The 144,179-nt window shown below is 35.5% G+C and overlaps 1 protein-coding gene across 16 annotated transcripts; it reads left to right on the top strand.

The window, feature by feature from the left end:
* The first annotated feature begins 34,168 nt into the window (after positions 1–34,168).
* Positions 34,169–121,924, top strand: RBM26 (RNA binding motif protein 26). 16 transcript variants are annotated; one of them, XR_011506616.1, is made up of 23 exons: positions 34,169–34,724; positions 61,917–62,035; positions 62,674–62,810; positions 65,749–65,837; positions 66,501–66,718; positions 68,416–68,676; positions 69,439–69,678; positions 70,102–70,272; positions 70,617–70,772; positions 76,113–76,224; positions 77,324–77,483; positions 79,800–79,964; positions 80,927–81,058; positions 82,290–82,361; positions 90,170–90,295; positions 90,649–90,723; positions 92,181–92,348; positions 93,978–94,082; positions 97,429–97,623; positions 100,311–100,397; positions 111,640–111,753; positions 113,369–114,544; positions 118,919–121,924. XR_011506616.1 is itself a non-coding variant. In XM_044779835.2 (22 exons), the coding sequence occupies exons 1-22, from the start codon at positions 34,654–34,656 to the stop codon at positions 118,940–118,942; spliced, it is 2,994 nt and encodes a 997-aa protein (XP_044635770.1). In that variant the 5' UTR covers positions 34,169–34,653; the 3' UTR covers positions 118,943–121,924. The 16 variants fall into 16 exon arrangements, 15 of the variants coding, with proteins under 15 accessions (XP_044635770.1, XP_014718418.1, XP_070376132.1 ...); XM_044779835.2 differs by lacking the exon at positions 113,369–114,544 and having other exon boundaries at positions 118,922–121,924; XM_014862932.3 differs by lacking the exon at positions 113,369–114,544.
* Positions 121,925–144,179: the final 22,255 nt, after the last annotated feature.

The following is a 144,179-nucleotide window of genomic DNA, read 5'->3' as shown; positions in this document are numbered from 1 at the left end:
CCTATATTCTCTAATAATCAGAAAAATATAGGTATGTATATATATATATATATATATATATATACACTCACATTCTTTAATAAATAGAAGAGAAAATCGAGTTTTCTCTTCATGATGGCTAAAATAAATCTTACAGTGATTTTTTGACTGTAATATATAAAACCCCACAATAATATGTAAATGCAGTTGAATCATGGAAAAATTACTAACGGAAAACATTTTTTCTGTTCAACCGCATTATCACAAGAAGTACAAAAGTAAAAATAGCAAAACTTATTCTGTATGTAACTGAGAACGTCCTCATGATCTCCAATCGAGTGCTTATTAACAACTGCACACCCACTGAAATACAATAATTTGAGGCCAGGGGACTGGTAATTAGAGCTGTGTAGAGAACAGGGGCCATGCACAAATGAAGCTAGAATCCAAACCACAGTGCCCAGGATTTTACTATTTGTACAAAACAGGGATGGCTCTTGTATTTGTAATTGTTCTGAGGAGTAATTATAGAGAACTTCTCTCCATTAAGAAGTTTCAAAACTTACACAATTGCTTTTTCCACTTAACAAAAACCTTTATTATTAGTTAAAAGAAGATATGTTGACAAATGAGAATTTTGTCTGTTCCCTATCATTTGGTACAAGCTGTATAATACATTCCAACCCAACGTCTACATTACTCATCTCTATCACTGAATAATTGAAAGTTAGCCTCACTTTTGGGCACTTACTGCATTATCTTCTCATACATTCTTAATATTGTATTTCTAATAAGTTGATAATGTACCACCTTATATTAGAAATAAATAATTAATCAAAGGTGCTGAACTCTGGAAATATGAGCTGTCAGCTTTCCTTTCCTCCCTAAATATTGAGTTCATTACTTTGATCACTTGGGCCAGTGGTTGGGGTTAGCCCATCCTCTGCTGAACATTGAATAAGCCTTTGAGGGAAGCTCCTTCTGCACATGAATTAATTAATTTTATCAGAAAGGTACAGAAGCAAGTTTACAGACATGTTTATAGTACTTGCTAAGAAATACTCCCAACACATAGTTATTGCTGAAAACTATGTGAAGTGCTCTTAGGCTTTGTTTATAACTTTTATAATTAATATTAAACAGATTAATTCCATTCTTTCATTCAGTCAGTCTACCAAGATTTGCTGAATGTCTCCCGTAAGATGCTATCTTATGTCAAGCTCCCTAGAAGCAGAGCCTGACACAGGGATTCTTGTTGAAATGATAATGTACTTGAGGGAATGATCTCAGGAGAAGGTGTGTGAGGAAAGCAGGACAGTACAAGAGAAAAAGGCTTCACAAGGATGTGGTCTCAGCAGGACACTAGCTTCAGTCTAGTCCAACGGGAAATTCTGGTCCCATTTTGAGGGAAGGGGGCCAACTTGCGTGCCCCATGTCAGTCAATTATTGGATGGGGGCTGTAATCCTCAGGGTATGGCTGCACCAGTCTCCTGTTCTGCTAAAGGAAAGAGAGCGATTCTGAGGCGGGGACAGCTGTGAATTGCTAACAACAGATACTCATAACAGCTAGGGGATGGACAAACCAGCCAGATGAAAGAGCTGGGAGTGACGGGGCATCAACACAGTCCAGTAGATGACTGTGTTAGATAGGTCATGACTTGTTAAACTTTTAGAGGTAGAAAATACCTTAGAGATTAGACAGCAAATTGCCAGTCATTTTCCACATAAGAAGAGTGTTGGAAGTGCCTATTTAGGCATAATATGGAGTAAAGAACAAATCTGACTTCTAGTGGTGTAACTTTTATTATATCCTAATTCCTAACTCCAGAAATATTTCTTTTGATTAGTGTACAGAAACCTTATCTCTAATAAGGTTTTTCTTTCAGAGAACTAAATGACCTGATAACACATTTTGGGACTAAATAAGTTTGTAATAGGAAGGAATTAACTGCTCAGAAACATGTAACTGGACTTCTCCTGCTTGCAATGAGTTGAGGAAGAAGAATTCAACATCTAAATTTATATGAGAATGAAAAAAATTAAGAGGCAGCCCCAAACTGGAGATAAGAATAAGAAGCAAGAGGTCAACCTCTTCCTATCACAAGTGAAGAGGCAGAAAAACCCTGGGCTGGAATAATGCCTAAAAATGAAAGAGCAGAAAGAGATGTCTCATCATTGGATTTTTTTTTTAACAGTACTAATCATTTTGACCACATTTTATGAAAAAGAATCTTGAAAGAAACTGAGAGTTAGGATTCTATTTTTGAGTCTTTAGACTTGACATAGACAAAACCAGAAATTTTCTTTTTCTCTTAAATCATCATGGCTTTACAGATGTATTTATGCTGTCTTTAGGCATTACGTAACTATACCAAATAGCTGAAATGTGAGGGTTATAAATTCTGTTTAATTTATCTATTTGTTGATATGAGGAGTTCTTAAATTGAAGTCCTTGGATGCCCAATGTGTCCACAGATATAAGTCAGAGGGTGCTTGAATTTGATGGATAAAAAATATACATCTTTATTTTTCAGTAACATTTAAGCGAAATTTAGAAAATTCTTCAAGTGTGAATGGTGGCAAAAATCTTAGTCCCTGTGACCTTGTCACTACTAGAAATCATAGACACTTTCAAATCACAGTGAAGTTGCAGATATCTCAAAACATCATTTATGCTCCTCACTCCTTCACAAATATTGCAGTATTAGGTCTCAGCCTCCCTGCCCACAGACACTCTTGCACTGGAGCTGGCCAACTTCAGTGCAATTCTGGGCCTCCAAATGGTAAATCCATATAACCTCAGAACAGAAATTTAACTCAAACAGCTTTAGAGAATTTTGATATTCCTCGAGAGAACTTATCTGTTTCTTGTTAAGCAAGCTATGGAATCTTTAATTATATTGATGATAATATATTTTAGAGAATTTGGATTGTCAGCACTTGTAACCAAAAAAACAAATACTGGATGTCTTACCTGACGTGCACATTGCCCTGTCAAAGAAAGTTTATCATTCTTGTTCATGCTAAACAACAACAGCCTTCACACTGAGAAGGGTTGTAAGAATAAAATTTAACTTTCACTTACCTACATTTTAAATCTATTGTTATTTAGCATATTTTTGAAAACTCACATATTGTTATATTACAAAAATATTTTTATAATTTTTTCAATAAACTGATATTTTTTGTAATCCTATATATTCTATGTATTCAAAACCTTATTCTTAATAGGAGACTGCCATGATATAAAAGGTTAGGAACACTTGATTTAGATGTAAGTTGCTATTTACATAAATTATGACACTGAATAGTTGCTTCTACTAGCCTTTGCTTCTGTGTTCTGACTCAAATCATTTTATTATTTCCTTAACTTTAATTTTTCCTTTTTTACACTTTTAATGAGATGTATTTACATATCATAAAAGTCTCCCATTTCAGATGTACATACAACTCAGTGATTCAATTAGTAACTTTACTAAGTGGTATAACCATCACCATAAGTCAGTTTTAGAGCATTTTCATTCCCTACTCAGATCACTCATCCTACTGACGATCCTTAGCTCATTATTAGGCATATTAAAATTGTATCCCACCTCCCTATCATTGATTATAGTGTTTTTTAGGTTATAAGAATTCATCTATAATTAAAGTTCTAGGATTATGCTAACATTTAGCATGGCATGAGTGGTATACATTTTAGAAACAAGTTTAATTAAAAGATATTAATTTTAATTGATTCAGGCAGTAGTCATCAATGGATGCTAAAACTAGTGTGTAAATGTTTGAGGAGTAACAGGATAGTTACATAATTTTAAAGTATCTTTCCAAAAGGCATTTATTGTTATAAGAGGTAACACAGCAATGCTACAGTGGAGAAACATGACAGACATCCCCTTAGCCAAATGATCAAGGTTAGCTTCATCAATAGTGAGACAAATCAACAGCAAATGCCTCCTACTGTGGCACACCGAGAAGAACACAGCACCATTTCCAGGATATTCCTGCCAAAAGTGCATAATCTGAATGTAAACATGGGAAAACATCAGACAAACCCTAATTCGAGGGACAGTCTACAAAACAATTGTCCTGTACTCTTCAAAGATGTCAGCACCATGAAATACAAACAAAGTCTCAGGACTACCATACTGAAGGAAAGTAAAGAGATATGACAACTGAATATAATGCATGATCCTACATTTCTTTTGCTGTAATTGCCATGACTAGAACAATCAGTGAAGTTTGAGTAAAAACTGTATAGTAAACAATAGTGTTGTATCAATATTAATTTCCTAATTTTGAAAATTGTGCTGTGGTTATATAAGAAACATCCTTTGTTTTAGGAAATATACACTGAAGTGTACAGCAAGAAAGACGTATTGTGTCTACAACTTACTATTAAATGATTCAGAAATGTGTGTGTGTGTGCATGCACGCACATGTGTAGAGGGAGAAAGAACGAAGATTGTGAGTACAATGAAAGTCAACATTTGGGGAATCTGAGTGGAGGTTATTCTCCAATTCTTTGTATTATTTTTGAAACTTTTCTATGACATTATGTCAAAAGAAAATAAAATAAAAGACAGTCCTAAGTGTACTCACTGTCATACCAAATATCCAAAGTTCTGATACCTCAATTTATACTTCACTCTCAGTTATTTTTAGCCACTGGTAAATTCTCTCCATAGATTTTTTTTGCTGTGCCCCATTTGCTTCTTTCATTTGAGTATTTGTGCTCACCTCTTTTGTTTATTTTTTCCCTAGAGCAGATGATGTGAGTTTCAAACATATGGCCATTTTCATTTTCTGCCAATCATCTACGGAAAAAAAAAAAAGGCCAAAAAAGACCAATTGCTGTGATACACTAAAATAAGGTATGGAAATGTGGAGAAGAATGAGTCATATATTTTGAGAGTCAGCAGCTTTGGTTGGCCACTGATTCAATTCGTGACCTTGGGAAAAAACATTTCAGTGCTTTGTTCTCTGTTCTCTTCATAATCTTTTTCGTTAGAGTGTTGAAAGGATTAACTTATGATTGTGCATCACTTTGAAACTCCATGATTTAGGTATTAAAGGAGTTACCACAAATAAATATCCCTATAAATAGCATACTTATGAAAATCCTCTTCTTGGTATTTTGGTAGTTGTTTTAGAACTGGAGAAGCTTTTCATAATGCTCAAAGTATTACCAGCATTGGCTTGTAGTATACTTTCTCTCTGTAGACATTATATAACTGAATATTATTGAAGACAATAGGAATCATGCAAGAGATTTATAGAGCACCAGTATTTTGCCTATTTTGTCTTTTCATTTCTAGACTAAGTGCCTAAGTTAATTTTTTTCTTCAAAAATTTTTACCCACTGCACCATGCCTGCTGTTTTTGCCTGCCTGGCATCCAGCAACGCTTTTTCTGGCATAGAGTTTAATCTAGGAAAACATGCCTCCCTCAATTCAGTTCATAGGGTTTAGTTGGGACTGATCCAGGAGGATGGGGTCCACGATGCAGATCTGACCAATCAGAGCAGCCCATACCCTGTCTATAGTGATTGAAGAAATAGGCACATGATACCAAGGACCATGAGTCTCTCTTATGATTCACTTAAAAACTATTAAGAAACAGGTGATCTCTTTCTACTAGGATTGCTAAACCAGGAGAATGTAAACCCATTTTTTTCTAGTAGCTCTCTTGCCACCATGAGGGGACAGTATGTCTATGCCTGTTTCCAATCCAGATAAAAGCAGGGGTGAGAAATAAAAGTAAGGAATTTCCTAATGAGCATTTGAGCACCTAGATAGGATATGCCCATATAGAGACACCTGAAGTTTGCTAATGTGGGTCAATATACTTCCTTTTTTTTGACTTTGGCTGAGGGAATTCCAACAAAATCATTTGGTACATGTGGTAGAGACAGCTAGTTGATTATTCAATATCCATTTTCCTTTTTATCCTTAGTAATATAATCTCAATTTTATTCAAGGTGCCAATTGTCCTAGCTTTGAAAAAAAGTACTTTCCATCCTCCTTTGTAGGTAGGTATGACCGTGTAACTAAGTGTTCATCCAAGAGATATGGGCAGAAGTTATAGGTTGGGATTTATTAGAAGGTTCTTATTAACAGAAAGCTTGGATGAGTCCTTTTGCTCCTTGCCCTTCTACTTATTCCTGCCTGAAATGGACATCTCCTGGTTGCAATTCCAGTGGCTGCCTTGTGACCTTGAGGATGGAAGCCATGTATTAAGAAAAGCACTGCAGGAATATAGACAGGCCTGGATTCCTGTTGAACTCCATATCAGTGTGGATAGCCCACTTTTGAACTTTTTTTTTTTTTTTTTTTTGCTGAGGAAAATTCTCCCTGAGCTAACATCTGTTGCTAATCTTCCTCTACTTTGTATGTGGGTCGCTGCCACAACATGCCTGCTGACGAGTGATATAGGTCCATGCCCGGGAACTGAACGTGGGCTGCAGAAGCAGAGCATGCAGAACTTAACCACTAGGCCACAGGACTGGCCCCTTGAACTTCTTTTATGAAAAAGAATAAACTCTTAGGCATTTAAGCCATTGTAGGGTAGTCAGGTTCTATTGCTAGTAGGCAACAAAATTCCCACTTGATATAATTCATCTCTGCAATTGAACATCAATGGTACTTCATGAAATGCTTGATTTCCTGTGAACGTAAAATGAGGAGAAATGGGATGAGAATACTTTTTCTTAAATCTATAGACAATTCTCTTCATTTTTGCCACATTTATGAATTTTAGGTAACAAGAAATTAGTATTCTGGCTGCTACTACCTCAACTTCTTTTCTGACCCTCTCTGCACAATGAAGAAAATTTTAGATAGGTCAAATCTGGCAGCTCAGAGTTACAAAGTTGCCAATATGAGCTTGTAGATGTTCTCAACTTTTTCTTCTTTGTTCTTATTATCATTGTCCCATTTCAGGTCATCATCAGTCTATTACTTGGGACTTCCTGCATCCAGTCTTTGTTCACTAAACCCAATTCTCTGCACTAGCATCAGAGTAGTCACTCAAATATCCATGATGATTTTAAAAAGTTACTTAGAAAACAGCTACCTAAATGAACTGGAGATTGACCAAAATGAGGCAGAAGCTGAAGGGAAGTTAACATTTGAAGGAAGTAGCAACTGATGAGAAAAAAAAAAAAATGTATATATATAGTCTTTATTCTGAGGGCAGGCCCCAGTGACCGAGTTAAACTTGGACAGAAACCCATAGTCACACTAGCTTAAGGAAACAAGAAACAAAGCACAGAGCTTGAGGTAACCACTGTAGCTGGAAAGAAAAGAGAAAAACCTCACAAAGGAGAGGTCCAGAGAGGGAGAGTTCCAAATTCTCTGCTCAAATCTTTAGTTGAATCCTGAACTCTACCTGCACAGGACAGATTTAAAGTAGGCCAGACAAGGCCAAAATATTTGGACAGATTTCAGCTGCTGCTCTGCATAGGGAAGACAGATTTTGGAATGTGAGTCCAGCTATGTTAACTACCTATTAAAAAAAAATGAACACCACTCTTAGCAAAGTAGGAATATAGGGGAACTTCTTCAACTTTATAAAGAACATCTATGAAAAACTTACAGCTAACATCATACTTAATGGTGAGAAACTTGAGGCCTTCCTGCTAAGATCAGACACAATGTAAGCATATGTGCTTACCACTGCTTTCAAACATCATGCTGGAAGTCTTAGCTAATGCAGTAAGACAAGAAAAGGAAATAAAAGTTATATAGATTAGAAAGGAAGAAACAAAACTGACTTTGTTTGCAGATGACATGATAGTCTATGTAGAAAACTCAAAAGAATTGACAAAAAAACTCCTAGAACTAAGTGATTATAGCAAGGTTGCAGGATACAAGGTTAATATACAAAAGTCAATTGCTTTCCTATATATCAGCAATGAACAAGTGGAATTTGAAATATAAAATACATTACCATTTATATTTATATGAAATATATATTTCATATATATATTTATATATATTTCATATATATTTGTATGAAATACTTATGTATAAATCTAACGAAATATTAAAAAAAGCTGTATGAAGAAAATTCCAAACTGAAGAAAGATGTAAAGAAGAACTAAATAAATGGAGAGATATTCTTTGTTCATGGATAGGAAGACTCAATATCATCAAGATGTCATTTCTTCTCAACTTGATCTACAGATTCAATGTAACCCCAATCAAAATCCCAGTAAGTTAGCTTGTGGATTCTAAAGTTTACATGGGAAAAAGCCCCAGAATAACGAACTCAACATTGAAGAAAAAGATCTAAGTTGAAGAACTGATATTATCTGACTTCAAGACTTCCTATTAAGCTATAGTAATCAAGACAGTATAGTGTTCATGAAAGAATAGATAAATAGACCAATGGAACAGAACAGAAAGCTCAGAAATAAACTCAAAAATATAGTCAAGTGATCTTTTTTAAAAAAATTTTTCACTGCGGTATAATTGACATATAACATTGTATTAGTTTCAGGTATACAACACAATGACTTGATATTTGTATATATTGTGAAATGATCACCACAATAAGTCTAGCCAACATCAATCACCATATATAATTACAAAATTTTTTTCTTGTGATAAGAACTTTTAAGATCCGCTCTCTCAGCAACTCTCAAATATGCAATACAGTATTCTTAACTTCATTTTCCATGCTGTACATTACATCCTTATGACTTTTTAACTTTATAACCATTAGTTTCTACCTATTGACTCCCTTCATCCATTTCATCCCCCACCCCCTGCCTCTAGCAACCACCAATCCCTTCTCTGTGAGCTTGGTTGTGTGATTTTTTTTTTTTTAGATTCCTCATATAAGTGAGATCATTTGGTATTTGTCTTTCTCTGTCTTATTTCACTTAGTATAATGCCCTTAAGGTCCATCCACGTTGTCACAAACGGCAAGATTTTCTTCTTTTTTATGGCTGAATAATATATCTCACATTTTTTTGGTATCCAATCATCTGTCACTGGACACTTAGGTTGTTTCCACATGTTGGCTATTGTAAATAATGCTGCCATGAACATGAGAGTGCATATATCTCTTCAAATTAGTGTTTTCATTTTCTTCAGATAAATATCCAGAAGTGGAATTACTGGATCATATGGTAGCTCCATTTTTAGTTTTTTGAGGAAACTCTATACTGTTTTCCATAGTGGTTTTACCAATTTACATTCCCACCAACTGTGCACAAGAGTTCCCTCTTCTCCCTATCCTCATGAATACTTGTTATTGCTCATCTTTTTGTTAATAGCCATTCTAAAAGGTATGAGGTGATAGCTCATTGTGGTCTTGATTTGCATGCCCCTGATGATTAGTGATATTATGCATCTTTTCATGTACCTGTTGGCCATCTGTATGTCTTCTTTGAAAAATGTCTATTCAGATCCTCTGCCCATTTTTTAGTGGGATTATTTGGCATTTTTTGCTATTGAGCTATAAGAGTTTCTTATATATTTTGGATATTAACTCCTTATCAGATATGTGGTTTGCAAATATATTCTTTCATTGCATAGGTTGCCTTTTCATTTTGTTGATTTTTTCTTTTGCTACGTGGAAGCTCTGTAGTTTGATGTAGTCTTACTTACTGATTTTTGCTTTTGTTACTTATGATTTTGGTGCCATATTCATAAAATTATTCCCAAGACCAATGCCAAGGAGCTTTTTCCCTATGTTCTCTTTGAGGAATTTTACAATTTCAGGTCTTACATTTAAGTTCTTAATCCATTTTGAGTTAATTTTTCTGAGTGATGTAAGATAGGAGTCCAATTTTATTCATTCTTTTGCATGTGAAAATCCAGTTTTCCCAACACTATTGAAAAGACTGTCCTTTCCCCATGAAATATTCTTGGCTTCCTTGTCAAATTATTAGTTGATTATATGTGTGCGGGTTTATTTCGGGGCTCTCAATTCTGTTCCATTAGTCTATGTGTTGGATTTTATGTCAGTACCATACTGTTTTAATTATTACAGCTTTGTAAAATAGTTTGAACTCAAGAGTGTGATGCCTCCAGCTTTGTTCTTTCTCAAAATTGCTTGGCTATTTGGAGTCTTTTGTGATTGCATATGAATTTTAGGCTTGTTTTTTTCCATTGCTGTGAAAAATGCCATTGGAATTTTGATAGAGATTACATTGAGTCTATAGATGGCTTAGGGTAGTATGGACTTTTAAATTATATTAACTCTTCTGATACATGAACACAGGATATCATTCCATTTATTTGTGTCTTCTTCAATTTCTTTCATCAATGCCTTATGGTTTTTGGTGTATAAATCTTGCACTTCCTTGGTGAAATTTATTCCTAACTGTTTTATTGGTTTTGACGCTCTGGTCATGGTATTGTTTTATTTCTTTTTCAGATAGCTTGTTGTTGGTATACAGAAATGCAACTGATTTTTGTATGTTGATTTTTTTATCCTGCAACTTTACTGAATGCATTTAACAGTTCTAACAGTTTTTTGCTGGAGTCTAAGATGTTATACTATATTGGAGGCATTGGGATATTTTGGTACCCATTTAGAAAAAGAAAGTTGAATCTGTAATTCACACTGTACTTCAGAATAAAGTTCAAACCCGAACATCAATTTAAAAAACCCACCAAATCATAAAAGTACTAGAAGAAAACATGGAAGAATTCTTTATAACCTGGGAATGGGGATGTGTTTTCTATGACTGAAAATCTAAAAGGCATTAAACAAAATTGACGAATTCGACTATGTAAATATGAAAATTTCTGCATGCCAAATGCCATAAATCAAAAGACAACAAAGTGATGACACATAACACAAAGGGTTAATCTCTCTAATACAGAGAGACTGCCTACAAATTAATAAGAAAAGCACGAAAAACCCAATAGAAAAATGAATAAAGGAGTATGCACAGTAAGATCATGGAAAGGAAATACAAATGGCTCTGACATTGATGTTCGACTCACTCATAATAAGGGAAATGTTCATTATACCTACAACTAGATACATTTTTCATCTATCAGATTGGCAAATTTGAAAGTTTGATAATACTCAGTTAGCAATATTGTGACAAAACAGGTACATCGCTCCTGAGGGAATATAAGTAACTTTCATAGATGGTAATTTGGCAATATCTATCAATATTATAAACTCATATTTCCTTTTACCTAGCAACCACACTTTTGGGACTTTATCCTTCAGACATAGTCTTCACTTGTACAACGTTGCATATGTAGACAAGGTTATTATTGAAGTTGTTTGCAATAGAAAAATATTGGAAACAAGCCAAAAGTTCAACTAGGGACAAGTAACTAAATTATGGTGTATTCTTAAAATGCACTTGCTATCCACTATACAAATGTTTAAAAAAAAAAAAGAACAAGGTCTCTACCAGAGAATTACAGAAAGATTTCCAAGATATATTAGTGATAAAAGCAAGATACAGAATAGAGTGTATGATATACTACTTTTTGCATAAGAAAAAAATGGATTAGAATGAGACTTTTTATTCATATATACCTGTATATTCATAAAGATTTCTGGAAGGATGCATAAGAAACTAATAATACCTGGTGTTTATCTATGCATGTGGATGGGCTGAGAATTGAGTAGATGAGAATATTTTATACGGTAGTCCCTTTTAATCTATGTTTTGCTTTCCACAATTTCAGTTACTCATGGTCAATTGCGATCTGAAAATATTAAATGGAAAACTCCAGAAACAAACAATTCATAAGTTTTATACTGTAAGCCATTCTGAGTAGCGTGGTGAAATCTCACACCATCCTATTCTGTCCCACTCAGGACATGAATCATCCCTTTGTCCAGCATATCCAAACTGTATACCCTCCCATGAGTCACTTAGTACCCGTCTTGGTTGTCAGATCAACTGTTGCGTTACCACTGTTGCAGTGCTTGTGTTCAAGTAACCCTTGTTTCACTTAATAACAGCTCCAAAGTGCAAGGGTAGAGATGATAGCAATTTGGAAATGCCAAAGAGAAGCCATAAAGTTCTTCCTTTAAGTGAAAAGGTGACTTAATAAGGAAAGAAAAAAATTGTACGCTGAGATTGCTAAGATCTATGGTAACTTTTATTACCCTATATTGCTATAATTGTTCTATTTTTTTATTAGTTATTGTTGTTAATCTCTTCCTGTGCCTAATTTATAAATTTAACTTTATCATAGGCATGTACATATAGGAAAAAACATAGTATATAGAGGGGTCGGTGATATCGGTGGTTTCAAGCATCTACTGAGGGTCTTAGAACATATCCCCAAGGATAAGGGGGGACTATTGTATTATGTTTTATTATATATGCAAGAATTAAATTTAAAATGTGTCATATTTTACCTATCACTTTATATGTTTGTAGCCAGAAGTTTTCCATTTTAGTTTAGTCCACCTTAGCAGAATGAGAAATCTTTGCTGAAAAAATTTACTTGAAGTAAAACCTATTGAAATTAATAGATTTGATTCATGAGTAGAGTAAATGAAAAGAATATAATTTTAATTGCCTGCCATTTCTAAATAAGTGATATTGATATCTTTTTTGTTTGTGACTATATTCATTATTTAGCCAAAAGCATGATATTCTTTTTTACTAATACATTTTTATTATTTAAATAATAACTACATTATTTTTCAGAATCTGGTAGCTTTTAAAAGTGAAAATAATTTTCTTTAGTTAGTTAAAAAACGAAACAAAAAAGTTTGAGCTCCCTCTGCTGGCTCTGCAGTAGCATATGAGAGTGTATTTTGGTTTGTTTAGAAACAAACTGGCACATGGTTAATGACATTAATTCATTTACCAATGTTAAAGAGAGTAGTTTTAACCTGTGTTTTCCGTAATCTTATAAATGTTCAGTTCTGCTAGTATACCACTAATATTGGGAAGTAAGATGAGCATTTCAATACAAATGCTAAACTCTTATTCAGTATGTGCTGTTCCCTTTAATACATCCCTAAATATGATACCAAATAAGTGAGTTGTACAGGAAAAATTTCAACATGCATCACAATATGTACAGAAGGATTTTAGGTTTTTAATTTATTATGGCTTTCAAATTGCTGTAACTATAATTATAACCCACATGTAACCATAAAACCTACATGTGGTTCTGGTATATTCATATTTAATTGATTAAAAATACCATATGCATATTTTGAAGCTAGGAGGCATATAAAATATTTGCATAGTTAAGCAACGATTTACATGACAATTCTGAGTATCTATAAATATTGTTTTGTTCTTTGTCCTGACAACATAATCTATTATGTACTAATTTATGATACATTAGTACATTATGAAAACTAGTACATAATTTTATTATGTACCAATTTTGCAAAACACAATTACAAGCTACCTCTCTTCTCTTTTTATGATTTCTATTTTTATCTTCTAGATCATTGATTAGTGTCTCTGGTGACCATCGTATACTTCTATTTATCTACTAAATTCTTTAATTCTTTTGCATTGTACTTAAATCTCTTTAACGACGTCTTTTAAAAAACGACTCAGGTTTTCATCTCTCTTTTATCAGTTCTACTTTCCCCTTGTTTGCCCCAGTGGTTATAACTGATATTTCTCTCTCAAACTACTCATGCTTCTTACATAAGTTGTTGTTTTTCTTGGTTGGTTTATGTGTTCAATTCTGATTGTTGAAATATTAGGAATTCTCCATGTGGTAGAAGATGAAAGTGTTTCCAGTCAATGGTGTGCTGGAGCCAGCTGTTAGCAAAAGCTGATTGTTAATTTTTCAAGAATTTTGCAAGCTAGTCATTAAACATGTTTTATTAAAAACTAATTTATCTAAAGTTAAAATTACATTAATTATATCTAAAAAGGCAATAAATACTCAAAACTCATCATTTCCTAATTATTCTACTTTATTTTTTTATTATTTATGCTCCTCAGGTTATTTACATCTATTTTATCTTTATGGTAGGTATATAGTATAATGTTATGTTACTGCAAAGCTCTTTTCAACTCTGCCTTCAGTGATATCATTTTGGTAACTTGAAATTGGCTATGGTAGAAACATTTACACCATGGAAACTGGCAAGTGCTACAGAGTCAGGCTTGATTTATTGTTTTGCTCATTGTCTAGATATAAGAAAGTGATGCAGAAAATGTTACACAAGTATTTGGCAAAAATCAACTGAAACATTTTGTGAGAACCAATTCATTGTATGGAATTTATAATAAAGAGTATTTTAGGATGTCAGCATCATGGCAGAGTGAGCTGTTCCCTTGGTCTCTTCACCCTAAGCTACAACCAAATGGACATTCATTAACCAACAGAAGATTCCTTACAAACCACAGTAGGATGTCAGACAGATCCATGCAACCAGACATCTGAAGGTGGGAGTACTGGATCCCTAGGAAACAGTGGAAAGAGGTGAGCAGATCCCCTCTTCCTCCCCAGCAGCAGTGATGTAGGTCACGGGTCTTCACACAGCAGCCAGTGTGCAATTATAAGAGGAGATGGGGGAGCAGGCAGGTCTGCACACAAATGCTTTCACTTTCAGAGTTGCGGCATGCCCTGCAAGAATGCTCCACACTGAGTGGCATGGCTCAGCCAACATGTGGGTGCCCCGACCAAGCACAGCAGCCCCAGTGAACCACCCAGAGCAGGCCCACACACATGAAAGAAAGCGCCCCCACCTCTGGCCTGCCTAGTGCACCAGCTCTTCCAGTCCCCGGCCAAGGCAGCAGATCCACACCAGAGCACCCATGTGTGCATGTGTGACCCACCAAGTGGCTGCAGCCAGTGGGCAAATACAGACAAGCCCTATCAGCACAACTTCCAGTAGATGTGGCGGGTTCAGAAAACACAGCTCCTGCCCCTCAGAAGTGGCAAGTGGACTCTACCACTATGTGCTGGCAAAGGACCACTTCATCAAACAATATGAAGAACTATATTAACATTCCAGAGCAGAAGGAAAATGACAAGTCTCCAAAAACGAAACCTCAACTCACAGATATTTAGAATCTAAGTGACAGAGAATTCAAAACAGTTGCCATAAAGAAACTCAATGAGTTACAAGAAAACTCAGAAAGACAGTTTAGTGAACTTAGGAATAAAATTAACTAGCAGGAGGAATTCTTCAACAAAGAGATTGAAACTCTAAAAAAAAAAAAAAGAAACCAAACAGAAATTTTGGAGATGAAGAACACAATGAATGAGATTAAAAGAACAATCTAGAAACCTTAAAAAGCAAAGCTGATGTTATGGAGGACAGAATTAGTAATTTAGAGGACAGAAACATAGAAATGCTTCAGGTGGAGGAGGAGAGAGAACTAAGACAAAAAAAATGAAACTCTTCAAGAAATATCCAACTCAATTAGGAAATGCAACATAAGGATTATAGGTGTTCAAGAAGGAGAAGAGAGGGAGAAAGGAGCAGAGAGCTTGTTCAAAGAAATAATAGCTGAGAACATCTCAAACCTGGGGAAAGAACTGGACTTACAAATATATGAAGCCAATAGAACCCCTAATTACATCAATACAAAAAGACCTTCTCTGAGGCATATCATAGTAAAATGGGCAAAAGTCAGTGATAAAGAAAAAATAAGTGCAGCAAGGCAGGAGAGAATAATCTAGAAAGTAACCCTTATCAGGCTTTCAACAGAAACCTTACAGGCTAGGAGAGAGTGGAATGACATATTCAAAATATTGAAAGACAAAAACTCTCAGCCAAGGACACCCTATCCAGTGAAACTATCTTTTAGATATGATGGAGAAATAAAAGCTTTCACAGATAAACAAAAGCTGAGGGAGTTTGTCACCACTAGACCTCCCTTACAAGAAATGATCAAGGATGCCCTCATACCTGAAACAAAAAGGCAAAGGTTTGCAAAGCTTTGAGCAAGGAGATAAATAGATGGACAAATCAGAAAATTGCAGCTCTCTATCAGAACAGGTTGGTAAACACTTAAGTATAACACAAAAGATAAAGGGAAGGAAAGCATAAAAATAATGATAAATGCTTCATTTTAATCACAAACTCACAACACAAAATAGAATAATTTGTGACAACAATAACTTAGATGGAGAAGACAAAAGGGTTGGAACCTACTTAGGCTCATGGAGATAAGAGGCTATCAGAAAGTGGACTATCTCATTTATGAGATCTTTTATAAAAACCTCATAGTAACCATGAAACAAAAAATCAGACCAGAGACACAAATCATAAATAAACAGAAAACCTTCACAGAAAACCACCATATTGAAATGGCAGTCAGAAATACCAGGGGCAAGAAACAAGGGAAATATAGAACAACCAGAAAACAAGAGATAAAATGGTAATATTAAGCCCTCATATATCAATAATCACTCTAAATGTAAATGGATTGAATTCTCCAATCAAAAGATATAGAGTGGTGGGATGGATTAAAAAGCAAGAGCCAACAATATGCTGCCTTCAGGAAACACATATCAGCTTTAAAGACAAACACAGGCTCAGAGTGAAGGGATGGAAGATGATACTCCAAGCTAATGGCAAGCAAAAGAAAGCAGGTGTTGCCATACTTATATCAGACAAAGCAGACTTTAAGATAAAAAAGGCAGTGAGAGACAATGAAAGGCAGTATACAATGATAAAAAGGATTTTCCACCAAAAGACATAACACTTATGAATATATATGTACTTAACACAGGAGCACAAAAATACATAAAGCAGCTATTAACAGACCTAAAGGGAGACATTAACATCAACACAATAATAGTAGGGGACCTCAACATCCCAATTTCATCAATGGATAGATCATCCGGACAGAAAGTCAATAAGGAAATAGTGGATTTAAATGAAATGCTTGAGCAGATGGACTTACTAGATATACATAGAACATTCCATCCAAAAACAGCAGAATACGCATTCTTCTTAAGTGCACATGGAACATTCTCAAAGATAGACCATATGTTGGGAAACAAGGCAAGACTCAATAAATTTAAGAAGATTGAAATCATATCAAGCATCTTCTCTGACCACAACGCTATGAAAGTAGAAATCAACTTTAAGAAAAAAATCTGGGAAAGTCACAATTATGTGGAGACTAAACAACATGCTACTGAACAACCATTGGATCAATGAAGAAATCAAAGGAGAAATAAAAAAAATACCTGGAGACAAATGAAAATGAAAATACACCATACCAACTCATATGGGATGCAGCAAAAGTGGTTCTAAGAAGGACGTTCATAGCAATACAGGCCTACCTCAATAAACAAGAAAAATTTCAAATAAGCAATCTTAAACTACACTGAAGAGAACTAGAAAAAGAAAAACAAAGTCCAAAGTCAGCAGAAGGAGGGAAAAATAAAAGTTAGAGCAGAAATTAATGAAATAGAGACCAAAAGAACAGTAGAAAGGATCAATGAAACTAAGAGCTGGTTCTTTGAGAAGATAAACAAAACTGACAAACTCTCCTTCAGACTCACTAAGAAAAAAAGAAGGCTCAAATAAATAAAATTAGAAGTGAAAGAGGATAAATTACAATGGATACCACAGAAATACAAAGGATTATAAGAATATTCTATGAAAAGGGATATGCCAACAAATTGGACAACCTAAAAGAAATGGATACATTCTTAGACTCATACAACCTCCTGAAACTGATTCAAGAGGAAACAGAGAATCTGAATAGACCAATCACAAGTAAAGAGATTGAAACAGAAATCAAAAACCTCCCCAAAAACAAAAATCCAGGACCACATGGCTTCTCTGGAGAATTCTACCAAACATTCAAAGATTTAATACCTATCCTTCTCAAACTATTCCAAAAAATTGAAGAAGATGGAATGCATCCTAATTCATTCTAAGAGGCCAACATCACCCTGATACCAAAACCAGACAAAGACAGCACAAAGAAGGAAAATTACATGCCAATATTGCTAATGAATATAGATGCAAAAATCTTCAGCAAAATATTGGCAAACCAAATACAGCAATACATTAAAAGGATCATATACCATGACCAAGTGGGATTTATACCAGAGATGCAAGGATGGTTCAACAGCCACAAATCAATTAATGTAATACATCACATTAACAAAATGAGGAATAAAAAAATCACACAAGTATCTCAATAGATGCAGAGAAAGCATTTGACAAGATCCAACATCCATCTACGGTAAAAACTCTCAATAAAATGGGTATAGAAGGAAAGTACCTCAACATAATAAAGGCCATATATGACAAACACACAGCCAACCTCACACTCAATAGTGAAAAACTGAAAGCCACCCCTCCAAGAAAAGGAACAAGACAAGGGTGCCCACTCTTGCCACTCTTATTCAACATAGTACTGGAGTTTTTGTCCAGAGAAATTAGGCAAGAAAAAGAAACAAACAGACACCAAATTGGAAAGGAAGAAGTGAAACTCACATTATTGTGGACAACATGATCCTATATATAGATAACCCTAAGGAATCCACCAGAAAACTATTTGAAATAATTAACAACTACAGCAAAGTTGCAGGGTACAAAATCAACTTGCAAAAATCAGTGGCATTTCTATTATTACTATATAATAATAATCAGTTGCATTTCTATTATTAGTGTATCTACAAATAAATTTAACCAAGGAGGTGAAAGACCTATACAGTGAAAACTATAAGACATTATTGAAGGAAATTGAAGATGACATAAAGAAATGGAAAGATATTCCAGGTTCACGGATTGGAAGAATAAACATAGTTAAAATGTCCACATTATGTAAAGTAATCTACAGATTCAATGCAATCCCAATCAGAATTCCAAAGACATTCTTCACAGAAGTAAAACAAAGAATCCTAAAATTCACATGGAACAACAAAAGACCCCAAATAGCTAAAGCAATCCTGAGAAAAAAGAACAAAGCTGGAAGCATCACAATCCCTGACTTCAAAATATACTACAAAGCTATAGTAATCAAAACATCATGGCCCTGGCACAAAAAGACATACAGATCAATGGAACAGACTTGAAAGCCCAGAAATAAAACCACACATCTATGGACAGTTAATCTTTGACAAAGGAGCCAAGAATATACAAAAGAGAAAGGAACATCTCTTCAATAAACGGTATTGGGAAAACTGGACAGCCACATGCAACAGAATGAAAGCAGACCATTACCTTACACCATACACAAAAATGAACTCAAAATTGATTAAAGACTTGAGTGTAAAACCTGAAACTATAAAACTCCTAGAAGAAAATATAGGCAGTACACTCTTTGACATCTGTCCTAGCAGTATCTTTTCAAAAACCATGTCTATTCAGGCACGGGAAACTAAAGAAAAAATAAACAAATGAGACTACACCAGATTAAAGGTCTTCTGCAAGGCAAAGGAAAACATGAACAAAATGAAAAGACAACCCTCCAACTGGGAGAAAATATTTGCAAATCATATATCTGACAAGGGGTTAATTTCCAAAATATATAAAGAACTCACACAACTCGACAACAAAAACACAAACAACCCAATCAAAAAATGGGCAGAGGATCTGAACATTTTTCCAAAGAAACTATACAGATGGCCAACAGGCAAACAGATGTTCAACATCACTAATTATTATGGAAATTCAAATCAAAATTACAATGAGCTATCATATTACACCTGCCAGAATGGCAGTAATCACCAAGATGAAAAATAACAAATGCTGGAGAGGATGTGGAGAAAAGGGAAGCCTTATACACTGCTGGTGGGAATGCAAACTGGTGCAGCCACTATGGAAAACAGTACAGAGATTTCTCAAAAAATTAAAAATAGAAATACCGTACAATCCACCTATCCCAGTACTGGGTATTTATCCAAAGAACTTGAAATCAACAATTCACAGACACTTATGCACCCCTTTGTTCACTGCAGCATTATTCACAATAGCCAAGATATGGAAGCAACTCAAGTGCCCATCAATTGATGAATGGGTAAAGAAGATGTGGTATATATATACAAGGGAAACTACTCAGCCAGAAAAAGAAACAAAATTGTCCCATTTGCAACAATCTGGATGGACCTTGAGGGTATTATGTTAAGCAAAATAAGGCAGATAAAGAAAGTCAAACATCACATGATTTCACTCATATGTGGAAGATAAACAAACACATGGATAAAAAGAATAGATTCATCGTTACCAGAGGGGAAAGGGCTTGGGGTGTGGGCGAAAGGGGTAAAAGGGCACATATAGATATATGGTGACAGATAAAAATTAGACATTGGTGGTGAGAACAATGCAGTCTATACAGAAACTGATAAATAATACAATGAGATTACACAATGTTATAGACCATTATGACCTCAATAAAATAAATTTTAAAAACCTAATAAACTCAGAAAAAGAATATATGTTATTATTATTTGTATATTGTGTGATACACATCCTTTATATCAGTAAAACTAATATACATACATATGTACCCACACATTTTGTTTTCTGGAAAGTCAATTGCTAAACATTAACCAGCACACCACCAAAGTCTCTATCTCCAAAGGTAGTATAGGCATGCAAGCAGTCAATTCTCTGCTGCAGCCCCTGGAGGAATCATTGATGTAGCAGTCATCCAGGCTCAAGGGTAGTGCTGTGGTTTTTAAAATATGTCCACAAATTCTTTGATATATCTCCTTTGTAATGGTGAGGCCTAAATCTCCTCCCTCTGAATATTGGCTGTACTTGACTCTAATGAATAGAATGTGGTGGAATGATGGTATTTACTTCCAAGTCTAAATCATAAAAGACTTTTTGGCTTCCAACTTGCTCTCTCTTGGACTGCTTGCTTTGGGACAAGCCAGCTGCCATGTCATGAGGACATTTAAACATGCAATTGAAGAGACCCAGGTGATGTGGAACTGAAGACTCCTGCCAGCAGCCACTTTGGAAGAAGATTCTCCAGTCCCAGGCAAGGTCTCCAAGACTGTGGCTCCAGCAGTCATCTTGACTGCAACATCATGATGCACTCTGAGCCAGAACCTCTCAGCCAAGCAGCTCTCATAGAACATTATTGCTTCTTGAGCTCCCAGTAAGGCTTGTACAATGATAATTTTCACTGGTTTTCTTTGAGATTTGATTTTAATTTGTCTTTAGGACATACAGCTCCCAAATTAAATTAATATCCATTCTCTGGAAAATTACATGCAAACTAGGTAATCTATTGAAGAAAAAGGATTAGAATTGACTCTTGTTAAAGTGTTATCTATTTTAAAGTCACAACTTTCAGCATGCCAACTGTGATAACATGCCCTGTCCTCCAACTTATGTTGGTAATAAATCCCTCTTCCTCAGTCAAAGAGATAGGCAAAGACTCAAGCTAAGTCACTTAGCTTCTCTATCCTGATCATTTGTATCTTGAACAGAGATGCCCAGGGTGGGTGGTTGTTATTGTGTCATTGGAATGCAGCAGCGTTGTATAGAAGAGATCCATGAAGAAACAAATATTGGCTGCTATGATTTCAAGTGTGCTGGTTTCTGTTGCCTGGGAGGCTTGTTGTTCAGCATTCTTTGATGCCATGCATTACCTTAATTTCATTCAAAAAGAATATCCTTTTATATAAGCAAATCAACTATGAATATTGGTTGGATGAATGATGGAAAGAAAGCCAAGGCTGTGCCATAAGAAAAGTATATGTTGATAGAGACCATAAGCCTTGGTGTGTTTGTTGGGCTTTATATCAATTAGTGTTTACTACATAACGAAGCACCTCAGACTTCATGGCTTAAAAACATTTATTATTTTTCGTCATTCTATAAGTTGCTGGGCCATTCTGGTTTGGGGTGGCTGGCCAGAAGTTGGGTGCTTTAGGATTGTCTCACTCATGTGTCTGGTGGTTGGCAGGCTGAATCTAGCTGAAACTTCTTCACATGGTAGTCTCAGGGTTCCAAAGAACACCAGAGAGGGCAAGCCCTGATGTGCAAGCACTTTTCAAGTTGTTGCTTACATCACATTTATCTCACCATATTTACTTTAATTTCATTAATCAAAGCAAATTACATGGCCAAATCCAGAATCATCGTGGGAGGAAACTACTCAAGGATATGGATAGGGAAAGTGTGAACAAATTGGAGAGCCATTACTGTAGAAATTTAGCATGGGCTTGGAAATATGAGTAGAGATAGCCTTCCAGCTCCTCTAATTTTCTAGCATCTTAAAATACAAAATAAACCAAAAAAATCCCTGTTAATTCCTTTTTAAACCACTTCATTTTATTTTTCCCTCTTTCCTTTTTCCCTGATGCTATGAAGAACTGGAGTGCCTTACCCAATATTAAGAAAGATCATCACTTGTCCAGAGTCAACAAAGATCTTTCTGCGCCCACAGCTTCTAATGAGGAACCTGTCCTTAGTCAAATAAGCAAATCACTAGGTTGGTAATAGAAAGGTCAATACAAATATATCTGCTAATTGGCTGATGAATCCATGTCTCAGCAAACCTGAGAGGAGCTCCATTGCCCAAGGGGGATCAGAATTTCAATCTTTAGCTTTTTGGACTGTCTCTTATTGTCCAAGGAGTAACACTGGGTGAGGATAGTATTTTAAATCAGTAAATCCTAATGATGCACGCAAACAGGGGCAGGTCTGATACAGAATTGGGGAGGGGTGGATGAAGCTCCAAGTCCCCTCCTCTTGCTCCTACCACTATCCTTCCCTTTCCCAACTACTAGCTTTCATGGCATTTGACTGCCTGCTGTGTTTGGAACATTCTGCACTTTCACAAGCTAAAAGGGCACAGACTTCTTGAGGCCATATGGCAGAAAAGGCTCTGGAATCAGACAAACCAGGTTGAAATCTTGGTTCTATCATCTCCCACTGTGACTTGCCCAAATCCCTTGAGTTGTCTGAGCCTCAGTTTCCTCATCTATACAGTTGAGACATGAATCTACCTTATGGGACTGATGTGAAGAGTAAATGTACGTCAGCTCCCAGAACTCCATAAATAAGAGTTGCTATTTGGGACTCTGGATTGATTGAATGTGCTGGCATATTTTTTCTTTAACTTACAAGGACACAGATATTGAAGTGAGCATTATGCTCCTCAAAGCAATTGCCTTAAGAATAGCTCCAAGCAGAGAGATACCTCTAAGCAGAGAATATCTCTAAGCGGAGACCTTTTTCCTCAAGATCTCTTTGCTTAACACATTCCTGCAACTTCTCTTTTAGAATTGCCTCCAGCATAAGTATCTTTGGTGATACTTCTGGTATCTTGGTGATGACAAATCTCTTTCCTTTGGGGATACATTATGACCAGAAGGGTCATTCAGAACCAAGTGCGGTATTGAGAAGAGGAGCATCCTTTCGGTCAAACGTGAGGGGCGACTGTGAAGTTCCAATCCAGTCTCAATACACGTGTCCAGCTCTATCAGCTGCCACCACTTCCACCCTACTCACTCAGAGTTCCTACTTCATCATTTCCTGAACGAGCAGAGCCTTTCCTGCTCTCAGGGCTCTGCATGGGCTACTCCTCCTGAATAGAATGGCACAGCCTTCTCTCCCTGATCCATCTGGAAATATCCTACTTATCTACCACATTGAGGCCACATTCAATCCTCTGTAAAGCTTCTCCTCTGCCACTGAGGCACAATAGGATGTCAATGGTTAAAAACAAAGACATGAGAGGGGCTGGCCCCGTGGCCGAGTGGTTAAGTTCCCGCGCTCTGCTGCAGGCGGCCCAGTGTTTCGTCGGTTCGAATCCTGGGCGCGGACATGGCACTGCTCGTCAGACCACGCTGAGGCAGCGTCCCACATGCCACAACTAGAGGAACCCACAACGAAGAATACACAACTATGTACCGGGGGGCTTTGGGGAGAAAAAGGAAAAAATAAAATCTTAAAAAAAAAAAAAAATGAGTCTTTAAAAAAAAAAACAAAAACAAAGACATGAGAGTGCAACGTCAGGGCTCACAAGAAGCAGCAAAGTGGTGATTTGTGTGCCATGGAGCCAGGCTGACTGGCTCTGAATCCTGCCTCTAGATGTGGTCACGAGCTCTGCGATCTTAGATGAGTTACTTTACTTCCCCAGGTCTCAGTTTCCTCAAAAGGGAAATAGGATAAAGAGTGACAGCTACTGCAAAGGTCTATCTTGGAGATTAGATAAAGCACCTAGAACAGTACTCAGCTGACGTTTGTCTAATAAAGTCCTAGATCTATCATTTCTTACCTGGGTGAACTTGAGTGGGTTATTTAACCTTTTTGCATCTCAATTTCTTGACTTTAAAATGAGGATAAGAAAAATAGCACCAACTTCATAGGACTGTTGAGAATTAAGTAAAATAATGTATGTAGCTTGCCTAGTACATAATTGTATGTAGAGCCTTGCATATGGCAGGATTTCAATAAAATGGTAGTTAAAAAATAAAGTTAGGGGGCCTGCCCCAGGGGCTAGTAGTTAAGTTCAGTGTGCTCTGCTTCAGCACCCTGGATTTGGTTCCTGGGCACACACATACATCACTCATTGGTGGCCATGCTGTGGCAGCGTCCCACATACAAAATAGAGGAAGATTGGCTCAGACGTTAGCTCAGGGTGACTCTTCCTCAAGTAAAAAGAGGAAAATCAGCAACAGATGTTAGCTCAGGGTGAATCTTCCTCAGTAAAAAAGGTTAGTTGTTTCTTATGAACTCAGTAATACCATACTTATATCTCTATTATGGTACATAGCAAATTATAATAGACTATACTGGGAACTCCTTGAGGACAGCAACTTTGTCATTATTCTTCTGACAAAAGGAAAACTAGTTCAACTGGCAACTAGGTTGAGAGGGAGGAAGTGAAAATTGAAACAGAAACCACGACTTGCAAAACTGTATTATGACTCACAAAATAGAAAAATTGTACAAAACCATGACATGCAAGACAAATTGAGCTCAGACTCTTAACACCAGCTCATTCAGACCCATAGTGTTCTAAACAAGACCACAGACAAACTAACCTAACAATAATTCCACAGAAAGTCATACGTCCCAAAGATAAGACCACTGATTGTCCCAGAAACTTCCTAGTTTCAAACTCTGACTAATCTCTGCCAAGGCCATCCCATGACAACTCCAGTCCTGCAAACTCTATAGAAACTCTTCCCTAACTTCCACCTGTTGAAATATTGAACTCTCCATGGTATGTGCTCTCTCTTGCTGCAGGAAGCTAATAAACCTAAGCTTGTTTGGAAAAAAAAATGTACTACCTAATATTTTAGATAGTGGGAATAAAGCAGTGAATGGAAAAAAGGCTTTTGCCTTGAAGGAAGCAAATCTTTTAATGTGGTAGATAGATGCAGTGGATAAAATTATAATACAGATAAATACTGTGAATACTCAGCCCAGTCAGGGAAATCTTTCTGGAAGAAGTAATTTTTAAGATAAATCCTGAAGAGTGATTAGGAGTTAGGTAAAGAATAGGGTTCAGCATGGTAAATGTTATAAATAGGAGGGGCTCCTTGTGCAAAGAACAGAATAAAGGATAGCATGGCTTGGAAAAGAATAAAGAACAGCTAGGAATAGATTAAGGATTTCATAGGCCCAATGCATCAAAAACATTATAATGCTCCTCCATTTGAATTCAAAATAAAAATAATGCTAACTATAAAATACATGTAGGAAAATCCTGCTGTCTGGTTTTTCTCATCATGTTTGGCTTAATACTTTAAAAGAAATCCCAAATTCTCTAAAAAATATATTCATGTTTCTGCTTTGATGGTTTCTTCAGGATACACTAGTTTGTTGCATAACGCAGCACTGTTTGTTTGGGGAACTACAAATACATTGGTATGGCGTATTTGTGGAATGTGAAAAGTGAAGAAGTGACAGATGAAGCTGGAGAGCTAGGCAGGTACCACTCAATGAAAGATCTAGTAAAAGATGTGGTTAAAGATGTGGTCTTTGTTGTTAACTGACCTGAGTTCAATCTCTGCCACGCTTGGGCATTCACTGTATATGCCTGGGCAACTCAAGCCTTAATTTCCTCAGCTGTAAAACGGGAATACTAAATTGTGAGGATTAACATAAAAAAACTAAAGTACTTAGCACACATAGCATAAAACACACTTAATTTCAATTAAGTATTATTATTAATAAATTTGTACTTCAGCCTAGGAAATGAGGAGTTAATAAAGGGTTTTAAACAGTGACATGATTAGGACGGGCTTTTATGGCTTTCTTTGGCTGCAGGGTATTGTCTGGGTTGAACGACAACAGGTAGATTCTAGGTGCACTTAGGGGGAAGACACCTCCTTAATGATTGATTGGATGAAGGTTGATGATATATATGCATATATACATATGTTGTATTTTTATACATAGATTACATATTCATACACGCACACATTTACAAAGTCTCCTGTACAAATCGCTACAGATGATGACAGATGGAAACCTCAGTATCCAGAGGAAAAAAATACGTAATATTATTAAGACGATCTGTCAGTGAAATGATGTGATGTCTACACTGTCAAAATAATTTGCAAAGAAGCAAGGGGAGAAGACGGAATACCGACGAAATACGATGACCATGAGTCGATTTTTGTTGAAGCTCAATGATAGGGAAGATTACACTTCTTTCTGCTTTCATGTATGTTTAAAATTTTCTATAATAAAAAACATTTTTAAAAAACCTATTATGGCAGGAGACCCAGAAAACAAAAAGATCCCTGGGAAGGCCTAACACACTGGCAAGAATACACGTTCCATGAGGGCCGAGACATTGCGTATCTTGTTTACATCTGTATCGCCAGGACCTAGAGAAGTTGATAGCACACAGCAGACTTTCAATATACATCTGTTGAATGAATGAACACTGGAGAACAAAACGATAACCTGCAGTAGAGTCTGACAGCTTAGATTGAGAGCTACAACTCCTGGGGTTCCCTTAGACTTTCATGCTACATATGACATTCCATTAACTTTATTGTAAGGATAAATACCTCAAGAAAACCACCCCAAGAGAAAGCAAGGAGATTCACAAACTTCACTTTGGAATTTCATGGGAGGTAGGTGTTTGCATGCTTATATGCATATGGTCCCTAGAGAGCTTCTGGGGGGACTCTGCCATATGATTTCATTGCTTTTTTCCAACAAATATTTACTGTGGAGATGTCTCTGGTCCTTCAAGACAAGAATCAGATCAAAACTGTTTACCCTATCCTCCCCTTCCTTCTCTTATTTTCTGCTTAACAGAAGTAAGGGGAGGAATAAACAGTCTTTTGAAGAAGGTTCACCTGTACATTTTGTTCCTGTTTCCTTAGAGCCTTAGGACAAAACTGTCTATTACCAAAGTAATGCTGTAAAACTTTAATTAGGGCTTTTGAAATTCAGGTCCAATCTTATTGGAGGCCAAAACCTGAGCAGAGCAAAATGACCAATAACACTGAAACAACAGACATCAGGCACAATTAAATGGCTACAGGAGTTACTCTCTAAAGTTTTAAAGCTGCACTGTCCAACACCATAGCCTCTAGCAACGTGTGGCTATTGAACACTTGTGGTGTGGCTTGTTTGAATTGAGAGGTACTGTAAGTGTAAAATACACACTGGATTTCAAAGACTTAGTAACAAAAAAAAGTAAAGTATCTCAATTTTTATATCACTTGCACATTGAAATGATATTTTGGATAAATTAGGCAAAATAAAATATATTATTAAAATTAATTTCACTTTTTTCTTTTAAAAAAGTGGTCACTAGAAAATTTAAATAGGTGACTCACATTATATTTTTATTGCACAGGGCTTTTCTAAAATGTAAGGACTTTTTCTCTCCTTATGTGGAATAAAATAAAGAGTTCAGGTATTAATAGCATAATGCCTAGTCCTCTTACTCTGTACTGTTTTGGTATGTTTTGGATCCCTTCTATAAAAGTATTGCTATATGGAGTCATTATAACCAATTATGGGTATAAATGGAGTACCCACTGAAGAATTAGTGATTGTCACTCAAACTCTTTACCAGAAGTGCTCTGATCTTATTAAAGGGGAAATGATAGCATGTCCTCTGATCCCAATTTGCACTATTAGAAATTGCTGAAGTGTTTCCTCTGGAATTACCTAAGGACATATCTCACCACAGCAAGCATTATTTTTCTTTCCAAGTTATCAGCATCTAGTCTCAGATGAGAAAACTATACTCCCTTTATTAACATGCTCTTGATTCTACTTCTAGGGAAATAAAAATCCTGGCATCATTATGTTAAAGGCAATTTGCCTCCCTTCTGTTTTTACTTAAAAGTTCCCAAATTTCATTAAGCTTTCTCTCAAAAGAATTATGTGTGTGTGTTTTTTCATGTTTTCAGTTCATCCTGCCACACTGAAAACCTTTCAGCGGCTGTGCATTATATTTTAAATAAATCTGGTTAAAAAATCTTAGCATGGCCCTTGCTTCCCTAATTTGACCTCCAGCCATGTTTCTATCTAACTTGATGTCCTCTCACCTCTCTGGCCTTCTTTAAGATCCTGGCTCTTGTTTACCTCAGGGACATCCCTCAAGCTATTATGTCTCCCTGTACTGTTCTTGTCTCTATTTTGTTTCACATAGCTAACTTCTACTCATTATTCACTTTTCTTACCCATTTAAATATAATATTCTTAGAGAAGCCATGCTTGAGCCTTTCCAGTCTAAATTGTTATAATGGTTCATATTTCCCTCTATTTTCTTTCACAATACCTAATATAATTTGTAATTATAAATTTTGTCCTACATGATTATTTGTTAGATGTCTCCCTTCTATATGAGGCTATAAGCTCCATATGGCAGATACCATGTCTTTTTTGTCCACTGTGTTCTCAGCAAGTAGTATTATGTCTGAAACAGAGCAGACCTTCAGTTAACATTGCTGAATAATAAATTGGAAAGGCCCAGTAGAGAACAAGAATTGAAAATAGGAGATAAGGAAGTAACTTATAAAACAGGATACCCAAAGAAGTCACAACGGATTACATTCAGAGCTCTAGATGGAACATAGAGTATAAGCACATTAAAAAATAAAATGATAGGTGCTAAATCAATCATGGCCATAGAAAGTCAAAGCTTGTTAGAATGTATGTCTTGGGAGAGATCATATTAAATTGAGGTGGCCAGGGATGGCTTCCAAGAAGTAATTGGATCAGAAGGGATAGTTAGATTTTATTGTTAACTATGATTTTTTTTTGAAATTCATAAAAATAGAATGAATCAGATGATGTAACTTGTGTCATAGGTTGGATTTCTGGGAAGCAGATGTTGAGATGGAGTTAGAAGAGCAAAAGGTTTACTGGAAAGAAGTACTTGTGAAAAGGAAAGGAAGCAAGATGCCACTTGGGGGAGAGGGTGGCAATCAGATTGCCATGTAGGTCTGACATCATCAACCTGCTTCTGTCATCCCAACTTTGAGTAGGTCCTTACACTAAGCCTTATTCAGTCTTTGGCTGAGGATGGCATGGGGGAGAGGGGTTGCTCTGAGAATAGTATATCTTCAGCTTGAAAGCTGAGATGAACCCAGAAAGAGCTAATAGCTGGAGGCTGTCAGTTAACTACATGCCTCACACTTGGGCATTGAATCCTCTCTGAATGTAGGTCTGAGCAGCCCAACTCTGTGACTGCCACACATTATAGGATGCCAATACAACCCAAATTAATCTATGGACTCAATGAAGAATTTTTTTTGACAAGCTCAACAATCTTGTTCTAAGAAGTAGTTAGAAGATCAAAGGTTCGTATTTAGTTAAGTCAAATTTGAAAAAGAAGAGCAAAGAGGAGGAATTTGCCTTATTATGTATTAAGATAGTCTATAAGATGATAGTGAAAAAAACTCCCATGGTACTGGTATAGTCATTGACAAAGAGACCAACTGAAGAAGACGTCAGAACTACAGCGATATATAAATGGAAATATGAATATATGATAAAGGTGGCATCAAAAAGCAATGGGGATGGGATAGAACGTTGTGTAGAATTACAGAGAAAAATTGGCTTGCCATTTGGAGAAAAAATAGGCTGGATCACCACCTTACACCAAATAAAGGAACATATTCCAGAGAGAATAAAGATCTAAATGTGATTCTCTGGAGAGAGTAATGAACTGTAAAAGAAAGAGAAGAAAATACAGAATATGTTTGTGTTGTTGAAATGCAGGCTGAGTTTTTAAACAAGAACCCAAAAGCACCATTGAGAGTAATAAGATGATACCCATCAGCTAGGAGAGAGAACTGAAAGACTCTAAGGAGGAATTAAGTACACTATAGAGAATATTCCTAGAAACAGGGCAGCTAAGTAAACTATAAGGAGATACAGATCTGTTAGGAGATATATCGTTATGACTTGCCTATCCAAAATATTTCCCCTTGTCTCTACTTCCTTCCTATTTAAAATGAAGCATATACCTTTCAATAAAAATTTTAGAATTCCAGATACTGTGCTAAGTGCAGGAAGTAAAAAGAGAAACAAGCTTGAGTCCTAGTCCTTACTGAGCTCATAATCTAGTATGGAGAGAGGTGGGAAAACTAAATAAGATGTTTTAACTCCTATTCTACAGGTAGGAACCAACAGGCAACTATCTCTGCCTAGAGCATCGGTGAGAAGCTGGTATTTGAGCAATGAGGAAAGTCATTCCAGGCAAAAGGAACAACACTAACAAAGTCACAGGGCTTTGAAAGAGCATGGTGTCCTGGAAAATGTTGAGTAGATTAACTAATACTGAACATTCTGAAATGTTTGTTGCTCAATAGAGAAAACAGTCTATCGGGTTGTTTTACTCGTTTCTTAGTAGCATTGATTACCACATTAGCTAATTATCTCCTTTGAAAGCAAAGCCAAAAAAGGTGAAGCACTAAAGTGATGAGGGATAAATGTTAATGGGTAAAAAGAGAAGCATGCTGGGAAGCACTGATGACTGACCGTGGAGTGATAACCAGCACCACATCATGGATTCAGAGGAGGTTGTCGCTATCAGCGACATTGGTCAGGGAAGATTTCATGGAAGTGGTAGGGCTTCATTTGATCATTCAAAAAATTGAAAATCGAGAATTGACTGTATTTATTAGGGGCTGTGCTTGGAGAAAGAGATTCAAAACTATAGTCTACTATGGAACAAATAACAAATAATTGCAAAAATAAAGCAATGAGTGCTACAAAGCAGGCAAGCGCAGGCTGATGTGAGAAAATCGCAGTGACTCTTGCTTTACATCAGAAATGTCAAGGATGGATTTCCAAAGGTGATACTGTATGCACTAAATTTTAATGGAGAAGTAGGATTCCATCAAGCGAAAAGGAGGGAAACACATTTTGCAATGGCTCAGTTTAGTGAGAAAACACACATCTTTCAAGGAAAATGAAATAGTTCAGGATGGCCAGAGCAAAGGCTGAAGGCACTGAAAGAAGTTTCTCAGGTAAATAGGAAAGAGTTTGATTACAAAAGCCGTTTTATAGGATGTTAAAGAATTTGGATCTTTTTGGGGCTGGCCCTGTGGCCGAGTGGTTAAGTTCGGCGCTCCGCTGCAGGTGGCCCAGTGTTTCATCAGTTCGAATCCTGGGTGCAGACATGGCACTGCTCATCAAACCACACTGAGGCAGCGTCCCACATGCCACAACTAGAAAGACCCACAACTAAGAATATACAACTATGTACCAGGGGGCTTTGGGGAGAAAAAGGAAAACAAATAAAATCTCTAAAAAAAAAAAAAAAGAATTTGGATTTTTATCCTAAAGACAATGTGGGAGTTGATAAGCCTTTAAGCAGGGAAGTGACATGATTAGGTACAAGTTTTACAATTGCTTTTTTTTTTTTGAGGGAGATTAACCCTGAGCTAACATCTGCTGCCAGTCCTCCTCCTTTTACTGAGGAAGACTAGCCCTGAGCTAACATCCATGCCCATCTTCCTCTACTTTATATGTGGGACACCTGCCACAGCATGGCTTGACAAGCTGTGTGTAGGTCTGCACCTGGGATCCGAACTGGCAAACCCCAGGCCGCCGAAGTGGAATGTGGGAACTTAACTGCTGAGCCACTGGGCTGGCCCCTGATAGCTTTTTAAAAAAGTTTTTGTGGGGCTGGCCCCGTGGCCGAGTGGTTAAGTTCGCGCGCTCCGCTGCAGGCGGCCCAGTGTTTCGTTAGTTCGAATCCTGGGCGCAGACATGGCACTGCTCATCAAACCACGCTGAGGCAGCGTCCCACATGCCACAACTAGAAGGACCCACAACGAAGAATACACAACTATGTACCAGAGGGCTTTGGGGAGAAAAAGGAAAAAAAAAAAAAAAAAGTTTTTGTGAGGAATACTGGCCCTGAGCTAACATCTGCTGCCAATCTTCCTCTTTTCACTTGAGGAAGATTGTCCCTGAGCTAACAGCTGTGCCAATGTTCCTCCACTTTGTATATGAGATGCCGCCACAGCATGGCTTGATGAATGGTGTGTAGGTCCAACCAGGATCTGAACACGTGAACCCTGTGCCGTCAAAGCTGAGCACGTGAACTTAACCACTATGCCACCAGGCTGGCCCCCCGATTGCTATTAAAGGCAATGATAATGAAGGCATTTGAAGATGAACTGCCTAAGAGGCAGAGAGATTAAAAGGCTGCTGCTACTGTTTAGGAAAAATAAGAGAAGACTTCAACATACAGCAGCAGTAGTATTTAGAGAGAAGGGTGGGCAGTTTGAGGAGCCAGAGAAAGAAGGCATTCCCTGTGGAAACGAAGTGAATAAATGTTTTGAGAAGGGAAGGGTGAACAAATGAATTTACCTGGAGTATATAGTATTTGATGGCAGAGTGATGATTAGCTTTGGATGGCTGGAGTGGAGGGCCAGAATTATGGAACAGTTGGTGACGTCAGCCTGTGGACAGGCTATTAAAAAGGCTAAATGATTAGGATTTTACTTTTTTCCTAGCAATACTAAATTTATAAAGTATGTTTTAACATGGTAAAATATACACAACATAAAGTTTACCACTTTAACTATTTTTTAAGTGTATGGTCCAATGCCATTAAGTACATTCACATTGCTGTACAACTTTGAACACCGCCCATCTCTAGAACTTTTTCATCATTCTAAATTGAAACTCTTTACCCCTTAACAAATAACTCCCCATTCTCCCCTACCCCTCCTGCCCCTGGCAACTACTATTCTACTTCCTCTCTCTAGGACTTCCATTACTCTAGGTACCTCAAATAAGTGGAATCATACAATATTTGTCCTTATGTGTCTGGCCTATTTCACTTAGCTAAATCACTTTAATCAATATTCTGGTTATACAGCAGCTGAATTCTAATTTGCATCCTACTTTGTATGCCATATTCTAAAACAAATGTGTAACTTTTCTTACTTGATAATCTTTTCCACTTATTGCTTAACGACACTTCAGCAAATTATAAACTGAGTTCTTAACCACAATTTAGTTTGCCACTTTAGCCATAAAGAGCTTTTTATTGGTCTACTTACTCTGTATCTTTACATTATCTCTTATTTTCATTGCATTATGGTCTATAGGCTCTTGCAAAATTCCACCTAGTACCTTAATATTAGTAAGTAACAGAACTCAGGCAGGAATCAAACTTATTTGACCACCCAGGAGTAGGCAAGTTAATTTAACTTGCTGATATGAAGGTCCTCTCTTTTGATACTACGTAATTTCCCTACCTGGCGCTGTATTGGCTCTAAATAAAGAGAATTAAAAACACAAACACCTTTCCTGTTTTTAGTTGGGGAAAAGTCCAAAAGTTTCAGACGGTTGGAAACCATTTGAGAATTGCCAAGGTGATCTCACCTTTCATTTGGGGCATCCCTAGGTCATTAGTGCTTTGCCAACAAGTCTAGCAATTTTGGACAAGACACTAATCCTCTGGAGGTCTCTAGGTTAGACAGACCAGCCTGTGCTTCCCAATCTTGTCTCATCACAGCACACACAGAATGTGGTATTGCAGGACACTGAGTAAACGGAGGAGGCAGCACAGCGCAGCACACCTGGAGCCCACACCAGAATGGACGCTCTCGGGGAGCGCTCCAGACCGCAGGCTCGTTCCAGCTGACGCGCCACGGCTGTCTGTAACAGAGGACGAACTGGGCTCCCGCTGTTTCTGAAGTCAGCGGCCCTTCTCTCCTTGTAGAAAAGAAAGTCTTTATTCCTTACGAGGGCCAAAGCATAAAAGTACACAAAGGCCCACAAGCCATGGAAATCCGCAAAAATCGAGCTACCGCACTTGCCCAGCGCGCCCTCCGCTGATCTTACGTCTCTTCCCAGAAGGCTCCGGGAGGCACCGCGAGACTTCATGAATTCTCGCGAGATTTATCGGCAGCCATCTTCTTGGGGGTGCTGGGAGCCGGGAAGACCCCCCGAATCGTTTCCATTCAGCTGCCCTTCGTCTTCGCTTTCTTCACTTTTGCCTTTTCTGCGCTGCCACCAAGCACCTGGTTCCGAGGCTGAGAGAAAGCCTTGGTCTAGACGCGTGTCGCGCTCTCGGTCCAGGAAGATTCGCTGGGGTAGAGGGAAGGGGGAGGGCCCGGGCAAACCGTTGCTGCCTCAGTCCGGGCCGGGGTCCGGGGAGGGGGAAGCTCCTGGCACCCCGTGGACTCGCGGCCTGCGGCGGTCCCCGCGGAGCTGTTCGCGGATCGGGGCTCGCGGGAACCCGCCACCGGCGCCTCCCACCGCGGCCCACGCGGGCGGCGCGCGGAGGAGGGGGCGGGGGCAGCGGCGGCTGTAGCGGCCGCAACCTGGGCGGGCGGAGGAGTGTGACGGGCCTCGGGGCCGCTGTGGATGGTTTCTAAAATGATCATTGAAAACTTCGAGGCGCTCAAGTCCTGGCTCAGCAAGACTCTCGAGCCCATGTGAGTATCCGGGGGCTCCCTGAGGGGATGGGAGTGGGCGGTAGGTGGACGCACGGATCTGTGCAGTTTCCCCGAGTGCCTGCGGTGAAGGCCGAAGCGGCGAGCGGAGGTCCCAGGGCTCTGTTTTCTCATGCTCTTCCATCCTCGCTCCGGGTTCAGGATACCCCTGAGAGCCTGAGCCGACCTTTATTTTCTCTGAGTTGGTCGTTGTACCGACGTCTGCTGCTGCTGTTATCCCGTTATGTGTAGACCGACCCCAACCTACACACACACTCTCTCTCTCTTTTCTCTGTTACATTGTATTTGCTGAGCGCCCCCAAGTCGATTTCTTTTCTTTCAGTGAATTCAAGCATAACCTCTTGCCCGCAGACTATTTTCCCTTGTTTCTTTAAATAAAGTGAATGGCTCTTATTCTAGAGATTAAGACAGTTCTGGTCTAAGCCACTCACGTTTTATCTAAACACAATCCCTGAAAGCAAGGCCACGTCTCCCATGTGCTATCTGGCTCATCGGCACCTTTCTTAACTGATTTGAAGATGTAACAGGTACCAAGGTACCCAGTAAAATTCCTTTTTCCTACCTGCACGTTCGTTAGCTTGGAGAGGAGAAAGAAAATGCAGTCTATCCATATGGAATATTTAGCAGTTTTAAGTGGGATGGTATAGATGGACTGTGTGTGGGGGGAGGGGGGCGAGGGGGGCCGGGGGAGGTGTCGGAGTGCTGGAATGTTTTTGATTCGAAAAATTAAGGAGTGTTTTAAGGATTTTTCTTTTAATACATACGAAATATATCTTAAGCCAAGCGCTTTATCAGAATTGGTTGATTTACAATAAACAACTTAAAATGCAATGGAGAAAATCCCCTCGTTTAATGAATTTTTGAAGTGGCCCCTATATACTGTGGGAGACTTGGGGGATAGAGCTTTTAAATTCCAGAGTTGGCAAGACAATAGTAAACAAGTAAATAAGATAACTTCAGATTATAATAAGAGCAATGACAGTTGTAATAACAGAGGATCATGTAAAAAGGTGATTTTCAGAAGACCTCTCAGAGGAGGTGACCTTTGAGCAACACCTGTGGAGAAGGAATTATCTGTATGGAAGTCTGGAGAAACAATGTTCCTTGCAGAAGGAACAGCAAGTGCAAAGGCCCTGTAGCAGAAATGATCATGGTTATGTTTCAGGAAGAAAAAGAAGGCAGTTGTGGCTGTACGTTGTGTTGGGGGAGAGAATGGAAGGACATGAAGTTGGAGAAGTAGGCAGGGGCCAAGTCATGTAGGGTCTTCTAGGCCGTGGTCAAGAGCTAGGATTTTATTTAAAATATAATGGGAAGATGTTAGATGATTTAAAGCAGCCAAGGACTGATTTGATTTTGTTTTAACTCTGCCTGCTTTGTGGAGATTAAGGGGACAAGAATGGAAGCAAGGAGACCATTTTGGAGAGCATGTAGGCAGAGATGTAGATAATTTGCATTGGAGTGATAGTGAAGACAGAATTAAGTAGGTTTTTTAAGTAGATCTGATAGAACTTGCTGATGGATTGGATGTGGGAGATGAAGGAAAGGAATGTCAAGGATGATGACTAAGAAGTTAGCCAAAGCAACTAGATAGGTCATGGTAGTGAAGGCTGGGAGAGAACAGACTGGGGGGAGGAGAGAAGAGTATGTGGTTTTGATCATTAAGTATAAGATGTTTCTTACACATCTAAGTGAGGTGTCAAATAGATAGTTGGGTATATGAGTCTAGAACTTAGGCCAGGGCTAGAGAAATTTGGAGTCATGCAGATTGTATTTAAAGCCATGGAATTGTGGGGCATTTTCTAGGAAGAATGTGTAGATAGGGAAGAGAAGAGGGCCCAGACCGGATGTAGGAAGAAAATTGGGATTTACGTCACTAAAGAAAGAAATGTTATGACAAAAGAGATGAGCTATCAGCTTGATGGGATGCTGCAGATTGGATGGAAAAGATGGAGGCAGATAAACGGTGCTTAGGTTTGGCAAGGTAGAAGTCATTGACAAACTTAGCAAAATAGTTTCACTGGAGTGGGACGGTGCAGATGGTAGCTGTATTTCAGTGGATTGGAGAGAGAGTGTGCTGCAGTTTAGTGTAGTGGTTGAGAGGGAGAACTCTGGAGCCAGAATGAATGGCTTTGAATTCTGCCTCTGCTCCTTACCAGCTGTAAAATGTTGGGTAAGTTATTTAACTCAGTCCCTTCATTTCCTCATCTCTAAAGTGGAGAAAATAACGAATATGTATTAAGAAAATCTTTGAACACTGCCTAGTTTGTACTGAGCACTCAATAAGTATTAGGTGAACAGAAAACTTTAAAAAATGCTTTCAGTTGAAATAGCATTCCTTTTTTTAAGCCTTCAGTTTTCAAATTACGTATCAGCTTTGCTACCATTTCCTTTTTTTCACTAACCTAGAAGAAGATTATTTATAGCTACTTAGTGTGTTTTTTCTTTAGTTTTAATAAAGCGTATTCCAGGTATCAGATAGATAGCTGTAGCATTGCAGTTGTTCCTGTTGGAATAAATAAGGCACAACTAGTAGAGTCTAGACCGCAGTAGGAATTGGGATTGGTCCTTTTATAATGTACGTTAGTTACTGTGGTAAAAATTGAGCCCTTACCCAAGTCTCTGTCCCTTTAATTGCAGTTCAGGTGAATTCTTGATGACTTTTAAAAAGCTGATACCAGTTATTTAAGATCTATGGCTTCTAACCTTGGTTTTATGAAACTTTAAGATGTGTTTGTTATCTAAAGGGGTTTTTTGCTTTACTTAAAAACTATAATTGCCAAATAGCAGCTATTGGAGAGAGGAACATTGGAAAGACCAAGGGTAAGATGTTACTGAAAACTTGTATAAAACTTTTTAGCTACTTGTACTAGTAAAGCATCTCATGGTTTTGAACTTGGCCCACATTTTGAATGTGTTAATGTAGCAAACGTTTATTAAACACTAGTCTACTCGGTGCTAACCAGTGTGATAGATATTAGGGATGGTAGGAAACGACATGAAATGACTATCTTGTGATGGATATTGGGGATGGTAGGAAATGACATAAAATGGCTAGCATTGTTTACCATTTAGCAGGGAAGACAGATGTTGAACAAGTAGTTACAGGACTAATGAGTGTTATGAAGTCCAGAATGCTGTCAAACGATATGTCTAGGAGGTCAGGAAAGGCTTTCCTGGCAGGGTAACGTTTATTCTCAACCTGGACGGATGAAGATCAGTTTGCTGGGGCAAAAGGATGGGAATGGAGAGCTGTGAGAGCATTCTAGGTTTTGGAGAACAGATTGTATGAAGGCCCTAAAATGAAAAAGAAAGGTGTCTTGGAGGAATTGAAAGAAATTGAAAAATGAGTTAGGGGAAGAATAGCGGTGGATAGCTCCAGAGAAAAGAGCCAGGTCTCACAAGACTTTGTTGAGTCATGTTAAGGTTTTTGGATGTTATTGAAGGATAGAGGGAAGCCAGTAAAGGGTTTAAGGGCAGGGGAGTTTTCAGATTGACATTAAAAAAAAAAATCAGTTTGGTTGCAGTTTCAGCGTGAGATAAAAGTTGGTATATCTATATATTTGATTATAAGGTCTGTAGGTATTTCAGGGTTCTGAGTTTTTCATAAATTACTGAAAATGTAGGTGTTAAAATTGTCATCTTGAAATACTTAAGACTGATGTTTTGTTCTCTCCAACCTTTGCTTAGTCATAGTTGCTAATATGATAAAATTAGATGTTGGTCTTTTCTCTAACATTCATTTCTCTTTCATAATGTGAAGTCCTGGAAAAAATTTAAGTGCTTTTTTTTGATGTTTAATTTTTGTCTATTTGTTTTTTAAGCAGAAAAGATTTTCTCCTGTGTTTTAAAACTTTTTCTGAGTTTACACATCAGTAAATGTTGTAATTTAATAAAATCACGGGCTTCATCTGAAGGGAAACTTCAGGATCTACTCATACCTCTTCGTTTTTCAGAAAATCAGATTGAGAGGCAGGTAGACTTAATGATGTGCCCAGATTTTGTGAGTTTAGTAGTAAAAAACAGAATGTCTGGTTTTGTGCTCCTGCTACTATGCAGTGCTTTTCCATGTGTAGTGTAAATGAAACAAGTTTTGTGTCCACGTAAACCAGTGTTCAAATCTCAGTTCTGCCACTTATTAACTGAGTAATCTAGGCAAATAAACCTCCCCTTTCCTTATTGGTATAATAGGGAGGATTATACTTGTTTCCTTCCGTAGTTGAAAGGATTGAATGAGACACATTTTTAAGACCCTAGCTCTTCCCTCCTTTAAATACTGGTTGATTGAACACAAAGAGGTTACACTGCTACTATTGCTCCTGTTACTATTATCACTAACACTGCTGCTGCCACTACCACCTAACATTTGTATGCATTGCTAAAAGTTTTGTATTACTTCTGAGTTCTATGAGGGAAGCGTTGTTACCTCCATTTTGCAAATGATGACACTGAGGCACTGAAGCATGAAGTTATGGTGCTTGCCCAGAGTCACAGCCAGCTGTATAGCATGTGACTAAACAGTGATTTAAACTCAAGCTTTTTGGCTTTGGAACCATGTTCCTAATTTACTACTGTACCATACAGTGTATTCTTTCGTATTACTGTATGTACTTTTTTACTATTACATTTTCTTAGTAGTGGCTGCTATTGTAAAGGAGCAAAGTTCTAAAGCATCATGGTTATCAGTGCTTTAGAGTTTAAGAAACCTCTTTGGCGTCTTTATAGTCTTTTCACCTTCAATCACGCTTGTTACTATCCCTTTCTAACCACATTAAAATTTATTTTTGTTCCTGTTTTGCAGGAAGAACTGAAAGGTGATCTTTTTACTCCTGAACTTTACTCCTGTTTTCTTCCTTTGATCTTTCTCTTTCTACAGGCTCCTTTGAGCATAGAGAGTCAGTCTCCCATTCCTGAAGGAAGAAAAATGCAGTAACAATAGAATCAAAAAACAAAAAATAAAATCACGCTTTTCTTCTAGTTATTCTCACGCTAGCTTTCTTTTCCTTTCAATGGTAAATCTTGAAATTCTCAGCATTTTTTTCACTCATTTGCCTCCAGCAGTTTACTACGTTTTTTTTTTTGAGGAAGATTAGCCCTGAGCTAACATCTGCTGCCAATCCTCCTCTTTTTGCTGAGGAAGACTGGCCCTGAGCTAACATCCGTGCCCATCTTCCTCTACTTTATGTGTGGGACGTCTGCCACAGCATGGCTTGCTAAGTAGTGCATATCCGCACCCAGGATCTGAACTGGTGAACCCTGGGCTGCCAAAGCAGAACCTGCGCACTTAACTGCTGTGCCACCTGGCTGGCCCAACAGTTTACTTCTTAATGCCTTACAATATAGTTTCTTACTACTTAAAATCAACCAGAATTGCTTACCTTAATGTTACCAATGAATTTGTTGATTAAATGTAAAAACTTTACATAAATGTTATGTTCTGTGACCTACATGTGTAACATTGGACATTGTTGATGCCTTTTTTTTGTTTTAAACTTCTCATGTCTCAAATCCCTAGTACTTTGGTTCTCTTTCTTCTTAAGTCAGTCCTATCTCCTTTAGTTCTTTTTCTTGCCTTTTAATTGTGTTTTCTAAGTTCTGTTACCATGACTTCTTTTTTTCTCAGCCGTTTCTACTCCTGACAGTCTGTCTCATTCACATTCATTTCCATGGATGGTTTCTCTTATAATTCGTGCTAGTGGTTCTTGAAAAACTTTTTTTATGTGTGTTGTAGATTCTTTGAAAGTGTGGTTAAAGACTTCCTTTACTAGGATGTTGCATATACTACATACACATTTGCATTGAATTGTGGAGCTTTTCCAAGAGTGCCTCTACTCTGCATTTATTTTTCACATAAGTATGTTCAGACTTAACCACTCTTCAAAGCCTCAGGTTCTTATCTCCAATTGCTAGCTGTATATCCACCTTGTTATCTCATCTGAACTTCAGACTATGTTTCTGAAAACAAAGTGTTCTCCAAATTCACTTATTTCCATTTCATTTCTCCAAATTATCCAGGCTTGACGTTTTATTTTTTGACTTCTCACTTCATACCTTCCCCCCATTCAGTTATTGTTAGGTTCTGTCTCTTTATTTTAATAATTCTTACTAATGACATTGCTCAGTAAGGGGACCACACACTCCTTACCTAAACCATTGCAGTTTGTTTCCTAACCAACTTCCCTATCTTGTCAAATTTCCCTTCCAGTTCTTCAACAACCTGTTTATATCCTATTGTTAGATCAAAATCTTCAGCACTCCTTTTGTGTGTGGTTTTTTTTTTTTTTTTTGGTGAGTAAGATTCACCCTGAGCTAACATCTGTGCCAATCTTCCTCTATTTTATGTGGGAGGCCACCACAACGTGGCCCGACGAGCAGTGCTAGGTCTGCGCCTGGGATCTGAACTTGCAAACCCGGGCCTCCAAAGTGGAGTGCACAAACTTAACCACTACACCACCAAGTCAGCCTTCAGCACTCCTAAATAATTAATTGCATACTTTTTAACTTGACTTTCAGAACTCTAATGATCTATTTCAAATTATCTTTCCAGTTTATATCTTCCTACTTTTTACGTGAGTCTTAATTTCAGCAAAGCTGAACTTTTCATTCTGATTCTCTGACACATTGTTTATACTGTCCCTTTTTCTTCAACTTTAAGTAGTAGGTAATACTCATTGACTGCTTGCTGTGTGCCACCTGTGCATTCATTCTGTGTGAGCTAGGTTCTGCTATCCCAGTTTTAAAGATGAGGAAACTGGGTCTTAGGAAGATTAAGTAATACATTTATTCATAGCTAATAAATGATGGAGGCAGGATTTGAAACAAGACATTTCACTTCCAGAGCCCTGTTGTGTGTTATGATCTACTGTCTTTCTCCATTTCATTTATATATGTTGAAATCAAAGGTCAAGTGTGATTCAGATTCTTCCAGAAAGCTATTTATGATCTATCCAGTTAGAAGCAGTGATCCCTCCCTCCATGACTCCTTTCCTAGCGCTAGTTTGCATTATTTATGATATTCATCACTTGCACACTTCTTTAGTAGTTACTTCTTACTTATTTTAGCTTCATTATTAGAGTCTAAGGTCCTTGAAAGTAAGCTCCAACTCTTAAGATTTAACTGTCTTCCTGTTCTGTACAGCACCCAATACATGCCTTGTGTGTGGTACATCCCTGAGTTTTAAATGCATTATTTGAAGTTTCTCCTTTGTGTACACATGAGCTAAGCAGAAGGAAGAGACATTTGTGTAAAACTATAAAACCTACCATACTTTACCTGGAATTTTGTTTACTTACTTAATTTGTTTACATTCTACTTGAAAGAAGTAGATATGTAAGCAGTTTGAAGATTTACTGATCTCTGGGTCTGTTTCTCTTTATGTTTTCCTTATAGCACCTTCAGATTAGGTAAAGCTTAAATTATTTTTTTAGGGGGAAGGACACTAAAGAGTATTACCATTTGCTCATTAAAGTATTGTTGAATGCTGCTATGTGGAAGATTGCTGGCATCCATGGAGCTGCATAAAAAAAGAATTATATAGGTAGAAGAGTTTTTCTCTAGTTAATTAATGACTGAAATATATTTTGTTACCTTCTTCACCCGCTTAACTTTTGTGTAGTTGACTTTCATTACTGCATTCCACTGCTGCAACCTTACTTGACTTTTCCATCTGAGTGCTAAGTAGTTAAGATGCATTTAGCATTTTCTATGTTTTATTACTTCCTTAATCTTTGGCTTACAGTACTTCTCAAGTAAAATTATGATCGTTTTTTTTATGAGGAAGATTTGCCCTGAGCTGACATCCATTGCCAGTCTTTCTCTTTTTCTTTCTCTTTTTTTCTTTTTTTGCTTGAAGGAGGATTAGCTCTGAGCTAACATTTGTGCCAGTCTTCCTCTATTTTTTATATGGGTCACTGCCATAGCATGGCTGACATGTGGCATAGGTCCACGCCCAGGATCTGAACCCAGGCTGCCAAAGTGGAGCACACTGAACTTAACTACTACAGCATGGGGCTGGCCCCCCCGCCCCCAAATAAAATTATCTTATGTGCATAAACCAAAAGACAAGGGTAGTATTATGAGCAAAATGGAAAATAAGATATTCCAGTGATTGGTGTGTACATATTGAGAATGACTAACTTAAGCTTGAGCTTCTAGGTTTCTAGGAATTTCTTTTTCCTCCTGCTTCCCTTAGTCTGAGAGAATAGTGAGTGAGTGAGAGAAATGAGTGGATGGTAAACCCTTCCTACCAAACTTACTACCCTCCCACTACTTTATTTCTGTGGAAGAATCCTTTCCAGTTTACAAATAGTAGCTTCTGAAATAGGTAAAAGTTTATTTTTAACTTGGGATTATCTTATGTATTTTGTGTGTGTATGAAATAATGAAGTATATTTGAGATCCGTTACTCAGTGATTCTTCCTGAGATATTTTACCATCATACAGGCAAATATGTTTATGTATTCTTTCTCCTTTTTTATATAAGTGGTATCATAATTAGAGGTCATTCCACTTGCTGTCCTTTTTTTTTTTAAGGCTGCATAGTATTTTAATATAATGGATATACCATAATTTATTTAATCATCCTGTATTGAACTGAACAAATAGTACTATGGTATATATACTTAGTACATGTCAGTTTATAATTAACATAAAATAAATCAGTTGGATAAGTTTTGACAGTTATATACACCTTTGTAATCACATAAGACAAGATCTAGAGCATTCTCTGGAAAGTTTTCTTGTGCCCCTTTCTAGAAGGTTTTCCTTTTCCACCCCAATGAAGGCAGCCACTTTCTAACTTTGGCATTTATGAATATGGCTGCTGTGAATTCACTTACTCAAGTCTTTGTGGAAATATTTTCTTTTTTTTGGGTAAATACCTAGGAGGGTATTTGCTACCTCATAGGGTAGATGTATGTTAAACATTATATGAAACTGCCAAAAGGTTTCTAAAGTGGTCAAACCATTTCACATTGCTAACTGTAATGTGATGTATGAGTTCTAGTTGTTCCACATCATCAGCAATATTTAGCATTGTTGGGTTTTGTTTTTTTTAATCTTTAAAGTGAGTGTGAAATGTCACCTTATTTTTTTTTGGACTGACAGTTTAATTCTCTTTATGGTTTTAGTTTGCATTTTCCTGATGGCTGATGCTATTGAGGACCTTTTCATGTGCTTATTGACTATCATATCTTTTGTAGAGTGTCTAAGTCATGCTATTTTTAAAGTTGGGCTTTTATTGTTGATTTGTAGGAGTTCTTTATGCATATACAATCTGTATGTGCTGCAGATATTTTTTTCCCCTGCCCTGTGGCTTATATATAATGATGGCTTTTTGCGAGCAGAAATTTTTAATTTTTAGTAAGTCCACTTTATTTTTCTCTTGTGGTTAATGCTCTCTGTGTCCAAGAAACCTTTGTGTCTCCCAAGATCATGAAGATGTTCTGTGTTCTAGAAATTTTCTACTTCTGGGTTTTATGTTTAGGTCTATTATTCATCTCAAATGAATGTTTTTTTAAGTGTGTATGGAGTGAGATAGGGCTAATGGCTTCTTTTTTTTCCTTTAATAAGGATATGAATTTTTTCAGAAATATTTGTTAGAAAGATTTTTTTCCCTTAGATGATTTGGTATCTTGGTTGAAAATCAATTGACAGTATGTGTGTGAGTCTATTTTTGGACTCTGTCTTGGTCCAATGATACTTGTTTATTCTGATTCTTATACCACACTGTCCAAAAGCTAACCAACTTTATAGTAAGTCTTGAAATCAGGTTATTTAAGTCCTCCAAGTTTGTCCTTTTTAAAGATTGTCTTGGTTATGCTGGGTTCTTTGTGTTTGTCTATAAAAGTGAGGATCAGTCTGTCACTTTCTACAAGAAAGCCTGTGTGATTGTTGATAGGGGTTGTACTGAAATAGAGATCAATTTTAGAAGAAAGAACATCTTCATAATATTTAGTCTTCCAGGCCACGAATGTGTAATACCATTCCATTTATTTAAGTCTTCTTTAATTTCTTGTGGCAGTGCTTTGTGATTTTCTGTGTGGAGGTCTTGTAAATCTTTTGTTAGATTTTTTTTCCCTTGGATATATGATATTTTGTAATAGCTTTGTAAAATTTGTTTTCCCAATTTTTATTGTTAGTTTACAGAAATATAATTGATGTTTGTGTATTGAACTTGTATTTTGCAACTTTACTAATAAGTACACTTATTCTAGTAGTTGTTTTGTAGAGTCTTTGGAATTTCTTCTACCAATCATGTCATTGGTGAATAATGGCAGTTTTACTTTTCAGATATTTTATGCCTTCATTTTTTTTCTTATTACACTGGCTAAGGAACTGCAGTACAGGTTATACTGAAGTGGTAAGAGTAGACATCTTGTCCCATTCCCAGTCTTAGGGGAAAGGCATTTAATGTTTCAGTATTAACTGATGTTAGCTCTAGGTTTTTATAATGGCTTTTTACCAGATTGAGGAAATTCTTTTGCGTTTTTAATTTGCTGAGTGTTTTTGTCATGCAAAGGTGTTGAATTTATCAAATTCTTTTTCTGCATTTATCGAGATGATCATATGGGTTTTCTCTCTTTTTTTGTTAATATTGTGTATTACATGGATTGGTTTTCGAATGTTAAGCCAGCCGTGCATTCCTGAGAAAAACTCTGCTTTGTCATGATGTATTTTCCTTTTAATATGTATTTCTGTATTTGATTTGCTAATAGTTTCTTAGGAATTTCTGCTTCTGCTTATGAGAGCTATCTGTATTTTTCTTTTCTAGTATTTGTTTAGTTTTGGAATTGATGTTATGCTGGTCTTATTAAAACTTAGTGGGAAAGTATTCTGTCTTTTTTCTGAAAAAATTTATTTAGGATTAGTATTTTTTTCCTTAAGATGTTTTGGTAGACTTCGTTAATGAAGCCATCTGGGACTGAAGTTTTCATTGTGAGATGGATTTTTTATTAGAAAATCAGCTTTTTAATAGTTATAAGACTATTTAGGTATTCTACTACTTCTTGTGTCACTTTTGGCAGTTTGTTTTTCAAGGATTTTTCTCTTGAAATTCTGCCAAATTTATTGACAAAAAGTTGTTTGCATTGTTGCACTACTATTCATAAATGACTGGGATCTGATCCCCCTCCCCTTTTAAAAACTAGACCTGATGTTGGTAATTTTATTGTTTTCTTTCTTTCCTTCTTTCTTTCTTTTTTTTTGAGGAAGATTAGCCCTGAGCTAACATCTGTGCCCATCTTGCTCTACTTTACATGTGGGGCGCCTGCCACAGCAGGGCCTGATAAGCCATGCATGGGTCTGCGCCCAGGATCCCAACCAGCAAACCCCAGGCAGCTGAAGCAGAGTGCACGAACTTAACTGCTACACCACTGGGCTGGCCCTTTCTTTTATTTTCTTGACCAATTTTGCTGATTGTGTCTTGATTTTATTCATCTTTTCCAAGAGAATTATTAACTTTGTTAATTTTTTCCTGTTTTCTATTTCAATGTTTTTTAATATTTCCTTTTTTTCTACTTTGAGTTTAATTTGCTGTCCTCTTTTTTAAGGTGGAATCTAAGTTATTGGTTTTACACCTTCCTTTCAGTTCCAAAAGCTGGGAGCCTGGAAGTGAAGCACAGGCAGATATCCAGAATCTTGTTACTGCTCAGATTCTAGGCCCTATGATCCTGATACTGCCCTCAAAACATTTGAAGCCAGTGGTGAACTGAATCAAACTAAAGTTGTTACAAAGCCCAGAACCAGATCAGTTACAGAGTAATTGACCCAGCCTCCACTCTAGTGGCCTAACAAAAGAAATGGCATGCCCTTTACTGAAGCTAAGTCTTATTTACTTCAATCTCCACCTCAGTGTTCTTTTACACAAAATTTTCAGCATAAGATCAAATAACGAGGAACAGAAAATAGTAAGAAAATGTGATCTACATGAGAAGAAATAGTCAATGGAAGCATACCCAGCGATGGCCTAGATAATAGAACTATTGGACAGGAACTTTAAAGTAACTATGATAAAAATATTAAACAATTTATTGAAACATGGGGACAACATGCACAAAGAAACGAGGAACTTCAGCTAATTCACAAAAACTATTAAAAAAAAGCCAAAGGGAAAACTATAATATCAGAAATAAAGAATTCTGCAGCAGACTAGATAGTATAGAGAAAGACAACAGTGAACTTGAAAATAGAAAATATCCAAACTAAAAGCAGAGGAGCAAAGGTAATTTTTAGAGAAATATCCAAGATCTGTAGGACAATATCAAACAATTTAGCATACAAGTAACTGAAGTTTCAGAAAAAGAGGAAAGAAAATGAGGCAAGAAAAATGTTTGAAGACGTATGACCAAGGACTTTTCCAAAACTGATGGGAGACATCAAAACACAGATCCAAACTGGCCAAACCAAGCAGGATAAAATAACACAGCCCTAAGCATATCATACTCTGCTAACCAAATGAATCTTAAAAGTAGTCACTGGGAAGGGCTAGTACAGTGGCATAGTGGTTAAGTTTGTGCGCTCTGCTTAGGCGGCCTGGAGTTCACAGGTTTGGATCCCAGGCATGGACCTAGCACCGCTTGTCAAGCCATGCTGTGGTGGCAGCCCACATAAAGTAGAGGAAGACTGGCACAGATGTTAGCTCAGCAACAAGCTTTCTCAAGCAAAAAGAGGAAGATTGGCCAGTCTTCCTCACACATATGCACACAAAAGTAGTCAAAGGGAGAAAAAAGATACACACAGGAGAACAAAGACTGAAGTGGCTGATCTTTCACCACGAGCAGTGGAGGACAGTGACAACAGAACAATATCATAAAACAGCTGGGTCTACAACCACTCAGCATTTACCAACTGAAAATCAGGAGTGGTTCTGGGAGCAGGGAAGGAGAACTAGGAGGGATATGCCAAAGCACCCCCAGCTTTCAACTAACAAAGTCTAGGAATGGAACAGGAGGGCCGAGCAAAACTTCTCTGAAGCGTTCCGAGCCTTCACAGAGAATTGAGTGGTTACCCTACAAAAGACAACGGAAGGAGCAACAAAGCAACAGTGCTGAAAGATAGCTCCCAAAGTAATGAAAGCAGGAGGTGGGACTTAAGAACAAAGAGATCTCCTCAGCAACTCAAAAACTTGGCAGCAGTGCTGTGAAGCAAGAGATCATTCACAGTTCACCTTACCATGCTCCCACCTACCCCTAGAAGCAAGCACTTTTCTGATTTTTTCCACTTTAATTTTGCCTCATATAGAACTTTATATAAATGGAATCATAGAATATGTACTATTTTGAGTGAGACCTTTTTACTCCTGATATTATTCTTTATCTGTATTGTTGTGTGTTTCTGTAGTTTGTTCCTTTTTATTGCTGAGTAGTAGTCCATTGCCATTTGCACGCTATGTAGTTATAATAATAATGCCTGTACTATTTTTTAGTACTGATTAGTTAATTTAACAAAATTTTTCTTATCTTTTTAATTGAAAATAGTACATGCTTGTTTTAATAAAAATTCAAGCAGTATAGAAATATAAGCCCAGAGTGAATCTTCTAACCTCCTCCCAAGTCCCATGTATAAACATATATCTATAAAAATAAACATTCATGTATTATGTGTTTAGGTATGTAATTTTTTAAATATAGATGGGATCATATTATTTATATGATACTGTAACTGATGTTTCAGGTAACAGATACTCTCCATATCCTCCCGTATGAGTATATTCTTAAGTAGATTCCTATTCTTGCCAGTGGCTCCATAGTATTACATTATGTGAATATACTACAATTTGTTTTAATAGTGCTTTAAGGTGTAACCATTACTTTCTAGGAAAAAAATTAGCTTACTGTCTTAAAATAGTCCGTACACATAGTTACAAGAAAGAAAACTTAACAGTAGGCTTTGAAATGAAAAGTAAAAATCCTCTTTACAGTTCCCACCGTAGCACTTTTAATATTAGTATATAGTCTTTATACTTTTAAAATGACTGAAATCCAGTTTTATTGACTGTACCATAGTTTACCTAACTGTGTTCTTGTCATTTAGTTTGTTTCCTCTTTGTTTTTTACTTTATAAATAACTGCAGTGTACTTCTTCCCCTAGGTATCAGGTATCTCCCCCCGCCCCCAATGTCATTAGTAGGAATTATTTTCCAGATGTCATGTAATACTGCTTTTGGAGGCCTTTTTAATATTAAGACGTCGTGTTTGAAAGCTGGGCCAGGCATTCTTTTGGTGGTGGTTGTTTAAATCCAGTAGTTCAGATAAACTTGTTTTATGATGTCATGTGCTGTGTTGTGGCAAGTAGTTCCTCGTTTTCTTGTTTCAAATAGCCATTTAAAAAAAAGAGACAGGAGCTAGTATGTCAGTATAAGTCTGGTCTGTTTTTGACTTCTTTGTGTTATAACTTTCTGCATCTTGCTATTCCTGCTGCTATGCCTACATTCTCTAATTATTAATTTTCCATTATTTACTGGCAATTTAAAAGTTCATCTAAAAATTTATAAAAATTTTAAATGAAGTCAGTTATTATAAATGAAAAATATTTGAATGATTACAAATCCTACATATAGGCATTAATATGCAGTTTAGCAGATCATTTATTGTTCTTTGTAATACAATTTTAAATGCAAAAACAGGTGCTTTGAAACCTATAATTTAGGATCTTTTTGAGACATGCTTTTAAGAAATTGTTATTGTGACCCTTGTTATATGTTTATTTTCTTTAATGATAGCTTAAGTACTTATTTTACCTTTTCAAAAAGTTTAATTCGTTATAATACAGGCAGACTGTGAAAGAGATAGATCCCATTTTGAAAACTGTTTTTATAAACTTGGAATTACCAGTCTTTGAAGTTTTTCACACACTTTGTCAAATTGGATTGTGTTAAAGTTTTGGAGCCTCTGATGACATTAAATAACCCAAATTGGAAGAACAGTTATATTCTTTGAGGAATTATGACTATTCATTATGGGCAAGAGGTTTTTTAATCTAGCTAGCCTTTGTTGGTTTCAGAGTAAGGAGAGTTTTTATTGCAGTGCTGGAGTGTTAGGCCAGTTTTGGGGACTAGAGTATAGTATACGGGGGAAGATTAAGGTAGGGGAGTAATGTGATCAGATCTTTTTCTAAGGAGGATACTATGGCATGTAAAAATTTGATTAGATTGTAGTATTTTGGAGACACGGAAGACTAGTTAGCAGTTTTGCAGTTTTTTATTCTAGTTTTAAGAGTGAATTGTAAAATGCCTGAATTTGGACTTTAGCAGGAGGTGGAAAGAGAGAGGTAATAGTCTTGGAACACATGTACTTAATATATATGAGGGTCATCTCAGCAGCATCTCCTCAGGATATGGGAGGAAAAGACAACTAGCAACGACTTGTCAAAGTGCTGGAGACGTTTTTATTGATCTTTTTTGTGTCTGTGACAGGTGTTTGCACTTGTTAGTACACCTTTTATATTTGTCATAATTGGGTTTGACCTTAACAGAGTTGTTTTTTGTCAGTTTTGGTTGGTGTGTCCCTGATTTAGGACACCCTCACATAAAATGGTAATTAGTAGATACTACTTAATACTTTGTGATTGATTCTGGGGGGAAAGTAGACACAGTTACCTAGAATCCCTATGGGGAAAGACTGCGCACCAACAGTAACATTTTAACAGTCATAGAAATATGTACAGATCTTAATGCCTGGCAATTTAGGAGAAATATATAAAATGTTTCTACTTAGTAACATTTATTCTTTTTCATTTCTAAAAGTTCAAAATTTGCTCCAGTGTTCAGAAAAGGGGATTCCATGGCTCTGGAAAAAGACCTAGAGGAAAAGATTTTAAAGCTCAGTTAACTGAAAGTTTCTGGAAATGGGAAGAGGGGAGGGAGTGTAATGATGGTGAAAGCATGGCATTTTATTCCTAAAAATGACCCACTTTTTCAGATCGTATGGTTCAGTGCCTTTGTTTTAAAAATGAGAAAGCTGAAAAGCCTGCAACAGTAAAATGCTAACCTAGGATTACATAACTAATGAATAAAAGTAAGCTAACACTGGTCTAGAAATCTGAAAACTCTTGGGTTTTTCAAGTTCAGTCCAGTGCTTCTTAGCTGTACCAGACTGCTTCAACGAAAGGCTGACGGTTTGGCTTAAAGGACAACCATAGGTTTGAAAGAGAATAGTACTTAAAGTATAGTAACTAGATTTTAACGCCTATTCTAAGGGGAGTGAGTATAGGCGTCTTATAACTTTAAACTTTTATTTCTTTGTTTAGTAATCCATTTGTTACAGTGTTTAGCAGGCTAATAAAATGCTGTCATATTTGATATTATTTCTAATTTGGCAGAGCAGCTGTTCTCTCAGATAAAGAAACTGCAACTTAGTTTCCTTAGTCCTGAGATTTGTGAGCTGAGAAGTATCCATAACATTTTCCTCTTTTTAATGAAAAATTTTCAGCATGATTTGGTAGCAGTCTTAGGAAATTTGGGGGCAATTGGAAAGAGACGTAGAAGCAAATATATACCATATACAGCCACAAAGCGTTAGCCAGAGTCTTTCTCTCTTTTTTTTAATATGTTAGAAAACAGGTTGTAAGAGTTTAATTGACTCAGTCAAGTTTATGCAGTAGACTGACAGAATTAGGTTTTTCAGATATCTAGTCTTAGTGCTATTCCTTTTGGATAATTCTACCTCTTCTTGGTTATGAGAGAAAGATATTCCCTGGTAGCCTCTCCTCTCTCTTAGTAACTGAAGGGAGGAAGTGCCTTAGATCTGTTTTGTAACTTGGTAGACTATGTATCCACTTTTGGTAACTGAAGGGGTGGCCTTTGGAAGCCAGAACCCTTTCCCAGAGAACTCAGCTCTTCCTCAACTATGAATTGGAATGTAAAACATAGACTAAATACGGAGTTTTGTTGTAGGCTGCCATATCAGCATTTCACCTACAGTCCTGCTTTTCTTTTAAGGGAGAGTTCTTTGGCATGATGCTATAACCACACCCAGCTGTGCTCACTTGCCATTTAGGCTACTGCTTTTTGCAGTGAACAGTATAGTGTTTTACAATCTATTAGGTCTTACCTTTGAGAGTATGAAAATTGACTTTGCCTTTGAATTAAACACTTAATAGATAACTGTCTAAATAACTTGTAAAGCAGTGGTTCTCAAGTGTGATGTGAGGACTTCTGGGGTTTCCTGAGACCCTTTCATGGGGTCTGTGAGGTCTCCACTTTTCCAACTGTATGTATGTGTGAAGCCAGATTTTCTTCATCTATATCAACCAAAACGTATCATAACAGATTGAATGTAAAAGTAGATACAGAAATTGGTCTGTCTCCTTTTAAGCCAGACTTTGATGGTATTTGCAAAAAATGTGAATGATTGTCAGTCTTCTCTCTAAATTTTAATTTTGTCGTGGAAATATAATTCTTTTTTCATAAAACATTAGCGTGTTTAGTTTCAAGTGAAGCTATTAGTCAGGGATCTCTGCCCATCTCTGCCCTGCAGTGGAGATATGGCCTAAGCTGGGGAGGATGAGTTGTTTTCAAGGATGAATGTATTGCTGGGGGAGAGAAGGGCAGGCAGGCCGTTTTCTCTGGTTTCCCTAGCTGGAAGAATAAAGTAAGCCTAACTGCTCAAGGGGCCATTTTTGTTGCCATAGTGAGAGGACCTGCCTGAAAATGAACCAAATTCAAGGGAAAGCAGAATGGAAAGAGAAGGTGCTGGTGACATTATTTGAGTTCCTACATCCATCTATGCCTGAAGTTAGCCCCACCATTGGACTTCTCATTTATTTGTACCAATAAATGCCTCCTTTTGATTACTCCCTACCCCAAAAAAGGGTCTTTATGTTAAAGTGTAGTGGATTTATTGTTAAACTAAATTAATAATTTAAAATTGTCTCAGCTTTAATTCTCAATATGGTAAGTATTGGTAGATATAACCCTTTTAAATAAAAGCTCTTTGGAGTTTTCTATGATTTTTAAAGCATAAAGGGATCCTGAGGCCAAAAAGTTGGAGAACCTTGTTCTCAAGGTAAGAACGAATTGCTGCTATTCCTTAGGGTAATACAGGGGAATGAAGAAACTGACTGAATAGATTTTAGTGTTATAATTACATCTATTGTGATAAGTTTTTACAGTGTTAAGAAGTGGTTTGTGTGATCTTTATGGATGGGTCGTGTTTACATATGCTTATTTTGTGGTAGTGATTTTATTTTGTAGAATGAAGTGGGTATATAATAATTCTTAAAGAGTAACCTTTGCTATAACTGTACTATGTACAAATAATATATTTTTGCCTCCTTATTTGAATTCAGTGAAGCTGTATAATAAATTACAGCAATTGAATTTTTCAATGTATATATTATATTTGTTGCAATGGAACTTGGATTTTTAAAAGAGTAATCCTAAATACAGAATAATGGAACCATGACTTTGATGCAAATTAGATATTTCTCTTGAATATAAAGTGGAAGTTTGGTAGGAACAGACGTGGGTGTATATCCGTGTTCTAGAGTTACTGAGTTAACATATTTAAATTTAATTTTTAATTCCCACTGCCACCTCCAGCTCCTCCTTCTCAAGATCACTGAAAATGGAAGCTTGAATTTCATCACTTATCTTCCACTGAATATCTAAAGCCTCCAAGAAACCTGAGCAAAACAAACTTCTCTTTGAAATATTGTACTGGAGTATTAGCTTTTTACTTTACTATCTCATTACTATTTTGAAAGTCCTGAATTAAAAAGTAAAAACTAGTATGTTAGGAGGATTAGCTACAGCCTTTATATCTAGGGATGATTTGATTCATGTTATTTAAAGTATTATGTGAGAAAATCCAGTTCTTTTAGTAGATTTTATTATAGCACTTGATTTCCTGCATTGTTTTGGCTTCTCTAAGTGTTTAGTGTGTGTGTTGTCATGTGCTGCATAATGACGTTTCATTCAGTGATGGATCGCGTATATGACAGTGGTCCCCATAACATTAGTACCATAGAGCCTAGATACACAGTAGGTTATACCATCTAGGTTTGCGTAAGTACACTCTGATGTTCACACGATGACAAAATTGCCCAATGATGCATTTCGGAGAACGTATCCCCAAACATGACTGTACTTCCCTCCCCAGCTGCAGTTAGAAGAGAATGACCCTCTTAGATGGTCACCGCTATGCTTTTCAAGAGCATTATTAGTTGTATCCTTAACACAATATATTCCGAGATTGATAAAATTTTATTTTTATGCCTTTAAAATTATTGGTTTGAATGACTTCATAGACATTCAATGACTATGAATGATCGAGATATTTATTTTGTCACAGTTCTTTGAAGCAGTTAATTTTAAATCCTTATATAGGTGAGAGATTAGACATCCAAGTATTCATGAACACTCACGTGTTCCATTCCCCTGGACTCTTACTCCTCATGTGTCAAGTAGGGGCCGACCTCAGACCTTTTCTGTTGGGTTCCCTTGGCCTGGGCTCTTCTTTGTCCAGATAGCCAAAAAACTTGCTTGTACTTCATTCTGATCCCTGTTTAAATTCTGATCCATGTTTAAATATCACTTCATCAGAGTCCTTCCCTAATGATCCTATTCATTCATTCCTTCTCCTCCCTGCCTTATCTCCCTCCTTCCTTCCCTTCATTCCTCCTCCTCTATATTTTACTGCCTTACCTTGTGTTATTTCTCTTCAGAGCGTTTGTCTCCACGACAGTACATTGTATGTATGTATGTATTTATTGCCTGTCTCCTCCCTGCATCTCCAGTGTAAATTCTGTGAGGATAGGGACTTTATTTCTTCCAAAGTTGTATCCTCAGGATCTAGAACAGTACCTGACATAGGAGGTGCTTACTAAATATTTTTGAAAGATGAATGTAAATTTGGAAGATAATATAAACTTTTATTTTCAGAACTTTATAAAGATGAAAAAGAGTGAGTCTCTGACAAAAATGAGGTACTGATCTAGTGAGCTAGATTTGTACATATGTTCTCTCTCTCTCTCTCTCATTATTCTGTCTCTGATACTGTGTTAGGTGCAGAGGCTATGAGGAAAAAGTTCTATTTTGGGATTTTGATATATTTTTGCTAAGACTATCTTCTATAGTGTATTTTTTTATCTAAAGTGTAATGTAATTAAAAAATATTACTGATATTTATAGATCAGTAATTGAAAAGGATACTGTATTATCCTATATTTCATGTATCTGTACAATATCCCATGAATAAAGTTAAACCTAAAGGTTATACTCTTTCAGGTTTGTGAGGGATTTACTATTCAATCCAGTGCTTATCTGCCAGGGGCTGTTCAGCTTATACTTGAAACTGTGCTAATGATGGAGAACTCACTTTCTTTCAGACAGTTTATTCAGCCTTTGGGAGCCTCTGATTATTAAGAAAGTTCATCTCTATTTTAAACCAAAATCCATTGCTTCCACTTACTGGCTCTAATTATATCCCGTGGAGGACATATGGCACAAATGTAATCTTCCTTGTGATAGCCCTTCACTTTTTGAAAACCTACTAAGTTCTCTCTGCTATTTCAATTTTCCAGGCTGAAAATCCCTAGTAAGCTATCTGATAATAACATCCATTTACCATTCTGGTCATTTTCTAAGAATCTGTTTGAGTTTGTTTATGTATTTATAAAAGGTGGTACCTTAGAAGTGAAAGCAGTGGCACTATCTGCTGCATAGGAGAGCTGCCCTGTTTCCTTTCTGGTTCTCAATTTTCTATTTTATTGCATCTTTATGATTTGTTTTCCCCCAACCATATCACACTATATCTTGTTTGACTTTTGTTAATTAAAATACTTAGTTGCTTGCCCTCGACCCCACCTTCCACTAGTGCTGTTGGTAAGTCATGTCTCATACCTTCCTTGTTTTGTAGTTTCTGGTTTTCTTTCTTTGTGCCCCCAACCCCACACACATAGAAGGGTAGTAGGAGTTGGGGAGCATTCTGTGGTCAGAATCATGCTTTATTGGCAGATTATGTTTTCGGTGGGCTAAGAAATACTTATGGAACATAGAATCAGTGGGAATTCAGCCTGTTTTCTAAGGTAAGAATGAAATCTCTCACTCTATCAGTATTATTTTTTTGTCCTTGAACATTTTCAAAATCTGGTTCTTTTTTTCTGTCTCCCTGATCTGCGAGATTTCAGCCCTACATTTCCAGAATGCTGGTAGTATATTAGAGAGTAAAGTCTAGCTCTGACAAGATATGTATCATTCAAGTCACAAACCTATCATCAGCAGTGAACTGGTGTAGTAAAGTACCTCATGAACAATCTTGCTTTCCATGGAGACAGTTTTTTAAAATAACTAACCCCTTACTGTCTGAATATACTTTTCTTTTGATTAGGTAATTGAAATATTTTGAGTTCATTTCTTTTGCATAGCAGGTTTTCATTGCTAGATGTTCAGATGAAGTAGCATTTCCACTTTTAATTAAGACAAATAGAGAAGAGGACATATTTTTACCTTCTCTCCCTGGTCCATAACATTTTGGTATATTATTAAAGTTCAGTGGCTCAAATTATATTTTATACTTGCAGCTGTAATTTGCAAGTACATACCTCTTTTTTGTTTTCAAAAACATTGAAATAAAAGTGAAATGACTTCTTATAGGACTTAAGAAAAATTACCTCGAAATGCACTTTGCTGTTTTGCTATTAAATGTCAATGTATAAAACCTTTCTTCTACTATATAATTTGCAATCTAACAAATTTTAAAAAGTAACCTGCCTTTCAGACTATTTCAGGCACTTAGAATTTTTGTGTATGGTAGTTGATTTTTTATAGCCTTTATTGGTTCTTGATCAAATTCGAACTGCTTCCTGTAGAAGATGTTGAGCAGAGATTGTTGAAGAATTCTGTCTTTCCATTTTATAAAACTGTAGTCTAGGGGCAGCCCCATGGCCTAGTGGTTAAATTCAGTGTGCTCTGCTTTGGCTGCCTGGGTTTGGTTTCCAGGTGTGGGAACCACTTGTCGGCAGCCATGCTGAGGCTGTGACCCACATGCAAAATAGAGGAAGATTGGCACAATTGTTGGCTCAGGGTCAGTCTTCCTCAAGCAAAAAGAGGAAGATCTGCAACAGATGTTAGCCCAGGGAGAATTTTCCTCAGCAAAAAAAACCCCCAAAAAACTGTACTCTGTAGACCATAATAATTACAAAAATCACAAAGATCTTTCTCCACATTTTTAGCTGCTAACATTTTAATTCACTTTTAAATTGTCCTATTTAAAAGATAATCGGGAGGGAATGGAGTAGATTTGGTACTTAGTTAAGAGAAATGTAAAGTAACAGTTAAGTCATTAGAAAGACCATTATTAAACCAATTTTCAATCAAATTGTAGCATTTGGACTCAATGTAAAGACTCTGAATTTATTTATTAACAACAATTGCAATGAAACAGTATAACACAGTGATAGTGTTATGTATCCCAGTGATTTCCAGTAAGCTGAAGTATGTTTAGCTTGATGTCTAGTTAGGTTAATGTTGAGTTGATTGTGCTTGTTCAGTTTACCTAACATGAATATTGTTTCATGGTCTCTCAGTATTACCAGATTACCAGATACAGGTATATCTATAGAAACATCATAAGGTTATTATCCCATTTCTTCATACTTATTTCATTACAGATCTAATTTTTCCATGTTCGTTATAGTAAAACATGAAAAAATTAATTTACCATAAATTGTTTTGTCTGTATTTAAAATAAAATTTGTTGGTGTAAGTATATTGAAATAAGTATCAAGGAAAAAGTTTTTTAAAATCTCCCATGTACCATTGAAATGAAATTTTTTTCTTTCTTCTTGTTTAGGTTATAATCTGCTTCACGTCTTTGTAAATAAATGGAAATAGATTTATGGGAAAAATTGATTTATGATTACTAACAAATTACACTGAAACTTAGTAGCACAGGAGACGTTTATCATCTCATGACATTTATTATTCCTGTGGGTCAGGAATTTAAGAGCAGGTTAGCTGGGTATTTGTAGCTCACAGTCTCTCATGAGATGGTGGTCAAGCTGTCAGTCAGTGCTGCAGTCTTCTCAAGGTTCCACTGGAGCTGTAGAATCGATTTTCAAGCTCACTAATATGTGACTACTGGCAAGAGACCTCAGTCCTCCCTGGCTGTTGGCTGGAGCCCTTGTTTCATTGCCACATGGTGCTCTCCATAACGCTGCTTGAGTGTCCATGGAACCTAGCAGCTGAGTTTTTTAGAATAAGTGATTACAGAGAGAGAGCAAAGCAGGGAGGATGCCACAATGCCTTTTATGTCCTAGTCTCAGAAGTCAGACACTTTTGCCATATTCTATTTGTTTAGAAGCTAGTCACTAAATTGAGCCCATTCTTAAGGGGTGGGGAATTGGGCTCTCCCTTTTGAAAGGAGGAGTGAAGAATTTGAACATGTTGTTATCACAATGCTGGATACTAGGGAGTCTTAACAGCATATGATAAATGGTATAATGGCTCCTTAATAGAGTAGTTCTCAACTATGACACTGTCAGGTTTATCTGATAGTATAGCCTTTATAAAACTAAGCCAACCACAGATGGTTGAATTAGTCCTGTTGATTCATTTGCAGTCAAGTTTTCCATAGGTGTTTCTACTCTGCAAGCAAAGCTGTCCACTGTCTTTAAGATGTACTTTTTTTATGTGAGGAAGATTCACCCTGAGCCAACATCCATTGCCAAACCTCTTTTGTTTTTGCTTCAGGATGATTAACCCTGATCTAACATCTGTGCCAGTCTTCCTGCACTATGTATGTGGGATGCCTCCACAGCATGGCTGATGAGTGGAGTAGATCCACACCTGGGATCCAAACTCACGACCCTTGCTACCAAAGCAAAGTGCACAGAACTATAACCGCTCTGTCCCGGGGCTGGCCCCCAAGATGTACATTTTGATTCAGTGACATATGTTACTGCTATACTCTTGTAGAACTGTTACATTCCAGATATGTGTAGAAATTAAGACTTTTTAGTGAATATATGGCAGTATTTTCTAGCTTTAATGTTTATAGGTTCTTTATTAATATTCTAGCATTTGAACTTTTGGTAGAACATGTGGAATCTCTATTTGTATTTATTATTGTTAGAGTTAAAATTGTTTAAAATCTTTAAAAAAAAAAAAAAGAAGGGGGGCTGTCCCCGTGGCCTAGTGGTTAAGTTCACATGTTCCGCTTCAGTGCCCCAGGGTTTTGCCAGTTCGGATCCTGGGCATGGGCATGGCACTGCTCATCAGGCCATGCTGAGGCGGCATTCTACGTAGCACGACCAGAAAGACCCACAACTAAAAATGTACAGCTGCGTACCGGGGGGCTTTGGGGAGAAAAAGGAAAAATAAAATCTTTAAAAGAGGGCCCGGCCTGGTGGCACAGCAGTTAAGTTCACACGCTCCGCTTCTCAGCTGCCCGGGGTTCGCTGGTTCGGATCCTGGGTGTGGACATGGCACTGCTTGGCACGCCATGCTTTGGTAGGCGTCCCACATATAAAGTAGAGGAAGATTGGCACGGATGTTAGCTCAGGGCCAGGCTTCCTCAGCAAAAAGAGGAGGACTGGCAGTAGTTAGCTCAGGGCTAATCTTCCTCAAAAAAAAAAAAAAAATCTTGAAAAAAAATTGCTAACAGTTGTCACAATAAAGAGCAATAAAAATTAATTAAAGGATGCTATGTCAAATATATCTTGTATGTATCTGTTTTTCCTCAGATGAACTATTATTAAGTTATCCTCTCCTGCCCCACCCTCGCCCTGCTCTTTCGTAGTCATCTCTCCCTATTATGACTCCCTAATATTTTTCTTCGTCCTTTTTTAAAGTTGTGATTGTTCAGCCTTTTTTGTGTCCTCAGTATCCTTAGAAACCTAACTGAGCATCATTTATATTATTGGCACGAAACTAAGCTATTGTTTTATGCCAGCAAGCTAGAAAATTAAATGTAAGCTGGGAGGTTGATTCTAGGTTGGGATTTTGCCAAGCTCGTGATATAGAATAGTGGAAGGAAAGTGAGGCAGATATGGTTGAGGAGGAGTTTAGAGGTCCCTTGAAATAATAGACTTTGAAAATTAGTACAGGAGGAGGTAAGTTAGAGGAACTGTGCCTTGGACAGCAACTAAGGATATAGGGAGGTGGAGGCATTGTGGGGGGTTTTTACTAGGAGTCATTGGATGGATAGGGAGTTGGTGGTTGTGACAAAGTATAGCAATAAGTAAATTGGAGGTTTGGGTTTTTGGGCAGCTCATTGTAAGAGGGAATCTACTGTAGTGGTTAAGAGTGTGAACTTTGGAGTAAGACATTTAAATTTAACCTTGTTTCTTTTGCTAACTTCCGCATAGACTTGGGCAGTTACCTTAGCTTTTTTTCTGAGCCTCAATTTCTTCCTCAGTATATGAGAGCTAAATATAGTATGTAAAGTATGGAGTGCAGTTTGGCTCAAACTAGGTGTTCAGTAAATGTTAGTGATTAGCTTTTGCTATCATTTTATTGTTACTTACCCTAACTTGTAAAATGATCTTTAAATAGGTAACAATTTTAGTTTAGATGAACAACAATTAGCTGGTTTTTTGAATTGGGTGGACATAGTTCAGGCACTGGAAACTTTTTCTCTGACCCTGTTCCTCCTTCACTTAGTTCCCACTCCCCCCAACAAGAAACCATAGTTATTTGTTTATACTTCCACATATTTATTATTCAAATGTAAGCAAATCCAAATATATAATTTCTCCTTTTTCCCCACAGAAATGGTAACCTGCTATACTATTTTTTCTCTACATTTTTAAACTTAATATGAACATTTCTCCATGATATGAAAACTTCCTTACTTTTTTTGTGTCTTTTTGCTGTATAGATTTAGTATAATTTCTTTTTCCAGTCCTCTGTAAATGGATGTTTGCACATTTTTGATTTTAAATCAGTTGTGACAATGAATAACTTGTATACGTGTCATTTAGGACATGTAAGTATATCTGTAAAGTAAATTCATAGAAAGTAGAATTGCTGGGTGGGTTGCACTTGTGACCTTGATACTGCCATACCCTAGGGGCTGCCAGTTTACTCGCAGCAGCCACAATATATGAAAACTGCTTGTTTCCCCGTAGTCTTATCTCCAGGATTTATTTTCATATTCTTAGATTTTTCCAACTTTATAACCTAAAAATTATATTTCAATATAGCTGAAGTTTGAATTTCTCTTATGGGTGAGATTGTCATTTTTCTCATCTCTGAGTCATTTTTCTTTCTTTTTTTGATTAGTATCTTTTCATACCCTTTGTCTTTTTTCCTCTTATGCTGTTGGTCTTATTAATGGGTAGAAAATCTGTGTATTAGGAAATTCTCCTTTTGTGATGGGTTAAACTGCTTGAGCTTTTTTCTCATTTGTCTTTGGACTTTTTCATTCTAAAATTTTTGCTTTTTTTGTGTTGTCAGATTACTCTTGCTGTATATGGATTTTCTGTCATAATTCAAAAAGTCTTCGTTACTCTAGAGATATAAAATAACTCTTTCTTGTTTTGCCTCTAATACTTTAATGGCTTCATGTTTTTACAATTTTATATTTATTGTGATATACAGAATAAGTTGCAGATGCAATTTAGTTTTTTAAAAGATAACTACCAATATCTCAATATCAGTATCATTTATTACCCAGTTTATGTCTTCCTCAATGATTTGGATTCCACTTTTATAAATTCTAAATTTCTATGTATATTTAGGTCTATTTCTTGACTTTCTTTTCTGTTGTTAATATACTGTGTGGTGTGTTTTCAAATTTTCCTTTATTGCCCTTTCTCTCAGGGTTTTACTGGCTATGATTTGTCTAGTTCTGGAGGGAAAAAAGCCTTTTGGTATTTTATTGGTATTTGGTATTTATTAGTATTACTACACTAATTATATAAGTTTTTTGATGTGTTGATATTATTTATAATTTGTTATGACTTCCATTTTTAATAAAAAAGCCTACTGAGCTTGTAATACATATTAGTATATATTTGGGAAGATACTGAATGATGATTACATATACTGTGTAAAGTATATTAATGTAAGAGAGAAGAACTTATATTTCTTCATTGCCTTCCATGAGCCAGGTGCTTTTTACATATATTAACTCGCTTAACTATTTATCATACCAACTAAATCAATTTGTAGCTGGAATTTGCAGAATGTGCAATTGTTTATGGCTAAATTTCCTTCAACGTTGTTTTTTTTTCAGCTGTGATGCAGATCCATCAGCCCTAGCAAAATATGTTCTCGCTTTGGTAAAGAAAGACAAAAGTGAAAAAGAGTTAAAGGCATTATGTATTGATCAACTGGATGTATTTCTTCAAAAAGGTAAGATCTTTGGTTTAAAAATACTACTTTATTTTAATTAGTTATTTAAAATAAGATTGTCTACAGCATATTAAAGGAACTCAGTAAGAGACAGGCTCTAATTGTAACAAAGTTGAACAAACAGTATTATCACTGGGTATATCCATAGCTTATTTATAATGGAAGCTTTTTCTATCATTAATGTCCTTACACTCTTTCTTAAACCATGCTGATGTTTTTTCTTAAGAGAGTAAGAAAATGACTGAATGCATGTTTATTTAAAGCTAGAACTGTTTGGGAAACTACTTTGAATGTTGTCTGACACAGTGCTTCTCAACTTTTTTTACTTTGCCAACATGTGGATAATGATAGTATTTGTAATTGGCACACTGAGGGAGTACATGGAGACTAGTTATGGCTAGAAGTAACTAGACTAGAGGCTCTGGCTGTTCTGTTCCCTAACACCCTAAAATTGAGTGGATCAGTATTACCATAAGACTTGTGCCATGGCATACTGGTTAGGAAGCAATTGGTAATATAACTTCCAGATTTGTAAAAGTAAAGGTATATTTCATCATATAGAAGTCTGATGTGTAGAAGTGGAGAATTAGTATCTTAGCAAAAGTCTTTTGATCTATGGTTTTTGGTTTTATTTTTAGAGACACAGATATTCGTGGAAAAACTTTTCGATGCTGTGAATACAAAGAGTTATCTACCTCCCCCAGAGCAGCCATCATCAGGAAGCTTAAAGGTAGAGTTTTTTCAGCACCAAGAAAAAGATATAAAAAAAGAAGAGGTAAGGATTTGTGATAAACCTTACATGTTCTTTAAAAACATATAAGGAATAATTAAACTGATTTTATTTTCTGTAACTGTTTGGAGTCCTCAAGTCCATGCCCAGGTTTGATGATTTCACCAGGAGCACTCACAGGACTCAGCATATAGTTGTACTCATGGCTGTGATTTCTTACAGCAGAAGGATACAAAGCAAAATCAGCAAAAGGAAAAAAGCACGTGGTGTGAAGTCTAGGAGAAAACAGGCATAAGCTTCCAGAGACCCCTCCCAATAGAATCACACAGGAGGCTCTTAACAAGTAGTGACAACATGTGTGAACCAGGGAAGCTGGTTAGAGACTCAGTGCCCAGGGTTTTTATTTAAGGCTGGTCACATAGATACCTTCTACATAGTATGTACCAAATTTCCAGATTCCCAGGAGGAAAGCAGATGTTTAGCCTAAACCATATTGTTTACTTAAACAGTTCAGGCATAGCAAGCTATTATTATCAGGGAATGAGGGGAACCCTCCAGAAATCAAAATTTGCAGACACCAGCAAACAGCCTACCTTGCAAGCAGGACTTTCTAAGGATAACAGTCTCAGGCTTGCTTTTAACTCTTTTCTGCACAGTATCTTATAGCTATAGACTCTGATTATCTCTGTTCTATGAAAATAATTAGATTGACAGTAGATCTGTTTGCTTTTGTCCTATATGCATTTTGTGAGAAACTATTTTTAAGGTAGTCAAATAAAAGGACCTTCACAGGGCAATGGGAATGACTTCATACTTTTAAGAGGTTTTGAAGTTTTTACCTTTTATACAAAATTACCATTCTTGTTTCATAATCATATGATAATTCAGATGTCCTCAATTTGATGTTTAAAGATTGTAATTCCAGCAAAAATGTTGACAGTATAGCTATTATATTTCTGTGGTTAGCCTAGCTTTAAGTCAGATAAATCTTGGTTAAAATTTTGGCCTTACCAGACCGTTTTGTGACCTTGAAAACATTAGTTTTCTGAGCCTTAGTTTACTCAGCTGTGAAATGGAAATATTATAGAGTTGTTGTGAGGAATAGTCAAATAATGTCTGTAAAGCACTTGGCAGAGTGTGTGGCACATAGTAGGTTCTCAAAAATTGGTAGTAGTTGTTACTGTTGAGAGATTGTTATGTGGTGGGAGATGTGGTTGTGGTTGTGACCTTTTTTTTTTTTCCCTCATACTATTTTTTTTCCTGATTATATAAGTGATACATATGTATTATGTAACTATGTATACATATATAGTATTATATAATAATTCCCAAATGCATTTTTTAAAATGTATTTTTCTCTCTGTATATCTGAACACATGCACATGAATATGTGTATAGTTACACATACACGTAAAACACTCCCATCCTGTCTATCTGTAGGGAAAGACCAGAAATAAGTTTATAACAGTGCATATTTCATACCTAACAGTATAGAGATTCTGTTAGTAAAGCAGAAAGGGGTGACGGTTATTGTTTTGGTAACTGCTTATGCTCCATAGAGACATACAAAGTTTTAAGTTATGCCCACTGATGGAAGTTTGGGTTGGTTCCAGATTTTTGCTATTACAAATTATATTTTAATTCTAAAAAATCTTTAGTAAATCATGAGCTCTTGGTTTGAGAAGCAGTAAGAAGTCTTACCCCCAAATGAGTTAGTGGTGAAGGCTTAGTCTTAGATCTGTTAATATAATGTTTCACCAGTTTTCTTGACCAATTGTGAAGGATATTTAGCCCTGATCTTTTGGAAGTGTCGAAGTGTCAGATGACGGTTGGGATTTAAAATGCTGTGGGTGTGTAAAAGTTCCCAGTTGGGTATATGCTATGGAATATGTTGATCTGTTAACAGAAATTACTTGCAAGAGTGCATTGAGGCGGATAGGAGAGAAAAAGTCCATCAGAAAGGTCTTATTTGTACCCAGATTTTTTTGGCAGGGGGGATGAAGTGGGTGAGAAGAGGAGAAGAAAAGTATTTACAAGAAGAAAAAAGCAAACAGTTAAAAGAAGGCTTTTAAGCTCGGTTCCTCAGAGTTTGGTCTTTTGATAGGATTTCCATTTACTTTATAATCCAATGTGGGTCACTTGACACTGAGAGGCTCTTACCCAAAGGGATGCTGGAACAACTGGTATAAACTGGGATGTATTTATACTGTACTTGGACTACTTGCGTCGGGATATCTTAGAGTTCTTACTAAAACTGCAAAATCTTGAGCCCTATCTTATTTACAGAGACCACATGTTCATTATTTCCTGAATTTGTTTGTCTTCTAAATCCTTTTTTTCTAGTAACACCTATTAATGTCCTATGAAACCAGTGTTTCATAGCGTGGAAGAGTCTGGCTAAGAAATTGGTCAAGGGAATCAAAGGAATATTTTCCAGGGCTGCTTTCTATTAATTATGTAGTATGAATGGAGGCCCCTCCTAGGAAAGAGGAATATATGGCTGCCATAGTACTATGAGAAACTGGAGAACTATTTGACCTTGTATGTTGTTTTCTCAGATGTTCTCTTTTTCTATGACTTGGTTGGTTTTAATGCGTTCTTCTATATTCCCTAATATGATTGGTGCCAGACCAAATCCGTGAAACCAAAACTTGAATGTATGTTGGACTTCTGAAGGAAGAAATTAAAATTGGCTTTCCACTAATTATGTTAAAATGAGGACACTTGCTGAAAATGTTTTCTCACCACTGTTATCTTAAGATAAGCATTTATGAGTTTTTTTACCGTTTAACTTTGAGCAAGCCTGTTTTTTATGGTTAAATTAAAAGATTATACTTGGAAGAGAAATTTATTTTGTTTGAATGCTTTTAGAAGAAAACCGTTTTACTTCTATGTTTTAATATCAATAAAGTCACTGAAATACTAGTAACATGGCGAGGAATAACTGTTGCTAAACTTATACACTCTTTTCTTTGTATATCAGATCACGAAGGAGGAAGAGCGAGAGAAGAAGTTTTCTAGAAGGCTAAATCACAGTCCTCCCCAGTCAAGCTCTCGATACAGAGAAAATAGGTGATTGATTCATTGATCCACGTTCAGTGTTTAGACATTGGCTATCTTTTATTAGGAGTGTTTAGACTTGATTATCCTTGTATAGGAGCAAGTAATACCTACACTTTTATTGGTCTAGGAAAGTGTAACTCAGTCCTTTTCTACCAAGAGTATGTAGGTTAAATTTGTAGGTCCTGGAAGTGAGATTTAGAACAGTGCTTGGCATATATTAGTTATTGTTATTACTTGTATTCCTAACTTCAAATTCCAGTGAAATCGTACTGTGAGACCTTTTTTGCCCAGTTTCCCATTAATAATAAATTATTTTTCCCACTAAGGCTTCAAAAGCATTTACGTGCAATGCATGTGATACCTGTCTATAAGTATGAAACTGTATGTACAAGACAATATATGTTGTAAGACATATGTACAGATGCTTAAATGTATAGGTGCCTTTGTGTATAAGACTGAGGATTAAGACTTTAAGAGTTTTTTTCTTTAAAGGGATTTTAGAGTACTTAAACAGAGCGTTCCATTTTTCAGTTGAGTTTCCTATATTTGTAATCTGATGGTGGCATAAAGAATCATGATGTTACAAGAATTAAATATGACTTTTGCATTTAATTAGGGTTTTTCCTGTATCCTCTTAATTATTTATATATAAGTGATCATATATTTCTTTAGAAGTCGTGATGAGAGGAAAAAAGATGATCGTTCTCGCAAAAGAGATTATGATCGAAACCCTCCTCGAAGAGATTCATACAGAGACCGGTACAATAGAAGACGAGGGCGAAGTCGCAGTTACAGCAGGAGTCGGAGTCGAAGTTGGAGTAAAGAGAGGCTTCGTGACAGGGATAGGGATAGAAGCAGGACTAGAAGCAGAAGCAGAACACGAAGCAGGGGTAAATAATCCATATATATGTATATTTTGGTTGGCATTCTTTTATTATGAAAAAACTCATTTGTGAGTTTAAAAAATTATTTTAATTTTATCAATGTTGTCTTCGTTTTTTCTATTTTCATGTACTTTGTGGTCCAAGAAAATGCTTTTTAAAAATTTCTTTAAAAAATTTTATTTCATGCAAATTAAAACACAATGAATTACCACTGTACACCCATCAAAATGGCTAAAATTTAAAAGACTGACTTTATCCAGTGTTGGTGAGGATGAAGCTAAACTGGAACTCTTTGGAAAACACTTTGACAGTATCTTGAAAATGTCAAACCAAGTGACTCAGCCATTCCACTCCTAGGTATTTACCTAAGAGAAGTGGAAGTGTATTTCCACACAAACAAAGACTTGTACGCAAATGATCATGGCAGCTTCGTTTGTACTAGCCAAAAACTAGAAACAACCCAAATGTCTATCAGTAGGTGAATGGATAAACAAATTGTGGTGTACCCATACAATGGATAAAAAGGGAAGAACTTTAATCCATGCAACAGAATAAATGAATCTCAGAATAATTATGCTGAGAGAAAGAAGCCAGACAAAAAAGAGTATATATGTATATAAAATTTTAGAAAATGCGAACTAATCTATGATGACAGAAAACAAATCAGTGGTTGCCTGGGATGGATTATAAAGGGGAACAAAGATACTTTTGGGGGTAATGAGTATGTACAGTATGTACATTATTTTGATTGTGATGTTTGGTTTCACAGTTGTATATGTAGATCAAAATTCATTAAATTGTATACTTTAAATATGATCAGTATATTATATATCAGTTATACCTCAGAACTGTGAAAAGTTAAAAATTTTCATTTCAGATGTGTATATTTGTAAGAGCATATCATTTCCATCATGTATAATTTTTCTTCCACTATGTGTTATTGAAAGGAAGATATTGCAGGCAGTAAAGCAGCTAAAACAGCTTTGAGTAAAACACCTTTACTAAAGCTTAGATTTTTACTACCCTTACAGCCTTTGGTGTACAGTCACCTTTAGCCTTTAGGAAATAATATTTATGGCCTTTGTATAAGCCCTGTACTTCTATTACTCTTAGAGATTTTCCCCCTGTGATCTAAGTGTACTAGGCCTCTCTGCCCATTGCTTCACTTAACTAATCTCCTTAATACCTTTTCTCTTCCCTTGGGACTGTATACAGCCCATTTAATTTTATTGTTCGTGTTTAATATGAACTCCTTTTTCTTCCTCTTTGCTCATCCATTCTCATCTTTAACAAGTAGTGTTCGCTATAAAAAGCCATGCTGGGATTTTTAGATGGATAACCACTAAAAATATTTATCACAGAAAAAATAACCGTACTTTTATTAAATATTTTGTTTTGTGGGCTGAAGTTATGTATACTAACATTGTAATGAAGAAAATAAAAAATCTCTTCCATAAACAGAACTTCAAGAAAAAACTCATTACAGCAACTTTATGTGTGATTTTATAGTTTGGGTCATATTGAAAAGAAATAGTTTATCTTGAAATATTGTGTATTCATTGATTAGTTTTTAGAAGCAAAGGTAGATTGTGTAAAATTTGAACATTTTCTCTGTTTAGTAAAAATATCACTATTTCTTAGATCTGGGACATGGTTGTTTTTAATAGAGTGTAGTTTTATAAGTCATTTATATTTTGTTGCAGAAAGGGATCTGGTAAAACCTAAATACGACCTGGATCGAACAGATCCATTAGAAAACAATTATACTCCAGTCTCTTCGGTACCTAATATTTCATCTGGCCACTACCCTGTACCTACTTTGAGCAGCACTATTACAGTAATTGCTCCTACTCATCATGGTAATAACACTACCGAAAGTTGGTCTGAATTTCATGAAGACCAAGTGGACCATAATTCATATGTAAGACCACCGATGCCAAAGAAACGCTGTAGAGACTATGATGGTAAGTCTTTCAACTCTTTCATGAAGTATCGAATTAATATTTCCAGCTGACTAAATTCTGTAAATTTAGGTTGCACACAGTTATTCAAAGACTTAACCTATTGGAAATAGTGGGAAATTAGTCTTAAGCACTTCATGAATTCCTCAATATTATTGAAACCTTTGTTAGTCACCACTGACTATGGAATAGCAATTTAAAGATAGTGTTTATTTTCATTTAAGTCTTAATATATACTGAACAAGAGTAATATCTACTGAGTTATTTATCAGGCAATCTTCTATTGAAACATTATTGACAAAACTCAATTCTTTAGAAACAAATGGTTTTTATTGGCATGGAAGTGGAACCTAGAAATGTGAATATCACCTATGTAAAAATTTTATAAATGAATTGAAGACTCTTAGGGTTTGCTGTAAAAAATTTGGAGATTGTATTAAAGCTGTAGTTGTAATATACTTAAAGTTTTAAGTGAGAGATTTAAATGAAAGAAATTTCTAATGACAAAAATACATATAAGTTTTATATCATGTTGCTAGCTAGATGTACTCATTTTAATTTGGTGGGTTTTTTTAGTGTGTAAATTAGATACATTGTCACTTGATAAATATTTTATATTACTGGAAATTAGATAGCTCTTGTCATATAGTTAATTATACTTGCCCAATATTTAAAATATTCCTGTTTTTAAATATCTTTCGTTGACATCGAAAATTAATATGTATAGCACTTTTCATATTTGTTTCTAACTATTCTTCCTCACAGAAAAGGGTTTCTGTATGAGAGGAGACATGTGCCCTTTTGATCATGGAAGTGACCCAGTAGTTGTAGAAGATGTGAATCTTCCTGGTATGCTGCCTTTCCCAGCACAGCCTCCTGTTGTTGAAGGACCACCTCCTCCTGGGCTTCCCCCACCTCCACCAATTCTTACACCTCCACCTGTGAATCTGAGACCCCCAGTGCCTCCGCCAGGCCCATTACCACCCAGTCTGCCACCTGTCACAGGTAAGTAAATATTTTTGTTTGCTTGTACGTAGTATCTACCTATTCATAGTCTTTTTAAAAAATTAATACATTGATGCTTGCTTTTGTTAAAAGTATCTAAAGTAATCCTATAAATGCCTGCTAGAAACTAAGAGCAAGATACTTGCATTTGGAATTTGCCCCCACTTTGCAGGCTATGTCAAATCTATGGTTTACTATGGTTTGGAGTGGCCCTGAATTATGCACGTCCTTGATGAATCCCAGCTGCCTGTAGTTCTTTATAGCTTAAGTAAGACAAACCTGTTTTGGAATACATTAAAAAGATATTTTTCCCTAGGAAACTAATATAGTTATAAGAGCTTGGTGTTTGTAGATATTGTAGTTTGATAAATGAGAACATCATGCTTGAATGTACAATAACTTATTTTATTTGTTTGCTTTCAGATGATATTTCTTATTCTTTGGTTTTGACAGGACCACCACCTCCTCTTCCTCCTTTGCAGCCATCTGGCATGGATGCTCCCCCAAACTCTGCAACCAGTTCTGTTCCCACTGTAGTAACAACTGGCATTCATCACCAGCCTCCTCCTGCTCCACCCTCTCTTTTTACTGCAGGTGCAGTTTTGGCCCTCTCTGTATTCATAATATAATGTAGTTTTAGAGAAGAGTTTTAGATGAGGAATTTAAAAATGTCTACAGAATGAATTGCTCTATCAGGTCTTTTTTTCTCACTAAAATTATATAGAATAAAATGTAGACATGATGAATGTACATTAAGTAGAAGTCCTAGTTACAATTTTTTAAAAAGTAAGTTATATTTTCTTTTTATTGACATTTTTATTGTAAAACTAAATTTTTAATACATATAAAACATTATTTAATAATATATTAGTTTACTTTTTCTGTTATCAATATAAAAAATTACCAAATGGAGTTTTATAATTGTTTTTTAATTACAGTTTTTGTATTACCAGATACATATGACACAGATGGCTACAATCCTGAAGCCCCAAGCATAACAAACACTTCAAGACCTATGTATAGACACAGAGTGCATGCACAAAGGCCTAACTTGATAGGACTAACATCAGGGGATATGGATTTGCCACCCAGAGGTACTATGATTAATCTTCTCTTATCATTTTCATAACATCAACAGTGGCAAAACATCTGTAAAGAACAATTGGTTCTGTGTTTATTGGGGTTGTGTAAGGGATGATGATTATGTTTATTCCTTGGATCCTTTGTCTCCTATGAGAGAAAAGGTAATGTGTGGTTCCCTGTTTGTGGTATTGGTGACACTTTATTCTACCATCCAAGGGAAGGAAATTTCCCAGAAGTACTTATTTTTTTAAGGTAGCTTTTTGGGGGTGTTTTCTATCATTGCAGTCTTAATTGGTTCATTTAAACTCTTGAGAGGAATACTTTAATTCCTAAAGGTAGATTCTTTTGTAGTTTGGATAATAAAATTAGCTGTACAAACTGGTGCTTAAGATGTATTTTACCCTTATTTACTGTTGACATGTTAGAATTTGATATTGGTTTGCTTATAATAAAAGAATTATATTTTAGGAAGTGACTCATTAGCTTATAAAATTTTCTTAAGGAGACAGACTTGATAAAATTTCTAAACGGAAGAAGATAGAGTTTAGACTGATACAGTTACAAGCTAGGGCAGTAAAAGTGCTATACTAGAGGTGCAAACTGATATGAAGGTTCAGAGGAGGGAGAGAGTTCACATTAATTTGAAGGATGGAGCATTTGATACAGGGAAGTGAAGGACTGTCAGACACAACAGAAAATATTATGTAGGCCAACCAATAAAAATATATCTTTTTCCCTAACTACTTCAACTTAGAAATCTCATTTCTTTTCAATCTTTCCTTGCTGTCTTTTTTCCCTAGTAAAAAAACAAAATGCCTCATCAGTCGTGAATAAAAACCCAACTTATTTAAATAAGTAACAGTCAATACCTAATGTGGTTTAGTAACCTGTGATTACTTACACTTTGCATTTTTTAATTTGTTCATTGGAAACTCAGATTCTGAGCGTCTACCTTGAGTGTTCCAAAAACTTTTTTGTGATGGAGGTATAAGGGATATTTTAATTTATGTTCAGTTTAATTTATATTCTCTTTGAGATCACAGAATAGCATTTCATGTGGATGCCCTCTCTTCCCCATGTCTTTTAAATTCTTCTTGAGGCATTCTAATAACTATCATTAATAGCAACAACAGGAAAAAGACTTTTTAACAGTTTCTATGTAAGGGATATAAGAGTGCTTGTAATTGAAAAGTAGCCATTTCACGTTGTGGCTCTTCATGGTGTTTACTTATCCTCCAAGTCTCCTGCCTGGCTAGTTCAGAGAATGATACCTCGGCCTTCTTTGAGTCACTATTGAACAATTTTTTTCATCTTGCCAATGCTCCTTGCTTTTACTGGAACCTCCCACATCGTCATCTCTTTCTTACCTTGCTGCTTTGGAGTGGCATAAATATATAAATATATGCCACTAGAGATCAGTATTTATTAGACCCATTCCAATGTCAGAGCAATTTTTTGTTGGTGATCAAGAGAAGGAATAAGAATCAAACCCCTTGCATATAAATCTTACCATGTAGAACTTGGGGTTATAGTAATTTCAGCTCCACAGGGATGTAGTTACAAGTTACCGGAAGTGGCTCTATTGAGAGAGAAATGTTTTGTATGCCTGCTTAGGGATTTGAGTGCTTTTTCACATAGAATCATTGTGCATAGTGATTATTTTAGTATTGTTCTTTAGATACATCATTTACTATTTTTGTGATCTGGTTTAGGAATATATTCTCCATTAATAACATTGTTTTCATGTAGCAGACAACAGATTTGGCAACCCATTTAAATTGAGGATTACGTATACTTGTATTACCTTATCTTTTGTCAGTCCTCCTCCCCACAAAATGTTCTCATCTATTGCTCATTTGGTTTGAAATCTACTGTCCTCTATTGTGACAGAAACATAATTAAAAAGTTATAATATTCATTATATAATTATTATACATTTCTAATAGCCTATGGATAGCCTTAATTTAAATTTGCCATAGACTATCATGTGATAATTGTAATTTTATGTTTCATACTTTAAACTTGATGGAGAATTATCATTTCATATTAAACATATGAACAAAATTTAGGTACTTTGGTGCCTTGGAATTACTAATATAAAAGTGACCTAGAGGCCCTGATAATTGTTCTTTCCATATTTCTAAGGAGGTGGGAAACTTGATAGATACTCCCTTGATTGGCTATAGGTAGGAAGTAGTTTTCCATTTGCTGTCAGCAAAACCAGTGGTGAAAATTTTAAGCAGAAAAATAATTTACTAAAAGGATATTCGGAGAAAAACGTAGTACATATAACTAATAGACACATTTGCTAATTGTATACCAAGAGGAACTTGCTTTTGTGTATTTAACACTTCGTTTTGGAAAAAATAACAATGAAAGAGAATCTGAGAGAATACAGATGAGTTGGAGCAAACACATCACAACTCCCGGGTGGGAAACATACCACTGCCTCTTCTGGTGCACCTTCAGTTAAAGTAAAAAGGAATGTCGGATAGCTCAAAGACTCTCCAAAGGGGCCACTGAACCAGGCTTGGGAGGCAGGAATAAGACCACAAATTCTCTTGCAGAACTGGACAAAGAGACCTCAGTTCACACTGTGAACGTCACCAATACTAGATGCTGGGTGTTTCCACCTGATCTGCTGTGGACATGTAGGATAAGTCAGCCAGAGCACATAGACCCAATAATAACTTTTGAGAAACAGAAAGAACTTTGTGACTGGAACAGAGGAAATAAGGGATGTGGAAGGAGGTGAGAATCCAATTAAAGGCAATTTAAAGAGTTTTAGAAAAGAGATGATAGCTTGGATTAGGGTAGTAACAATGGCAAGTGGAAGTTTTAAATTCAGTGGAAAGAACTGACAACACTTGTAACTTATTGGATTGTGGGACTTAGAATGGTGGTAATAGGGTGAAATCAAAGACAACCACGTTTCTGCTGTGGATAATTGGGCAGATGATGATGATGATTGAGAGGAAGAACAGATTTGGTAGAAAGGTAAATTTAGTTTTGGAAGTGTTTAATTTGTTGTGTTCCTGGGGCATTTGAGTAGAAATGTCCAGTGGGAGATAGGATCTTGAAATCTGAGGTCTATGAGAGACAGCTGGCTAGAAAATACAGCTTTTGGAATCATTAGCCTGTACAACAGTGGTCTTAATCTTTTCTTCTGTGCCATTAGTAATAGTAGGAGATAAAGGGAGATGGAATTGAGGCATACCCAAAGCTGCAAGCCTGACTGGCATAGATTCCAAAAGCCTTCCTTGTGTGTTTCTGATACTCCCCTCTTCCCTTTGAGAATCACTGCAAGTGATGAATGAAGCCATGGCAATGGATGTCTTAGGGAGATTGTGTAGAGTGAGGTTAGAAAGTGCAAGTAAATAACCTGGAGAATGCCAACATTAAAGCAGTGGGCAGAGAAAGGAGACCTTACATAGGGCACTGAGAAAATGAAGCCAAAAAGGCGAAGACAAAAGCAGGTGGTGGGGTGTCCTGAAAATAGAAGGTGACAGTGTTAAATACTTTTGAGAGGTCCACTAAGAGAAGGGCTGAGATATATTCCTAAGCTTCAGCAGCAAGTTAGGGCATCAGTGATTTTAGCATGACCAAGATAAATGCAGTAATGGGAGCAGCTGCCAGTTTTTGGAGGATTAGTGAATGGGTGGGTGTTAAGGAAGCAAAGTTAGCAAGTGTGGACATCTCTGAGGAAGTAGCTGTGAGGTTAGGGAGAGAAGGCTGTAGCTGGAGTGGAAAGTGGTTTTATGAGTTTTCTTTTAAAAATGGAGTAATTTGAGCTTGTTTAAATGTTGAAAGGAAGTGCTGGTTTAGATGAAGAGGTTGAAGATGGAGGAAAGCAGCAGGGCTCTGGGATGTTGATTTTGGTAGCTGTCTATATAGGAAAAATTTATGGCAGGAGCATCTGGAAGCAGCAGCCCAGTTAGGACAGTAGACTAGGCCAAAAGTAGTGCAAGTTTGTACCAAACTTGTCTTAGGGGGAAATGAGAGGAAATACATGCAAGATGAATTGAAGGGATGTGGGCAGAGTCAGAAGTTAAATATGATTGGGAAAGGTGTAGTTTCATGAATAGAAATGTTTAAGAAAGATTTAAAAAGTACATTTAATATGAAGATAGTTTGTCCTTTGTACATAGTGAGTTTTGAGATATCCCTAGGATTTCCAAAAGATGGCCGGAGAAGACCAAGAAGTTAGAAATTGAAGACTGGTCCTTAGAGCAGAGTTCACGTGTGATAGAGCGACAGGTAGGATCTCCTGCATGGAGATCATAGTTGTAGCCATGAGAGAGATTGTGCTGGAACAGATCCTAAGTTCTTTTGTTAGTTAATAGTATTTAGAAATTCTAAGAATAGGATTTGTACAACCAATTTATCCATCTTTAAAAAACAAATTTTAAAATTATATTTTTCTATGTGGACTAAGTTTTGCATGTTTTAAATTTTGGTGTCATTTAGGGATAACAGGTTAAATGAATTAGGTTTGTCATACTCCATCTAAATGTAAAATGTTGATAGTAGCAGATATTTGCAGCTTTTTTGTGCTGTATTTCAATCTTGAATATTTACATTTTTAAATCAAGTATACTTTTATAATGTTAATATGTTGGGGTTTTTTTTTCTTTTTTTGGTGAGGAAGATTGGCTCTGAGCTAATATCCATCACCAGTTTTCCTCTTTTTACCTGAGGAAGATTGTCCCTGAGCTAACATCTGTGCCAGTCTTCCCCTATCTTGCATGTGGGAATGCCGTCACGGCGTGGCTTGATGAGCAGTATGTAGGTCTGTGCCTGGGATCCCAAACCCACAAATCCCGGGCCACCGAAGCTGAATGCACACACTTAACCACTATGCCACTGGGCGAGCCCCAGTTAATATGCTGTTTAAATAAGCAATTCGCTTCAATCACAACTCCAATTCTTAAAGAAAGGGCTTTGGATTAGTGTTAAATTTTGAATCTCTTAGATTGTGCGTATGATTTCAAAACTATGAACTCAAAGCTTCAAGATGATTTATTTGTACTTTTGTTTATTTGTGATGAGGGCGATGGCAAATGGGAACAGTGACATGGATTTTACCCCCCAAAGAAGTGGCCTACAGAGTCATATTTTAATTTGACATGTGAGAATTACTGATTCTTCTTCAGTTAGCTATGAAATGAACTTGAAATAAGTTACAATCCCTTAGATTACTATATTTGAATGTACAGTTATTTCTCTGTCTTCTAGAATATGTATTTGGACAAAAAGCCAGAACTTTGTTTTTTTAAATAGGGATTTACGGAAGTAGCTATGATAAACAGAAAATATTAATCCATGCTTTCTTTTCTTTTCTTTGCAAACAGAAAAGCCTCCTAATAAAAGCAGTATGAGGATAGTAGTGGATTCAGAGTCAAGGAAAAGAACTATTGGTTCTGGGGACCCTGGAGTTCCTACAAAGAAGACTTGGTTTGATAAGTAAGCTGGCAGGGAAAATTGAGGAATTTTATTGTGCGATGATTTTTTACGGTAGTTACAGTATTGTTATGATAGTATAGTATCTTCTTTCAAAATAAAATTTATATTATTCTGTTCTGTAGGCAATCCCCAACTAAAGTGTAAGTTATTTTCTAAAAATTTGTAAGTTAGTTGTTTGATACTTGGAAGGCATTTTCATATAGAAATGGTATGGTGGTGAAAACTATTGTTTTTCCTCCTTCCACCTCCCCCACCTCCAAAAAAACACCACTTAACTTAGAGATGTTGAATACCACCTATATAGTCATGAGCCCATTATTAGGGAAGAAAGTGTGGGTCAGGTCTGGGCGGAGGCTTTAGCACGTGGCAGTTCCCGGAAGAGCTCGAAGACAGTCTTTTGGGAGGACTAGGGGAGGGTGAACAGGCACTGAAGTCAAGGGAGGGCTTCAGACAAAGGGGTGAGTGAGTGGAACGTTAGTGTGTGTGATGATTTATTTATAAATTTGCATGTTTGAGGAGAGACCAGGATCGCACTGTTAGAGCTTTAACATCTATTTAATAATGGATAACTTCTAATTCTGTGTCTGCCTTTAAATCTGTGATTTAAGGCAAGCAGTATAACCTCTCTGGGCCACAGTTCTGTCCTTTTTTCAAGTGTCAAATGTATGGTCTGTAGTTCTGACATTTTTTTTTTTTTTAAGTTGGAAAGAGGTTGAGACAGTCATTCTTTGCTTTTAATCAACATTTTAAACTAGGATACATTCAGTAAGCTAGCTTTTGCAGAAATGAAACAAAGGTTAAATGCAAATTGACTGGAAGAGGGTACTACGACCTTTCCTGCTAAGAATTTTAAGTAGGAGTGGATTGGAAGTAGAAATTACAAATGATATAGAGGAACCCTTAGTTGGCTTCCATGGAAAATGTGAAGACTGCTAATTTGGAAGCTTCATTTTTTGGAAGCAAATTTAAATTTTCTTTATCAACCAGTGATTTCAGTTTAAAAAACATTGAACTTAAATTGTAAAACTTAATTCTTTTGTACTTGATTGAGGTCAGGATTTATAAATGAATGTATTAATTAACTTGGTTTTTATTACAGACCAAATTTTAATAGAACAAACAGCCCAGGCTTCCAGAAAAAGGTTCAGTTTGGAAATGAAAATACTAAACTTGAACTTAGAAAAGTTCCTCCAGAATTAAATAATATCAGCAAACTTAATGAGCATTTTAGTCGATTTGGAACCTTGGTTAACTTACAGGTAAGAGCTATGAAATGATTTTGTTGTCTTCTCTTAATTATTTAGGGACAGATCTTAATGTAGTAAAAAAAATACTTTTATAAAGAAATATGGAAAATTTGGAAAATTGGATATGAAATGAAACTATATTTTAGAAAAACATGTGATTTCAAATAAGTTTTTTACTTTGAAAAGGCAGGAATTTTGATTGATCATGTTATATACTTTTTACTTAATAGAGGTTATCATAAAATTACAGCAAAATTATATAATCACACTGCTAAAATCTAATCTGGTAGTAGTTTTCATTTCCTCACTTTCTCAAAATCATTTCAGCAGAATGCTTCAGTCAGATTTATTTTTGCCACGTCTGTGGTGCCATGCATTTAACAGATACCTTTTGGGCCTAAATACTGTGTAATCCATAATTAGTTTAAACATTTACTTTTTCCTCTGCCACTTTTGAACATCCTTACAGATAAATATTTGTGTAATTTGTACTTAATTTCACCTAAAATTAGATCTTGGCTTGGGTATATGTAATTTGTAAGATTATTTAGTATTGAGCTAACATTATATGACATGTTAAAAGTGTTGAAATAATGTTGGGCTATATTTCTAGTTTGTATGGCATTCTTTTCAACTGAAATAATTATTTCCCTTAATCTGATAAAAATAATAAATTTTAGAGAGTACAGCTTAGGTTTTGGAAACCTAAATATTTTGGAAAATTTTGTTTTCTTGCCATTTAAAAAATATTATTACAAAAGTAGTGGAAGAAAAAAATGCATGCTCACTCTGGGTGGGTAATAGAGATTTACATAGAATTTAAAGAAAACTTGTCCTTTTAGCTCTTTTTCTTCTTCACATTCCTTTGCACATATATCCCCATAATATAATTACATTATTGTTAACAATTTACCATATGTTCTAGATTTTTTGTTTTGTATTTCTGTATCTATCTACTTACCAATCAATCAGTACACAAACTTAAGAATATATGTAGTAAAAAATATGTGGGCCCATAATATATATATGTTACCTAGGTGTTATTTACTTAATCTTGAATATCTCTCTTTTTTTATGGTAATTCAATTTGATCTACCATGTTTAGATCTAGACATAAAGAAGTTCTTAGAATATTCTTTTCCTCACAATTAACTACGCTGGTAATGTTAAATTAAAAAATTTTTCAAAGCTAAGGGGCAAAACATGGTAACTTACTGTTATTTCAATTTACGTTTCCTCAGTTACTAGTGAGGTTGATATCTTTTCATCTCTACTGATCTTTTGCTATATCTGTGTACTACCTGCATTGTTAATTGTAAAATACATGTTTTTAAAAGTCAGTTAAAAACAAACCCTTTAGCTTTATCTAATTAAACATATTGGTGAAATTGATGTTTTAAATTCCAGTGAATAATTATTAAAATGCTACCTAAAATCATCCTTACAGCTAATAGTTATTGAATATTTATTATATACTTTCTCTTCATGAATTATATTTAATTCTTCACACGACAGAGTGGATATTGTTATCTTATTTATGGAAGAGGAAACAGAGGCCCAGAAAGGTTTAATAACTTGCTCATGCTCCAGTGAGAATAGCAGTCAAGCTTTGAGGCAGGCAATTTAATTCAGAGTCTGTGCTGTGAATTCCTATTTTGTATTACTTCACATGACCAGTGGTTTATATGCCACACTTTGGAAAACACTGCTATTATTGAAAGAACAGGAAATTTGAAATAAAAACTTTAGGTATTAAATACTTATTAGTTGTATGGTTCTACAGAATCACATACTTTTTGAATATCAGTTTCCTTGTTTTTAAAATGTGATTGTTGCTTTTATGTAGTCTTTTTTTTTTTCCAGTTTTATCACCCTCTTGAACATATTTTTGTGAGAATTACAAATTTGGAAAATTTTACAGATGGATTTTTCTGTAATTTTTAGTTAGAGATCACATCTTTCAAAGAAGTTTACTGCCTTCTTCTGACTGTGGATCTTGGCTGTGTCTCTCGTTGACACAAGGATTATTTCTCTTAGTATTAATATTGAGGGTAAAAAGTGAGCTATTTTGATTGCTTGTATATGACATTTGTGCAGTGAGCCTTCTCTACTAAGTGTCATGTATAAGAGGCTCCTGTTCCACTCTGAACAGTCCTCAGTTACCATTTTTTCTGGAGTGAAAGCAGGTTATGGTAATAATCTAGATATAAGAAGTGGAAAGATGGACTCTTTCTTGGAAGGACCAATATGTTATTTCTTGAAGAATTTTACTGTATGAAGCAACAGACTTATTTGGAAATTCACTGTTCTTAATATTTTAAATCTTAGGTTGCCTATAATGGTGATCCTGAAGGTGCCCTTATCCAATTTGCAACATATGAAGAAGCAAAGAAAGCAATATCAAGTACAGAAGCAGTGCTGAACAATCGCTTTATTAAGGTTTATTGGCACAGAGAAGGAAGCACCCAGCAGTTGCAAACGACTTCTCCAAAGGTAAGAGAGAATTTTATGTGAAATTAAATGCTGTTCTTAGAAAGCTCTTAGCGTAGTGTTTAAGAACAGAGCCCTTGCAGTCAGGTAGACTTGTTCACATCCTGGCTCTACCATTAGACTTGAGGAAGTTGCTTAACCTCTCTAACTTGTTCTTTCATTTTTTTGTGAGGTTAATCCTTAGTTTAGACACTTATAAGATGATATGTGTAAAGTATGTAAAACAGTCCCTGGTAGATAAGAGACACTCAGTACATGGTAGCTATACATATTGCAGAAACTCAGGCTCTGGATTCATCTTGGAAATTCTTCCCTCCATTCTTCTCTCTCTCTTTTTCTTTTCCTTTTTTTAAATTTTTTTAAATTTTTATTTTTTGCTGGGAAAGATTCACTCTGAGCTAACATCTGTTGCCAGTCTTCCTCTCTCTTTTTTTTCTTCTCCCCAAAGCCCCATACATAGTTGTGTATTTTAGTTGTAAGTCCTTCTAGTTCTATGTGAGTCACCACCACAGCATGGCTACTGACAGATGAGTGGTGTGGTTCCACACCAGGAAGCAAACCCAGGCAGCTGAAGTGGAGCACGCTGAACTTTGACCACTAGGCCATTAGGACTGGCTCTCTTTTTCTCTCTTTGAATCAGTGAAGAATCAATCATGTCATGTTAGATTAGTTACTTATAGAGGTGTATTACAGCCGTTTGTTTCTCGATTTAACTTTCTCCTTTTCAATAGAAAAAAAAAAGATGAGATAATGAAAGTAGACTTTAATTTTGTCCTTTATAACTAAGCTCTTTTATCCAAAGAAGACATCTGTATACATGTGTGAAGAATTTTGGAAGGTGCTTAGTTTGGATTATAAGCTGCACTTTAAAAACTTTGTCTGGACAGTTTATTAACAAAATAACAAAGGTTACTTTCCATGCTCATGAACTAATCAGCTTGTTAACGTTTTTTTCATGTTCTGAGGTAATACAGCCTATAGTTCAGCAGCCCATTTTGCCTGTTGTGAAGCAGTCAGTCAAAGAGAGATTGGGTCCAGTACCTTCAAGTACTGTTGAACCAGCAGAAGCCCAGAGTGCCAGTTCAGACCTTCCTCAGGTAAATGCAAAGTCTTATCATTGCGCCTGTCGCATAATAGGTTCTCAGTAAATTAATTTCCCTTGGTAATTTGAATTATAGTTAATTGTATATTTTTTATACAGAAAAATGATAGTCTATACATATTTGAACCCCACCTGTAAACTTTTTTTTACCATTACCGTAACATTTTCACAGTCTACTTTTCCTATACTATTTGAATCTTAAATTCTTCTCTCTAGTTAATACTTGTTTATGAGAAAGAGTTATCATTCACTTTGTCAAGGGGATATTTTCCAGCAAAACTGCCTGAAAAGTGAGGTTCAGTACCCTAATCTTGTTTTTCTCACCACCTTTCCTTAACTAGGATTCTGTTCCAGAGATAATTATGCAGTAGACTGAACTGAAAATTTTGGGAAGGGGAAGGCTTAAATCATCAGGTTTTAGCATACTTGATATTATAATATTTCAGGTTACTTGTGCAGCTCTCGCAGAACTTTGCATCACTTATTCCTAACTCTCAGATTCTCCATATGTCGTCCCCCTCCCACCCTCTTCCACACTTGTGTGGCAATTTCTTGTTTCTACAGTCTCTGAAACTCAGCTTTCCTTTGTCTCCAGATGTTTTAGCATTTGCTGTGTAAAATAAAGTTAGGATATAGTATCCTACTTAGCTAAGGGATGCCACCTTATTAAGATAGTCTTCTTAGATAATTCGTGAAGAGTAAGATACTGAGATTCTATAAAAACATGCAGAATGTAAAGTGGTTAATTACTAGTTACCAAAAAAAAAGTTCCCAATCCTGTTATCCCAAATCACACCAAGTACAATATATTTGACTATAAAACTAACATACTTTAGGACAGAATGGCTTTTATTTTTAAACTCGAGAAGTAGGCCCATATTTTAATTACTCAAGTCTAATATTTAAAATGTTCAAACTTTCCACTTGTCAACATAGGATTCTTAAGAGTTTAAGGTTCTGTTTCAGTGGAGGGGACTTTAGTAACCACCTGTTTCAAAGCTCATATTTTACATCATAGTTTTTCATGATTGAGTAATATTGCACACTGTTTGTTTTTCCTTACACATTTTCTTTCTCTCTCTCTCTTTGAAAAAGACCCAAGTTTTTGTGATTAACATCAGTACACTTAGAGTCAGTATATGTTAGTAGATTCAGAATGTTCAGAATCCCAACAGTCTTATATATGTTTGGGGAAACACTGAATATGTCCGTTTTAATTTTTTTAGAATGTAACTAAGTTATCTGTGAAGGACAGGTTGGGTTTTGTATCAAAGCCATCTGTTTCAGCAACTGAAAAGGTAAGAAGAATAGCATGATGTGTTTGTCTTGGCTTCATAAATGTTCTCAGGTGGCATCTTAATTTTTTAATTTTTTCATAATTCCAAGCTCTTGCTTCTTAATAGTTTCTGTATCTCTTACTCCTACCTTTTTGCTTTCCATTTGCTGAAAAAGAAAAATATTCGCCTACCTTTTTTTACTTTTTGCATCAGCATTTTTAATACTTGCCTCTCACTGTATTTTTCCATGTGCTCCATTCTTGTTTTTTCTTTTTATTTACTATATTTTCTTTAGAGATATTGTTCTTTTTAATTTGAAAGCCCTGGTAGCCTAATACAAAGGGCCATGAATTAGGAGTTTTACCTCAGTTCAAGCTCTGGCTCTTCACTTACTAACTGCATGACATTGGGCAGTACTCTTAACCTTTCTGAACCTTTTCTTCATCAGTAAAATGGTGATGGTAATATTTGTCTTGCTTGTGGGGTTTTGTGAGGATTAAATAAAATCATTTCTTTGAAAGTGTATTGTAACCTGGAAAGGATGATGTAAATGTAAGTTTTTTATTTACTAATAACAGCTATTGTTTATAGCCTGACAATATGTTTACTCATTTCATTTTTAAATGACGGGGTAAATGCTGATTAAATTAAGATCATTTATGGACCTGTCTTATAGTTCTGTAGATGTGTTATTTTTTGTCTGTTTAGGTATGAGTGATTGCCCTGATCTTTAGTCTTATTTGAGGTATGTGGAATCACAGAAATCAAAAGTAGATAATCTTTCTCATTTCTATGTCCTCACCTTAAAGAAAGGTAAGGCCCAAATAGTTTTATAATTGATCTGTACACTGTGAGTTACTGAGCTAGGACTGGAATCTGGGTCTCCTATTTCTAGCCCATGGGTCTTTCTGTTATGAAGATTACATAGGAAATTGACATCGTAGGTAAATAGATGATAAATGATATAGCTGAACTGCTCTTTTCACTGGTTCTTCAATGTATTGTTTTCCTTATTTACTGGGTTAAACTTTGGCAGTTCTAGAAATTTGAATCTGAATCTCATTCTCGATATGAGATATTTCTTTTGGGCACTTCAGCATTACTTCAGGTGTAACATGCCTAAAATGATTCATTATTTCCCACATAAATTAGTTTCTTCTTCTAACCACCTCTGGATGTGATAACCAATATTTTTCAAGTTGTGCAATCTAAAAGCCTTAGAGTCATTTACTTGTCTTTGTAGTTCACTTCTCTTTCTGTACCACCTTCAGTTGCCTAGCCTCGGGATGCAGTGTCATAGCTGGCATCCTCCTCTTCTAGTTTATACTGCCACCATCCTACTCTCAGACTTATTTTAATATTAATTCCTTGCAAAAACTGTTATTTCCTCAGCAAAATAACTTTGCTTGATCTTATAGCTCATCATACTTCAGTTTTTCTGGATCTTTTACCTCTGCTTTAGTCCTTCCTTTCTGCTCATTGTCCCTTGCTCTTCTGCATCTCTTTTTTTTTTTTGGTGGTGATTTTTCTGGAATGCCTCTCCCTCTGCCTAATTGAATTCTAGTCATTCTTTTAAAGATTGAAAATCACTCTGTCTCTATGAAGCCTTCAAATTTTTCCATATGATGCCCCCCTGCCTTTTCTCTGAATTTGTGTTGCGTGGTCTATGCTGCTAGTTTTAGCAGTATCTAAATATTTACTTTGATTAGGTTTATTTTCCTTGATAATAAGTAACTAAGGAATAAAAATGCAATATAAGATCTGATATACTTAACTATAGTCCTGAGCAGTTCTGGAGAGGTCTTTTAAAAACCTGATGATGTTTAGGATCTTTTTATGTCAGGATTTGAACTCTGAAATTGAAATGTACTAATTATAGTGTTTACAAGATTTTAGTATGTTTTGCTACTTTTTTCATTTTTTTAGCATGTTTTGCGTAGCTTTAGAGATACAAATTTGGAATTGATAGTATAAATTTACTACTACAGTTACCACTAAGTGAATTTGTGAAAAATCACTAATGGTAGTGGGCTATTTATGAAAAAAAACTACTCACTAAGTACTGTAAAGAATCTTTTAAGGAAAGAAATTATTTACAAGTATGTAACTTTAAGCCATCTTCAGTGACTTGTTTACAGAATATCATTTTATTTTTGCTTATTCTTTGTTGTTTCTGTTCTCCTACTCCATAGGGATTTTTGCTGCAGAATCCTTAGTGGTCAATGATTCAAAGAAGTCTTAGGGAGAATTAAAGAATGCTCCCCATGATTGAATATTATTTAAAAAATGTTTTTCTAATTGAAGGCAGAGGAAAACTCAAAACTAGTATCCACACAGTATCTTCTATCATTATTAAAGCAAATAAGTACACAAATGTAAAATTTTATCCCCTTCCTGTAAACAACACCCAGTAAATCCTTTAGTGATTCTTCTTTGTTCTAAGATTCTATTTTCATGAGAGGGCTGAGAGAGAGGAAACTTAAAACCTGATTGATACTGCTAAATATTAAGACATTGCAATAGCTATTGAATAGGTATTATTTGAGTAATCAGTGAAATGATGTTTGAGTGCCTCTCAAGAGATAGAATTATGAATAAAGGTGGCATTTGTATATACCACCCTGGTTAGTTTTTTAAAAAAGACTGTCCAAATTATCTTTCTAAAACCGTTTTAAATTCTAAGAAAGCAAGCTGATTAATTGGTTGAATATTTGATGTTTGTATGTCATATTAGTTTTAGGTAGAGTCATGCTTTGCACAACGATGTTTCAGTTAGCTAAGGACCGCATATATGACAATGGTCCTGTAGATTAGTACTGCATAGCCTAGGTGTGTAGTAGGCTATACCATCTAGGTTTGTGTAAGTACACTCTACGATGTTTGCACAATGATGAAATCACCTAATGACAACGTTTTTCAGAACATATCCCCATTGTTAAGCAACACATGACTGTATATCAAACTTATGATAAGGGGCTGGCTTGGTAGCATCCTGGTTAAGTTCAGTGCACTCTGCTTCGGCCACTCAGGTTCACAGTTTTGGATCCTGGACACGGATCTACACCACTCATCAAGCCATGCCTTGGTGGTGACCCACATACAAAATAGAGGAAAGATTGGCACAGGTGTGTTAGCTCAGGGCCAATCTTTCTCACCAGAAGAAAACAAAACACAACTTAGATATGGAATGCTACTCTTCCTTAGCAGTGTTTTTTTTTTGCAATCTAAAAATGTATCTTGGTCCCTTTGCGTGGTGATTAGTTAACATTGGTGCCGTGGAACTTTTAAAAGGGAAATTGTATGGTATAATTGAAGGAACATTGCATGTCATATAGAGATTTCAGCTGTTGATTTGGAAGCTGACGTTCTGTAAGATCCTGAGGAATTCTTATTCTCTCAGTTTCCTTAACGGTAAAATGCAGTCACTTAAGTAACACTTTGATTTTTAAATTTGTATTTTTTTTGCGTAATTTTGCTACTTTAAATATAAAGATTAAGGAAATTTATGATAATTTCCTTTCATAGTTATTATTGACTACTTTGGATTTTTTAATGTATTGGTCTCTGTCAGGATTATTACCTGGATTACTCAATCAGAATTATTACCAGGATTATTTTGCTTATAGAGGAGTATGATTTATGTAAAATTATTTGCTATGCTGAAACAATCTTACTATGGGAACCAAGCTGTTGTAACAAAAATTGATTACAGACTGTACACATTTTTCTTTGCTGTGAAAATATTTCTCTGCAAGATCTTTAATCTTTCTCTTTTAAACTATTTAGTATTCTTGAAAGAAATGAAACTATTAATCCCTGAAAATATTTTATAAATTTAACTTTAAAGTAAAATCTGGTTCTTGCTGGAATTCCCATTTTGTTAGGTTTTGCTATAGAAAATACATCTGGGTGCTGCTTTAAGAGAATATCATAAATGATATTTTTTAAAAAGATTATCTTTTTATTAGATAAATGTATAGATACCAGATTTATTAAAAAGATAATTATTTATTTAATATAAAAATTGACCATAGAGTGAGTATATTAATAAGCTTCTTACACATAACTCCTCAGATACTGTGTTTTTATTGCATCTAGGCAAGGCACTTCTGTTTTAGAAACCTGTGAGAGCTAGCTTATTTTGAGTGTGGCTATGAAGCATCATAACTCTGTTTGTTTTGTATTTGATTCCTACTTGGGCATTGGTTATTAAAAAATGATACTTGGATAACTTAATTCGTAACAATCTTCTTTTGTAGTAAGTAGTTTTTACAAAATACTTTTTCCTTTCATTCTTTTTCCATGAGAAAAATCTTTTTCTTTACAAGTACTAATAGTAGTTATAGCTGGTAATATTTTACATAGGAAATAAGATAAAGAGGTGTTAATGGATTGTAGCCTCTATCTTGTTAGGGAATGGCTTTTGTCTTGGAAAGTAAGAAGTATTAGTGATGTACATTTTAGCAGCAAAGCATGTGATACTTTTCAACTCCTCTTATGAATTCATCATACCTTTGATAGCAAAACTCACAGGAATATTACAAGAAAGGAAAGTTACAAGCCAATGTCTCATGAATGTAGACACAAAAATTCTAAACAAAATATTAGCAAATGTCCAGTGACAAGAAAAAGCTAATTCATCCTGGCCAGGTAGCATTTATTCCAAAAATGCAAAGTTGAGTTAACATTTGAAAATCAGTTTAATTCATACAATAACAGAATAAAAGGGGAGGAGGGCTGGGAAAAACAGAAAAAGCATATGATAAAATTCCTTAATTAGTCATATTAAATACTCTGCAAACTAGAAATAGAAAGAAACTTCCTTAATCTGACAAAGTATATCTGCAAAAAAAATCTTGAAGCTGACACACTCATTATTGAAATATTGAATGCTTTTCCTGAGATCAGGAATAACAAAGGATGTCTCCTCTCATCACTTCTTGTCAGAAGTGTAGGGCCTAACCAGTACAATAAGGCAAGAAAATGAAACAAATGTTATAAAGATTGGAAAGGAAGAAACAAAACTATATTTACTCACATATGGCATGATTATGTATGTAGAAAATCCAAAAGAATTCAAAAACAACTGCAATTAATAAGTGAATTCAGTAAAGTTGCTGGAAATAAGTGCCATATGTGAAAAAACAGCAACTGCAGAAACTTGTTGAAAAATAAAGAAGGTGTGGTTTGAAAGGCTACTGCCTATACTTTGATGGTGTTCTTGGAATTGTAGCATCTTTTCTGTTGGGTCTGCCACTTCCTTCTGTTGGTTTCATTTTTGACAGATTTTCTTCTCCTTTATCACAACTCTGTTCTCATCTTTTGAAAATACAGATGTCCCTTGCTATCCAGGCTCTTAACTGTGTAAGCTCTGGAACCAGATAAATTCAAATAGGGAGCAATATTTATAATCATACAGTTTATTGTTTCTAAGACATTTTATTTTCACATCTTAACACCTCTGAAGTCATGGGCTACATCTTATAGTTGCTGGTGTTTATGGTTATAATTGGCAGCCTTTTTTTCTTTAGTTAGGGGTGTATGCTAGTGTGTCTTGTGGTCACTGATGTCTTAAGCTCAATGAAATATGTTAGCTGATGTTCTTTTTATACAGAAGGAAGTTCCTGGATAAAACAAGGAAGTGAGATGCTTCTAGGAATAAGGAAGTCTTCTGATTCTTGTCGGATACTTTCATTCACTTTGAACCCAACACTCCTTGGTCTATTATCAAATGTTAATAATACTTTGAAAAGGAATGTTCCTTACTGACTGAAATTGGAGAGATGCTGAATTAAACAATTACTGTCAATGGATTTCTTTACTTTGGGCCTTCTTAGAACTTTTATGATACTATACATTTTGAAACTAGAAAGACAGGATTATGATGTTCATTGTTTCCAACTTAGTTGAGTATAGATATCTTTTTTGGGCACAACTTTTCAACTTGTTATGGAATCCTCATGGAAAATACAGTTTATGAAACACTCAAACTCTGTCTTTAGCAGATTATCTTGTGTTTTTCCCTTTATAAAGTTACAGTCTCATCTTTGTATAATCGTACAGTTTGGTATTGTTTGGTATAGTAAGGTAGCATGGAAAAAAATTTTCTCCAGAATTACAGAGAATTGTGACTGATAGACTAAAAACTGTCTATGCCCTGTTTTACTAAATGCATTTCATTATTTCCATTTCATTATTTGTTATTGATATCTGAGTATTAGTTTTCGTTATTGAAGAAAATTATCAAAGTTTGATGCACATCAAATATTGTAAAGAACCTTTATTTTCAAACATCAGTAGCACTCTGTGGAACCCGTATAAAGTATTCTAGGTTTTTATTTCATTTAGAAGCTAAAATATTCTTGAATAGTTTAGAATAGTGATGAATTGCCTAAACTTTGTGATGCTTCCTAATCTGATTTCATGATAGAAGATTAGAAAATAGTGTCCAAATTGCTACTTCTCTGATATACCTAGATATTTACATTTTAGGAGCTGAAAATAGGGCTCTTTTTCTCATTGATACTCTTCTGTTTGTGGAGTTCTTTTTAGTCTGTTAGGTCATGAACTCCTTTGAGAATTTGGAAACTATGTTTTTTCCTCTGGAAAGTTATGGTGTTCACACATGGTTTCCTATTTAGTTTTTGTAGCATTCATTGATCTCCCTGAAGGAATCCCTAGCCTCCTTTCTAAGAACCAGTAACCAACTACTCCATGGAACCTACAGCTTTGTGCTTTTGAAGGGTAAAAAGGCAGCCTGTATACTTTTATTTTCTTGAATTGACCCTTGTGTAGAAAAGGTGGTCCACTCTTGATCTATCATCATTTCATTTCAATTTAGTGCAAAAATGTTTATTGAGTATTTACTGTGTGTCCTAGCACTGTTCTACGTATTGAAGATACAACAATGAGCCAGGCAGAAAATCCCTACCCTCATGGAATGAATTTTTGGTTTTGTGAGGACATTAGACACTATCAAGTTGAACTTTCTAATTTTCTAGAGAAGCAAACTGTGAGGCCAAGAAAGGTGTCTGAACTTACCCGGAGTCTCATAATTAGTTGGTAGCAATGTTTAGGTACTGGAAGAGGCATAAAGTGGAGAAAAACAGTTTTTGTTTCCAGGCCCTAACAGTGTAGACAGAGAGAGAAACATAAATTAATATATCATCAGGTCATTTTTATTACATCTTTTAATAGCTGTAGGAATAAAATTTCATGGAAGGACCTGGGCAGAAGAAATAAATGATTAAGGCTTTATGGAGGTCTTGACTAGTTGTGCTGAACCTGAGCTGGGTTTAAGAGAATAAGGTCACTTAAAATAGAAGGAGCAATGATAGAAAAGGAATGGAGAAAGAGAGCAATAAGGTTAATTTCAGAACTTTAAATTGCAGATGATCATGTTAAATTGCTTGAGGGAAAGCATCAGGTTTTCTCCTGTGCCATGCTCTTGTGTACAGTTTTTGCTTTAGTCACTAGGAATGCTAGTAAATGTATTCAGCAACTAATATTTTCTCAGTGATAGAGTAATAGCAATGTTTTTTCTTGAAGTATTTATATGCTTTTTTGCTTTTTTTATTCCTATATGTATGTGATGTTAATTTAAAATTTTTTATTTATAGCTTATCCTTCATTCATACCCTTTCAAATCACTAAATGTGATTTAGTTACTATATATATACACACACACACACACACACACACACAATACATTTAGTTCAATATATTGAATTTTGACAGAAGTGCTTTAAAGTTGAGTTTTATAGAAAATAGGACTTAGAAAATGGTGAATACTTGCTACATTGTTTAAGAAATTGATTTTATATTGGTAGGTGTTGTCTACATCTACTGGCCTAACAAAAACGGTGTATAATCCAGCTGCTTTGAAGGCTGCACAAAAAACTTTACTTGTTTCCACCTCTGCAGTTGATAATAATGAAGCACAGAAAAAAAAACAGGTAAGTACACCTAGTAGTGTACAAATTTTGCATGTCAGAAAGCTTTTCTGCGTGTATGTCTTTTCAGTGCTTATCACAAAATAGAAAAGAAAAGTGTATGTTGGCAGCCACTAAACTTTCACTTTCCTTAGTGTAGCAATAAATATTAATTTTTTTCTTGAAATGAAAGGTTCTCTTCATTGATATTTGAAACTTGCGTACATATTTAAGTTTTACATAGCAAAACTTTGCATTTAGTTTTTTGTTGCCGAGCTTCTGCAGTTACCACTGTTTCTCTTATCTTAAATAATTTTGTTTATCGGAAAAATAAACAGTAAAAATATCCTAATGATATTTTTGATTCCTTTCTCTAGGAGGCATTGAAACTACAGCAGGATGTAAGGAAAAGGAAACAAGAAATTTTAGAGAAGCACATTGAAACGCAGAAGGTAAAATATTAAAGTTAGATTTGGCAAAATACATTTTTAACTGTTATAGTTTTGAGTGAATTTAATCTTACACTATATAGATAGTCCTGAGAAACATTTATTCTAATTGATAATGATAAAACTGAAGTGTTTATCAATGATAATGTGTGTATCAGTCGATAATGTATTGGGGATGAAGAGCATACATTAAATGGTGGACTAGGAATAAGAGTAGTTTAAATGGAACTGTGGTTTTAGTTTAAATGGAACTGTGATTATCAACTTGAAATGAAAATAAGGCGTATTTATCTAGGTATGTTGCTGCACGGTATTTTGTTCAAAAGATAGTAAAATAGAACCATATTCTCAATGTTGAGATACATACCTATTTTAAGTTGGCTTGGGATCCTCTAGTACTCTGTTCTCCACTACAGTAGCTAAAAGCCACATCTGACGGTTGACTACTTGAAACGTGTCTAGTCCAAATTGAGATGTGCTGTAAGTGTAAAATATATACAAGATTTCGAAGACATAGTATGAAGAAAAAAAGTGAAATATCTCAATAGTTTTTGTTGAAATGTACCATTTTGGATATATTGGGTTAAATAGGATATATTATTAAATTAGTTTTACTGTTTCCTTTTTTATCTTTTTAATGTGGCTGCTAGCAAATTAAAAATTACTTGTGTGGCTTGCATTATTTCTTTTGTATGGTGTTGCTCTAGTTTATCACATTCAATCGGTGTCACTAATTGATTATGTCTGGTAATAAAGCTTATAACATCTTAAAATATTGAAAATACAGACACTTTTTACATTTTGGTTTAAAATGTAATGTCTTTTCTAATTTAAAGATACAGACAAATCACAATGCTTTACACCAAAAACTGAAACCATCTTCACTCAGAGAAGCTATAATACTGTGTGGTGTCTTCCACCCCACATTACCTTGTTTATCTCCTTGTTTCCTCTCCATCTTGAGGATATCATTCCTAGGCTAGTCAATTAGCATTCCTTGTGACAAAGAAAGTAATTAAACATTCCGTTTTTCTAGTATCTCATTATATGAAGGGAACCATAACACTTTTCCTCTTTTTCTTTCTGAGATACACTACCTTTGAAATGGGCATACTAAGAGGCAGTGATATCAGCAAATGAATTAGAAAGTAATAAAATTGTTGATAATATTTTAAATTGGTAACTTTTCAGAGATTGAATTGAATTTCTTATGGTTGTGTGCTCTGAACTTATGTTCTGAGACCTACGTAGTAATACAGTTCTTCACAAAGTAAACCAAAATTAAGACTTGGATTGAGATAGCATCACCAAATCTGTTATTCTGCTCTGTTAGTGGTTGTAAGCCTTGTCGTGAATACATAAACTAAAGATAGCATTTATTTTTATATTTACTTTGCTGTGTTTGCTTTGTTAATAATAGTAAGAATAAATATATTTTTCTCTTTTTAAAAATTTGGCAGATGTTAATTTCAAAACTGGAGAAAAACAAAGCAATGAAGTCTGAAGATAAAGCAGAAATAATGAAAACTTTAGAGGTTTTGACAAAAAATATTACTAAGTTGAAAGATGAGGTCAAAGCTGTCTCTCCTGGACGCTGTCTTCCAAAAAGTATAAAAACCAAAACTCAGGTATTTTGATTTGTGTTATTATTCATGTTATTGCTTATTAAAAAAAAATTTTAAAACTACGTCTTTAAGATTCAGTTTTCTTTTTAGGTAATATCCTTTGCTCAGAATCCAACCGTTGTGTGCTGTCATTCTCCCCCTCCTTATTAATAAGTAAATAAACACAAACAAGCAGACTCTGCTAATCTTTTGAATCCTGTGTAATACAGTTGGAAAGTCAGTAATTAGAGTAGTTGTAGATAATCTTGAAAAGGTAGGATGAGGACAAAATGATATAGGTGCTTGAATGCTTGACTGAGGAGTTTGAGCTTTATTTTTTAAGAAGTTGTTGGTATAAAAGGTTAACGAACAGAGAGGTAACATTATGACAGCACTGTACAGAATGAATTGATTGATGGGGGAAAATTCAGGTAGATTAACCTGTTAGCTACAAATAAGTGAGCAAGATAATTTCAGGTGGTAAAAAGTAATTTAAAAAAACAGAGTTATACAATGTTTATACTTTGTGTGTGTATATATATGTAAAATCATGAGTTCATATTGATATTTGTGATTCTAATCCAACACCACAGAATTCTTCCTTTCCTTCTCTTATTCCATGTTTTATCTCCCTGTTCCCGTAATGACAACTTGGTTCTCACTAGCATCAGTACACTACTCATTTGCATAGTCCTGTAATACATTCCAGATAGTTCCAGAATTGCTACAATACCACTTCCAACAACTAACTAAATATAAAATTCAGAATTTTTTTGCATTTTTTACAACCTCACAATATATTCCACCAAGGGAATAGAGTCAGAACTGAGGTCTAGGGTTACGTTTTTTCTTTTGTCAAGTTATGTTATCAATTTGATAAAGTTAGGTGTATTTCTATTTGTATTCACTTTTAGATCCTGCTCCCCCTCGTTGCTCATTTAATTTTATTTTTTGAATAAGTAAAACATTAACATGATTCAAAAGCTAAACTATAGGGGCTGGCCCAGTGGTGCAGCGGTTAAATTCGCGTGTTCCGCTTCGGCAGCCCGGGGTTCACCAGTTCGGATCCATCCTGTGGTAGGCGTCCCACATATAACGTAGAGGAAGCTGGGCACAGATGTTGGTTCAGCGCCAGTCTTCCTCAGCAAAAAGGGGAGGTTTGGCAGCAGATGTTAGCTCAGGGCTAATCTTAAAAAAAAAAAGTTAAACTATATAAAAGGACATACATAGAACACCTTTCTCCTTTGATCCCTGACAATCTTTCTCCACTCTTTTCTCCTTCTTGGTGTGTGTGTGTATTCTTCCTTACATAAAAGCATACTATATATTGCTTATTAACACCTTGGTTTTTTGTTTTTCTTTCCACAGTTATTTCCTGAAAATTACTCCCTATCGGTCCATAAAAATCTCACTCTGGCTTCTGTAAGGAAAATGAGTTATAGGGAAATCTGTGGAAATAGGAACAAGTTAGGAAGCTGTTGTTAGTAGTGTAGATGAGAGGTGATTGATGGCTTGTACTAGGCTGCTAGGCCTGGAGATAGAGAAGAAATATATGGATTAAATGGGAATGTGTCAAAATCCTTTGTGAAAAAGTTTTGTATAGATGCAGGACATTAATTATTGTCACTTAAAATATTAATTACTATTTTCTAGATGCAGAAAGAATTGCTTGACACAGAACTGGATTTATATAAGAAGATGCAAGCTGGAGAAGAAGTCACTGAGCTTAGGAGAAAGTATACAGAATTACAGCTGGAAGTATGTTTCATCCCAACTACACAGTATGCTAAAGAGGAGCAGATATAGTTGTGGTGGTTAATTTGAAAATCTCTTCTCATTCTAGTCATCAGTTAGTCTCTGGCATACGTATTGGGAGTTGATATAGGAAGGAGGAAAGACGCTAACAAATTTTTCAGAGCTCATAGAGAAAATCTGGTGTTTACTGAGGGGTGGCAGCGGTTTTACCTATACACCTAAGTCCCTCTGCTTCTAGTGAATTTTGTTCCTTTTCTGTTTTTGATCTGTCCTTCTCCCTGGGACCAAAATCATTAAAAGCTTTTCAGGTATTTTTATGGTGATATTCTGCACAAATATAGGCATATTATATTGTCTATAAGGATCAGATTTTTCAGTAGTAGAACTATGTTGAAGAACATGCTTACTTCAGTTTTGCCTATAGGTGGTGCTGTGGATGTTTATAAAAGAGAAAATAAACTTTCTTATAATTTAGAAATTCTTATAAGAATCTCCTAGTGAAGTTGATCCCTGTACATGAGAATTTTTAACATTTAGCAAAAAAGATGTGTGAAAATCAGGATTACATTTTGAAGTACAAAGACTTTAATGTCATTAATGTAGTTGGTACTTGTTTATATTTATCATTGTTTGGTGCCACAACTTAAGTTCTTTTATTTTAGATTATTACTTTTCCTTAATCTGAGAATAATGTTTTTTTCTAAATTTGTTAGCATCTTGATCATTTTTTTCTGACTTGGTACAAATCTATATTGAGTACTGGCATCCAGGTATTAAAATCTTGACATTTAGCAGTCACTGTGCTTGTCTTAAGGCTCTATCTTGTAACAGTCATAGGAAACTAGGATGGTGTCCTAAACCTGGATGTATTTTGCCTTCTCTGGAAACTTGATATGGTTGCCAGTGTCTCTTGCTCAAGATAACAGGTTTTGAAAAAAGATAGATTTCTTTTATGTTAATATAGAAATTGTGTTTTCCCCATTCTGGAGATTCATGCCTGTTTTGGTGGGACTTAAGAAAAACCAAATTGTCATCTTAAAAATTTTGACCCATAGTTTTAGCAGATAAATAATATAATATTAATATTCTTTATTAGTCCATGTTTTGATTCTTTATCACTGAATGGCGTTTTCTGTTTTTCTTTTATGATGGCTAAACTTTCATTTGTAGTTATTGTTAGTATATTTTACAGTACAATAAGTATTCCCCAGAATGTGTTTATTCACCACACCAATTCCATTTTTTCTTAATAGGTATTAGTGAAAAAATCTTCTGAGGCCAAATTTGGAAAAGGTTATATTAAACATGTTTTTTGACTATAGGATTTCTTAGAGACTTTTAATTTGTAAATATCCAAAAATACATATTAAATATTCAGTATTGCTCAGACTTGGTCCATGGACTCCCATTTTCAAGGAGCATTTTGAGACATTAATGTTCCTCAGAGCCTGCTTTTGTGTATGCTACTCTATTATTAACATTAATCCTTGACCTCTGAAGTTTATTATTTGGATTTTAGATGATTATTTTAGCTAAGGTTAAGATTGTCTTAAGAAAAACTGAAGTATTATACTTGTAGAGATTTGACAGTGGCGCCTACTTGACATTTTCGCTTGGATGTCTTGTATCCTCAGACTCAGCATGTGCAAAATTGTGGTTATTTTACCCAGAAATTCCATCTCCACAATTACACAAAGCAGAAATCCAGTAGTCTTCATTGATGCTTCTTTCTTCAGTATCCATGTCCAATTAATTTTGAAGTTTTAGATGTGTTACTCCCAAATATATCTTAAATGTGTTTACTTCTTTCTGTCTCCATTGCTACCACTATAGACTAAGCTTTCATCTTCAGTTGCTGGTACTACTGTAATATCCTACTGACTAGTTTCCCAGCTTGTTCTCATCTTCTTTCTACTCTGTTCTTAAAACTCTAGCCAGAATAACATTTTAAACACTGATCTGATTACATCACTCTACTTCTCTGCTTAAAATTTTTAATTGATTTTCATGGCTCTTGGGATCAAAATCAAAATCTATAATATGGTCCTTAAAGTTGTTCATGATCTGGCTCTGCCTATCTCTCCAGCCTCATCTCTCTGTTTCACGTGGTCCAACTGCACTGGATGTTGTTCATTCTTTGAAGTAGTACCATGTTCCTTTCAACCTTGTTTCCTTTGTTCATGCTGTACCCCCCACCCCTCACCCTTTTATTCTTTGTTCCTTCTTTGATTCACTGAACAAATAGTAAGTATCTACAATCTGCCAGTTACTATTATAGGTACTGGGGATAAAGAACAGAGTACAACAGGGAAAAAAATCCTCATGGGACTTTCATTCTAGTAGTTTATTCATTGCAGATCCTTAATGTTCTGTTCAAATTCTTTAAGTAAAGCATTTCGTCACTTTTTGAGTCACTTTTTAATATAATTAAATAACTTGGTTGCTTCATGTCTCTTTATTCCTCTAGGATTTGAGTTTCATTAGGGTAAGACTTGCACACAGGAAGTGCTCGTTAAATATTTGTGGAATGAAGGAATAGTATGCTATTCATATAGAGTGATATGGGGGAGTATAAGTGACTATGCTACATTGGTTGTATAATGATAATGATGTTAGTGTAAGTGATCAAAATGCTGAGTTTGAGATGTGTATCTACACAAGTCAACAAACAATTAGAAACAATGTATTTGAAAGTCATAACTGGGGCCAGCCCTGTGGCCTGATGGTTAAGTTTGGCATGCTCTGCTTTGGTGGCCTGGGTTCAGTTCCCAACGTGGACCTACACTACTCCTCTGTGGCCATGCTGTCATGGAGACCCACATACAAACTAGAGGAAGACTGGTACAGGTGTTAGCTCAGGGTGAATCTTCCTCAAACACAAGGAGGAAGATTGGCAGCAGATGTTAGCTCAGGGCCAATCTTCCTCAGAAAAACAAAAAAAAAGAAAGTCATAACTTGAAAAATACATTTACTGTGTTTGTAGGTATTATGTATCTGTATTAAACTGACATCTGACGTAGCACCTAACATTGTGTATTATTGGAAATCAGGAATTGCTTGTCCTTTTGTGATATAGTCTCATGTCTTAGGGAATGAGAACTTAGAAAAAGGCACATTTAGTAATTTCAAAACATTGCTTAAACTGTTATTTTCTTTTCTAATTTCATTAGCTACTTAAATTTGCTTTCACTTAAAAACTAAAACTTCAACTTAAATTATGAGAATGTTTTATATGGCATTATTTGAATATGATGTCCAATTGTATAAAAGTTTGACTTATCTGATAGAGTATAACACTTGGCTTGTGTTAGTAATGGTGATGTTTACCCTGTTGTCTGGTGTCTTCTAGGCTGCAAAACGAGGGATTCTTTCATCTGGTCGTGGTAGAGGAATTCATTCAAGAGGTCGAGGTGCAGTTCATGGCCGAGGCAGGGGTCGAGGTCGAGGTGTGCCTGGTCACGCTGTGGTGGATCACCGTCCCAGGGCGTTGGAGATTTCTGCATTTACAGAGAGTGATAGAGAAGATCTTCTTCCTCATTTTGCGGTACTTTCTTACTGCTCAACCAAACAAATATTGATAACCATTGTTGAGGATAATGGATAAGGGGAAATTGTGAAAATGATAGGAGTAATTTAAACCCATTAATCTGACCAAGGGGTTTGATTAATATATAATAATCTTTTGTTAATTATTATTTTAAATAGAGCTGCAGGGGTTTTTTGTTATTTTATTATCTCAAAGAAAGGATACTATTCTTACACTTAGTAGGCCTTCAGATATTGTGAAATGAATGATTTAAACTTTACTGTTTCAGAGAGGGAAGTCTTATAGTTTCATCTGACATTAACTTTTAAGGAAAGATTTAACACTTTGCACCATCCAGGTTTTATTTTTCTCTTAAGGTGGAATTGTATTTAAAACTGTATTCTTGATCTAGCTGACCTAGCAGTGAAACATGACAAAATTTTGGTATATAATCTTGAAATTGCTCTAGTCAGTGCCAGGCTATAGTTAAAGGGAGTCAGTCTAAAGGTAATAGACCAACCTATGAGAAAACAGAATGGGATTCTAGTCTCTGCTAGTCCATTATCGACTTGGACCTCTGGTATCTGTTGGGCTCATGTGCAGAGAGGAGATTATATCTGCCTACAGGCCTTTTCAACTTAAATCTTGTGATTCTTAGTGGTATCTCAAAGGTTGGTTACTAAGCATCAATCTTGCCCTCAGCATTATAGTAATTGCTCTGGAGATAGGAAGGAAATAACCAGTTCTTTACCTTTAAGAATTTTGCATATATGGGTTTAACACAAGCCAGTTAAAGTAAACTACAAACATAATTTTTAATCAAGTTAAATTTATTAAAAACTGTAAGTACTTCAGTAACTTGGAGAAGTAAGGCTTGTGATGGAAAAAGAACAATAGAGGCAAGTTTCACGAGGTAATAAAACTGGAGCTTAGATGTTGGAGTATAGTTAAGTTTATAGATAGGTTCACAAATCACTTAACCTTTTGAAAATTCAGATTTAAATGTTTAACAATCATTTTCCAGGCTGTTAATAGCAGGACATAGGGCGGTATTGACAGAAATGGTATATGTTTAAGAAATAACTGAAATGATTAATATTTAAGGATGAGGAGTCTGGAAAGTCCTATGCTTGATGACTTCAAAGGGAGAAAGAAAGGAATCAGAACTAGAGAGGAGCTTGGAGATAATCTAGCCCAATTCTTCCCTGCTATGCACCCCACTTCCACACCCTTTACAAGTGGAAGGAGATCCAGATAACTTACATGTGTTGCATATAGTTATACAGCTAATCAGGAAACTAGCAAAGAATATGCCAAAATAATCCAAACTAACAAGGTGAGTTTGTTATGAATGTGTTTTGGTGAGACTAAGATGATTTTGGTTTTATAAACATTCAGAGGCTCTAAATGGAGATTCTTGCATGCATTTGAAGACTCAGACTCCTCTCAAACTTAGTTGTGGTAATACACATTTAAAAATTGTCAGTCTTTAAGAGTGTGGCTTTAAAGTTCAGCATCTCTGTCTCAACGTGTGATTTGAACATATGACAGGTATCAGAGAAAAAAACCCAGGTTATTAAGGGACTATTGACTATTATAAATTGTGATTAACAAAATGCTTTCTTTCATTTATCCACTGGGACCAGTATTGGTAGTAATAAAAATTACAGCTAAAACTTAATAGAGCACTTATTTTGGGTCAGATGTTATTCTGAGTGTCTTGCATAACTCATTATATTATGAGTTATTCTGACAACTCTATGAGGTGGGTATCTCTATTAGGCCTATTGTAGAGATGAGGAAAATGAAGCGTGAAGAGATTAAGTAACTTGTTCAAATTTACACACCTAGTAACTGACAGAGTTGGGATCTGATTGATTCTAGAGTCCATTCTTTTTACTATACTCTACAGAATTTCTGTATGGAGTCTGTGTGTGTGTGTGTGTTTAATGAGATTGTCTTATAATTTTATTTTTGGGTGGGAAAGAAGGAATGTGGTAGTCATGATTTATAAAGGACTAGAATTTTATGTGATAAATGTTGCTATTTGTAGACAAATCCTTCTACACATGGAAAAAATAAAATCTGACAAGCCAGAAACAAGCATAATTTAGTGTGTTTAGCTTTTAAATGTCCTAAAAGAGTGTGTGATCTAGTGGAGTGTACAGTAAGAGTGAAAGCAGGGTCAGTTAGAATGTTAGACTTTTGGATTAAAAGACCTGGACTCTCATCCTAGTAATTACTTTGGGACAATTACTAAACTTCTCTGACTCCCTCCCCCCACACCCCCATCTTTAAATTGATAACGATACAAAAATTCATCAGATGTTCTGAGGATTAAATATTCTGCTTTAGAAAGTATTTATTGGCATATTCTGGGGTCGGAATAGTGAGTATAAAAGGAAGGGCAATAAGGAAACTCAGTCTTTGACCATTGTTTCCTTTATTTAAAGAATAGTTCAATCAAATAGAAGTTTTTCTAATTCAAAAAGTGTAGCATTGTAAGTAATATTGGAAGATAGGACCTTCCTTTATCTTATAATATCAAGTACTAAGGTGAATTAGGCACCATTGTTTTCTCTTAATCATCATGAATTGTTATGTATTCTGGGTTATATTTGTTGGTATTTTAATATTTTAAAAACCGTTAGGATTTTGGATTTTCAAAATATTTATTTGGAGGAAATACTTTTTTTAATTTAAAGCAATATGGTGAAATTGAAGATTGTCAGATTGATGACTCTTCGCTTCATGCAGTAATTACATTCAAGACAAGAGCAGAAGCTGAAGCAGTAAGTATTACAAGTAATTTATTGAAAATTCAGATTTAAATGTTTTATAAATATTGCTTTTAAGTTTTTAGTGTAATTGATTATTTTTAACTTACTAAATAACTACACTTTGACAGTAAATAGACCATATGAAGTGCAATTCATGGCCACAAAGAATTTCCTAAAACGGGCAATTCTGTATATAACATGATATAATTAGAATATATGGTTAGTCACCAAGTTAAATGTCAAGTTGTATTGTCTTGAGACAACAGGAATTTTCCTTTCTTTCTCCTTCACAGGAGGTAGGGTCACCTTTCTTTTCATCATCCTTTTCTCAGCTGGCCTAGAATAAGGTCTGCTTTGGCAGAATGAGTGGTGAGGGATGAGGTAGAAGCTGAGATGTAATTCTGCTGCTTGCCCTTCTTAACCATCCCTCATCTGCTGCTTCCTAGTACGAGGGGGCTGAACTCTAAGGAAGTGACCCTGGCTCAGCATTCTCCCACCCATGCTTCTACAACTTTTTGCCCAAGACATGATATATAGCTCTAGCTTTTAAGGTCCTTATAGTTGTCTTAACTATGTATCTCTAGTTGTCTTTCCAAAGGATGACCAGAAGTATATGCAACCTTGTTTTCATCTGAGTTTAAAAGATTAAAAAAGGGAAAATGAGTGTGAGGTGGGGGGATTCATAGGAACCTTTTTAGCCCTGTGTGTTCTTTCTTTAGGATTGTAGAGAAATAGACATACCATTTTATCCTTGGAAAAATGCATTAAGAATTCCAAACAGTTAACCTAATGTGCGTGGGTGAGTGGGATGCTTTTCAGAAGTTTTAAGTTGATTGTGGTCTAAATAAGTTTTGGAAAAAACCTCCTAAATTGATTTATCCCGTTTGTAGTGAATACTCCCTGCCAGCACAATGGTCCATTGCTGGGGGTTTCCCTGGTATGAGTTGCTCTTGGAGCATTGTAACCAGTAGAAGACTGTGGGTCTGCTAAGTCTTAGAACAGTGTTCAGCTGGGACCCTGGAATAACCTAATTTTGAGGTTAGCAAAGGTGGTGGTGGATAGTTTTATAGAATAGTGATTCCTGATCCTAGAGTTCTATTTATTTAAAATCTAATTTTGAATAATCTTTCATTTAAAGATCTTTGTGAAAGTAAAAAGTAATTTATAATTGATGTGAGTTTAAAGCGTTCTTATAAACGTGTGTGTGTATGTTATAGTGAAAAAAATAGATCTCTGATCAAGTTTTTCTCTCAAGGGTATCTTTGAGTACAAGTTTAAGAATGATGGTTTCAGTGACAGTTTTTTTGTTTTGTTTTTTTGAGGAAGATTAGCCCTGAGCTAACTGCTGCCAATCCTCCTCTTTTTGCTGAGGAAGACTGGCCCTGAGCTAACATCCATGCCCATCTTTCTCTACTTTATATGTGGGACGCCTACCACAGCATGGCGTGCCAGGTGGTGCCATGTCCGCACCCGGGATCCAAACCGGCGAACCCCAGGCCGCCGAAGTGGAACGTGCACACTTAACCGCTGCACCACCGGACCAGCCCCTCAGTGACAGTTTTCAATGCAATATTAGATAGGTAGCTTGAGTACCATCTCTTTATGTTGTCTTTATTTTCTAGGAAGTAGTCCTTATAAAACATTGATAGTTGTTATTGTATAAATGGTTAAAATATTACCAAGTTTGTGGATTTAGTGAGAACTTTAAAATATATATAAAAAATATATATACTACTTCTCCCTGCCTCTTAAGTAATTTTTGGAAGTTTTGTTCATGGTAAACCCTACTGACATAACCTTTCTTGGATGTTTTTCTACCTGAGATAGGTATTTTTTAATATATTTTTATACAATGTATATATTTTGCAAAGTGCAGTGCAAACAATTCAAAAGACCAGAGATTCATGTGTAAAAAAACTTTAACACTGAATTATATGAAGGTTGAATAAGTGACAAAATAACTTAGGTCAAGTTAGATTTGATGAGAGTTACCTTTTCAGGGTAAATATCATTTTAGTTGGATTTACTTAGTAGGCTAAAGGAACAACTACCATTGTTATGAAAAACATTTGTTAAGCCATAAATATTTCCTTAAGCCAAGAAATTTCTTAAAAGTTTTGTAACGTTCTATTTTAGAAAAGAATAGAAAATTAAATTGAAGCTTGTCTTATAAACGTAGGGTATAGGCTAAAGCAGTGGTTTTCAAACTTCTGGATTTCAGGGAACATTAGCTTTAGGAATTTAAAAATTAATATGTTTGACATAGGAGTGCTAATTTTTAATTTTCTCAAGAAAGAATGCTTAAAAAGTACAAAAAAGATTGCTGTAAACCCTCACCATCGTTGTAAAATAAAGGAAATGTTAACACCAAAAATGTAGAGGGATGTAAACTCAAGATAAACCATATGTCTTACCAAGAAAAGAAAATTGTCAACCTTTGCTAATGTTGATTTCCAAATATTTCGTTGTTATCTTCTGATCCATTGTCCTGGATGACTGAATGACTTTCCCTTTACTTTCTATAATCAATGGATGCATAGTATTTCAAAATGAAAGTACGGGAATAAGGTAATTGAGGCATTCAAATGTGTCTGGAATGAGAGAAATTTTCCCAGGAAAGAGATTGAAGTATTTTAAGGAATAAATAATATAAACAGAACACTTTTAAATTAGGTTAAGATGGTATGGTTTGACTCTGGTTAGTTAGAAGATGCTTCTTACTGCTTTATTTTCTGTTTGTCTGTCACCCCACTGTACTAAAGTTGGATAAGTACCCAAAAAGGACAGAAAAAGTAACCTCTTCCCATGGCTGGTTATTAATGTTATTTTTCCTACTCTGAATTGTTCCTATACCTTTGTAAGAAACCAGGATCTACTTTCAGAATAGAGACAGTTAAGTTCCTATTTTATAAGAATCAGTCCCAAAGATTAAATTCTACAGTCCCAAACTCAAAGCTATATAGCTATTTATATCGAAAGGAAAGAGAATCTTGTTCTACTAGTGCATTTTTGACCCCATGCCTCAACTCCCAGTAGTTGTTAGGATTCACTGTTTGAAAACTTGTAAGGTACTTAGAACAGTGCCTTGGATATAGTACGCATTCTTAATGTTATCTATTCTTAATATTATTGTTGTGGGTTTTTTGTCCAGAGTGAGGAATGATTAGTAAATCAATGAAACTGAATAGATCAAGATGGAGTAAATGATTTCAAAACTCTCCTTCTTTAGACCTGAAGTTTGAAGCACAAAATTGGGTTCATAGAGGATAGTGCAGCATCAACAGTCAGAAGTTGATGGGGCTGACTGAGTAAATGGTAAATTTATAGCAAGAGCAATATGTATAAGTGGATTCAATTAAGAGAAATCAAATCATGTACATAGTAGAGGCTTTGCGTACGTTTTTAGTGATTTACTTAATTGTTACTAAGTGCTGTTATGTGATATGGGCACTGTACTACCAGAATTAGTAAATCTGTTCCTGAAGCTTGTGAGAAAGTGGCTGTGAGGCTTGAACTCAGGAGTTAAAGAAATCAAAGTGTTTCCCTATAAGGTCTAAAAATTAGATTTTAATTGTTGTTTTTGGGGTCCTTTAATCTAACTCCTACCTAAACATTGTATACTGTGGTTATTACAAACATTAGTAAACTTGCTTCTAGCATTCTTTTATAAATTAGTTTTATCATTGTGGTTACTAAAACTGTAAGATACACTAGGATTGCAGCCTTAACTCTTCTGACCTTAGGTCAGTTTTTCTCACACTGTTTTTACAGAACATTGTTTCTACATGAGCTCCCTTAACAAAAGATTCTCTTGTCAGATTTGTGAAAAGCTGCGTTTTGTATATTCCATTCAGAATCACAATCTAAATGACTTGAAAAGTCGGAAGGTAGACACTCCTGCTTAATTTTGCTTAACTCGGCTTTTTCTGAGTGTTAGTTGTTTCCAGAACCATTTTCCATGTAAGACATGGAACCCACCTCATAATGACTTTTCATACTTTTTTCTTCCTCCTTATTTGTCAGATCTTCAGCCTTTTTTTCCTTCTGGGGTGTGTGTGTGTGTGTGTGTGTTGTGTGCCTGCTTTCCTTAGTTCCTAATTTGCTGCCAACTTTGAGTGACTGTGTACAAGAATAAGTAGGCAAAGGGCTAGGGCAAGTCTATGAATAAAATGCTTCAGCTTTTAAACAGACTTTTTGTTTCACCTCATAGCATAGAAATTAGAATTGTAAAATGAACCCCCGTATGCTTATCATTGAGCTTTAGCAATTATCTACCTATGGCCAATCTTACTTTTTATATCCCACCCACTACAACGTTCCACTCCCTATTTTAAAGCCATTCCCAGTCATCGTATCATTTCGTCTGTAGACATTTCAGTGTGTGTCTCTCACTCAGTGTTAGAACCTTAAAAAAGTAAAATGTAATACTGTATCACACCTAAAGATGATTGATATTTCCTAAATATTATCAAATAGCTAGTCCGAGTTTACATTTCCCTGACTTTCTTATAAATTTTTTGCTCACTTTAAAGATCTAGATAAGGTTCGTACTTTGAGATAGCTTGACTGGTATCACAAATTCATAGATTGAAACATTTCGTGGGTAGTACTCCGTTATTCTCAGTTATTGATGTATTGTCCCAGCTTTGGCTAGTGGCTAGTATACAGGTTTGTTCTTCAGTCCTTTTAACAGGACTCTAGTGGGCTATGAAAGTTTCTTTGCTTTCTCATAGGAAATGGTATTCTAGATTCATCTTATACATTTTATCTTCCAGACCTGGCATTTGCTATTTCTCTAGGGAGCTCTGATTCTTCTTACTGGGCAAAGATATTTAGACACCACAATCTGAGTACTAGAAGTGCTCGGTGCTACTGAATGTTACTGTCACTAAAACTTTTCAGTGGTCAGAACTGGGAGTGAAAAAAATAGGCGTATATTTGCACACGTACGTATATACACACGTGTATTCATATATATACACATATATAAGGAAAATAAGTTCAAAGGTTATACTGATATTTTCCATTTGATTCTGGTCTATAGGGTTTTTATACATACACACATAAAGAGAGAAAGAGGTAGGTAGGTATGTAGAAAGAAAAAGATAAATTCAGAACTCATACTGATACTTGCAAGTTAATTCTGGATTATATGATTTCTGCATAACCTCATGAGTCTTAATATCTCTATTTCCTTTTTTTCATGTTTAAAGCTCACCTTTTTCACTGACACCAACATAATTATGTGTGTTCTCTATATAAGTCTGAGAATAATAAAGTCACCTTTACTACAAATAATATAATTGCTGGGAAAAAAAGTTTAATATTTTATAAGTTATCTTATCCTTATGGTATATTACATCAGGTATGTATAGCATATACTTAGCACAAAATCAATATTTGTGGCTATTGAGACAGTTTTAATGAATATAAACATTTTTATTTGGGAAGGAATTTTTAGATGACAATTCATCGTCTAGTTTGTCTGATTTATTGTTGCAGTTGTAGTTGTCTTTATATGGTAATAAGAAAATCTCCATTTACCTAGATAAGGAATTGTAAAGTATAACTTTTTTTTAACAGTCTCTTTGTAATTTCAAAATATGCTTCAGTAAATTAAGGATGGTGCAGGTATACAAAAATTATTGAACTGGCAACACACATTAATTTATTGTTAATGTCCATTGTGTTAAAAGTTGCTGGTTTACACATTTGAGTGTTTTTTAACTGCTTTAAAAAATAGCCATAAATTTTATTTTTTAAATTAATTTATTTTTTGAATAGACAATACATATTCATGATATAAGAACTCCAAAGATTGTGAAGTAAGAACTAAATCTTCTTCTCATCCTCATTCTTGGTTTTCAAGTTCCCTGCCCAGAAATTTTTAGGTGGGTGTTTTGGTTTGTTTATATTTTCAGACTCACACTATGAATCTGCAAGAATACATCAGTAACTTTTTTCCTCACACAAATGGTGGCATATGTGCAATATTCTTCTCCTTGTCTTTTCCACATTAACAGTCTATCCTGCAGATCATTTCATATCACGAGTTGCCTTATTCTGTCATTATCGCATAAGGTATTCCATTATATGGATGTGCCAAATGTAATCAACCGTACTGAACTTTAAATTCTTTTTATTTTTTACTGTGTGGCAGTGAATATTTTTGGTGCATATTTCTCCATGTATGTATATTAATATGTCTATAGGATATATTCTTTATATCTTATTGCTGGGTGAAAGGATATGTACATTTAAATTTTTGATGAATAGTTCTAAAATTGCTCTCCATACAGGTTCTACTGCATTTGCTTGCTCATCAAAGATGTATTGAGAGTGCCTTTTCCCCACACTCCTGCCATAATGTGTACTGTCTACGTAGTGGTTTTACCAGTTTTCTTATTAAAAAAATCCATGGATATGTAAGCCGCAGTGAGATAACAGTTTTATCTTTGTAAAATAACTCATTTCAGTTTTATTCCCTTTTTTCTCATGACTGAAGTTGAGTGATTTTCACGTGTTTAAATGTTGTTTATTTCTATTTCTGTCGGCTGGTAATGTCATTTGCCTATTATTTTGCTGAGTTGTCTATTCTCCTGATTCTTTTTGAACAAATTATAGGTGCTCTTTCTATATTAGAAAATCAGCTTGTAAGTTATAAACATTTTTATGGATTTTCATTTGTGCTATATTTTGCTGTGCAATAATACTGTATTTTCCAGTTAATTTTTTTCTGTAGTTCAAAAGGCTTTCACCAAAGATGATAAACATTCTCCCTAGTGCTTTAATAGTTTTATTTTTCCCTTTTTTATTTTTTAGATTTTACATTTACTTTTTTTTTAATTCATATAAAATTTATTTGGGGTAAGGAGTGGAATAGGGAGCCTGCTTGGTTTTATTGAGTAAAGCTAATTTTCCAAACTTATGTGACATATCCTTAGTATATAAAAATTTTTCATATGTTTATTTGGGTGTGTTCTGGACTCTGTTGTCTTACATTGATCAGTTTTCTTTTCGTGTGCCTCTTCTTCACTGTTTTAATTAAACTAACTTATAATATATTTTAATGGTTTGTCAGGGCTGTTGTTTGGATTCCCCTTCAAGCCAAATTATTCATTTATAGAATCATTTTGGTAGGTTTTATATGTTCATTTTTTACGTAAACTTTAGAATAAGTGTGTCTGGTTCTAAAAAGATAGAATAGTTTGTGGAAGAATTAACATCTTAATAATACTAAATCTTTCTTTAGAACATTGTATTTCAAGTTCTTCAGTCTTTTTTTATTCTCAAAGAACATTTTAAGGTTTTCTTTATATAGATAATATATATTGCTTATTAATTTTCCCCTGATAATTTATCTTTCACAGCTATTTTAAATGATGTCTTTTCTTCTGTTATGTTTTCTAGTGATTGTATGTAGAGAAACTATTCATCTGTTTTTATTAAATATGTAACTCCCATCTTACCAAGTTATCTCTTGATAATTTTAAATTTTGTTCTTCTGAGTTTTCTGGGTATTCATTCATTCAATCATATCACTAAGTAGTAGTAGTTTTACCTTCATCTTTCACATTTATACACTTATTACTTTCTGTTGTTTAATTCCAGTACCTTTGGAAAATGTTAAATAACATTAGTAGCAATAGTCTCTTACTCATGAAATGAGTGAAAATGATAAATCAGTGAAAACACTTCTAGTATTTTTAGTATTATGTATGATACTGGCTTTTTAGGTTAAGGTAGAATACAAACAATTCTTGTTCTATTAAAGGCTGTAGAGATTTTTGATCATAAATGAATTTTGTCATGTCTTTTATATATTTATAGAAAGAAGAGGGGTGATGTTTTTTCCCCTTTCATCTATTTATATGGTTTACCAATATTGAACTAATCGTTCACTTCAGGTGTAAATCTCATTTGCTTGTACTTTTCTTTGATAAATCACTGAAGTCTTTTTAAAAATTTTTTATTTTTGTTTGTTTTGACTTTTAATTCAATTTTCAAAAGTAAGATTAGTTTGTAGGTTTGGGGGGAATATTATTTTCATCACGTATCAATATTACCTAGCTTTATAAGAAGTAATTGAAAAGTTTCCACCTTTCTTTGTACTCTGAGTTATTTTAACTCATTGGAGATTTGAAGATACATGTTTCTTAAAAGTTCTGTGAAGCTTGTAGGTTCAACAGATTTTTAGATCATGTATCTTTTAAAAACCTTTTTCTTTTCTGTAGAAATGATTTGTTTAGTTTTTTTTTCTCTTCTGGCTTTAGTTGGTACTTTGGTAGTTTCTCATCTAGATTATCCACTTTATTTGCATTGAGATGAGCAAATTTAATCTCCATCTGAGCTTATTTCCCTCACTTTACTTTCTTATTTTGTGTATTTTTACATTTAGCCCCATTTCCTCCTTCATGACCACTACCAGTTTGCTCAAATAGGCATCCTGTAGAATACATTTAAACATGATATTTTTTATTAAAGTTTTAGAATTAGTTATGAAATTCATTTGCCATAGTACACTGTTACAAAAAGCACTGGTCTGATTCATATTATTGAACAACAGTAATTAAGACAGTATGATACTGGACTTGGCCAAAAGATCCCAAAGGTTGCAAGGAGAAAATAACATTAGAATAACCAAGAATATTCTGAAAAGGATGAGGAATCATATTGAACTCATTATGAAATAAAGAATTAATATAGTAATCGTATGGAGTAGACAGATAATAGAACAAACTAGAGTCCAGAAGTAGACTTAAGTATATATAAGGATTTTAGTGGATTACAAAGGAGATGTTTTATTTAAATCAGGGAATAAAACAGATTATTCAGTAAATGATGTTAGGACAACCAACTAGCTATTTGGGAAAAATAAGGCATTATGTGTTTATTTTTTATATCAAAATAAATTCAACTTGGATAAAAGTTTTTTCTTTTTTTAATATATGAGACCAGTAAAAAGCTAGAGGATTTCTGAAAAGAGTCTTAGTGCAGAGAGGGCTTTTTAAGGCCTAGCACAGTATCTAGAAGTCATAAAGATAAACATTGATAAATTCCAGCACATGAAAATTTACAACTTCTTTCTGGGAAAAACAGAAGAACAGCAGTGACTCCTTCCCCTCCAATAAAAACATGCATCATAAAATCAAAATCCAGTTGAGAAAATATTTTGCCAAATAAATATGACAAAACACCATTCAAGAAATTGGTTTAAATATGCTAAATATATAATATATGTAGCCATTCAAGGAAAGTGACAAATCTCTTGGAATGGATATGGGAGGAATCTATGAAAAAATTAGGTTATTTATATAAGAAGGAAGTTGTAAAATCAGTAAAGTATGTTCCCATATATGTGTCATATATATGTGTATACTCAAACCTTTTAGATATGTGCATAGGAAAATATTTGTAGGACTTTTTCCCTAACTCTTCATAGATTGGTGGTTATCACTAAGGGATGGGATAATCATGGATTATGATTTTTTACATTATGTGACCTGAAATTTTTGAATTCTTAAATGACTAGGTTGCAGAAGAATTTTTTTAGCATTTAAAGATTTTATGTTGCAAATTACCTGAAATAAATTTGCATCTTCAAAAAGCAAGAACACAGTTATTTCAAAAATTTACACAGCCAGGGGCCAACCCGGTTGCATAGTGGTTAAGTTTGTGTGCTCTGCTTCGGTGGGTTCACCTGGGGTTCACAGGTTCGAATCCCAGGCGCAGACCTAGCATCTCTCATCAAGCCATACTGTGGCAGCATCCTGCAAAATAGAGGAAGATTGGCACAGATGTTAGCGCCAATCTTCCTCACCAAAAAAAAAAAAAAAAAAAAGTGAAAAGTTTCTGATGGAGCAAGGTTAATAAAAAGTTAAATATACCTGCTTTGAAAATCATCCTGTAAAAAATTTTAAAATGGAAACTTTAGAGAGTTTTGGACTCACCTTATAAATTTGAGTAAGTGTGTGTTGAATGTAGAGATTTACAAAATTAAGTCATCAGAAATTTTGTCATGAACTTACAGAAAATGTCAGTAACATTTTTTGCCTTTTGTAGCTGAATGAAAAGATGGGTTTTATGAGTAGACATCTTGTATGAGAATTGAAATTCCTTCCAGTAATATATTTTTATGTAACAGTTATAGCTTAAAAAAATTACAAGTTGTTTCTGAACTTAAATATCATCTATAAGTACTTAAAAAATTTAGTTATGTGACATTGTGATGAGGCCATGTACTAAAAACTCCTGAGCTGCATTTTAATAGGCATAATAAATTTATCACAAGTTTTTATGTGCAGATTTAAAATTTATACCTGGCGACTTTAATATCTCACAACTCATGGTCAGATGTCATTGAACATGTAATTGTTTCTACATTTCACATTATGCTGCACTTTGAGATTGTGCTATAAGTCTTTTGTGACTATGAGTTATTTTGGTATATTGCTAACACTGATTTACATCAGTTCATGTTACTTTAATTTGAATGCACTATTTCCAAACCAGCCACTTAATGTAGCAAGTACTTAGATTTGACTATTTACTAAGTTTATTTTATCATATGCCATTCTGAAAGATTTGTAGGGAGTACTTTAGTTTTCGTAGAAGAGTTTGGGGTTTATTTCCTTCATTGTCATATTTATATTTTGTAATAGTGATAGATCAGTCAAACATTTTATGGTTATTTGTTATTTGATGTAATTTGCGTGTATACTTTGCACATGCAAAATTATTCTTATGTTTTTCAAAGGTTTCTAGTCCATAGTTACTATATATGCCAATTGTAAATTAACAGGAATTAAAATGGATAAAATGCATTTAGCCTATTGATCCTAATTTACTAATTTAGAGTTTGATTCAGAATCTCCAGCCAGGATCTTGAAGTGCTTTGGGATTGTTGCCTTGAATAGCAATTATCATTGTTTTGTAAATGTATAGACACAATTCTTCTTCAGTAGTAAATTCTTCAGTAGTGAAATAGCTTTATTTAATTATGACAAATTGTTCTTGTTTTCTTTTTAAAGGATTTTCCAATCACTAGGCTGATTTTAAAAGTAAATAACCATGAAAAGTAAATTATAAATCATAGCAATAATAATAAGTAGAGAAGTAAATATCCACAAAGCAAATGAATAAACTGTCTTCACTTGTGTTTATAGTTTAATTTAAATATTAGGTACAATAGCATTTCATTTTTTTCTTCAGAAATTATTAATGTTCTGTATTTTAATGTTCTTAATTGTTTTAGGCTGCAGTTCATGGAGCTCGTTTCAAAGGGCAGGATCTAAAACTGGCATGGAATAAACCAATAACTAATATTTCAGCTGTTGAAACAGAAGAAGTTGAACCTGATGAAGAGGAAGTATGTTTGTTTTTTTTTTATTTGTTTTTGTTCACTTTTTTATATAAAATGTGATTTTATGGCTGTGATTTTAACGTAAAACTTTTATTCCTGAGCCATATTCCAGGCAGGGGATATCAGATAAATGCAAACAACTTTAAATTTTCTGGGTTAATGAGAACTGTGGATTGCTAATCCAAAAAGAATATATGAAAATCATATATATACTCAGTTTTCATTTACTCTTGAAAGACAATAATTATTCATTAGATTTTTATCCACAGGAAATCTTTGTAATATTTTAAGTTTCAGAGTATATATTCTACTCAATTGCTTTATTAACATTTCAGGTTTCCTTTATTTTAATTCATACTGTTTTAGTCTATTAGAGTGAATGTCTGCTACATGATAGATACTGTGATAGGCATAAAAATGAATAAGACACGGTCCCTATTATCAAGGAGCTTATAATCTGGAAAGGGGGGTAGTGACAGACACTTAAGAAACTAAAATAAAAGGCAGACTGATATGCTGAATAAAGATTTGAACAATATGTTGTGGGAACCCAGAGGAAGAAGTGATTGTTTCTGTCCAGAAGAATCTTGAAGGAGATGGTAACGGTGGAGCTGAAGCCTAAGTGATAAAAAAGCTTTCCATAACCAAGAGCTGGGATAGGAATAGAGTTGAGAGAGGCATTTTAGGCAGAGGGACAAGTGTGGAAGAATACGTTTTTCTTGGGTAACAGCAGTTAGTCTGATGGCTGAGAGGGGTGAGCATGAGGAACAGGGAAGTGGAAGAGCCCTTTGAAACTAAAAACTTAAAGATAAGCAATTCTATTTTGTTTAATCATGAAATAAGGCTGTAGGAAAAAGTTTGAGGAAGCTAAGCAATAAAGGTAAGGTGACAAAACTAAATGGTTCAGTGTTTTACCTTTGTTAGATTTTCATAATGGCGCATTTTGTTTGAAGAGCGTTCAAGGGTGTTATACATTTCCATAGTCAAATGCAAGAATAAAATGTGAATTTTGAAACTCATGTACATGATTTGTCATTTTATATTTTAGATTATACCTTTGTCCTTCCATGAGTTTGAATTGAATGGGGAGAAAAGCAGGAGAGCTCCTGGTATTAGGTATTTTGAAAAGTTTGAAAAGCAGTCTGAGAAGTTTTTATGAAGAAAATGGGGAAAAGAAAGGAATGCTATAAAAGAAAATGTTTGTTACATGCAGCAGAAAGGAAATATAAATCTTGATAGACTTTTATACAAGTTATTGGTGATTTAGTGTTCAGAGTTAGGATAAGTCAAAGACGACTTATTTATTTAATTTGTTTTAGAAAGTATTGGGCAGTGTTTGTAGGGATAGAAGACGGCATAATTTGATAAAGAGAGGCAGGAGAAATGGCATGTACAAAGACTTTGATATTTCTTCAGTGCCTGTTTGATGCAAGCAACAGGATAGATACCATAGAGAAACGATTGAGTGACTAAAGGTGTGCTTTTCTTTGTTTCTTGAATATTCTAGCTGTAGAAGTACCTTTTGTATTCGACTCTATTGAGAGAAATCAGTATTTAAAAGTGTCACCTTTTTTCTTTTCTTTTTTTTTGGGTAAATTCCTAAATGCATTTTAACCTAAAGTTTCAGGAAGAGTCTTTGGTGGATGACTCATTACTTCAAGATGATGATGAAGAAGAAGAGGACAATGAATCTCGTTCTTGGAGAAGATGATTTGACTGATCATTGATCTGCATATGCTAGAACTCTACCTGTGTTTCATTAGTATTATCTAATGTACTTTTACATATTTGTAAAAACAATTTTTGGTAAAATGTGATGAAGATGGATTTCACAAATAGACAAAAGAGAAGAAAACTACCTTCTGATCCTGTATTTTGAAAGATTGATGTTTGCGTTTTATTTCAGTAAACGATTGCTAAAGACATCACACTAGAAACATATGCAATGTTTTTATTACATACTTCTACTGAACATTACGGAATTCTTTGGGTTCTTTGTAATTTAATGAATAGGTCTGAAAACTTATGACCAATACTTGTTATAACTTAGAGGATTTTGTTTTACTCCAAATAAGGAATGAATTTGCATTTAAAATCTTAATGAATGTTTTCAAAAATGAATAGATAACATAGTACTCTAACTAAAGTCTCCAAGTTATGTATTCATATTACATAGTAGTATGCTTAGGCTTTACTATGTATTAGCCTTTTGTTGGACTTGTGTATGTATTTTACCACATGGGTTTTAATGATAATGGTGTATGACTGCTTTGCATATGAGTCCTTATGCATTCAGATGTTAAAAATAAAGTGGAATGGTCTCTTAAAAAGAAAAGAAAAGAAAAAAAAGCAATGACAAAAAAAACAAAAAACAAGACAATGTTCCTTGATTTAAAAAAAGAAAAAAGAAAAAAAAAAAAGAAAAGAAAAAACTTTAAAATAAATAGACCATTCCAGATGGTGATCTACCCTTCTTCCCCCCAATTATCACAAAAGGAGCTATAATCACTAACTTATTCTTAATAATAATGGTTACTAGTACCTTTACAATAATGTACAATCCAATGTTTAAAATTTATACCACTTCAGTTTGGTTTGATCCTATAAATTTTCAACAGATGTCTTAAAATTTAAAAGCAGGCTGATTAGTTTGGAACCAGACTTCAAGTAGAGCTAACATTTGGTGAATAAGAAAACATCACATTACATTTTGGATGTATGAAAGAAAACTTGACCATTTGAAGATTTATGAATAAAGAAATGTACTATAGATACTACTTTAGGAAAACACTGTTTGGTAAGTGTTCCAGTCTGATATTTTAAGTGTGCATTTCCTAAACTTGTATAAAAATCTTTGACATTTGCAGCAATATTGTGATTTTTAAGTGGACTTCTCTCACAAGTGAACGTGATCATTGAAAGTTGATACAGCAGTTTCCAGGAAATAAATGCATTCCTTGTAGAATGAGAGGGTGGGAGATTACATATTTATCTTTTAAAATTCATCATTTTGGTTGCAAGTGTCCTGAGATCATAGTGATTATATTAAAAGTCACATTAAAAAAAATCACTTTGTTCCCATACTGGGGTCCTCACAATCACAAACTGTAATTCCACTACCGTAGTCTTTTGCCAATGGAGTAACTAGTGGGTGCTGTTCCTCTTTCTTTTTTTCCCCCCACACTTAGGGTTAAAGTTGTATACATGTTCTTGATGGTATACTGTTTCATAGGAATGTTTTGTCTTGCAGTTGGTGCACATGTTTATATTTAAAATTTCCAGATCAGATTTCTTTCGTCAAAATAGTGACTTTACTCAAAAACTTCTTTACTATACTTAGATCTGTGATATCTTTTTATGTAGTCTCTTGTATGTTAACTATGTGCTATTCTGATTCATTAGGTAAGTTTGTTTTCTTTTCTTTTTAGTAGTCGTGAAAGGTGCCAAATTGGCAGAGGCTCACGTTTCTTCTCTTTACACCAAACAGGTATTATAAAGAAAGAAAATCTTTCAGAGGCCAATTAAATCTCCTTGCTGATTTTTGGCTTTATAATTTGATTAGTAAATGTTAGCCTGATGTTTTAAAAATTACTGTAAACTTCCCCTTGTAATGTAACTGAAATTACCTATTATTTATTTAAATCCATAAATAGCTCATCACTTTCCCAAGTTTTAAATTCCCTAATAACCTAAAATTAAAGTGTTTTAAGCCGTGTTGCTTTTAAGTGAATCAGAAGACAAGTATGTTTTGATTGATTTGATCCCGAAGTAAGGGATTAAATATTAGCAATATTCATTAGGTTTACAATTATATTTTTATCATTAATATGATCTTAATGTTACTTAGTGTTTAATTGCTATTGAATTTTTAAAATCAATGAGTATGTTTAGAAATACTAATGCTCTATATATACTTTAATGTGTTCTCATTTAAAACTTAAGATATCCCTTCAAAGTAGTTGTTAATTCCCATTTTACAGATAAGGAAACTGAGGCTAATAGAGATGGAGTGACTTGCCCAAAGTCACAGCTACTGAGTGGAAGGACTAGATTTGAATGCAAGCATTCTGATTTCAGTGCCAAGTTCTTTTTAAAAACTCTGTATTGCTACCTCCTTCCTAGTTATTGATTGAGCATGAGATTGTCTTTGCAGTAAATGTGGTAGTTCTCGCACAAAATTAGTAGGTTTCTTGGTCATTAGCCAGTTCATACCTTTACCCTTTCCTTTAATACAGCACTTTGTTCATATCTCTGTTACAGTACTTATGTTGTAATATAATTTACCTGGTTTATGTCTGTCTTCCCCACTAGATTACAAGCTCCTCTAGGAAGGGGACCATGTCTTATTCATCTTTTTATCTCTAGTGATTATCACAAAGCCTGGCTCATAGTGGGCACTCAGATGTTTGTTGGATGAATTAATGAATGAATGCGTATTTAAATCTCCAAAAATGGAGTGACAATTACCTCCCTTGTTAATTCTTATCAATTTTTCGAAATTCTTTCTTGAAGGTCTTCTCAGACATTGGGACCATTTTTCTAAACAATTGGTACAGTTAACTTATTTGCACCAGTGGGGTTACAAATACTGACAGAGGAATACACACGTAGTCTTAGTGGGATTTCCGTAGCAATTAGTAAGCCATTAATGTTTTGGAGTCTTAAATGTTGTAGTCAGTTTCAGGAGTAAAATAGCTTTTTGGACAGTGTGTAAGGATAGAAATGCCAAGAGCCGCCAATCTAGCCCATCCCACTAATTTTTTTATATCTAAAGATGACCTCGTGTAGAGTGCCAGACAAGGGTTAAGAGATTTAGCTTTTGGTTTCAGCTCTGTAACTGATTCTCTGGCCTTAGACAAGTCTCTTAACTTATACAGGGCTGTTTCCTTGTCTGTAAAATGAAAGGGACTGGACTAGATGATCTTTAAGGTCCCTTTCACATTTATAGTTTCCCTGGTGTTATATTAGTGTTTGATCTAAAACAGTTTAATATATCTATACCAATTCTCCCAACCTGTTGCTGCTATTGTTGTTTCTGTCATCTTATCAATGGAAACAACTTAGATTTGGTTATGATAATTTATATAATGTGTCTTGGTACAATTTGTATATAGTGTTCCCGAATGCTTGCCTGTGCTGGCACAAATTCCATTCAACCTATAAAGTATGGATTAACTTCTGCATTCTCTAGCACTTTCCCTTCCTGTTTGTAACTTTTCCTTTCACTTCTAAACTCAAAGTTTAAAATTCTTTCCTATTAGCATATGCTACCTAAAACTTGAAACAGTTTTGATTCTCCAGTTCTCCTAACAAGTTCTTAGTACAGATCTGGGCTGAGTTGGAAGTGAAAAAAGGATTGAGAACCATGTAGGTAGCTACTTCTTACAGAAAAAACTTGAGGGAAATTATATATTATTGGTTAAAAGATTGATTAGGATTACCTCAAGGGATGGTTGAGTTGTCATTTGACATACTTCACTCAGTATTTTGTGTCTCTACTTAAGCAGTGTTGTTTTAAATGTTATTGGATAATTGTAACATTTTAAAAATTAATTTTAGTGTTCAACCAATGCCCAAGCATTTAATGAAATCATGTTGCAGGAATGGGAGAGTATTCCATAGCTCTGTTTTATTGTAATATGATCAAATGTATCAATCAGTAGTTTACTGTAAAGATAAGACTTCACTGTTTTAGCTGATTACCTGTAGAAAGTATGGCTGAGCTTAATTGAAGGAAATTTTTGTTACTAGAACTGTTTTATGGGAATTGTATTTCCAATCTTACTTGGAACACTAATTATTGACTCTAAGGGTTACAAAAAGAAAGCAAACAGTTCCTTGTTTGGTATGTTGAAATATCAATGGCTATTTTAGCATATTATACAGACTTTATCAATCTATATTTTCTTTCTTTTGTCCCCTTACCCATAATGTGAACTAATTATAGAAGATAAGTTTTAGTCCTTCTAGAATTTATATAAATATTTGTGAGCTTTTTTTCTTCCCGTTCAAAAGTCTTTTAGCCTTTTAAAGCAAAAATATCCTGCTTGAAATTCTGCCTAATTAAGTTAGTTCGCTTTTTGGTCTTTTTCTCAGAGCTTTTCTTAATCTTCTAAAACCCTGTAAATTAAAAGTGGAAATTAAATCATCATTGTACAATATTTGTAAGGCAGAAAGAAAATTTCCTTTTCCCAGATCTCAGGAACTACCTTGTTCTTGTTAACTTCTTGAACTGGCTAGTTGCTCTAAGGTATGTATACAGGCTTTTAGAGAAGAGTAGTTTTTTTTCTCTCTAATCATTATTTACCTATCATATGACAGCAGATAATCTTCTAAAGTAGCTACCTAAAAATCCTAAGAAAGAAATCTTGGTGAACATGACTGCCATGCTCAGTAATTTCTAATGAAAACATCATACTTGTTTAGTAGGAAAATTCCTAATTTGGTAGATAACTTTCTTGCAGTTTATCAGTATTATGTACTCATTACTTAGTGTAAATGGAAGAATTTTTATTTTACTTTTTTATATCAATTTATTATACTTGCTCCTTCCTAATCCCTACTTCCCTGTTACTTTATTTCATCCATCCCACTCATCTTCCCATCATCCAAAGTCAGTCTTCCTTTGTATACTAAGCACTGTCTCATTTTGATGTGTTCTTTTTATTTCTGTTGTTAATCATTGTGCTTAGTATAGAATTTTCCATCATATAGTGTGATTAAAGAGTGAAATGATTATCGTATGGAGTTTAAGGAAATTAGATGTATCTCACAATTACTTTGAAATTTTTGGGAAACTTAAGAAAATTCTTTTTTTATTTTTGTATACAATATCTTGGAATTTGTTCATGATTTCTTAAAATTACTCTTCCTAGTCACACCTCTATAAAAATTTACTATCTGGTTTCCTAACAAAAAATTTTAGATCACAGCCAAGTTGTAGAGTTCTGATCTTTGCAACTTAATGTTTTAAGGTAGCGTAACGCAGAGAGGTTCTGTTAAAATCACTTTAACTCGAAGCTGATATTTTGTGAAATTTGCAACTTTGTGATTCCTTTTTTAAATAGATTTTAATGTTTAGAAAACTTGGAGATGAATTTATGATGTGATTCAATTTTTAGATTTATTTACTATTTTCAAAGTGTTTTTTAATAGTCTTCTCTTTTTCCAGCAGAGAGAGATCATCATTGCCTGAATTTAGCTTTGTGACTACAACAGCAAGACCTGTTCCTGTCCAGAGACGACTGTTATAATAATATCATCCTATCATTTTATGTTTGCCCTTTATCAATTTGAATAGATGTTTACATGTACTATAATTAGCATTTTATCTTTACAGTTCTCTAAGGGTACATCTGAGTCCTGAAGTATATCTGAGTGTGTGCTTTGTCTGGTCTTATTCTTAAGTGTTTTTCTCTCCTTACTTTATAGCCGTTATTTTTTAAATACCATAAGCAGGAAAAGGACCTCTTGGTTTCTTAAAATGAGATAAGTTCAGTCTCAGCCAAGTTGAGAATTGTGTCTAGGAAATCTATAAAGCCATGATACTATGTTCGTTAGAATAAACAATTTAGAGTGAAAAAATGATTAAAAATTAAGCATGGGTTTGGTTATAATTTTTCTGGGTTTTAGGATACATTTCTTGGGTTAGAATAGTCACTTAAAATAATTTTGAACAGATGGTAAAATACTTTTTACACACTGTATAACTTGCCTATTTCTTCTAAATATAGTTATTTAGAAATCGTTGCCAAGGCAACTTACCCGAAAGAATTTTTTTTTAATTCTTAGCTCTTCAAAGCCCACAAGGAGAATAATTTTCTTTCTTTTCAAGTAGTACAGGATGATCTGTGGATTATAAATATTGAGAAATATTTATTAAATATCTGATTTACAGTTTTTCATATTTTCCTAACTTGCAATCAAGACATCAAAGACAATCTTAAAAGCAAGGGAAAATAGTGTTGTGTGTCTAACATTGTTAAAGACTAGTTTTCCTGTCATAGGTTGGTGTATGTCCATATTATTTATTTAAAAGCAATATGGCTTAGAATTACTTATAAAGAGTTATTAAATCTTATCCTAAATATTCACCCAAAATACCCTTTTTATAATGGGCACTATAAAAAATTTTTTCAGAAAATTAATTTCTGAGTATTCCTTCTTAGATTCTCATGAGGCATTTGAGAAGTTGGAAGTTATACTTCGTGGCAACTTTATTAGGAAAGTCCAAATTGTATGTGATTCTATTCACCTTTGTTTTTTCTTTTTAGTTTCATTCAGCCATGCTATTTTCACTTTTTTGTGCAAAGTTGAGTATTCTGCAAACACTTTTCTTTCTGAGTACACATTGCATTTGTCTTCATGAAAAATAAAAAGAATGAACACATCATTCATAATGTAAGTTATCTGTTTTGATCCACATTAGTTGGAGACAGCATGGTTAAAGTTAGGCTTGGTTTAAAGGAAAAGCACATATTTTGGAAGATCTTGTAACATAATTATGACCTAGTAGCCTACAAGGCATTTTTAAAATTAAACTTGCAAACCTAGCATATAGCCGCAGGGAGTTCGTAAATATTTTCCAGATTAGTTAGTATTTTTTTCCTTTTCAAGGAAAGATTCTCTGCCCATCTAATAGTGGTTTACCTGCTAGGTTAGAAACCTAAAGAACATTGTCTAAGAGACCGTACTTGCTGTTCATAGTTTTGGTTGGTTAGTGGATGTGGACCACATACCGCCATATTCTATTTTATTTTGTCATCTTCCTTTTTTCCCCCCTTGCTTCTAAATTAAAAACAAAATAAAGCAAAACCAAATTGAACGTGCCATTGGGAATCAGAAGTTGAGATGATTTCGTTTTCATTAAGATCATTGCAGCTTTTGGAAATTCCAGTGAGATCCGGCAGGTCAGTTACATGTCTGAATTCCGACATGTTGATTAAAGATAAGGATTTTCATTATTTCATTTTCCTGAATAGGATTCTCATGGAGCTATGTATAGATAACTGTACAGAATCACTTTTGTGTAATTGAATGAAGCAGTTTACCTCTGCATGATTGCATTATGGAAGCCTTTTATATATCTTTATATTTTTCAATATACTTAGATTTTACACTATTAGCTGCTCTGGTCATGCTATATTTGTTTTTTTTTAAATAGAGTTTATAAATATTTATGCTCAAAATACAGATCAACTGAATATTTTTGGTCTTGTTTACAAGATGAAAAATACTTTAAAGTGATGCAGCCCCTCAAGTGTCTTAGGAAAAAAGTCATTGGTGCTACAAAACCTTTCAATATCATTTTTGAACCTGTTATCTAGACTTTGCTAGGCTTCAATCTGTGATTGCTTGTGACTTATTCTAATCTAGCAGCATAATTGTAAAAGTGGTCTGTGGTAAGTCAGGTAAAGATCCCAGCCCAATAGAAACACCCCATAATTCAAAGATATGAAGCAGAATGACAGTATACTCATTTATGCCCAGCTTCCTAAAAAGAAAATAGTTTCTTCATTTTGTCGTTGGCTCTTTTGATAAGAGGAACGGTGTTTAATCTGGCTAGAGTGAAAAAATGATGCATTCAGCATGGCTCAGTTTTCCCATATTTCAAATGGAAAACTTTTCTAGTCCTAAAATATGGTGTTGTCCTGCTCTGCTTTAAATTCCCATCTGTCTTTTACTCAACAAGAGGCAGTGTAATTCTTAAATATTTATAGAACATTTGATGAGTTGCAAAGAGACGTATGATTTACAAGTTTTGCGTTGATGTGTAGATTGTTTTCCACATCTACAAGTCTTCATTCCAGCACCTTAGTGAATGTTCTTAAGATACAATTTTTAAGTATCAGCAAAGCATTCATAGATGTTTACTTTTGATTCTTGGAATCCTGAACCTGCTTTGGGTGTGATGTTACTTCAGAACATGTTGTCTGGCACAAGATTTCCTTTAAGAAGTGGTTTAGTTTAACTCAGTTTCTGTGGATTGTTGAACCTAAAAGCACCAAAGGAGTCTTTTCTTGTCTGGAGACTGGATTGTTCCAGTTTTTAATACCTGTGCCCATAAGTATCCCATTTCACGAATGTGTGTTGGCATGGGGAAAAAAAATTCCCTGCTCTTTGAGTGGAGCGAAAGTAATTGGTTAAGCTGTAGCAGCTTTTTTGTTTATTTTTAAAAGTGATAATAAAACTTGAACTGAAAAAGGTAAAACTTGAACTAGAAAACTACTCTTGTATGCTTAGAATGTTTATAGTATTACATGTTTATGTGGAGTTGTCAACATTTTTATTATTTATAGTTGAATTATGTTGTTTTGTTTGTTAAATATCCATAATGTTTATTATTTTTATATTTTGGAAAAATTTTTTAAATAAAGTAGTCTTACTAAAAGCAGTTGTTAACTTTTTAAAATTGTCTTGCATTTTGTCAATTATATTAATATAGAATAGAAAGAAAAATTTGCAGCCCTCAGGCATTGCACAATTGAGAATTCTGAAAATGTTTGTACAAAGAAATGGCTCCGTGTTGCCTCTTCCCCTCTTTACCCTCCATTCTCACTTTAAATTGTTCTAAGTTACCTTTGGTACCAATATGTTATTGGCCTAATGACTCCTTTTCTCCTATATATACAAATCTGCCATACCCTCCTTCTTCCTAATTCCTGGCTCTTTACTGCTGGAAATTTTCTCATTATTCCATTTTGGGAATAAAAAGTTTCTCCTTATCATGAGTGATGAGTATAGAAATACTATTGTGATATCAGACAAAGATGGCTGTAGATTCCAAAGTGAAATTAGATGTAAAGTGCTTATACTGTTAACCTCCAGAGCCATTGAAAATTTTCAGAACTGCCCTCCCTGATTTTCAGTTTTCGTCTGAACAGTTCTTCTCCTGATCTAATTTGACTTGCTTTTCCAGCATTCAGCATGTTCATTTCATATTTAATTTTATTGAATGATAATATTGCAGTATTTCGTCTTTTGTTTTTCATCACAAATTTACCTTCTATCATCTGTAATGTGGGTTAAATAAGTTTGGTATTAACTTGTCTTCCACTTGTGACACTGCTTCTACGAGAAAATACATTATCACCTCAAAGTTCCTGAGTCTTAATAAAGAGCTAGTTAAAGAGATCCAGTTGTGAAATATTAGAGGACTCTTGCTTGAAATAGTAGAGGACTTTGGTTAATAAATGATGACACACTTGGTAAAATTATTAAAAGGAATTATATATTTTATGTATATATTGCCAGCCCCTGTGGAATATTTGCAGATTGAGAATGTCAGCCTTCACTTAACCTGAAAAGAATTTCTCTATAAAGTATGAATGAATTTGGTCTTTTTTAATCCTTTAAAAAAATCACATGTAATATGTTATTGTAGAAAGGCTAGAAATCGAAAATAATAAAGAGGTAGGATGGTAGCCCATCTTCTGTAAATGATCACAAGACATTTTTAAATGGAGTTATATAATGTATACTGTTTTGTAGTCTTTTTTCATTTATGGTTGCCAGATTTATACCATTTTTAAAGCCCCACTGTTTGTAGATGAATGATAATGTATTGAACCAATCCTCATTTTGGGAACTCAGAGCCTTTCCATTTTTTTATTTTAATATAAATGATGCTGTATCCTTGAACATCTCTGATTATTTCTTCAAAATATATTCTCAGAACTAGTGGATCAAAGTACAGTTGTTTTATTTTTTTGCCAAGGAAGATTACCCTGAGCTAACACCTGTGCCAGTCTTCCTCTGTTTTGTATGTGGGTCACCACCACAGCATGGCCACTGACAAGTGGTGTAGGGCCGTGCCCAGGAACCGAACCTGGGCTGCCGAAGTGAGCATGCCAAACTTAATCACTAGGCCATGGGTTGGCCCTCAAGTACACTTGTTTTTAAAACTTGTGCTACATTTTGAATTTGATCTTTTAACAGGTATGTATAAACACCTCTGTGCTTTCCATAATTTAGCTTTGGAGGGCAGCATAAATTTGGTTTTCTTTGCACATGTGTTAGAATTAACTGAATTTATTCTACATTCATATTATAACAGGAAACAGATTATGCGTGATATAGTAGTTAAGCTCTGATGCAATAGTGAAACTATTATTGATATTTTCCACAATGTATAGTTGCCAAAATATGCTTTGTATACCATAGCATATTTTTTCCTTGAAACTATAGATTTTGTTATGGCATTTTATAAATTTTCAAGAACTTTTCTACTCATAACTAGTCTGTATTCTTTACCTTTGTTAAATAAGATAAATGGCAGAATCAGGACTGGAATTTCCGTCCCTTAATACCATATACACTGTAACAATATACAAAGAGGTACCTAGTAATTTTTGGCAACAGCAACAAACTCCTCGTATTTTTATCTCAACTTTCCAAACTGCTTTTCTTTAGAAAAATATTGTTTGTTTTTCCCATGAAGTTCATGAACGTTTGTTACTGAAACTCATAAAGGAGACTATACACGTAAATAGACTATGAAAGAAGAAAGTTATATAGAAAAGGGAAGATAGTGGTTTACATATATTTTCCTCTTATGAACAGAAAAGGCCGTCTTTAAAAAGACAACTTGGGCCGGCCCCGTGGCTGAGTGGTTCAGTTTGCGCACTCTGCTGCGGCAGCCTGGGTTTCACCCGTTCGGGTCCGGAGCACAGACACAGCTCCACTCGTCAGGCCATGCTGAGGCGTCGTCACATATAGCGCAACCAGAATGACCTGCAACTAGAATATACAACTATGTACGGGGGGGCTTTGGGGGAAAAAAATATATTGGCAACAGGTGTTAGCCCAGGTGCCAATCTTTAAATAAATAAATGAATAAAAAGGTAATTTGTTGGAAAGAATAAAATTCCATGCAAACCGTGAACATTTTCCTAAACTATCCACGTAATGGTCATGTTTTATCTAATACTCAATGTTGTATGTCATTAGTTCCAGTATTTGAGGGTTTGCAATGTTATGGCAGAGTTTTCTTAAGTTGTCAGTCTTTAATTCACTTTTTATAAATCTAAAATGTGTATTGTTGAAGTATCATGGAAGAATATTTTGTATTCAGTGCTATGAGAATCAGTTCTGATGATCTAAAATGCAATATACAGTGTATTTGTATGAGGATTTTGAATTTAGGACATGGAGTTAATGAAAAGACCAATTCATACTTTTGATTTCAAGGAGGATAGAGTACAAGTTACATGCACAAAAAGTAAGCCTTTAAGAAGTCTTTTACATACTTGAAACATTTTTAATGTTAAAATGCTAGTATCCCAAAGATCTCATCTAAATCAAATTTTTGAAGGACATTACCAATGTATTTTTTAAAAGAAATCTGACTTAAGACTTCATGGATATCCTGTATTTTTTATTAGAAGTCAGTGTTAGAAAGAAATACTTAGAAATTATCGGTGTCTGCAATTTTGGAGTTAGAAATGGTTAGCTGTCAAATTTGTACTGTTTAATGCAGTATTTAGTTTTTTTGTGATAAGTAGTCTATTAGATAATATGCCAATTTTATGTTTTATTTTCTTACCAAGTTAACATTCAGAGTTGAGAGAAATTGAGTGATAAAAAACGTATCCGGCACTTAGCAGTTGTCATGTCTGAATAAGGTAAGAATTTAAATAAAAACCAGACACGTAACCCTTAACAAAAATATTCTTTGAGTACTGATCTGATTATTAGTCGTAACAGCCCTCACGCATGTCGTTTATAATACTAAATGGATGAAAACTACATGTATTAAAAAATGTAATAATCCCAACCAACCATTCTTTGGTTAACCTAAAGGAGTGGGTTTTTAAATTTTATTTTGTCAAGCTCTCCGGTGAAAAAGAGGAGAGATTCCCTAAATTGGGAGTTCTCACAAAAGAATAGAGCTACCTAAGGATGAGAAAAGAAGGATGGATTCCAGATTTAGTCCTGCATTTGTGAAAGTTCTGATTGAAAGCAACCTGGAAACAAGTAGTTCATCTTTGTTTTTTTCCCCCAACTGATAAGATTTATTGAGCATTAAAAGACGTGAAAATGTCATAGAAAAGCATGCATACAAGAGGATATATCTCTTCAGGGTCCCTGTTGTGTTCCTCATGGGGAAGCACTCAAAGTAGGGGTGATGATAGCAACCTGAGTGAGTTCCAAGGTACCCCCACAGAAAGAGCCCCCTTTTATCTGTCACAAGAGCACCTCCACAATTTATATTACCGCATAGAGCAATAAGCCACACCATTCAGACCTAATGTCCAGGTTCAATGTCCCAAGATTTTTGTTGTACTTTGCTTACATAAACCACCTGGGACTGCTCTTGCCCGGTTGGATCTGGGGATTTTCCACATGTGAGCACAGAGAGCCTTCCTGTGTGCAGTTGTAACAATGACTTACCACAAACTATAAACCTGCAAAAATCAGTTGTACTTCTGTATACAAGCATTGAACACTTAGAGACTGATGTTAAAAATACAATGCCAATTATAATCACACATGGAAAAAATGACATACTTAGGTGTAGATCTCACAAACCACAAATGGGACTTGTATGCTGAAAACTACAAAATGCTGATAAAAGAAATCAAAGAAGACCTAAATAAATGGAGAGACAGAAGTTTATGGGTTGGAAAACCCAACCATAGTAAATGTGTCATTCTCCCAAAATTAATGCACAGGTTTAATGTTATCAAAAGCCCAGTAATATTTTTGTTATAGATAGACAAGATTATCCTAAAATTTATATGGAAAGACAAAGAACTAGAATAACAGGTTTTTCCCCCCAAGATTAGCCCTGAGCTAATAACTGTTGCCAATCCTTTTTGTTTTTGTTTTCTGCTTTATCTCCCCAAATCCCCCCGGGTACATAGTTGTATATCTTAGTTGCAAGTCCTTCTAGTTGTGGCATGTGGGACGCTGCCTCAACGTGGCGTGATGAGCGGTGCCATGTCCACCCCCAGGCTCCCAACTGACGAAACCCTTGGCTGCCTCAGTGAAGCGCGCGAACTTAACCACTCAGCCACGGGGCCCGCCCCCAGAATAACAATTCTGAAAGAGGAATAAAGTGCCTTTCACAATGAGACAGCACTACATACTTATCAGAATGGCCAAAGAAAAAATAGTGACACCACCAAATGCTGACAAGGATGCAGAAAAATGATCACTCATATATTGCTGATGGGAATGTTACATTGCACAGTCACTCTGGAAAACAGTGTGACGGTTTCTTAAATAGCTAAACATGCAATTACCATATGTTCCAGCAATTATACTCCTGTGCATTTAACTTATTTTCATACAAATACCTGTACACAAATGTTCATAGAAGCTTTATTCATAATAGTAAGCTGGAAATAACCCATATATCTTTCAGTGGGTAAATGGCTTTAAACTGATAACATCCATTCTGTGAAATACTCCTCAGCAGTAAAAAAAGAAACTTGATACATGCCACCTGGATGAATCTCAAGAGATTATGCTGAGTGAAAAGAGCCAATCCCCAAAGGCTACTGTGTGATTCCATTTATGTGACATTTTTGAAATGACAAAATTATAGAAATGGGGAGCAGATTAGTCGCTAGAGGTTATGGAGGTGGTGGGAGTGGGAGGGAAGTGGGTGTGACTGGAAAAGGGCAACATGAGAGATCCTTAGGTGATAGAAATGTTCTGTATCTTGACAAAATCAATATCAGTATGCTAGTTGTGATATTGTGTTACAGTTTTACAAACTATTACCATTGGGGGAAATTTGGTTAAGGGTACATGGGATGTTTCTTATTTCTTGCAACTGCATGTGAGTTTAAATTATCTCAAAAAGTTTAATTTGAACAACAAAAAAAGGTGAAGGCAGAGTAACATCTACCTAGTTCCATCCTAGGGCACAATCTGAGGAAATGTCTTGGAAGGATGTGTGCTCCACATAATGAGGTTGTGAGAGCAAGTGTTTGAGGTGTATAAAAGGAATAAGTTGAGTTTGCACACTTAAGAATTTCTGGAAATACAGTAGTCCCCTGTTAGCTGCAGGGTATGTGCTCCAAGACCCCAGGTGAATGTCCGAAACCAAACTCTATATATCCTATGTTTTTTCCTATACATCTATACCTATAATAAAGTTTAATAGGTAAATTAGGCACAGTAATAGAGTGACAACAATAATTAATAATAAAATAGAACAATTCAGCAATAAACTGTAATAAAAGTTACCTTAGAGTTTAGCAATCTCAGCATCGAATTTTTTTTGTTTATTAAGTAGAGAGCTTCAACTTTCTCACTTAAAGGAAGCATTTTACAACTTCTCTAGGGCATATCCGAATTGCCAGCATCACTACTCTTGTGCTTTAGGACCATTATTAAGTAAAATGAGAGTTACTCGAACACAAGCACTGCAATACCCAGTCCATCTGACAACCAAGATGGCTACTAAGTGACTAATGGGAGAGTAGCAGATACAGGGAGGGTAGATGGATAAAGGGATGATTCACATCCTGGGCCCATGGAGCAGGATAGCCCAAGATTTCATCAAGCAACTCAGAATAGCATGCAATCTGAAACTTACGAATTGTTTATTTCTGGAATTTTCCATTTAATATTTTTAGACCGCGGGCTGACTGTGGGTAATTGAAACTGTGGAAAGTGAAACCTCGGATGAGGAGACACTACTGTACTGCAGACTTATTTCTCCCACTGGTTACGATACAACCAGTGCCAGTAAATGAAGTAGTCCTACATACGTGTTGACTCTTATTCTTCCCATCAGCATTGCTGCCTGAAAGGGACTTCAGACAGGGAAATACCAGAGATCATCTCAATATGAAAAGGTGGGTGGGGATTAAAAAAACATGCTTACTTTGCTGTCCCTGCCCTTTACCATAGTTCAGGAGGGTTAAAATCAAAAGGAGAAGAAAACAGAACAAAAGCAAAATTATGAATTAAATGCTCTGAAGGAGAAAGACTAAGTTTTATGGAAGTATAAGCAAATGGACCTGGCCTATGATGTCAGGAAAGGCTTCCCATAGAAAATGGTCTTTCAGCTGAGATCTGAAAGCTGAGCAGGGGTTTACTAGAGGGGAGTGTATTCTTGAGGGAGTGGACAGTTTTGTGCAAAAGTACTATAGAGGGACCAAATATGGTATGTTTGAAAAATGAAAAGAAGACCAATGTGGCTGCAATGCAGAGATTTACAATTTGAGAATTATTTAGTACAGAAATCTTAATTTAATCTATGGGTGCAGAAGAGATTTCTAGAGATCACGTATAGAGTGAAGAATTCTACATTTAATGCAGGTAATGTGGGCAGATTCTGCAAAGGAGAATTAGAAAGGGGCAGCCAAAGAGGTAGGAAGAAATCAGGAATGGGTGTTATAAATAGAGACCAAAGTAAAAAAAATGGTCTTAAGAAGAAGGAAGTATTAAACAGTATCAAATGTTGCAAAATAAAGTAAAATGAAATGTGAAAAATGTCCACTGCATTTTAGGATGAGGAAGTCATTGATGACCCTGGAATGTGTTTTGTTTTGTTTTGCTTGTTTGTTTTTTAATGATGGATAAGGGAGCCGAAATGGCTAGGCTAAGGAGTAAAAGGATAGTAGTGATATGGAGACGGAGTATAGCAGGTTTTTGAAGAAGATTTTTAAGGGTAGAAGGGAGATTAGTAGTTTGCAGGGCAGGTGGGATAAAGGGAGGCCAGAGATGAAATCATGTTTAAAGCTCTACAGAAAGAAGTCCTAATAAAAAGATACAGTGGACAATAATGATAGTTTAAGGTCTCCAAAACGATGGGATGAGAAAAGATCCAAAGCACAATTAGAAGGATTGCCCTCACATGGTAAGAGAGACAAGTCCTCCATTGTAACTGGAGGGTAGGAGAGGAAGAAAATTTCATTATGTTTTTGGGTTTGGTAGTGGAATTAAAAGAGTTTTCATCAGATGGCTTCCATTTTCAAGTGCAATTAGTAGGACTGTTATTTGCTGCACAACCCCCACCTGTATAACTGCTGAATAGCACATCTTCTTTTACTGTCTTTCCCAGTTATACCCAAGAATCTCCTAAATATCTAGTCTTAACTAGTCCCCTCATATTCTTCAATGCCAAATTCATCTGGCCCCTTCGCCATGGTCTATACTGCCAATCATAGTGGCCTCTGTTAACACACTGGATTTACTGGGTACACCCAGCCCTCAGGATGCCCCTCACCCCTATTCACACCACACGTTCGGGCACCAAAGCTGCACTGCTGTGGTCTTAGGAAGTCAATAACCTTTCTCTAATTCTGTCAATCTTTGTTCCCAGGACACAATGCATAGCATCTGCTCAGAGCCCCTCATTTTTGAACACAGCTCCTTCTATTTACTACCCTACCCTAAACTTCTCAGCCAGTGGGTAAACAAACATCTTCCCATCCCTTCCATAATCCATTTCTGTTCTGTGTATTCTCCTGATATCTTATTTAGGAAAAAAAGTTCCCATAAATATCAATTGATGAAAGTAAGTACTTGGAGGAGTGGCAAGGTACGTGAAGTGATTAGAGTGTAAAGAGTTTTAAGGAAAATAAAAGGAGTCTGGAAAGAAACAAGCTTCAGAGCATGGTAAAAACTTTAAACTTCATCCTGAGGTATTGGGGGGTACACTGAAAGCTTTGAAAGTTTGGAAGAAAGAAGGGAATGGAATGGAAGGAAGACAATGATGAGGGTATGGGAGTGTGTGAAATGATTATATTTGTAGTTTTGAAAGATCATTTTTTTCATTGATGAAGATGAATTGGAGGCAGAGAGGACCTTGGGCATAACAAGGGCAAAGAGACCCCAGGTTTCTAGGCTGAGCAATAAAGTTGATGGTCATGTCATACCCTGAGATGGGACATGTGGGATTGGGAGCAGGTTTGTAGGACAAGAAAAGGAGTTGAGTTTGTTTCTGACAAGTTGAGTTTCAGAGCCTTGCGGCATATCAAAATGGAAATACCCTATAGGCAGATGTCTGCTATCTGAAGTACAGGAGAGGTCTGGGATGCAGATAGAGGTGTGGGAACCATATATATGAATGAGATTCCCTAGTGGGGACATGTAGCATACAAAGAGGAAAGACTAAGGATGATGAACCTCAATATTTGCAAGGGCTGGAGGAGGGCTTGCAAGGGCTACCATAAAGTAGATGAAAAAGAGTTGCTAGAAGAAAAGAAGACCTAACTGAAGCGGTGTCACACAAGCCAGTGAAGAGGAAGACTTCTCAAATGGAGGATTGGTCAAGTAAGATCAAGATAGAAAGGACCTGTGGATTTTCCAATTCCTAAATCCATATGTAGTTTCATGGAAGGAGAAGCCAGACTGATGTGGGATGAAGAGTAGCTGGGCTGTTAGGTGGAAACTGAATGCAGGAAACTCAAAGAGGAAGGCAAAATGTAGTAAGGCAGCCTGAAGTCTTTGGTGGGTAAAGGAAAGCCAGTGGTTGTTTCTTTTTAGAATGGGAGACACATGAGCATATTTGATAGGCTGAGGGAAAAGAGTCAATGGGAAGGAGGAGATGAAGAATGTAAGGGCATTTGTTTATAATTGATAGACGTTTCAAGGTGCATCATGCAAAATGATGGCAGAGAAGGAGTCGTGAGAATAGTGATGAGAATGAAAATACACCAGAATTTGGTGGTCAAGGCCTCATCATTTGAGGACTACCCAAATGTGATATGGCAGACAGAAATGCATGGAACTAACCAAATTCTGTATTTTAAATCATTTTTGTTAGAAGGTTCTTTTGCTCAGAAATGGGACAATTGTCAAGTGCTGGGGTATACTGATTGCCATTTGCAATCGATCTCCAGAAATCCTAATACAACTGAAATATTGTAATTGTCCATTACAAAATTTAAGTGCTTTGCTGAAAATAAGCACCCAAATATTTGTAAAATAAGTGGATTAGACTGCTTTGAATTTTTCTGGGGAAAGAGAGAAGAGAAATTGTGAATAATGAAAGTGTACGAAGAGGTATTGAGGAGAGGGAGAATCCTAGGGAAGAGAGACGAAATAACAAAGCCTAGCACCAGAATAAAGAGACTCGGGGTAAGGAAAAAGGTGTTTGTCTGTGCTTGCTATGAGTAAAAGACAGAAAAAAGAGGCTTTTTTCCACTCTGAACTATTTGTTTCTTTCAAAGACTGTATCTTGATGTCTGGGGTAATGAAAATTTTCCCAGGGCAAGAGTTGGTACTTTGGGTTCCTGCCACCACTTCCTAAAAACAAGTAGTGTAAAGTAACTAGAATAGAGAGATGAAGCACCTGGGCTTAGTAATTTTGTGACCTCAAACAAATGACTCAATATAAACCTCAGCCTCCTCATATGTAAAATGGAGCTAAAAATAGCATCTTTCTCACTGAGCCATTGAGAAAATCAGATGAAATTGTGTAGATTAAAGATTTTCTTGGGATATAGTAATGACTCAGTGGAGTAGTCATTATTTAAAACGTCTCAGGCAATGGAGCTCCTGTGAGCTCCATGTCTTAGGGAAAAGGAAATGCCCAGATGGTTATAATGAAACGGATGCAATATATTTCCACCATCCACTCCCAGTGCCTCCATTTGGAAGGTGAATTGGATTTACCCTCAGACCTGGTCTGGTTTAGATATAGGGAATCCTGTGCAAAGTCTCAGCCTTGCCCCTTCTCCACTCCATCTTCTTCTAATACACTCTGGAGCCCTAACTTAAAGAGGCATGGACTGTGGAATAGTCATAGCTGAGAGCTGTGTTGCAAAGAACTCAGGCTGCTTCAAGCACCTCCTCTGAGCTCAGTGTTGTGGGGAAAAACTGGCCAGAGAGGGTATATATGGCCAGGAACTCCAAAATTATTCAAGGTTGAAAGCAAGCAACCACTTTTTCCATAGTATCTCAGCCTTCTTTGTGTTTCTGCTTCATTCTCCACTCTCTTCTAGCTAGAAAATGGTCTCTGTGTTCTCCAGTATACATTTTTTGAGGGGATTTTCTAATTGGCTAAATGCATACTGTTGTTCTATATTAATCGGCTATTGCTAACAAATAAACAGAAAACAGGAGTGAAAGGAAACATCCAAAAACCAAGTGGCTTACAATATGTGGTGGTTCAGCTGATCTAGAACTGGGGTCAATCGGGAAGCTTTGCTTCAGACTATCGGTTGGCTTCAGCTCTGTTCCATATATGTTCATTCCGGGGCCCAGGCTGAAGAAGAGTAGCCTCCTGGGCATTTTCTTCTCGCGGCAGATAATCAAACAAGTCATGCTTCTTGAGACCTCAGTGTGGCACATTGTCATGTCTGTGCATATTTCATCAGCTCAAACAAGTCACATAGCCAAGCCACCAATATGGCAGTAAATATACTCTACTACTCTAATAAGCAATGTCACATGGGGAAGGGCATGGATGTGGAAGTTGTGAAGAATTTTCAACAGTCATTCACCCTTTGTGCCAGACAACTATAACCTGTCTGGCATCAGGTGTGTATCAGGTGCCCACTCCTGTCTAATCCTTGGCTGTACTTGCACAAAAGTCTGCTGAGTAGAGCAGCCCACAGTGAAAATGGGCCAATGGGAACGACTCACCATGACTCACGTATCTAGTGTGTGAAAGCCAAGAAAGGTGTAAATGGCATGAGAGAATAGACGGGAACAGATAGCTCTCATTAGTCATAAAATTTTACCATGAATTTGATTCAAGAAAGAAAAAGATCAAGTGTGTTTGAGGTACATTTCTTGAAACAGAGGAGTTATGATTCAAAAGGAATGAATTTATAGACCCCCAAATAGTTGAGTCTTAGCACAAATAACTGTAGGCAGTCTTTGCTTTAGACCATTCCGATGTGCACAGATTTCAGTTACCACAGTTTACTTAAATAACACCAGTACACTAACACCATGATTCAAAATCAGTTACCACAGTATATTAACTGTGGCCAATTGTGTAAAGTACAAACTTCATCACTAGCTCTTCAGTCCACAAATCACTGTGTAAATAAGAGATGTGCATCATGATCAGTGAATAATCACATTGCTTCTTTCAAAGTCTGTTGGTGATTGCTCACCGTGCATCATACATATATCAAAGCATGTAGTTGTGTTGCCTTCCTGTCTCCCAGTGATACTCTCATGTAACACTTTACAAAAATGGAAAATGAAGTGTTAGTTACAACAGCTTAAAAATGATGGAGGTGGTCATTGCTCTCTCAAGAGCGAAAAAGAAGGGCACAGATAGCTGTCATGAAAGAGGGACCAAATCTCAGCTGCTGCTTGGACTTCTGAGGGGATCGCACATAGCCGACTCTGAAAGTGGTGAAAGATACTGGGAGGATGCACACAAGAGCTAGAAGTAAGAGCATCTTTTCTTCCTTTTTCCCTCTTGTAGTCTCCCAACAGTGCCTCCCATTGGCAGTTAGTCTGGGAAATGTAGTCTGCAGACACCTGGTGTTACAAAGCAAAATATCGAAGAGTTGAATTGGTCTGAGAGACAGTAGGTAAGTAACTGCAATAGCTGCTGTCATCATTTCTCCCCGGGGTTATGGGGAAATAGGATTGCCTTGTTTTGATACCCCAGGTCTGTTAAGAGGCAAGTCTACAGGGCCACTGCCATGAGTCTGCTGCACTTGTAAGTCAGTCATGCATTGAAATAAATGGACACGTGTTGCCCAAATATCAACCAGAGGTCAGTTACAAATATTTTTTCTTGGTCTACAAAAATCAAACATTTTTTTCCCACAGGCTATCATTGTTATTTGCTAATAGTTTATTTCATTTCTTATCCTCAAATGGCTAACCTTTGTGTGATTCCATGTCCAAGAACTTTGCTTGACTTCTTTTGTCTATTCTCAGGCTGTGAGTTGCTTTCTTTACTCCTTTCTCATTTGCCTCTCTATTTCTGGTAATGAGGTGTCCTGGGTGTTGATTCTTTGAGAGTATTTTTCAGTTTGCTACTGAAAGAAAAAGAGGCTAAGGAATCTGAGATTTTAATTCATTTCAACTTTCTCTGCTTCTTTCTTATACCCCTGATGGCCCACTGAGAAGAAACAAGTCTGCTCCTTTGGAGAGTTTTAAGCTTATGCTTTGGAAGAGAAAACAGTGACTTACTTCTTAATATATTCCTTGTTTTCATTTACACACATTCTTTTACACATAAGCATTTGTGTTTGATAAAAATAAGCACCTATAGCATCTTAGCAGTTTAAAAAAAATACTATTAAGACAGTTCTGGGATCCTCCCTGACACCTTCTTGTACTGGTGGCAGTGACACCTGGATGGAAGAGGATAATGTGAATATACAGAGAAAGTTAATAAAAATTACTAACTGAACAACCAACAGAAAAAGTAATATAGATGATGTCTTGCTTATACTCTAATTTCCATAGCTATTTTTTTCAGATTTGTTTTTGATACACCTAAGAAGCTATAAGAAACATATCAAACAGTTAAACTGATCAGTGCTTGTTTTTCATTTCATTCTTTTGTGTTTTACTACTTTTTGTGGCAAACTTTTAGAGGCACCTCACTTTCGATTTAAAAAAAATTGGTATGTTTGTCCCAGAATTCCAGACGAAGCTGCAGTCAGTTTTTGAAAAATTATGTCTTCATGGCTTTAAGAGAAGACTGGCTTGGCATAATGTACCAATGAGGTCTCTGAGATACATTGGTCTGCTGACACCATTGGTTGATAAATAGTAAGTAAATGTTCTAAACTATTATATATAATATATAACAATATAACACACACACACACAAACACATATATATAATAAAGAAATTAACATTTTCCATGAAGTATTCCTTCCTATTAACCAGCTATAGAAATAAAAAGTGTATTCTAGTGAAAAGAGCCTTAGGTGACAAGCGTTCTAGTTCAGGCTCTACTACTAATTAGCTATGCAACCTAGGCAAAGTCATTTAACCTCTCCGGATCTCACTTTGCTTCTCTGTAATAAGAGCAAATGAACTAGACCAGGAGTGACAAGTAGGATCCATCTTGACCATCAGCTCCAGAAAGCAGCCTGTGAAGTGTTGAGGTGAGAATTCTAAGGCTGAGTCTGGGCTGAATGAGAAGGGGTGCCGTGATCAATTAGTGTCGTCTGCTATGGGTGTAGGAGGTGGAGAGCAGCACCCAGAGTGCCATATATTAGTAGTCTCCCTAGACTAGATTACTTCCAAGGTCACTTGTGCAATATCATATAATCAAGTCATTCATCAGTTAAATTTAAATTTATAAACATAAAGCAAACTGGAAAAACAGACCTGACGTTCCCTGATCTAAGTATGGATTTTGGAAAAACCCTTTTTCTTTTTGGAAGTAGGAACGAAACAAGAAATTTCTGCCAGAACATTTTTGAAAGAGTTTTAAAATGTTGTAAATTTACCTATCCTCACTCTTTCATTCTTTCATGAGATATTTATTTAGTACCAACTTTGAAATTGACACAGTGCTGAGTGTTGAATATTTGCTAATTCATTGAAATGGGGGATAGAAGGATGAAATAGACAAAGTCCTTGCTTTTATGGAGTTCACTGCTCAGTGGGGAAGGCAGACATCCTATAGCATTAATTCCAATACAATATATTAAATGGTATAAAGTTCTTGCGAAGATTAAAAAATGGACCAACTAACTGTCAAGGAGTTGTTGCAGGTTCCACAGAGGAGATGACATCTGAGCTGCGTGTTAAAAGAGAAATAAAAATTCATCTGGTGGAGAAGGATAATTTAGATATTTTGGCACTACTAAAAAGAATTTCTCCCCACAAATCATTTGCATTTTGGGTGTTGTTTTGGTTAAGGTGGAGTCTAGAAAAATGAAGTATAATTGTTAATGATTATCCTGATGTTTGTTTAAGAAAACATGGTCAATTGATGTGGGCCTGGAAATGTAGTTTGAATTGCCTGGGAGAGGAGGGATACGATGTTTCAGATGGAACTTTAAATATCTCTGGATGATAATACCAGGGAGCAGCTTGGAAGGAGAGATGACAAAACTTTGCTGATCAAAACTGGAGACTCAGGGGAGCAAGCCCTGTGGTCTAATGGTTAAGTTTTGTGTGCTCTGCTTCAGCCACCTGGGTTCAATTCCTGGATGTGGACATACACCACTCATCCACGGCCATGCTGTGGCAGTGACCCACATACAAAATAGAGGAAGATTGGCACAGATGTTAGCTCAGGGAGAATCTTCCTCAGCCAAAACAAAATAAAGCAAAATGAAACTGGAGGTTCAGACTGAATGGAACAGGGTGCATTGGCTGAGAAGGAGGTTGGAAGTTGGAGGGATTCATCAGGGAATTTTTGTAAGGATTTGGAAAGGGGTGGCCAGAAACCAAGGGCCTCCCAGGAAAGGGCATAGATCCTCTAGGGATGTAGAGATGGAAACAGCATCTCCTGCTGAAGTCAAGTCAACTCAAATACTAAGTTATGAGAATGACCATCAAGAGTCAGGTGAACAAGAAGAATCAGTTCCCAGAAAAAAGGTTATGTGGAGTCCAGGGAGGGACGGGGAGGGACTGTGTTTGAGTGGGAGAAGACTTCATTTTTAATAAGGTGTAAAAAACGAATAGAAAAAACTTAGTCTGTACACTGTAATGGTTTCTGGGGAAAAGTGGGGGAAATTCTCAGACCAGGGCCCTTCTTGGAGGGAAGAAATCCAGGTCTCAACTCCTTCTTCCCAGGAGCTATTGAAAACTGTTGGAGAGACGTGAGGGTGGACCAGACTGTAAATTTCCTTGACGTAGACTTATGTGTTGTTTGGAGGGTTTGGTTGCTGACGTTTTGAGTTGTGACCATGGATTCGCATGCCTGGTAGATAGAGTTAGCAGTTGAATTTGCTTCTTAACTATGTGTAGCCATTTTGGCAGCAGGTGAACCTTATTACTATGATGATTGGCTAATAGTATTGTCCATGCCCTCTCCTGTGTAAGACTGGCTATGAAGCTGAACAGCAAGGTCTCTGTCCATTTACTCATCCAAAAAGCACATTTATAGATTATAAGTTCAATAGGCTTTTTGCTGTTCTAAAAGAATAAAATCAGATGTGTTAGATGAGTAAAAATGGGGCTCATGTTCCAAAAGATATAGAGTGGGTCTTGTGTCTGCCACATAGTATTGGGATGTGTTGGCAGAGACATTTACGTTTAGTTGCACAGCACACTTATGCAGAAGCCACTTAATAAACTGATCATTTTCCGGTACATGGAATGATCTCCTTAAACAGACTGCGTCAGAGTGGACAGCCGTGACTACCACTCCTATTTTTTCATGGTGAGTCATGCGTGGACAATATCGGCAGGGCTAGGAAAAATCAACATTCAGGTTTCGATTTAGGCACATTATTTTCTGTCTGAGATAATTGTGTGTGTGGTGTGTGTATTTAATTTTGGTGAATTTCTTTTCCTTGCTGGCTTTTTTTTTTAACCTAAAAGAAAATCTCACAGGGCACAGTGAGATTTCCTTACTATATAAAAAGCACTTCGACCCACTTTAAAAACCTGTTAGGCATGATCTGCTAAAGCTAGATATTCATATTAAAATATATGTGTACATCCAGTGACTCAGCAGTCCCACTCCCAGGTGTATACTCCGTAGACATGAAAATATATGTGCACCAAAGAAAATGTTCACAAATGTCCATAGCAGCAAACCAAATGTTCATCAATGGTAGACTATTCTCTACACACAATGGAATATTATGTAGCGAAAAAGTATAAACTGTTACATAACAACATGGATAAACGTCACAAACATAATATTGAGTAAAGAAGTCAGAAACTCCCACCTCCCTCAAAAGAATTCAGACTACAAAGAATAACTTTGTAAGATTTGATTTGTATGAATTTCAAAAACAGGTAAAATCAAGCTGTGCTGACAGAATTCAGAAGAGTGGTGACATTTGGGCAATCACCAAGAAGACGCGTGTCAGGGGCTTCTGGGAGCTGGTAATGCTGCATTGCTTGATCTGGATGGCGGTTACACAGGTGTTTACTTTGTAAAATGTTATTGCTTTATGCGCTTACGATTGGTGCACCTTGCTGCATATATGTTTTTACTCCCATAAAAATTTTAAAAAGAGGTTTGTTCAGGAACAAACATTTTATTTATAAAATTATTCTAGTCTTACAAAGATAGGTTTAATTATTTCTTACTTAACAGCATCTTAGGGTCAAGTCTTTTGCACAGGAATCAGTATTTATATTTTGATTTTTCATTAAATACATATGTGTAGCAGTGAGTATTTTCTGAATTTTATGACATTCTCCACAGTAGTTACTCCTGTGGTAAACAGTGATGAATTTTAAGAGATGGACTAAGGTAACAAACCATGTCAAAGATTCATATAGAGCAAAAAATTTCTATTAGCTAATAGTATCAATTGATTATGACAAATTATATTTTAACATTTAGGTATTTATTTTCTTGAATATGAGTATTATGTAGCTCACTTGAACATCGTTTGCCTTTGTTAGCATCTTTACTTTCTGCATCTCTTCATATTGTATTATATCATTGGCATCCTCTCTTTTTATAAAAATAATTTAAGATTACATTCTCCATTTATATATATGTATTTATTTATATAGTACACATGTGGGTTTTTTCCTGCCTTTTTGTTGAAATTATTGATGTCTTCCCAGAAAGGGTGTGTGTGTGTCTGTGTGTGTGTGTGTGTGTGTGTGTGTGTGTGCGCGCTCGCACGAGCCTAGTGGTATTAGAGAAATTATAAAGTCAGATGTTGAAAGGAACGGAGGACAATAGGTCATATCCCTGTTTCCAGACAGGATACTCGACCCTCTGAGAAATTTAGTGTTGTAAAATATTCCATTAAGAACTTGTAGAGACAATAAAACTATAAGACCTGGGTGAAGCAAACGAGATAACAAGCTTGAGTGTTTTTCAACCCTTTTGGTTTGATAGAATCCCAGTCTGTCAGCGCGGGTTGGGCAGAGTGTAGACACCCTAAAATTCATGGAAATGGTCCTCCACAGTCTCCCAGGTGCTGGTGATTGTGCTCCCAGACCCTAGACACAAAGGAGATGCCACCCTGAGCCCGAACCTCTTTGTAGAGATACATTTGAAGAGGAACCGACGTGCCAACTTTGCAGGCGGAAGCCCTTCAAGAAGAAAGCCGCGACGTCTTGAATTTCTTTCCATTGTGCATTGCTTTTAAATTTTTAAACTTTGCTTCAGTCCTAAGGCCTGTGGTATAAGAACACAGCTTTCCAATCTTATCTATTTTCCAATGTAGGATAAACATGTTGGGTTTAGTTAAATTATGAATGCTGATAATATTCATTTGGTACAATTTATATTCTTCTTTTATCTTTTTATTTTTGACAGTGTAGGCTGGGGCATAAAGCATAATTATATTCTTGGCATCCTCCCTTAGAAGTTTTAAATCAGTTCATGAGGCTTTCAGCGCGGCTCCTGTCATTTATCCATCAGCATTCAGTCCATTTAATCCCGGCCTCTCAGCCGAGCAGCCCTAGCCCCTGTTGTGAGTGATTGGCCTGCTCCAGTGCTCCCAGCTTCTCCTGTCACATCGCATTTGCATAAAAGAGGACAGATAACCAAATTTGAGCACACAAATGAAAATGCTAAGCGCTAAACCTGTCACAGTTGTTGTTCAACTAATTGTGAAAAATTTGATTTGCTCGCTTTTCACTGTTTGTCATGTGGACCCCCTTCTCAAATGCGCCTTGGCTTCTGCCTCTGTATATGTAGCTTTTAAACTCTTGAGCACAAGCGGCCCACCCTGGGGATTACTTACCCCTCCTACCAGCTTTTAATGTTGGCTCATCTTCTTGACTAAATTAGGCCACCATGGCAAACAAACACATAATTAAAAACCCAGGAAAGACAACTGCTGTCGCACTTCTTAAATTGATTTTTACAATGCTCATGTATGCCTCTGTGTGCTCTTCCATTTGATAATTTTGTTTCTTTATATAACCTTTGGGTAGGAGAAAATTAAGGATGGGCGTTGTAGCGAGCTTTATGTTATTTAAAAACCTATGCGTTACTTTGCTTCTTACTTTCTGTTCCTCAAATAACAAAAATTGTATAATAGGTCTTAAAAAGCACATTTCTATTCCCTAATACTTTACCTGATGTACCAGTATACATTTTTAATCAAGGTTTCAAATGACTCCAGCTGCAATAGTATTAGAAGCAATGGATAAAATTCCTTTGCTTGCAACACTCAATCACATGAGCTATTTTTAAATGGTATGCGACACGGGCGTTTGGAAGATTTTCATGTGTACTATGTACAGTCTGGTTCAGTATTTGTTATAAAGAGGGGTTAACTATTTTCTTTTACAGGCATTAGGTTGGTAATTTCTTGATACCCATTAAAACAACACCTAATGGTATGTCTATAAAGTTAAAAAACTTATTTTCCAAGAGTCACACACAAAAATGTCTCTTTTGTTTATAACAATACCTCTGATTGCTTTGCTGCGTTAATTAGTCGCTAATATTTTAGATATGTAATATTCAAGCAACAATGAAGATGGAATTAACTAAAGCCGAAACCTTTTAAGGTTGAATACAGCTTAAATTACCTTTGAGAATTGGAGGGTTATAGTCTTGCAATTGGGTTGAAATGAAATGTGACATTACAGTGACAGTTTGTGGTTTGCAAAAGTTGGATGTAAAATCATTTATTGCAGTAGCCCTTTGGGATGTATTTTTAGTAGGTCATATGAAATGGATTAATTGAAGAAATATTTGGATATATATGATTTTATCCAGTTATATCATAAAGAAAACAATGTCTTTCACTTTGCCACAACCCCCTACAGTGCTGAGGGATTAAACCTAACTTGAAAATTTAAATGTACACTAACCTCTTTACAATGTTTAGTCCCATTTTAGTTCTAAGAAGTTAGTTTATAGTATGAAATGCTCACTACTTTAAAACATACATGATAAGTTGAACTTTTTGTTTTTGACAGAGCTAGGGGAATAATTTCATTCCTATTACATTTTGTTTATACTTCACTATTTTTGTCATTATAATTTCTTTTTTGTGCATGAAAGTCTCTATAAGCCTGTATGTCTAAATTTCAACTAGATATGGTTAGTTATATATGAACAATATTAATTATGAGATATTTTAATGTCTCTAAGCCAAAAATTTGGAAAGTTACCACAAAAATTAACATTCTAGGAAGGATTGAATGAAAACGTCAACAGAGAAATCTCAGTACAACACTCAGTACGGGGCCCTCTACAAAGTAGGAACAGAATAAATTAATGTCTACCTCCATTGTCTACTTTCATTCTACTTCCAAGTTGTGCTAATTTCTCTTCAGTAATATTTCTTATTCTTTATCCACATATATTTCATTTTTGCATTAGTTGAATTTGGATCTTATCATTATGGAGGCAGCATTAACACTGTGGTTAACAGTTTCGGCTTTAGAGCCAGACAACATGGGTTGGAATCTTGTCTCCTGCTCTTTGTAGCTGTGGGACCTTGGGTGTAGCTCAACGTTATTTTCAGATTTCTCTTCTACGTAATAGAGATGATGCTAACACCTTCCTCATAGAGCAGTTGTTAGGTTTAAATGAGTTAATGCATGTGATGCTTTTACATCAGAATTTGGCACATAGTGCTCAAAAATTGTAGCTATTATTATAGCCCATAAGAGATTAATGCTTTACTTTTGCATTTGACCTATTTTAAATACTTTTCTAAGGTTTCTAAGCAATCATACTTAGCATTTTAATGGCTTTATGTAATATTCCATAGTTTACATAATAGTTCCCCAACTATTGGATATTCATATTATTACTAAGTTTTTTTTTCTTTTATAAATAAACACAGCTATTTGTATCTCTGTTCATTTAGGCTCCTCTCCCCACTACCCCCAACCTTTGAATTAATCCTTTGAGTTAAGTTTCCAGAGGTGAGATTCCTGTTTCATAAGGCATGAACATTTTATGGATGTTGAGCTATATTGCAAAATTGTCATCCAAAAAGTTTGAACCACTTCACAATGTCAACTGTAGTCTCTGTCCTACCAGTGTTGGTCTTGCTAGTATTTCCTGCCTTTGTGTGTTTGTCACCTCAAAGTCACATCCTAGGTTGAGGATGCTCCAAACTACTGCCAAGGTCTTGTCTTGCAGTTCAGTGCCTGACATCCCCTTTTTATTCATTTCACGTTAGAGTAATTCTTCTCAACCATTGTTTATCTTGTGGCACTGTTAGAATTATTCTTCTGCAGCTTCTACTTCTTTCTGAATAAAGTTAAAAGCTTTTATTAGTTAAAATAAACTCTTGAACCAATTGTCATCTACTAAGCCTACTACTTATTTTCTATTCTATTGAGAAATGTGTAGCCTAGTTCCAAGAATGCAGGCTTCGAGTCAGACAGACCAGGGTTGAATCCTGATGCTGTTATTTACCAAGTTGTGTAACCTCAGGTAAATAACAGATCCTGTGAACTTCAATTCCTCATTTAGGATAAGAACAACCATACCAACCTTGTATGATTACTGTGACAGAAGGAGTATGAAATCTTGGCTGCCATTAGTCACTCAGTAAACATTAATTAATTTGCTCTTTCAATCACAACCATATTCCTACTCTTGATCTTTTCTCAAAATATTTCCTGCAAATAGGTTTCCTCTCCCATCTCCAAACCATTGTAAACACTGAGATTCTTTTTTTTTCTCTGTTGAATTTTGACATTCTTCTTCTTTGAAATCATCCTTACTCATTTCTCCATATTGGACCTATCTGCTTCAACCACTGCTTCTCTTATTCGGAATTTGAAGAGCTCCTAACTGGATGCTTTTACATATAGATGTTTTTGCTTGAATATTAAACTTAAATTGGGATAAAATGCTGAAGGAATCCATAAATTAATATGAAAGTAAAAGTTGTCAGTTGGGTAAGGAGAGGGAGAAAGAGGAGAGAAGACATTTGGGGAATCAGTTCTCTTCCCCAGTGAATAAAACCACTGTGGTTCCTGAATGGCTCTAAGATATTCTCCTTGTCTTGGTGCTGGCAGGACTTGGGATAAAAGAGACATAGCACCCAACAACTGTTGCTAATTATGTTTACAAAGTGCTTTCCACTGGTCTTGCCCTATTTAAATTTTTAATTGTATAAAAACATTTCCCTGACCTTAGGAAATGTATAAGTTAGCTGGAAAAATAAACAAAACTTATCTTTAAAAATCACAAAGATTATGAAATAAACAATGTCACCAGCATGAGATGCCACGGACCAGGGTTTTCAAACTCAAGTGGCAAGAGAACGGAAGAGTGTATGTGGTCCCTAAAAGCATTAAAATTTAGTTTAAACAATAGCAATGACAACAACAACACCATGTTGACCAAACAAAATACATCTGAGAGGCATTCTGTGGCATGCTGTTTTGTGGCTACTTGTGTACGCATGTTATATTTACAGAATCAACCATGGTTCAGAAAGAATTCCTGGAGGCATTG

This window comes from Equus asinus, chromosome 11 (assembly GCF_041296235.1).
Source record: "Equus asinus isolate D_3611 breed Donkey chromosome 11, EquAss-T2T_v2, whole genome shotgun sequence".
Classification (NCBI taxonomy): domain Eukaryota; kingdom Metazoa; phylum Chordata; class Mammalia; order Perissodactyla; family Equidae; genus Equus; species Equus asinus.
Note: the sequence above shows the minus strand (reverse complement) of the source record. Positions and strands in the feature narration are given on the sequence as shown.

Excerpts from the sequence above, each read along its gene's own strand:
- RBM26 (XM_014862926.3), top strand. The coding sequence starts at position 34,654 with ATGGTTTCTAAAATGATCATTGAAAACTTCGAGGCGCTCAAGTCCTGG. Across the intron at positions 69,679-70,101 it reads CAGTCTGCCACCTGTCACAG|ATGATATTTCTTATTCTTTG; the intron begins GTAAGTAAATAT and ends GTTTGCTTTCAG. Across the intron at positions 70,773-76,112 it reads TATGGATTTGCCACCCAGAG|AAAAGCCTCCTAATAAAAGC; the intron begins GTACTATGATTA and ends CTTTGCAAACAG.